This window comes from Triticum urartu, chromosome 1A, assembly GCF_056163025.1.
Source record: "Triticum urartu cultivar PI428250 chromosome 1A, HENAU_Tu73, whole genome shotgun sequence".
In the NCBI taxonomy this organism is placed as follows: Eukaryota; Viridiplantae; Streptophyta; class Magnoliopsida; order Poales; family Poaceae; genus Triticum; species Triticum urartu.
The window spans coordinates 13,978,221-14,122,399 of record NC_141873.1 but is presented as its reverse complement, the minus strand read 5'-3'; the positions used below and the strand labels follow the sequence as shown (position 1 = coordinate 14,122,399).

The 144,179-nt window shown below is 43.4% G+C and overlaps 2 protein-coding genes and 3 pseudogenes across 2 annotated transcripts; 2 read left to right on the top strand and 3 right to left on the bottom strand.

Moving 5' to 3' along the window:
• Nucleotides 1-69,618: 69,618 nt before the first annotated feature.
• Nucleotides 69,619-71,881, top strand: LOC147988398 (uncharacterized; annotated as a pseudogene).
• A 251-nt stretch (nucleotides 71,882-72,132) lies between these two features.
• LOC147988397 (uncharacterized) lies at nucleotides 72,133-73,362 on the top strand. The gene is made up of 3 exons (XM_087534739.1): nucleotides 72,133-72,293; nucleotides 72,385-72,934; nucleotides 73,021-73,362. The coding sequence occupies exons 1-3, from the start codon at nucleotides 72,133-72,135 to the stop codon at nucleotides 73,360-73,362; spliced, it is 1,053 nt and encodes a 350-aa protein (XP_087390865.1).
• Nucleotides 73,363-76,093: 2,731 nt separating this feature from the next.
• LOC147988396 (G-type lectin S-receptor-like serine/threonine-protein kinase SD2-5 pseudogene) lies at nucleotides 76,094-77,793 on the bottom strand (annotated as a pseudogene).
• A 3,813-nt stretch (nucleotides 77,794-81,606) lies between these two features.
• Nucleotides 81,607-110,997, bottom strand: LOC147988395 (uncharacterized; annotated as a pseudogene).
• A 2,716-nt stretch (nucleotides 110,998-113,713) lies between these two features.
• On the bottom strand, nucleotides 113,714-118,956 carry LOC125532527 (wall-associated receptor kinase 2). The gene is made up of 3 exons (XM_087544115.1): nucleotides 117,976-118,956; nucleotides 115,371-115,536; nucleotides 113,714-114,914 (listed from the first exon to the last, which is right to left on the bottom strand). Exons 1-3 carry the CDS (start codon nucleotides 118,954-118,956, stop codon nucleotides 113,926-113,928), a joined length of 2,136 nt encoding a protein of 711 aa, XP_087400241.1. The 3' UTR covers nucleotides 113,714-113,925.
• Between the last annotated feature and the right edge of the window lie 25,223 nt (nucleotides 118,957-144,179).

Below are 144,179 nucleotides of genomic sequence, written 5' to 3'. Positions count from 1 at the left end.
TACTCTTTCGCGCATGCTATGCGGGTGATATGATTATACCATGCCAAGTTTCAACATTTTCAGGATTCATTTTGTACTGATTTTCAATTTCACGGTCATTTAGCTCTCTAAACAATTAGGTAAATGACCGAAAACAACAAATGATGTCAGAACATGTTGGAAATTGATGACGTCGCTTTGAATGCTGCATACTGAACACAAAAGAAGTCTGAAGTTCAAATAAGTTTAAAAAACATTGAAGTGGCCATGTAACAGATGAGTTCTCGTCCGAAACCCTGATACTCTGAAAGAGTTTGACCAGTTTGTACACGAAGTGCGTCCAATTTTTGCCGTCACCCTCTCTACTCTTTCGCGCATGCCAAGTTTCAACATTTTCAGGATTCATTTTGTAGTGATTTTCAATTTCACGGTCATTTAGCTCTCTAAACAATTAGGTAAATGACTGAAAAACAACAAATGATGTCAGAACATGTTGGAAATTGATGACGTCGCTTTGAATGCTGCATACTGAACACAAAAGAAGTCCGAAGTTCAAATAAGCTTAAAAAACATTGAAGTGGCCATGTAACAGATGAGTTCTCGTCCGAAACCCTGATACTCTGAAAGAGTTTGTCCAGTTTGTACACGAAGTGCGTCCAGTTTTTGCCGTGACCCTCTCTACTCTTTCGCGCATGCTATACGGGTGATATGATTATACCATGCCAAGTTTCAACATTTTCAGGATTCATTTTGTAGTGATTTTCAATTTCACGGTCATTTAGCTCTCTAAACAATTAGGTAAATGGCCGAAAAACAACAAATGATGTCAGAACATGTTGGAAATTGATGACGTCGCTTTGAATGCTGCATACTAAACACAAAAGATGTCCGGAGTTCAAATAAGTTTAAAAAACATTAAAGTGGCCGTGTAACAGATGAGTTCTCGTCCGAAACCCTGATACTCCGAAAGAGTATGTCCAGTTTGTACACGAAGTGCGTCCAGTTTTTGCCGTGACCCTCTCTACTCTTTCGCGCATGCTATGCGGGTGATATGATTATACCATGCCAAGTTTCAACATTTTCAGGATTCATTTTGTAGTGATTTTCAATTTCACGGTCATTTAGCTCTCTAAACAATTAGGTAAATGACCGAAAAACAACAAATGATGTCAGAACATGTTGGAAATTGATGACGTCGCTTTGAATGCTGCATACTAAACACAAAAGAAGTCCGAAGTTCAAATAAGTTTAAAAAACATTGAAGTGGCCGTGTAACAGATGAGTTCTCGTCCGAAACCCTGATACTCCGAAAGAGTTTGTCCAGTTTGTACACGAAGTGCATCCAGTTTTTCCCGTGACCCTCTCTACTCTTTCGCGCATGCTATGCGGGTGATATGATCATACCATGCCAAGTTTCAACATTTTCAGGATTCATTTTGTAGTGATTTTCAATTTCATGGTCATTTAGCTCTCTAAAACAATTAAGTGAATGACCGAAAAACAACGCATGATGTCAAAACATGTTGGAAATTGATGACGATGCTTTGAATGCTGCATACTGAACACAAAAGAAGTCCGGAGTTCAAATAAGTTTAAAAGCATTGAAGTGGCCATGTAACAGATGAGTGTCGTCCGAAACCCTGATACTCTGAAAGAGTTTTTCCAGTTTGTACACGAAGTGCGTCCAGTTTTTGCCGTGACCCTCTCTACTCTTCCGCGCATGCTATGCGGATGATATGATGATACGATGCCAAGTTTCAACATTTTCAGGATTCATTTTGTAGTGATTTTCAATTTGACGGTCATTTAGCTCTCTAAACAATTAGGTAAATGACCGAAAAACAACAAATGATGTCAGAACATGTTGGAAATTGATGACGTCGCTTTAAATGCTGCATACTGAACACAAAAGAAGTCCGGAGTTCAAATAAGTTTAAAAAACATTGAAGTGGCCATGTAACAGATGAGTTCTCGTCCGAAACCCTGATACTCTGAAAGAGTTTGTCCAGTTTGTACACGAAGTGCGTCCAGTTTTTGCCGTGACCCTCTCTACTCTTTCGCGCATGCTATGCGGGTGATATGATTATACCATGCCAAGTTTCAACATTTTCAGGATTCATTTTGTAGTGATTTTCAATTTCACGGTCATTTAGCTCTCTAAACAATTAGGTAAATGACCGAAAACAACAAATGATGTCAGAACATGTTGGAAATTGATGACGTCGCTTTGAATGCTGCATACTGAACACAAAAGAAGTCTGAAGTTCAAATAAGTTTAAAAAACATTGAAGTGGCCATGTAACAGATGAGTTCTCGTCCAAAACCCTGATACTCTGAAAGAGTTTGACCAGTTTGTACACGAAGTGCGTCCAATTTTTGCCGTGACCCTCTCTACTCTTTCGCGCATGCCAAGTTTCAACATTTTCAGGATTCATTTTGTAGTGATTTTCAATTTCACGGTCATTTAGCTCTCTAAACAATTAGGTAAATGACTGAAAAACAACAAATGATGTCAGAACATGTTGGAAATTGATGACGTCGCTTTGAATGCTGCATACTGAACACAAAAGAAGTCCGAAGTTCAAATAAGCTTAAAAAACATTGAAGTGGCCATGTAACAGATGAGTTCTCGTCCGAAACCCTGATACTCTGAAAGAGTTTGTCTAGTTTGTACACGAAGTGCCTCCAGTTTTTGCCGTGACCCTCTCTACTCTTTCGCGCATGCTATACGGGTGATATGATTATACCATGCCAAGTTTCAACATTTTCAGGATTCATTTTGTAGTGATTTTCAATTTCACGGTCATTTAGCTCTCTAAACAATTAGGTAAATGGCCGAAAAACAACAAATGATGTCAGAACATGTTGGAAATTGATGACGTCGCTTTGAATGCTGCATACTAAACACAAAAGATGTCCGGAGTTCAAATAAGTTTAAAAAACATTAAAGTGGCCGTGTAACAGATGAGTTCTCGTCCGAAACCCTGATACTCCGAAAGAGTATGTCCAGTTTGTACACGAAGTGCGTCTAGTTTTTGCCGTGACCCTCTCTACTCTTTCGCGCATGCTATGCGGGTGATATGATTATACCATGCCAAGTTTCAACATTTTCAGGATTCATTTTGTAGTGATTTTCAATTTCACGGTCATTTAGCTCTCTAAACAATTAGGTAAATGACCGAAAAACAACAAATGATGTCAGAACATGTTGGAAATTGATGACGTCGCTTTAAATGCTGCATACTGAACACAAAAGAAGTCCGGAGTTCAAATAAGTTTAAAAAACATTGAAGTGGCCATGTAACAGATGAGTTCTCGTCCGAAACCCTGATACTCTGAAAGAGTTTGTCCAGTTTGTACACGAAGTGCGTCCAGTTTTTGCCGTGACCCTCTCTACTCTTTCGCGCATGCTATGCGGGTGATATGATTATACCATGCCAAGTTTCAACATTTTCAGGATTCATTTTGTAGTGATTTTCAATTTCACGGTCATTTAGCTCTCTAAACAATTAGGTAAATGACCGAAAACAACAAATGATGTCAGAACATGTTGGAAATTGATGACGTCGCTTTGAATGCTGCATACTGAACACAAAAGAAGTCTGAAGTTCAAATAAGTTTAAAAAACATTGAAGTGGCCATGTAACAGATGAGTTCTCGTCCAAAACCCTGATACTCTGAAAGAGTTTGACCAGTTTGTACACGAAGTGCGTCCAATTTTTGCCGTGACCCTCTCTACTCTTTCGCGCATGCCAAGTTTCAACATTTTCAGGATTCATTTTGTAGTGATTTTCAATTTCACGGTCATTTAGCTCTCTAAACAATTAGGTAAATGACTGAAAAACAACAAATGATGTCAGAACATGTTGGAAATTGATGACGTCGCTTTGAATGCTGCATACTGAACACAAAAGAAGTCCGAAGTTCAAATAAGCTTAAAAAACATTGAAGTGGCCATGTAACAGATGAGTTCTCGTCCGAAACCCTGATACTCTGAAAGAGTTTGTCTAGTTTGTACACGAAGTGCCTCCAGTTTTTGCCGTGACCCTCTCTACTCTTTCGCGCATGCTATACGGGTGATATGATTATACCATGCCAAGTTTCAACATTTTCAGGATTCATTTTGTAGTGATTTTCAATTTCACGGTCATTTAGCTCTCTAAACAATTAGGTAAATGGCCGAAAAACAACAAATGATGTCAGAACATGTTGGAAATTGATGACGTCGCTTTGAATGCTGCATACTAAACACAAAAGATGTCCGGAGTTCAAATAAGTTTAAAAAACATTAAAGTGGCCGTGTAACAGATGAGTTCTCGTCCGAAACCCTGATACTCCGAAAGAGTATGTCCAGTTTGTACACGAAGTGCGTCTAGTTTTTGCCGTGACCCTCTCTACTCTTTCGCGCATGCTATGCGGGTGATATGATTATACCATGCCAAGTTTCAACATTTTCAGGATTCATTTTGTAGTGATTTTCAATTTCACGGTCATTTAGCTCTCTAAACAATTAGGTAAATGACCGAAAAACAACAAATGATGTCAGAACATGTTGGAAATTGATGACGTCGCTTTGAATGCTGCATACTAAACACAAAAGAAGTCCGAAGTTCAAATAAGTTTAAAAAACATTGAAGTGGCCGTGTAACAGATGAGTTCTCGTCCGAAACCCTGATACTCCGAAAGAGTTTGTCCAGTTTGTACACGAAGTGCATCCAGTTTTTCCCGTGACCCTCTCTACTCTTTCGCGCATGCTATGCGGGTGATATGATCATACCATGCCAAGTTTCAACATTTTCAGGATTCATTTTGTAGTGATTTTCAATTTCATGGTCATTTAGCTCTCTAAAACAATTAAGTGAATGACCGAAAAACAACGCATGATGTCAAAACATGTTGGAAATTGATGACGATGCTTTGAATGCTGCATACTGAACACAAAAGAAGTCCGGAGTTCAAATAAGTTTAAAAGCATTGAAGTGGCCATGTAACAGATGAGTGTCGTCCGAAACCCTGATACTCTGAAAGAGTTTTTCCAGTTTGTACACGAAGTGCGTCCAGTTTTTGCCGTGACCCTCTCTACTCTTCCGCGCATGCTATGCGGATGATATGATGATACGATGCCAAGTTTCAACATTTTCAGGATTCATTTTGTAGTGATTTTCAATTTGACGGTCATTTAGCTCTCTAAACAATTAGGTAAATGACCGAAAAACAACAAATGATGTCAGAACATGTTGGAAATTGATGACGTCGCTTTAAATGCTGCATACTGAACACAAAAGAAGTCCGGAGTTCAAATAAGTTTAAAAAACATTGAAGTGGCCATGTAACAGATGAGTTCTCGTCCGAAACCCTGATACTCTGAAAGAGTTTGTCCAGTTTGTACACGAAGTGCGTCCAGTTTTTGCCGTGACCCTCTCTACTCTTTCGCGCATGCTATGCGGGTGATATGATTATACCATGCCAAGTTTCAACATTTTCAGGATTCATTTTGTAGTGATTTTCAATTTCACGGTCATTTAGCTCTCTAAACAATTAGGTAAATGACCGAAAACAACAAATGATGTCAGAACATGTTGGAAATTGATGACGTCGCTTTGAATGCTGCATACTGAACACAAAAGAAGTCTGAAGTTCAAATAAGTTTAAAAAACATTGAAATGGCCATGTAACAGATGAGTTCTTGTCCAAAACCCTGATACTCTGAAAGAGTTTGACCAGTTTGTACACGAAGTGCGTCCAATTTTTGCCGTGACCCTCTCTACTCTTTCGCGCATGCCAAGTTTCAACATTTTCAGGATTCATTTTGTAGTGATTTTCAATTTCACGGTCATTTAGCTCTCTAAACAATTAGGTAAATGACTGAAAAACAACAAATGATGTCAGAACATGTTGGAAATTGATGACGTCGCTTTGAATGCTGCATACTGAACACAAAAGAAGTCCGAAGTTCAAATAAGCTTAAAAAACATTGAAGTGGCCATGTAACAGATGAGTTCTCGTCCGAAACCCTTATACTCTGAAAGAGTTTGTCCAGTTTGTACACGAAGTGCGTCCAGTTTTTGCCGTGACCCTCTCTACTCTTTCGCGCATGCTATACGGGTGATATGATTATACCATGCCAAGTTTCAACATTTTCAGGATTCATTTTGTAGTGATTTTCAATTTCACGGTCATTTAGCTCTCTAAACAATTAGGTAAATGGCCGAAAAACAACAAATGATGTCAGAACATGTTGGAAATTGATGACGTCGCTTTGAATGTTGCATACTAAACACAAAAGATGTCCGGAGTTCAAATAAGTTTAAAAAACATTAAAGTGGCCGTGTAACAGATGAGTTCTCGTCCGAAACCCTGATACTCCGAAAGAGTATGTCCAGTTTGTACACGAAGTGCGTCCAGTTTTTGCCGTGACCCTCTCTACTCTTTCGCGCATGCTATGCGGGTGATATGATTATACCATGCCAAGTTTCAACATTTTCAGGATTCATTTTGTAGTGATTTTCAATTTCACGGTCATTTAGCTCTCTAAACAATTAGGTAAATGACCGAAAAACAACAAATGATGTCAGAACATGTTGGAAATTGATGACGTCGCTTTGAATGCTGCATACTGAACACAAAAGAAGTCCGAAGTTCAAATAAGTTTAAAAAACATTGAAGTGGCCGTGTAACAGATGAGTTCTCGTCCGAAACCCTGATACTCCGAAAGAGTTTGTCTAGTTTGTACACGAAGTGCATCCAGTTTTTCCCGTGACCCTCTCTACTCTTTCGCGCATGCTATGCGGGTGATATGATCATACCATGCCAAGTTTCAACATTTTCAGGATTCATTTTGTAGTGATTTTCAATTTCATGGTCATTTAGCTCTCTAAAACAATTAAGTGAATGACCGAAAAACAACGCATGATGTCAAAACATGTTGGAAATTGATGACGATGCTTTGAATGCTGCATACTGAACACAAAAGAAGTCCGGAGTTCAAATAAGTTTAAAAGCATTGAAGTGGCCATGTAACAGATGAGTTCTCGTCCGAAACCCTGATACTCTGAAAGAGTTTTTCCAGTTTGTACACGAAGTGCGTCCAGTTTTTGCCGTGACCCTCTCTACTCTTCCGCGCATGCTATGCGGATGATATGATGATACGATGCCAAGTTTCAACATTTTCAGGATTCATTTTGTAGTGATTTTCAATTTGACGGTCATTTAGCTCTCTAAACAATTAGGTAAATGACCGAAAAACAACAAATGATGTCAGAACATGTTGGAAATTGATGACGTCGCTTTAAATGCTGCATACTGAACACAAAAGAAGTCCGGAGTTCAAATAAGTTTAAAAAACATTGAAGTGGCCATGTAACAGATGAGTTCTCGTCCGAAACCCTGATACTCTGAAAGAGTTTGTCCAGTTTGTACACGAAGTGCGTCAAGTTTTTGCCGTGACCCTCTCTACTCTTTCGCGCATGCTATGCGGGTGATATCATTATACCATGCCAAGTTTCAACATTTTCAGGATTCATTTTGTAGTGATTTTCAATTTCACGGTCATTTAGCTCTCTAAACAATTAGGTAAATGACCGAAAACAACAAATGATGTCAGAACATGTTGGAAATTGATGACGTTGCTTTGAATGCTGCATACTGAACACAAAAGAAGTCCGGAGTTCAAATAAGTTTAAAAAACATTGAAGTGGCCGTGTAACAGATGAGTTCTCGTCCGAAACCCTGATACTCCGAAAGAGTATGTCCAGTTTGTACACGAAGTGCGTCCAGTTTTTGCCGTGACCCTCTCTACTCTTTCGCGCATGCTATGCGGGTGATATGATTATACCATGCCAAGTTTCAACATTTTCAGGATTCATTTTGTAGTGATTTTCAATTTCACGGTCATTTAGCTCTCTAAACAATTAGGTAAATGACCGAAAAACAACAAATGATGTCAGAACATGTTGGAAATTGATGACGTCGCTTTGAATGCTGCATACTGAACACAAAAGAAGTCCGAAGTTCAAATAAGTTTAAAAAACATTGAAGTGGCCGTGTAACAGATGAGTTCTCGTCCGAAACCCTGATACTCCGAAAGAGTTTGTCCAGTTTGTACACGAAGTGCATCCAGTTTTTCCCGTGACCCTCTCTACTCTTTCGCGCATGCTATGCGGGTGATATGATCATACCATGCCAAGTTTCAACATTTTCAGGATTCATTTTGTAGTGATTTTCAATTTCATGGTCATTTAGCTCTCTAAAACAATTAAGTGAATGACCGAAAAACAACGCATGATGTCAAAACATGTTGGAAATTGATGACGATGCTTTGAATGCTGCATACTGAACACAAAAGAAGTCCGGAGTTCAAATAAGTTTAAAAGCATTGAAGTGGCCATGTAACAGATGAGTTCTCGTCCGAAACCCTGATACTCTGAAAGAGTTTTTCCAGTTTGTACACGAAGTGCGTCCAGTTTTTGCCGTGACCCTCTCTACTCTTCCGCGCATGCTATGCGGATGATATGATGATACGATGCCAAGTTTCAACATTTTCAGGATTCATTTTGTAGTGATTTTCAATTTGACGGTCATTTAGCTCTCTAAACAATTAGGTAAATGACCGAAAAACAACAAATGATGTCAGAACATGTTGGAAATTGATGACGTCGCTTTAAATGCTGCATACTGAACACAAAAGAAGTCCGGAGTTCAAATAAGTTTAAAAAACATTGAAGTGGCCATGTAACAGATGAGTTCTCGTCCGAAACCCTGATACTCTGAAAGAGTTTGTCCAGTTTGTACACGAAGTGCGTCAAGTTTTTGCCGTGACCCTCTCTACTCTTTCGCGCATGCTATGCGGGTGATATCATTATACCATGCCAAGTTTCAACATTTTCAGGATTCATTTTGTAGTGATTTTCAATTTCACGGTCATTTAGCTCTCTAAACAATTAGGTAAATGACCGAAAACAACAAATGATGTCAGAACATGTTGGAAATTGATGACGTTGCTTTGAATGCTGCATACTGAACACAAAAGAAGTCCGGAGTTCAAATAAGTTTAAAAAACATTGAAGTGGCCGTGTAACAGATGAGTTCTCGTCCGAAACCCTGATACTCCGAAAGAGTATGTCCAGTTTGTACACGAAGTGCGTCCAGTTTTTGCCGTGACCCTCTCTACTCTTTCGCGCATGCTATGCGGGTGATATGATTATACCATGCCAAGTTTCAACATTTTCAGGATTCATTTTGTAGTGATTTTCAATTTCACGGTCATTTAGCTCTCTAAACAATTAGGTAAATGACCGAAAAACAACAAATGATGTCAGAACATGTTGGAAATTGATGACGTCGCTTTGAATGCTGCATACTGAACACAAAAGAAGTCCGAAGTTCAAATAAGTTTAAAAAACATTGAAGTGGCCGTGTAACAGATGAGTTCTCGTCCGAAACCCTGATACTCCGAAAGAGTTTGTCCAGTTTGTACACGAAGTGCATCCAGTTTTTCCCGTGACCCTCTCTACTCTTTCGCGCATGCTATGCGGGTGATATGATCATACCATGCCAAGTTTCAACATTTTCAGGATTCATTTTGTAGTGATTTTCAATTTCATGGTCATTTAGCTCTCTAAAACAATTAAGTGAATGACCGAAAAACAACGCATGATGTCAAAACATGTTGGAAATTGATGACGATGCTTTGAATGCTGCATACTGAACACAAAAGAAGTCCGGAGTTCAAATAAGTTTAAAAGCATTGAAGTGGCCATGTAACAGATGAGTTCTCGTCCGAAACCCTGATACTCTGAAAGAGTTTTTCCAGTTTGTACACGAAGTGCGTCCAGTTTTTGCCGTGACCCTCTCTACTCTTCCGCGCATGCTATGCGGATGATATGATGATACGATGCCAAGTTTCAACATTTTCAGGATTCATTTTGTAGTGATTTTCAATTTGACGGTCATTTAGCTCTCTAAACAATTAGGTAAATGACCGAAAAACAACAAATGATGTCAGAACATGTTGGAAATTGATGACGTCGCTTTAAATGCTGCATACTGAACACAAAAGAAGTCCGGAGTTCAAATAAGTTTAAAAAACATTGAAGTGGCCATGTAACAGATGAGTTCTCGTCCGAAACCCTGATACTCTGAAAGAGTTTGTCCAGTTTGTACACGAAGTGCGTCAAGTTTTTGCCGTGACCCTCTCTACTCTTTCGCGCATGCTATGCGGGTGATATCATTATACCATGCCAAGTTTCAACATTTTCAGGATTCATTTTGTAGTGATTTTCAATTTCACGGTCATTTAGCTCTCTAAACAATTAGGTAAATGACCGAAAACAACAAATGATGTCAGAACATGTTGGAAATTGATGACGTTGCTTTGAATGCTGCATACTGAACACAAAAGAAGTCCGGAGTTCAAATAAGTTTAAAAAACATTGAAGTGGCCGTGTAACAGATGAGTTCTCGTCCGAAACCCTGATACTCCGAAAGAGTATGTCCAGTTTGTACACGAAGTGCGTCCAGTTTTTGCCGTGACCCTCTCTACTCTTTCGCGCATGCTATGCGGGTGATATGATTATACCATGCCAAGTTTCAACATTTTCAGGATTCATTTTGTAGTGATTTTCAATTTCACGGTCATTTAGCTCTCTAAACAATTAGGTAAATGACCGAAAAACAACAAATGATGTCAGAACATGTTGGAAATTGATGACGTCGCTTTGAATGCTGCATACTGAACACAAAAGAAGTCCGAAGTTCAAATAAGTTTAAAAAACATTGAAGTGGCCGTGTAACAGATGAGTTCTCGTCCGAAACCCTGATACTCCGAAAGAGTTTGTCCAGTTTGTACACGAAGTGCATCCAGTTTTTCCCGTGACCCTCTCTACTCTTTCGCGCATGCTATGCGGGTGATATGATCATACCATGCCAAGTTTCAACATTTTCAGGATTCATTTTGTAGTGATTTTCAATTTCATGGTCATTTAGCTCTCTAAAACAATTAAGTGAATGACCGAAAAACAACGCATGATGTCAAAACATGTTGGAAATTGATGACGATGCTTTGAATGCTGCATACTGAACACAAAAGAAGTCCGGAGTTCAAATAAGTTTAAAAGCATTGAAGTGGCCATGTAACAGATGAGTTCTCGTCCGAAACCCTGATACTCTGAAAGAGTTTTTCCAGTTTGTACACGAAGTGCGTCCAGTTTTTGCCGTGACCCTCTCTACTCTTCCGCGCATGCTATGCGGATGATATGATGATACGATGCCAAGTTTCAACATTTTCAGGATTCATTTTGTAGTGATTTTCAATTTGACGGTCATTTAGCTCTCTAAACAATTAGGTAAATGACCGAAAAACAACAAATGATGTCAGAACATGTTGGAAATTGATGACGTCGCTTTAAATGCTGCATACTGAACACAAAAGAAGTCCGGAGTTCAAATAAGTTTAAAAAACATTGAAGTGGCCATGTAACAGATGAGTTCTCGTCCGAAACCCTGATACTCTGAAAGAGTTTGTCCAGTTTGTACACGAAGTGCGTCAAGTTTTTGCCGTGACCCTCTCTACTCTTTCGCGCATGCTATGCGGGTGATATCATTATACCATGCCAAGTTTCAACATTTTCAGGATTCATTTTGTAGTGATTTTCAATTTCACGGTCATTTAGCTCTCTAAACAATTAGGTAAATGACCGAAAACAACAAATGATGTCAGAACATGTTGGAAATTGATGACGTTGCTTTGAATGCTGCATACTGAACACAAAAGAAGTCCGGAGTTCAAATAAGTTTAAAAAACATTGAAGTGGCCGTGTAACAGATGAGTTCTCGTCCGAAACCCTGATACTCCGAAAGAGTATGTCCAGTTTGTACACGAAGTGCGTCCAGTTTTTGCCGTGACCCTCTCTACTCTTTCGCGCATGCTATGCGGGTGATATGATTATACCATGCCAAGTTTCAACATTTTCAGGATTCATTTTGTAGTGATTTTCAATTTCACGGTCATTTAGCTCTCTAAACAATTAGGTAAATGACCGAAAAACAACAAATGATGTCAGAACATGTTGGAAATTGATGACGTCGCTTTGAATGCTGCATACTGAACACAAAAGAAGTCCGAAGTTCAAATAAGTTTAAAAAACATTGAAGTGGCCGTGTAACAGATGAGTTCTCGTCCGAAACCCTGATACTCCGAAAGAGTTTGTCCAGTTTGTACACGAAGTGCATCCAGTTTTTCCCGTGACCCTCTCTACTCTTTCGCGCATGCTATGCGGGTGATATGATCATACCATGCCAAGTTTCAACATTTTCAGGATTCATTTTGTAGTGATTTTCAATTTCATGGTCATTTAGCTCTCTAAAACAATTAAGTGAATGACCGAAAAACAACGCATGATGTCAAAACATGTTGGAAATTGATGACGATGCTTTGAATGCTGCATACTGAACACAAAAGAAGTCCGGAGTTCAAATAAGTTTAAAAGCATTGAAGTGGCCATGTAACAGATGAGTTCTCGTCCGAAACCCTGATACTCTGAAAGAGTTTTTCCAGTTTGTACACGAAGTGCGTCCAGTTTTTGCCGTGACCCTCTCTACTCTTCCGCGCATGCTATGCGGATGATATGATGATACGATGCCAAGTTTCAACATTTTCAGGATTCATTTTGTAGTGATTTTCAATTTGACGGTCATTTAGCTCTCTAAACAATTAGGTAAATGACCGAAAAACAACAAATGATGTCAGAACATGTTGGAAATTGATGACGTCGCTTTAAATGCTGCATACTGAACACAAAAGAAGTCCGGAGTTCAAATAAGTTTAAAAAACATTGAAGTGGCCATGTAACAGATGAGTTCTCGTCCGAAACCCTGATACTCTGAAAGAGTTTGTCCAGTTTGTACACGAAGTGCGTCAAGTTTTTGCCGTGACCCTCTCTACTCTTTCGCGCATGCTATGCGGGTGATATCATTATACCATGCCAAGTTTCAACATTTTCAGGATTCATTTTGTAGTGATTTTCAATTTCACGGTCATTTAGCTCTCTAAACAATTAGGTAAATGACCGAAAACAACAAATGATGTCAGAACATGTTGGAAATTGATGACGTCGCTTTGAATCCTGCATACTGAACACAAAAGAAGTCTGAAGTTCAAATAAGTTTAAAAAACATTGAAGTGGCCATGTAACAGATGAGTTCTCGTCTGAAACCCTGATACTCTGAAAGAGTTTGACCAGTTTGTACACGAAGTGCGTCCAATTTTTGCCGTGACCCTCTCTACTCTTTCGCGCATGCCAAGTTTCAACATTTTCAGGATTCACTTTGTAGTGATTTTCAATTTCACGGTCATTTAGCTCTCTAAACAATTAGGTAAATGACTGAAAAACAACAAATGATGTCAGAACATGTTGGAAATTGATGACGTCGCTTTGAATGCTGCATACTGAACACAAAAGAAGTCCGAAGTTCAAATAAGCTTAAAAAACATTGAAGTGGCCATGTAACAGATGAGTTCTCGTCCGAAACCCTGATACTCTGAAAGAGTTTGTCCAGTTTGTACACGAAGTGCGTCCAGTTTTTGCCGTGACCCTCTCTACTCTTTCGCGCATGCTATACGGGTGATATGATTATACCATGCCAAGTTTCAACATTTTCAGGATTCATTTTGTAGTGATTTTCAATTTCACGGTCATTTAGCTCTCTAAACAATTAGGTAAATGGCCGAAAAACAACAAATGATGTCAGAACATGTTGGAAATTGATGACGTCGCTTTGAATGCTGCATACTAAACACAAAAGATGTCCGGAGTTCAAATAAGTTTAAAAAACATTAAAGTGGCCGTGTAACAGATGAGTTCTCGTCCGAAACCCTGATACTCCGAAAGAGTATGTCCAGTTTGTACACGAAGTGCGTCCAGTTTTTGCCGTGACCCTCTCTACTCTTTCGCGCATGCTATGCAGGTGATATGATTATACCATGCCAAGTTTCAACATTTTCAGGATTCATTTTGTAGTGATTTTCAATTTCACGGTCATTTAGCTCTCTAAACAATTAGGTAAATGACCGAAAAACAACAAATGATGTCAGAACATGTTGGAAATTGATGACGTCGCTTTGAATGCTGCATACTGAACACAAAAGAAGTCCGAAGTTCAAATAAGTTTAAAAAACATTGAAGTGGCCGTGTAACAGATGAGTTCTCGTCCGAAACCCTGATACTCCGAAAGAGTTTGTCCAGTTTGTACACGAAGTGCATCCAGTTTTTCCCGTGACCCTCTCTACTCTTTCGCGCATGCTATGCGGGTGATATGATCATACCATGCCAAGTTTCAACATTTTCAGGATTCATTTTGTAGTGATTTTCAATTTCATGGTCATTTAGCTCTCTAAAACAATTAAGTGAATGACCGAAAAACAATGCATGGTGTCAAAACATGTTGGAAATTGATGACGATGCTTTGAATGCTGCATACTGAACACAAAAGAAGTCCGGAGTTCAAATAAGTTTAAAAGCATTGAAGTGGCCATGTAACAGATGAGTGTCGTCCGAAACCCTGATACTCTGAAAGAGTTTTTCCAGTTTGTACACGAAGTGCGTCCAGTTTTTGCCGTGACCCTCTCTACTCTTCCGCGCATGCTATGCGGATGATATGATGATACGATGCCAAGTTTCAACATTTTCAGGATTCATTTTGTAGTGATTTTCAATTTGACGGTCATTTAGCTCTCTAAACAATTAGGTAAATGACCGAAAAACAACAAATGATGTCAGAACATGTTGGAAATTGATGACGTCGCTTTAAATGCTGCATACTGAACACAAAAGAAGTCCGGAGTTCAAATAAGTTTAAAAAACATTGAAGTGGCCATGTAACAGATGAGTTCTCGTCCGAAACCCTGATACTCTGAAAGAGTTTGTCCAGTTTGTACACGAAGTGCGTCCAGTTTTTGCCGTGACCCTCTCTACTCTTTCGCGCATGCTATGCGGGTGATATGATTATACCATGCCAAGTTTCAACATTTTCAGGATTCATTTTGTAGTGATTTTCAATTTCACGGTCATTTAGCTCTCTAAACAATTAGGTAAATGACCGAAAAACAACAAATGATGTCAGAACATGTTGGAAATTGATGACGTCGCTTTGAACGCTGCATACTGAACACAAAAGAAGTCTGAAGTTCAAATAAGTTTAAAAAACATTGAAGTGGCCATGTAACAGATGAGTTCTCGTCCGAAACCCTGATACTCTGAAAGACTTTGTCCAGTTTGTACACGAAGTGCGTCCAGTTTTTGCGTCCAGTTTTTGCCGTGACCCTCTCTACTCTTTCGCGCATGCTATGCGGGTGATATGATGATACCATGCCAAGTTTCAACATTTTCAGGATTCATTTTGTAGTGATTTTCGATTTCACGGTCATTTAGCTCTCTAAACAATTAGGTAAATGACCGAAAAACAACAAATGATGTCAGAACATGTTGGAAATTGATGACGTCGCTTTGAATGCTGCATACTGAACACAAAAGAAGTCCGAAGTTCAAATAAGTTTAAAAAACATTGAAGTGGCCATGTAACAGATGAGTTCTCGTCCGAAACCCAGATACTCTGAAAGAGTTTGTCCAGTTTGTACACGAAGTGCGTCCAGTTTTTGCCGTGACCCTCTCTACTCTTTCGCGCATGCTATGCGGGTGATATGATTATACCATGCCAAGTTTCAACATTTTCAGGATTCATTTTGTAGTGATTTTCAATTTCACGGTCATTTAGCTCTCTAAACAATTAGGTAAATGACCGAAAACAACAAATGATGTCAGAACATGTTGGAAATTGATGACGTCGCTTTGAATGCTGCATACTGAACACAAAAGAAGTCTGAAGTTCAAATAAGTTTAAAAAACATTGAAGTGGCCATGTAACAGATGAGTTCTCGTCCGAAACCCTGATACTCTGAAAGAGTTTGACCAGTTTGTACACGAAGTGCGTCCAATTTTTGCCGTGACCCTCTCTACTCTTTCGCGCATGCCAAGTTTCAACATTTTCAGGATTCATTTTGTAGTGATTTTCAATTTCACGGTCATTTAGCTCTCTAAACAATTAGGTAAATGACTGAAAAACAACAAATGATGTCAGAACATGTTGGAAATTGATGACGTCGCTTTGAATGCTGCATACTGAACACAAAAGAAGTCCGAAGTTCAAATAAGTTTAAAAAACATTGAAGTGCCCATGTAACAGATGAGTTCTCGTCCGAAACCCTGATACTCTGAAAGAGTTTGTCCAGTTTGTACACGAAGTGCGTCCAGTTTTTGCCGTGACCCTCTCTACTCTTTCGCGCATGCTATACGGGTGATATGATTATACCATGCCAAGTTTCAACATTTTCAGGATTCATTTTGTAGTGATTTTCAATTTCACGGTCATTTAGCTCTCTAAACAATTAGGTAAATGGCCGAAAAACAACAAATGATGTCAGAACATGTTGGAAATTGATGACGTCGCTTTGAATGCTGCATACTAAACACAAAAGATGTCCGGAGTTCAAATAAGTTTAAAAAACATTAAAGTGGCCGTGTAACAGATGAGTTCTCGTCCGAAACCCTGATACTCCGAAAGAGTATGTCCAGTTTGTACACGAAGTGCGTCCAGTTTTTGCCGTGACCCTCTCTACTCTTTCGCGCATGCTATGCGGGTGATATGATTATACCATGCCAAGTTTCAACATTTTCAGGATTCATTTTGTAGTGATTTTCAATTTCACGGTCATTTAGCTCTCTAAACAATTAGGTAAATGACCGAAAAACAACAAATGATGTCAGAACATGTTGGAAATTGATGACGTCGCTTTGAATGCTGCATACTAAACACAAAAGAAGTCCGAAGTTCAAATAAGTTTAAAAAACATTGAAGTGGCCGTGTAACACATGAGTTCTCGTCCGAAACCCTGATACTCCGAAAGAGTTTGTCCAGTTTGTACACGAAGTGCATCCAGTTTTTCCCGTGACCCTCTCTACTCTTTCGCGCATGCTATGCGGGTGATATGATCATACCATGCCAAGTTTCAACATTTTCAGGATTCATTTTGTAGTGATTTTCAATTTCATGGTCATTTAGCTCTCTAAAACAATTAAGTGAATGACCGAAAAACAACGCATGATGTCAAAACATGTTGGAAATTGATGACGATGCTTTGAATGCTGCATACTGAACACAAAAGAAGTCCGGAGTTCAAATAAGTTTAAAAGCATTGAAGTGGCCATGTAACAGATGAGTTCTCGTCCGAAACCCTGATACTCTGAAAGAGTTTTTCCAGTTTGTACACGAAGTGCGTCCAGTTTTTGCCGTGACCCTCTCTACTCTTCCGCGCATGCTATGCGCATGATATGATGATACGATGCCAAGTTTCAACATTTTCAGGATTCATTTTGTAGTGATTTTCAATTTGACGGTCATTTAGCTCTCTAAACAATTAGGTAAATGACCGAAAAACAAAAAATGATGTCAGAACATGTTGGAAATTGATGACGTCGCTTTAAATGCTGCATACTGAACACAAAAGAAGTCCGGAGTTCAAATAAGTTTAAAAAACATTGAAGTGGCCATGTAACAGATGAGTTCTCGTCCGAAACCCTGATACTCTGAAAGAGTTTGTCCAGTTTGTACACGAAGTGCGTCCAGTTTTTGCCGTGACCCTCTCTACTCTTTCGCGCATGCTATGCGGGTGATATGATTATACCATGCCAAGTTTCAACATTTTCAGGATTCATATTGTAGTGATTTTCAATTTCACGGTCATTTAGCTCTCTAAACAATTAGGTAAATGACCGAAAAACAACAAATGATGTCAGAACATGTTGGAAATTGATGACGTCGCTTTGAACGCTGCATACTGAACACAAAAGAAGTCTGAAGTTCAAATAAGTTTAAAAAACATTGAAGTGGCCATGTAACAGATGAGTTCTCGTCCGAAACCCTGATACTCTGAAAGACTTTGTCCAGTTTGTACACGAAGTGCGTCCAGTTTTTGCGTCCAGTTTTTGCCGTGACCCTCTCTACTCTTTCGCGCATGCTATGCGGGTGATATGATGATACCATGCCAAGTTTCAACATTTTCAGGATTCATTTTGTAGTGATTTTCAATTTCACGGTCATTTAGCTCTCTAAACAATTAGGTAAATGACCGAAAAACAACAAATGATGTCAGAACATGTTGGAAATTGATGACGTCGCTTTGAATGCTGCATACTGAACACAAAAGAAGTCCGAAGTTCAAATAAGTTTAAAAAACATTGAAGTGGCCGTGTAACAGATGAGTTCTCGTCCGAAACCCTGATACTCCGAAAGAGTTTGTCCAGTTTGTACACGAAGTGCATCCAGTTTTTCCCGTGACCCTCTCTACTCTTTCGCGCATGCTATGCGGGTGATATGATCATACCATGCCAAGTTTCAACATTTTCAGGATTCATTTTGTAGTGATTTTCAATTTCATGGTCATTTAGCTCTCTAAAACAATTAAGTGAATGACCGAAAAACAACGCATGATGTCAAAACATGTTGGAAATTGATGACGATGCTTTGAATGCTGCATACTGAACACAAAAGAAGTCCGGAGTTCAAATAAGTTTAAAAGCATTGAAGTGGCCATGTAACAGATGAGTTCTCGTCCGAAACCCTGATACTCTGAAAGAGTTTTTCCAGTTTGTACACGAAGTGCGTCCAGTTTTTGCCGTGACCCTCTCTACTCTTCCGCGCATGCTATGCGCATGATATGATGATACGATGCCAAGTTTCAACATTTTCAGGATTCATTTTGTAGTGATTTTCAATTTGACGGTCATTTAGCTCTCTAAACAATTTGGTAAATGACCGAAAAACAAAAAATGATGTCAGAACATGTTGGAAATTGATGACGTCGCTTTAAATGCTGCATACTGAACACAAAAGAAGTCCGGAGTTCAAATAAGTTTAAAAAACATTGAAGTGGCCATGTAACAGATGAGTTCTCGTCCGAAACCCTGATACTCTGAAAGAGTTTGTCCAGTTTGTACACGAAGTGCGTCCAGTTTTTGCCGTGACCCTCTCTACTCTTTCGCGCATGCTATGCGGGTGATATGATTATACCATGCCAAGTTTCAACATTTTCAGGATTCATATTGTAGTGATTTTCAATTTCACGGTCATTTAGCTCTCTAAACAATTAGGTAAATGACCGAAAAACAACAAATGATGTCAGAACATGTTGGAAATTGATGACGTCGCTTTGAACGCTGCATACTGAACACAAAAGAAGTCTGAAGTTCAAATAAGTTTAAAAAACATTGAAGTGGCCATGTAACAGATGAGTTCTCGTCCGAAACCCTGATACTCTGAAAGACTTTGTCCAGTTTGTACACGAAGTGCGTCCAGTTTTTGCGTCCAGTTTTTGCCGTGACCCTCTCTACTCTTTCGCGCATGCTATGCGGGTGATATGATGATACCATGCCAAGTTTCAACATTTTCAGGATTCATTTTGTAGTGATTTTCAATTTCACGGTCATTTAGCTCTCTAAACAATTAGGTAAATGACCGAAAAACAACAAATGATGTCAGAACATGTTGGAAATTGATGACGTCGCTTTGAATGCTGCATACTGAACACAAAAGAAGTCCGAAGTTCAAATAAGTTTAAAAAACATTGAAGTGGCCATGTAACAGATGAGTTCTCGTCCGAAACCCAGATACTCTGAAAGAGTTTGTCCAGTTTGTACACGAAGTGCGTCCAGTTTTTGCCGTGACCCTCTCTACTCTTTCGCGCATGCTATGCGGGTGATATGATTATACCATGCCAAGTTTCAACATTTTCAGGATTCATTTTGTAGTGATTTTCAATTTCACGGTCATTTAGCTCTCTAAACAATTAGGTAAATGACCGAAAACAACAAATGATGTCAGAACATGTTGGAAATTGATGACGTCGCTTTGAATGCTGCATACTGAACACAAAAGAAGTCTGAAGTTCAAATAAGTTTAAAAAACATTGAAGTGGCCATGTAACAGATGAGTTCTCGTCCGAAACCCTGATACTCTGAAAGAGTTTGACCAGTTTGTACACGAAGTGCATCCAATTTTTGCCGTGACCCTCTCTACTCTTTCGCGCATGCCAAGTTTCAACATTTTCAGGATTCATTTTGTAGTGATTTTCAATTTCACGGTCATTTAGCTCTCTAAACAATTAGGTAAATGACTGAAAAACAACAAATGATGTCAGAACATGTTGGAAACTGATGACGTCGCTTTGAATGCTGCATACTGAACACAAAAGAAGTCCGAAGTTCAAATAAGCTTAAAAAACATTGAAGTGGCCATGTAACAGATGAGTTCTCGTCAGAAACCCTGATACTCTGAAAGAGTTTGTCCAGTTTGTACACGAAGTGCGTCCAGTTTTTGCCTTGACCCTCTCTACTCTTTCGCGCATGCTATACGGGTGATATGATTATACCATGCCAAGTTTCAACATTTTCAGGATTCATTTTGTAGTGATTTTCAATTTCACGGTCATTTAGCTCTCTAAACAATTAGGTAAATGGCCGAAAAACAACAAATGATGTCAGAACATGTTGGAAATTGATGACGTCGCTTTGAATGCTGCATACTAAACACAAAAGATGTCCGGAGTTCAAATAAGTTTAAAAAACATTAAAGTGGCCGTGTAACAGATGAGTTCTCGTCCGAAACCCTGATACTCCGAAAGAGTATGTCCAGTTTGTACACGAAGTGCATCCAGTTTTTGCCGTGACCCTCTCTACTCTTTCGCGCATGCTATGCGGGTGATATGATTACACCATGCCAAGTTTCAACATTTTCAGGATTCATTTTGTAGTGATTTTCAATTTCACGGTCATTTAGCTCTCTAAACAATTAGGTAAATGACCGAAAAACAACAAATGATGTCAGAACATGTTGGAAATTGATGACGTCGCTTTGAATGCTGCATACTAAACACAAAAGAAGTCCGAAGTTCAAATAAGTTTAAAAAACATTGAAGTGGCCGTGTAACAGATGAGTTCTCGTCCGAAACCCTGATACTCCGAAAGAGTTTGTCCAGTTTGTACACGAAGTGCATCCAGTTTTTCCCGTGACCCTCTCTACTCTTTCGCGCATGCTATGCGGGTGATATGATCATACCATGCCAAGTTTCAACATTTTCAGGATTCATTTTGTAGTGATTTTCAATTTCATGGTCATTTAGCTCTCTAAAACAATTAAGTGAATGACCGAAAAACAACGCATGATGTCAAAACATGTTGGAAATTGATGACGATGCTTTGAATGCTGCATACTGAACACAAAAGAAGTCCGGAGTTCAAATAAGTTTAAAAGCATTGAAGTGGCCATGTAACAGATGAGTTCTCGTCCGAAACCCTGATACTCTGAAAGAGTTTTTCCAGTTTGTACACGAAGTGCGTCCAGTTTTTGCCGTGACCCTCTCTACTCTTCCGCGCATGCTATGCGCATGATATGATGATACGATGCCAAGTTTCAACATTTTCAGGATTCATTTTGTAGTGATTTTCAATTTGACGGTCATTTAGCTCTCTAAACAATTAGGTAAATGACCGAAAAACAACAAATGATGTCAGAACATGTTGGAAATTGATGACGTCGCTTTAAATGCTGCATACTGAACACAAAAGAAGTCCGGAGTTCAAATAAGTTTAAAAAACATTGAAGTGGCCATGTAACAGATGAGTTCTCGTCCGAAACCCTGATACTCTGAAAGAGTTTGTCCAGTTTGTACACGAAGTGCGTCCAGTTTTTGCCGTGACCCTCTCTACTCCTTCGCGCATGCTATGCGGGTGATATGATTATACCATGCCAAGTTTCAACATTTTCAGGATTCATATTGTAGTGATTTTCAATTTCACGGTCATTTAGCTCTCTAAACAATTAGGTAAATGACCGAAAAACAACAAATGATGTCAGAACATGTTGGAAATTGATGACGTCGCTTTGAACGCTGCATACTGAACACAAAAGAAGTCTGAAGTTCAAATAAGTTTAAAAAACATTGAAGTGGCCATGTAACAGATGAGTTCTCATCCGAAACCCTGATACTCTGAAAGAGTTTGTCCAGTTTGTACACGAAGTGCGTCCAGTTTTTGCGTCCAGTTTTTGCCGTGACCCTCTCTACTCTTTCGCGCATGCTATGCGGGTGATATGATGATACCATGCCAAGTTTCAACATTTTCAGGATTCATTTTGTAGTGATTTTCAATTTCACGGTCATTTAGCTCTCTAAACAATTAGGTAAATGACCGAAAAACAACAAATGATGTCAGAACATGTTGGAAATTGATGACGTCGCTTTGAATGCTGCATACTGAACACAAAAGAAGTCCGAAGTTCAAATAAGTTTAAAAAACATTGAAGTGGCCATGTAACAGATGAGTTCTCGTCCGAAACCCTGATACTCTGAAAGAGTTTGTCCAGTTTGTACACGAAGTGCGTCCAGTTTTTGCGTCCAGTTTTTGCCGTGACCCTCTCTACTCTTTCACGCATGCTATACGGGTGATATGATTATACCATGCCAAGTTTCAACATTTTCAGGATTCATTTTGTAGTGATTTTCAATTTCACGGTCATTTAGCTCTCTAAACAATTAGGTAAATGGCCGAAAAACAACAAATGATGTCAGAACATGTTGGAAATTGATGACGTCGCTTTGAATGCTGCATACTAAACACAAAAGATGTCCGGAGTTCAAATAAGTTTAAAAAACATTAAAGTGGCCGTGTAACAGATGAGTTCTCGTCCGAAACCCTGATACTCCGAAAGAGTATGTCCAGTTTGTACACGATGTGCGTCCAGTTTTTGCCGTGACCCTCTCTACTCTTTCGCGCATGCTATGCGGGTGATATGATTATACCATGCCAAGTTTCAACATTTTCAGGATTCATTTTGTAGTGATTTTCAATTTCACGGTCATTTAGCTCTCTAAACAATTAGGTAAATGACCGAAAATAACAAATGATGTCAGAACATGTTGGAAATTGATGACGTCGCTTTGAATGCTGCATACTGAACACAAAAGAAGTCTGAAGTTCAAATAAGTTTAAAAAACATTGAAGTGGCCATGTAACAGATGAGTTCTCGTCCGAAACCCTGATACTCTGAAAGAGTTTGACCAGTTTGTACACGAAGTGCGTCCAATTTTTGCCGTGACCCTCTCTACTCTTTCGCGCATGCCAAGTTTCAACATTTTCAGGATTCATTTTGTAGTGATTTTCAATTTCACGGTCATTTAGCTCTCTAAACAATTAGGTAAATGACTGAAAAACAACAAATGATGTCAGAACATGTTGGAAATTGATGACGTCGCTTTGAATGCTGCATACTGAACACAAAAGAAGTCCGAAGTTCAAATAAGCTTAAAAAACATTGAAGTGGCCATGTAACAGATGAGTTCTCGTCCGAAACCCTGATACTCTGAAAGAGTTTGTCCAGTTTGTACACGAAGTGCGTCCAGTTTTTGCCGTGACCCTCTCTACTCTTTCGCGCATGCTATACGGGTGATATGATTATACCATGCCAAGTTTCAACATTTTCAGGATTCATTTTGTAGTGATTTTCAATTTCACGGTCATTTAGCTCTCTAAACAATTACGTAAATGGCCGAAAAACAACAAATGATGTCAGAACATGTTGGAAATTGATGACGTCGCTTTGAATGCTGCATACTAAACACAAAAGATGTCCGGAGTTCAAATAAGTTTAAAAAACATTAAAGTGGCCGTGTAACAGATGAGTTCTCGTCCGAAACCCTGATACTCCGAAAGAGTATGTCCAGTTTGTACACGAAGTGCGTCCAGTTTTTGCCGTGACCCTCTCTACTCTTTCGCGCATGCTATGCGGGTGATATGATTATACCATGCCAAGTTTCAACATTTTCAGGATTCATTTTGTAGTGATTTTCAATTTCACGGTCATTTAGCTCTCTAAACAATTAGGTAAATGACCGAAAAACAACAAATGATGTCAGAACATGTTGGAAATAGATGACGTCGCTTTGAATGCTGCATACTAAACACAAAAGAAGTCCGAAGTTCAAATAAGTTTAAAAAACATTGAAGTGGCCGTGTAACAGATGAGTTCTCGTCCGAAACCCTGATACTCCGAAAGAGTTTGTCCAGTTTGTACACGAAGTGCATCTAGTTTTTCCCGTGACCCTCTCTACTCTTTCGCGCATGCTATGCGGGTGATATGATCATACCATGCCAAGTTTCAACATTTTCAGGATTCATTTTGTAGTGATTTTCAATTTCATGGTCATTTAGCTCTCTAAAACAATTAAGTGAATGACCAAAAAACAACCCATGATGTCAAAACATGTTGGAAATTGATGACGATGCTTTGAATGCTGCATACTGAACACAAAAGAAGTCCGGAGTTCAAATAAGTTTAAAAACATTGAAGTGGCCATGTAACAGATGAGTTCTCGTCCGAAACCCTGATACTCTGAAAGAGTTTGTCCAGTTTGTACACGAAGTGCGTCCAGTTTTTGCCGTGACCCTCTCTACTCTTCCGCGCATGCTATGCGGGTGATATGATGATACAATGCCAAGTTTCAACATTTTCAGGATTCATTTTGTAGTGATTTTCAATTTGACGGTCATTTAGCTCTCTAAACAATTAGGTAAATGACCGAAAAACAACAAATGATGTCAGAACTTGTTGGAAATTGATGACGTCGCTTTAAATGCTGCATACTGAACACAAAAGAAGTCCGGAGTTCAAATAAGTTTAAAAAACATTGAAGTGGCCATGTAACAGATGAGTTCTCGTCCGAAACCCTGATACTCTGAAAGAGTTTGTCCAGTTTGTACACGAAGTGCGTCCAGTTTTTGCCATGACCCTCTCTACTCTTTCGCGCATGCTATGCGGGTGATATGATTATACCATGCCAAGTTTCAACATTTTCAGGATTCATATTGTAGTGATTTTCAATTTCACGGTCATTTAGCTCTCTAAACAATTAGGTAAATGACCGAAAAACAACAAATGATGTCAGAACATGTTGGAAATTGATGACGTCGCTTTGAACGCTGCATACTGAACACAAAAGAAGTCTGAAGTTCAAATAAGTTTAAAAAACATTGAAGTGGCCATGTAACAGATGAGTTCTCGTCCGAAACCCTGATACTCTGAAAGAGTTTGTCCAGTTTGTACACGAAGTGCGTCCAGTTTTTGCCGTGACCCTCTCTACTCTTTCGCGCATGCTATGCGGGTGATATGATGATACCATGCCAAGTTTCAACATTTTCAGGATTCATTTTGTAGTGATTTTCAATTTCACGGTCATTTAGCTCTCTAAACAATTAGGTAAATGACCGAAAAACAACAAATGATGTCAGAACATGTTGGAAATTGATGACGTCGCTTTGAATGCTGCACACTGAACACAAAAGAAGTCCGAAGTTCAAATAAGTTTAAAAAACATTGAAGTGGCCATGTAACAGATGAGTTCTCGTCCGAAACCCAGATACTCTGAAAGAGTTTGTCCAGTTTGTACACGAAGTGCGTCCAGTTTTTGCCGTGACCCTCTCTACTCTTTCGCGCATGCTATGCGGGTGATATGATTATACCATGCCAAGTTTCAACATTTTCAGGATTCATTTTGTAGTGATTTTCAATTTCACGGTCATTTAGCTCTCTAAACAATTAGGTAAATGACCGAAAACAACAAATGATGTCAGAACATGTTGGAAATTGATGACGTCGCTTTGAATGCTGCATACTGAACACAAAAGAAGTCTGAAGTTCAAATAAGTTTAAAAAACATTGAAGTGGCCATGTAACAGATGAGTTCTCGTCCGAAACCCTGATACTCTGAAAGAGTTTGACCAGTTTGTACACGAAGTGCGTCCAATTTTTGCCGTGACCCTCTCTACTCTTTCGCGCATGCCAAGTTTCAACATTTTCAGGATTCATTTTGTAGTGATTTTCAATTTCACGGTCATTTAGCTCTCTAAACAATTTGGTAAATGACTGAAAAACAACAAATGATGTCAGAACATGTCGGAAATTGATGACGTCGCTTTGAATGCTGCATACTGAACACAAAAGAAGTCCGAAGTTCAAATAAGCTTAAAAAACATTGAAGTGGCCATGTAACAGATGAGTTCTCGTCCGAAACCCTGATACTCTGAAAGAGTTTGTCCAGTTTGTACACGAAGTGCGTCCAGTTTTTGCCGTGACCCTCTCTACTCTTTCACGCATGCTATACGGGTGATATGATTATACCATGCCAAGTTTCAACATTTTCAGGATTCATTTTGTAGTGATTTTCAATTTCACGGTCATTTAGCTCTCTAAACAATTAGGTAAATGGCCGAAAAACAACAAATGATGTCAGAACATGTTGGAAATTGATGACGTCGCTTTGAATGCTGCATACTAAACACAAAAGATGTCCGGAGTTCAAATAAGTTTAAAAAACATTAAAGTGGCCGTGTAACAGATGAGTTCTCGTCCGAAACCCTGATACTCCGAAAGAGTATGTCCAGTTTGTACACGAAGTGCGTCCAGTTTTTGCCGTGACCCTCTCTACTCTTTCGCGCATGCTATGCGGGTGATATGATTATACCATGCCAAGTTTCAACATTTTCAGGATTCATTTTGTAGTGATTTTCAATTTCACGGTCATTTAGCTCTCTAAACAATTAGGTAAATGACCGAAAAACAACAAATGATGTCAGAACATGTTGGAAATAGATGACGTCGCTTTGAATGCTGCATACTAAACACAAAAGAAGTCCGAAGTTCAAATAAGTTTAAAAAACATTGAAGTGGCCGTGTAACAGATGAGTTCTCGTCCGAAACCCTGATACTCCGAAAGAGTTTGTCCAGTTTGTACACGAAGTGCATCTAGTTTTTCCCGTGACCCTCTCTACTCTTTCGCGCATGCTATGCGGGTGATATGATCATACCATGCCAAGTTTCAACATTTTCAGGATTAATTTTGTAGTGATTTTCAATTTCATGGTCATTTTGCTCTCTAAAACAATTAAGTGAATGACCAAAAAACAACGCATGATGTCAAAACATGTTGGAAATTGATGACGATGCTTTGAATGCTGCATACTGAACACAAAAGAAGTCCGGAGTTCAAATAAGTTTAAAAACATTGAAGTGGCCATGTAACAGATGAGTTCTCGTCCGAAACCCTGATACTCTGAAAGAGTTTGTCCAGTTTGTACACGAAGTGCGTCCAGTTTTTGCCGTGACCCTCTCTACTCTTCCGCGCATGCTATGCGGGTGATATGATGATACCATGCCAAGTTTCAACATTTTCAGGATTCATTTTGTAGTGATTTTCAATTTGACGGTCATTTAGCTCTCTAAACAATTAGGTAAATGACCAAAAAACAACAAATGATGTCAGAACATGTTGGAAATTGATGACGTCGCTTTAAATGCTGCATACTGAACACAAAAGAAGTCCGGAGTTCAAATAAGTTTAAAAAACATTGAAGTGGCCATGTAACAGATGAGTTCTCGTCCGAAACCCTGATACTCTGAAAGAGTTTGTCCAGTTTGTACACGAAGTGCGTCCAGTTTTTGCCATGACCCTCTCTACTCTTTCGCGCATGCTATGCGGGTGATATGATTATACCATGCCAAGTTTCAACATTTTCAGGATTCATATTGTAGTGATTTTGAATTTCACGGTCATTTAGCTCTCTAAACAATTAGGTAAATGACCGAAAAACAACAAATGATGTCCGAACATGTTGGAAATTGATGACGTCGCTTTGAACGCTGCATACTGAACACAAAAGAAGTCTGAAGTTCAAATAAGTTTAAAAAACATTGAAGTGGCCATGTAACAGATGAGTTCTCGTCCGAAACCCTGATACTCTGAAAGAGTTTGTCCAGTTTGTACACGAAGTGCGTCCAGTTTTTGCCGTGACCCTCTCTACTCTTTCGCGCATGCTATGCGGGTGATATGATGATACCATGCCAAGTTTCAACATTTTCAGGATTCATTTTGTAGTGATTTTCAATTTCACGGTCATTTAGCTCTCTAAACAATTAGGTAAATGACCGAAAAACAACAAATGATGTCAGAACATGTTGGAAATTGATGACGTCGCTTTGAATGCTGCACACTGAACACAAAAGAAGTCCGAAGTTCAAATAAGTTTAAAAAACATTGAAGTGGCCATGTAACAGATGAGTTCTCGTCCGAAACCCAGATACTCTGAAAGAGTTTGTCCAGTTTGTACACGAAGTGCGTCCAGTTTTTGCCGTGACCCTCTCTACTCTTTCGCGCATGCTATGCGGGTGATATGATTATACCATGCCAAGTTTCAACATTTTCAGGATTCATTTTGTAGTGATTTTCAATTTCACGGTCATTTAGCTCTCTAAACAATTAGGTAAATGACCGAAAACAACAAATGATGTCAGAACATGTTGGAAATTGATGACGTCGCTTTGAATGCTGCATACTGAACACAAAAGAAGTCTAAAGTTCAAATAAGTTTAAAAAACATTGAAGTGGCCATGTAACAGATGAGTTCTCGTCCGAAACCCTGATACTCTGAAAGAGTTTGACCAGTTTGTACACGAAGTGCGTCCAATTTTTGCCGTGACCCTCTCTACTCTTTCGCGCATGCCAAGTTTCAACATTTTCAGGATTCATTTTGTAGTGATTTTCAATTTCACGGTCATTTAGCTCTCTAAACAATTTGGTAAATGACTGAAAAACAACAAATGATGTCAGAACATGTCGGAAATTGATGACGTCGCTTTGAATGCTGCATACTGAACACAAAAGAAGTCCGAAGTTCAAATAAGCTTAAAAAACATTGAAGTGGCCATGTAACAGATGAGTTCTCGTCCGAAACCCTGATACTCTGAAAGAGTTTGTCCAGTTTGTACACGAAGTGCGTCCAGGTTTTGCCGTGACCCTCTCTACTCTTTCGCGCATGCTATACGGGTGATATGATTATACCATGCCAAGTTTCAACATTTTCAGGATTCATTTTGTAGTGATTTTCAATTTCACGGTCATTTAGCTCTCTAAACAATTAGGTAAATGGCCGAAAAACAACAAATGATGTCAGAACATGTTGGAAATTGATGACGTCGCTTTGAATGCTGCATACTAAACACAAAAGATGTCCGGAGTTCAAATAAGTTTAAAAAACATTAAAGTGGCCGTGTAACAGATGAGTTCTCGTCCGAAACCCTGATACTCCGAAAGAGTATGTCCAGTTTGTACACGAAGTGCGTCCAGTTTTTGCCGTGACCCTCTCTACTCTTTCGCGCATGCTATGCGGGTGATATGATTATACCATGCCAAGTTTCAACATTTTCAGGATTCATTTTGTAGTGATTTTCAATTTCACGGTCATTTAGCTCTCTAAACAATTAGGTAAATGACCGAAAAACAACAAATGATGTCAGAACATGTTGGAAATTGATGACGTCGCTTTGAATGCTGCATACTAAACACAAAAGAAGTCCGAAGTTCAAATAAGTTTAAAAAACATTGAAGTGGCCGTGTAACAGATGAGTTCTCGTCCGAAACCCTGATACTCCGAAAGAGTTTGTCCAGTTTGTACACGAAGTGCATCCAGTTTTTCCCGTGACCCTCTCTACTCTTTCGCGCATGCTATGCGGGTGATATGATCATACCATGCCAAGTTTCAACATTTTCAGGATTCATTTTGTAGTGATTTTCAATTTCATGGTCATTTAGCTCTCTAAAACAATTAAGTGAATGACCGAAAAACAACGCATGATGTCAAAACATGTTGGAAATTGATGACGATGCTTTGAATGCTGCATACTGAACACAAAAGAAGTCCGGAGTTCAAATAAGTTTAAAAACATTGAAGTGGCCATGTAACAGATGAGTTCTCGTCCGAAACCCTGATACTCTGAAAGAGTTTGTCCAGTTTGTACACGAAGTGCGTCCAGTTTTTGGCGTGACCCTCTCTACTCTTCCGCGCATGCTATGCGGGTGATATGATGATACCATGCCAAGTTTCAACATTTTCAGGATTCATTTTGTAGTGATTTTCAATTTGACGGTCATTTAGCTCTCTAAACAATTAGGTAAATGACCGAAAAACAACAAATGATGTCAGAACATGTTGGAAATTGATGACGTCGCTTTGAATGCTGCATACTAAACACAAAAGATGTCCGGAGTTCAAATAAGTTTAAAAAACATTGAAGTGGCCGTGTAACAGATGAGTTCTCGTCCGAAACCCTGATACTCTGAAAGAGTTTGTCCAGTTTGTACACGATGTGCGTCCAGTTTTTGCCGTGACCCTCTCTACTCTTTCGCGCATGCTATGCGGGTGATATCATTATACCATGCTAAGTTTCAACATTTTCAGGATTCATTTTGTAGTGATTTTCAATTTCACGGTCATTTAGCTCCCTAAAACAATTAGGTAAATGACCGAAAAACAACAAATTATGTCAGAACATGTTGGAAATTGATGACGTCGCTTTGAATGCTGCATACTAAACACAAAAGATGTCCGGAATTCAAATAAGTTTAAAAAACATTGAAGTGGCCGTGTAACAGATGAGTTCTCGTCCGAAACCCTGATACTCTGAAAGAGTTTGTCCAGTTTGTACACGAAGTGCGTCCAGTTTTTGCCGTGACCCTCTCTACTCTTTCGCGCATGCTATGCGGGTGATATCATTATACCATGCCAAGTTTCAACATTTTCAGGATTCATTTTGTAGTGATTTTCAATTTCACGGTCATTTAGCTCTCTAAACAATTAGGTAAATGGCTGAAAAACAACAAATGATGTTAGAACATGTTGGAAATTGATGATGTTGCTTGTAACAGATGAGTTCTCGTCTGAAACCCTGATACTCCGAAAGAGTTTGTCCAGTTTGTACACGAAGTGCGTCCAGTTTTTCCCGTGACCGTCTCTACTCTTTCGTGCATGCTATGCGGGTGATATGATGATACCATGCCAAGTTTCATCATTTTCAGGATTCATTTTGTAGTGATTTTCAATTTCACAGTCATTTAGGTCTCTAAAACAATTAAGTGAATGACCGAAAAACAACCCATGATGTCAGAACATGTTGGAAATTGATGACGGCGCTTTGAATGCTGCATACTGAACACAAAAGAAGTCCGGAGTTCAAATAAGTTTAAAAACATTGAAGTGGCCGTGTAACAGATGAGCTCTCGTCCGAAACCTTGATACTCTGAAAGAGTTTGTCCAGTTTGTACACGAAGTGCGTCCAGTTTTTGCCGTGACCCTCTCTACTCTTTCGCGCATGCTATGCGGGTGATATCATTATACCATGCCAAGTTTCAACATTTTCAGGATTCATTTTGTAGTGATTTTCAATTTCACGGTCATTTAGCTCTCTAAAACAATTAGGTAAATGACCGAAAAACAACAAATGATGTTAGAACATGTTGGAAATTGATGACGTCGCTTTGAATGCTGCATACTAAACACAAAAGATGTCCGGAGTTCAAATAAGTTTAAAAAACATTGAAGTGGCCGTGTAACAGATGAGTTCTCGTCCGAAACCCTGATACTCTGGAAGAGTTTGTCTAGTTTGTACACGAAGTGCGTCCAGTTTTTGCCGTGACCCTCTCTACTCTTTCGCGCATGTTATGTGGGTGATATCATTATACCATGCCAAGTTTCAACATTTTCAGGATTCATTTTGTAGTGATTTTCAATTTCACGGTCATTTAGCTCTCTAAACAATTAGGTAAATGGCCGAAAAACAACAAATGATGTCAGAACATGTTGGAAATTGATGATGTTGCTTGTAACAGATGAGTTCTCGTCTGAAACCCTGATACTCCGAAAGAGTTTGTCTAGTTTGTACACGAAGTGCGTCCAGTTTTTCCCGTGACCCTCTCTACTCTTTCTGCATGCTATGCGGGTGATATGATGATACCATGCCAAGTTTCAACATTTTCAGGATTCATTTTGTAGTGATTTTCAATTTCACAGTCATTTAGGTCTCTAAAACAATTAAGTGAATGACCGAAAAACAACGCATGATGTCAGAACATGTTGGAAATTGATGACGGCTCTTTGAATGCTGCATACTGAACACAAAAGAAGTCCGGAGTTCAAATAAGTTTAAAAACATTGAAGTGGCCGTGTAACAGATGAGTTCTCATCCGAAACCCTGATACTCTGAAAGAGTATGTCCAGTTTGTACACGAAGTGCGTCCAGTTTTTGCCGTGACCCTCTCTACTCTTTCGCGCATGCTATGCGGGTGATATGATGATACCATGCCAAGTTTCAACATTTTCAGGATTCATTTTCTAGTGATTTTCAATTTCACGGTCATTTAGCTCTCTAAACAATTAGGTAAATGGCCGAAAAACAAAAAATGATGTCAGAACATGTTGGAAATTGATGACGTCGCTTTGAATGCTGCATACTAAACACAAAAGATGTCCGGAGTTCAAATAAGTTTAAAAAACATTAAAGTGGCCGTGTAACAGATGAGTTCTCGTCCGAAACCCTGATACTCCGAAAGAGTATGTCCAGTTTGTACACGAAGTGCGTCCAGTTTTTGCCGTGACCCTCTCTACTCTTTCGCGCATGCTATGCGGGTGATATGATTATACCATGCCAAGTTTCAACATTTTCAGGATTCATTTTGTAGTGATTTTCAATTTCACGGTCATTTAGCTCTCTAAACTATTAGGTAAATGACCGAAAAACAACAAATGATGTCAGAACATGTTGGAAATTGATGACGTCGCTTTGAATGCTGCATACTAAACACAAAAGAAGTCCGAAGTTCAAATAAGTTTAAAAAACATTGAAGTGGCCGTGTAACAGATGAGTTCTCGTCCGAAACCCTGATACTCCGAAAGAGTTTGTCCAGTTTGTACACGAAGTGCATCCAGTTTTTCCCGTGACCCTCTCTACTCTTTCGCGCATGCTATGCGGGTGATATGATCATACCATGCCAAGTTTCAACATTTTCAGGATTCATTTTGTAGTGATTTTCAATTTCATGGTCATTTAGCTCTCTAAAACAATTAAGTGAATGACCGAAAAACAACGCATGATGTCAAAACATGTTGGAAATTGATGACGATGCTTTGAATGCTGCATACTGAACACAAAAGAAGTCCGGAGTTCAAATAAGTTTAAAAACATTGAAGTGGCCGTGTAACAGATGAGCTCTCGTCCGAAACCCTGATACTCTGAAAGAGTATGTCCAGTTTGTACACGAAGTGCGTCCAGTTTTTGCCGTGACCCTCTCTACTCTTTCGCGCATGCTATGCGGGTGATATGATGATACCATGCCAAGTTTCAACATTTTCAGGATTCATTTTCTAGTGATTTTCAATTTCACGGTCATTTAGCTCTCTAAACAATTAGGTAAATGGCCGAAAAACAAAAAATGATGTCAGAACATGTTGGAAATTGATGACGTCGCTTTGAATGCTGCATACTAAACACAAAAGATGTCCGGAGTTCAAATAAGTTTAAAAAACATTAAAGTGGCCGTGTAACAGATGAGTTCTCGTCCGAAACCCTGATACTCCGAAAGAGTATGTCCAGTTTGTACACGAAGTGCGTCCAGTTTTTGCCGTGACCCTCTCTACTCTTTCGCGCATGCTATGCGGGTGATATGATTATACCATGCCAAGTTTCAACATTTTCAGGATTCATTTTGTAGTGATTTTCAATTTCACGGTCATTTAGCTCTCTAAACAATTAGGTAAATGACCGAAAAACAACAAATGATGTCAGAACATGTTGGAAATTGATGACGTCGCTTTGAATGCTGCATACTAAACACAAAAGAAGTCCGAAGTTCAAATAAGTTTAAAAAACATTGAAGTGGCCGTGTAACAGATGAGTTCTCGTCCGAAACCCTGATACTCCGAAAGAGTTTGTCCAGTTTGTACACGAAGTGCATCCAGTTTTTCCCGTGACCCTCTCTACTCTTTCGCGCATGCTATGCGGGTGATATGATCATACCATGCCAAGTTTCAACATTTTCAGGATTCATTTTGTAGTGATTTTCAATTTCATGGTCATTTAGCTCTCTAAAACAATTAAGTGAATGACCGAAAAACAACGCATGATGTCAAAACATGTTGGAAATTGATGACGATGCTTTGAATGCTGCATACTGAACACAAAAGAAGTCCGGAGTTCAAATAAGTTTAAAAACATTGAAGTGGCCATGTAACAGATGAGTTCTCGTCCGAAACCCTGATACTCTGAAAGAGTTTGTCCAGTTTGTACACGAAGTGCGTCCAGTTTTTGCCGTGACCCTCTCTACTCTTCCGCGCATGCTATGCGGGTGATATGATGATACCATGCCAAGTTTCAACATTTTCAGGATTCATTTTGTAGTGATTTTCAATTTGACGGTCATTTAGCTCTCTAAACAATTAGGTAAATGACCGAAAAACAACAAATGATGTCAGAACATGTTGGAAATTGATGACGTCGCTTTGAATGCTGCATACTAAACACAAAAGATGTCCGGAGTTCAAATAAGTTTAAAAAACATTGAAGTGGCCGTGTAACAGATGAGTTCTCGTCCGAAACCCTGATACTCTGAAAGAGTTTGTCCAGTTTGTTCACGATGTGCGTCCAGTTTTTGCCGTGACCCTCTCTACTCTTTCGCGCATGCTATGCGGGTGATATCATTATACCATGCTAAGTTTCAACATTTTTAGGATTCATTTTGTAGTGATTTTCAATTTCACGGTCATTTAGCTCTCTAAAACAATTAGGTAAATGACCGAAAAACAACAAATTATGTCAGAACATGTTGGAAATTGATGACGTCGCTTTGAATGCTGCATACTAAACACAAAACATGTCCGGAGTTCAAATAAGTTTAAAAAACATTGAAGTGGCCGTGTAACAGATGAGTTCTCGTCCGAAACCCTGATACTCTGAAAGAGTTTGTCCAGTTTGTACACGAAGTGCGTCCAGTTTTTGCCGTGACCCTCTCTACTCTTTCGCGCATGCTATGCGGGTGATATCATTATACCATGCCAAGTTTCAACATTTTCAGGATTCATTTTGTAGTGATTTTCAATTTCACGGTCATTTAGCTCTCTAAACAATTAGGTAAATGGCTGAAAAACAACAAATGATGTTAGAACATGTTGGAAATTGATGATGTTGCTTGTAACAGATGAGTTCTCGTCTGAAACCCTGATACTCCGAAAGAGTTTGTCCAGTTTGTACACGAAGTGCGTCCAGTTTTTCCCGTGACCGTCTCTACTCTTTCGTGCATGCTATGCGGGTGATATGATGATACCATGCCAAGTTTCAACATTTTCAGGATTCATTTTGTAGTGATTTTCAATTTCACAGTCATTTAGGTCTCTAAAACAATTAAGTGAATGACCGAAAAACAACGCATGATGTCAGAACATGTTGGAAACTGATGACGGCGCTTTGAATGCTGCATACTGAACACAAAAGAAGTCCGGAGTTCAAATAAGTTTAAAAACATTGAAGTGGCCGTGTAACAGATGAGCTCTCGTCCGAAACCCTGATACTCTTAAAGAGTTTGTCCAGTTTGTACACTAAGTGCGTCCAGTTTTTGCCGTGACCCTCTCTACTCTTTCGCGCATGCTATGCGGGTGATATCATTATACCATGCCAAGTTTCAACATTTTCAGGATTCATTTTGTAGTGATTTTCAATTTCACGGTCATTTAGCTCTCTAAAACAATTAGGTAAATGACCGAAAAACAACAAATGATGTTAGAACATGTTGGAAATTGATGACGTCGCTTTGAATGCTACATACTAAACACAAAAGATGTCCGGAGTTCAAATAAATTTAAAAAACATTGAAGTGGCCGTGTAACAGATGAGTTCTCGTCCGAAACCCTGATACTCTGGAAGAGTTTGTCTAGTTTGTACACGAAGTGCGTCCAGTTTTTGCCGTGACCCTCTCTACTCTTTCGCGCATGTTATGTGGGTGATATCATTATACCATGCCAAGTTTCAACATTTTCAGGATTCATTTTGTAGTGATTTTCAATTTCACGGTCATTTAGCTCTCTAAACAATTAGCTAAATGGCTGAAAAACAACAAATGATGTCAGAACATGTTGGAAATTGATGATGTTGCTTGTAACAGATGAGTTCTCGTCTGAAACCCTGATACTCCGAAAGAGTTTGTCTAGTTTGTACACGAAGTGCGTCCAGTTTTTCCCGTGACCCTCTCTACTCTTTCTGCATGCTATGCGGGTGATATGATGATACCATGCCAAGTTTCAACATTTTCAGGATTCATTTTGTAGTGATTTTCAATTTCACAGTCATTTAGGTCTCTAAAACAATTAAGTGAATGACCGAAAAACAACGCATGATGTCAGAACATGTTGGAAATTGATGACGGCTCTTTGAATGCTGCATACTGAACACAAAAGAAGTCCGGAGTTCAAATAAGTTTAAAAACATTGAAGTGGCCGTGTAACAGATGACTTCTCATCCGAAACCCTGATACTCTGAAAGAGTATGTCCAGTTTGTACACGAAGTGCGTCCAGTTTTTGCCGTGACCCTCTCTACTCTTTCGCGCATGCTATGCGGGTGATATGATGATACCATGCCAAGTTTCAACATTTTCAGGATTCATTTTCTAGTGATTTTCAATTTCATAGTCATTTAGCTCTCTAAACAATTAGGTAAATGACCGAAAAACAACAAATGATGTCAGAACATATTGGAAATTGATGACATCACTTTAAATGCTGCATACTGAACACAAAAGAAGTCCGGAGTTCAAATAAGTTTAAAAAACATTGAAGTGGCCATGTAACAGATGAGTTCTCGTCTGAAACCCTGATACTCTGAAAGAGTTTGTCCAGTTTGTACACGAAGTGCGTCCAGTTTTTCCCGTGACCCTCTCTACTCTTTCGCGCATGCTATGCGGGTGATATGATGATACCATGCCAAGTTTCAACATTTTCAGGATTCATTTTGTAGTGATTTTCAATTTCACGGTCATTTAGCTCTCTAAACAATTAGGTAAATGGCTGAAAAAACAACAAATGATGTCAGAACATGTTGGAAATTGATGATGTTGCTTGTAACAGATGAGTTCTCGTCTGAAACCCTGATACTCCGAAAGAGTTTGTCCAGTTTGTACACGAAGTGCGTCCAGTTTTTCCCGTGACCCTCTCTACTCTTTTGTGCATGCTATGCGGGTGATATGATGATACCATGCCAAGTTTCAACATTTTCAGGATTCATTTTGTAGTGATTTTCAATTTCACAGTCATTTAGGTCTCTAAAACAATTAAGTGAATGACCGAAAAACAACGCATGATGTCAGAACATGTTGGAAATTGATGACGGCGCTTTGAATGCTGCATACTGAACACAAAAGAAGTCCGGAGTTCAAATAAGTTTAAAAACATTGAAGTGGCCGTCTAACAGATGAGCTCTCGTCCGAAACCCTGATACTCTGAAAGAGTTTGTCCAGTTTGTACACGAAGTGCGTCCAGTTTTTGCCGTGCCCCTCTCTACTCTTTCGCGCATGCTATGCGGGTGATATCATTATACCATGCCATGTTTCAACATTTTCAGGATTCATTTTGTAGTGATTTTCAATTTCACGGTCATTTAGCTCTCTAAAACAATTAGGTAAATGACCGAAAAACTACAAATGATGTCAGAACATGTTGGAAATTGATGACGTCGCTTTGAATGCTGCATACTGAACACAAAAGAAGTCCGAAGTTCAAATAAGTTTAAAAAACATTGAAGGGGCCATGTAACAGATGAGTTCTCGTCCGGAACCCTGATACTCTGAAAGAGTTTGTCCAGTTTGTACACGAAGTGCGTCCAGTTTTTGCCGTGACCCTCTCTACTCTTTGGCGCATGCTATATGGGTGATATGATTATACCATGCCAAGTTTCAACATTTTCAGGATTCATTTTGTAGTGATTTTCAATTTCACGGTCATTTAGCTCTCTAAAACAATTAGGTAAATGACCGAAAAACAACAAATGATGTCAGAACATGTTGGAAATTGATGACATCGCTTTGAATGCTGCATACTAAACACAAAAGATGTCCGGAGTTCAAATAAGTTTAAAAAACATTGAAGTGGCCGTGTAACAGATGAGTTCTCGTCCGAAACCCTGATACTCTGAAAGAGTTTGTCCAGTTTGTACACGATGTGCGTCCAGTTTTTGCCGTGACCCTCTCTACTCTTTCGCGCATGCTATGCGGGTGATATCATTATACCATGCCAAGTTTCAACATTTTCAGGATTCATTTTGTAGTGATTTTCAATTTCACGGTCATTTAGCTCTCTAAACAATTAGGTAAATGGCTGAAAAACAACAAATGATGTCAGAACATGTTGGAAATTGATGACGGCGCTTTGAATGCTGCATACTGAACACAAAAGAAGTCCGGAGTTCAAATAAGTTTAAAAACATTGAAGTGGCCGTGTAACAGATGAGTTCTCGTCCGAAACCCTGATACTCTGAAAGAGTTTGTCCAGTTTGTACACGAAGTGCGTCCAGTTTTTGCCGTGACCCTCTCTACTCTTTCGCGCATGCTATGCGAGTGATATGATTATACCATGCCAAGTTTCAACATTTTCAGGATTCATTTTGTAGTGATTTTCAATTTCACGGTCATTTAGCTCTCTAAACAATTAGGTAAATGACTGAAAAACAACAAATGATGTCAGAACATGTTGGAAATTGATGACGTCGCTTTGAATGCTGCATACTGAACACAAAAGAAGTCCGAAGTTCAAATAAGTTTAAAAAACATTGAAGTGGCCATGTAACAGATGAGTTCTCGTCCGGAACCCTGATACTCTGAAAGAGTTTGTCCAGTTTGTACACGAAGTGCGTCCAGTTTTTGCCGTGACCCTCTCTACTCTTTCGCGCATGCTATATGGGTGATATGATTATACCATGCCAAGTTTCAACATTTTCAGGATTCATTTTGTAGTGATTTTCAATTTCACGGTCATTTAGCTCTCTAAAACAATTAGGTAAATGACCGAAAACCAACAAATGATGTCAGAACATGTTGGAAATTGATGACGTCGCTTTGAATGCTGCATACTAAACACAAAAGATGTCCGGAGTTCAAATAAGTTTAAAAAACATTGAAGTGGCCGTGTAACAGATGAGTTCTCGTCGGAAACCCTGATACTCTGAAAGAGTTTGTCCAGTTTGTACACAAAGTGCATCCAGTTTTTGCCGTGACCCTCTCTACTCTTTCGCGCATGCTATGCGGGTGATATGATGATACCATGCCAAGTTTCAACATTTTCAAGATTCATTTTGTAGTGATTTTCAATTTCACGGTCATTTAGCTCTCTAAACAATTAGGTAAATGGCTGAAAAACAACAAATGATGTCAGAACATGTTGGAAATTGATGACGGCGCTTTGAATGCTGCATACTGAACACAAAAGAAGTCCGGAGTTCAAATAAGTTTAAAAACATTGAAGTGGCCGTGTAACAGATGAGTTCTCGTCCGAAACCCTGATACTCTGAAAGAGTTTGTCCAGTTTGTACACGAAGTGCGTCCAGTTTTTCCCGTGACCCTCTCTACTCTTTCGCGCATGCTATGCGAGTGATATGATTATACCATGCCAAGTTTCAACATTTTCAGGATTCATTTTGTAGTGATTTTCAATTTCACGGTCATTGAGCTCTCTAAACAATTAGGTAAATGACTGAAAAACAACAAATGATGTCAGAACATGTTGGAAATTGATGACGTCGCTTTGAATGCTGCATACTGAACACAAAAGAAGTCCGAAGTTCAAATAAGTTTAAAAAACATTGAAATGGCCATGTAACAGATGAGTTCTCGTCCGGAACCCTGATACTCTGAAAGAGTTTGTCCAGTTTGTACACGAAGTGCGTCCAGTTTTTGCCGTGACCCTCTCTGCTCTTTCGCGCATGCTATATGGGAGATATGATTATACCATGCCAAGTTTCAACATTTTCAAGATTCATTTTGTGGTGATTTTCAATTTCACGGTCATTTAGCTCTCTAAAACAATTAGGTAAATGACCGAAAACCAACAAATGATGTCAGAACATGTTGGAAATTGATGACGTCGCTTTGAATGCTACATACTAAACACAAAAGATGTCCGGAGTTCAAATAAGTTTAAAAAACATTGAAGTGGCCATGTAACAGATGAGTTCTCGTCCGAAACCTTGATACTCTGAAAGAGTTTGTCCAGTTTGTACACGAAGTGCGTCCAGTTTTTGCCGTGACCCTCTCTACTCTTTCGCGCATGCTATGCGGGTGATATGATTATACCATGCCAAGTTTCAACATTTTCAGGATTCATATTGTAGTGATTTTCAATTTCACGGTCATTTAGCTCTCTAAACAATTAGGTAAATGGCTGAAAAACAACAAATGATGTCAGAACATGTTGGAAATTGATGACGGCGCTTTGAATGCTGCATACTGAACACAAAAGAAGTCCGGAGTTCAAATAAGTATAAAAACATTGAAGTGGCCGTGTAACAGATGAGTTCTCGTCCGAAACCCTGATACTCTGAAAGAGTTTGTCCAGTTTGTACACGAAGTGCGTCCAGTTTTTCCCGTGACCCTCTCTACTCTTTCGCGCATGCTATGCGAGTGATATGATTATACCATGCCAAGTTTCAACATTTTCAGGATTCATTTTGTAGTGATTTTCAATTTCACGGTTATTTAGCTCTCTAAACAATTAGGTAAATGACTGAAAAACAACAAATGATGTCAGAACATGTTGGAAATTGATGACGTCGCTTTGAATGCTGCATACTGAACACAAAAGAAGTCCGAAGTTCAAATAAGTTCAAAAAACATTGAAGTGGCCATGTAACAGATGAGTTCTCGTCCGGAACCCTGATACTCTGAAAGAGTTTGTCCAGTTTGTACACGAAGTGCGTCCAGTTTTTGCCGTGACCCTCTCTACTCTTTCACGCATGCTATATGGGTGATATGATTATACCATGCCAAGTTTCAACATTTTCAGGATTCATTTTGTAGTGATTTTCAATTTCACGGTCATTTAGCTCTCTAAAACAATTAGGTAAATGACCGAAAAACTACAAATGATGTCAGAACATGTTGGAAATTGATGACGTCGCTTTGAATGCTGCATACTGAACACAAAAGAAGTCCGAAGTTCAAATAAGTTTAAAAAACATTGAAGGGGCCATGTAACAGATGAGTTCTCGTCCGGAACCCTGATACTCTGAAAGAGTTTGTCCAGTTTGTACACGAAGTGCGTCCAGTTTTTGCCGTGACCCTCTCTACTCTTTCGCGCATGCTATATGGGTGATATGATTATACCATGCCAAGTTTCAACATTTTCAGGATTCATATTGTAGTGATTTTCAATTTCACGGTCATTTAGCTCTCTAAACAATTAGGTAAATGGCTGAAAAACAACAAATGATGTCAGAACATGTTGGAAATTGATGACGTTGCTTGTAACAGATGAGTTCTCGTCTGAAACCTTGATACTCCAAAAGAGTTTGTCCAGTTTGTACACGAAGTGCATCCAGTTTTTCCCGTGACCCTCTCTACTCTTTCTGCATGCTATGCGGGTGATATGATGATACCATGCCAAGTTTCAACATTTTCAGGATTCATTTTGTAGTGATTTTCAATTTCACAGTCATTTAGGTCTCTAAAACAATTAAGTGAATGACCGAAAAAAAACGCATGATGTCAGAACATGTTGGAAATTGATGACGGCGCTTTGAATGCTGCATACTAAACACAAAAGAAGTCCGGAGTTCAAATAAGTTTAAAAACATTGAAGTGGCCGTGTAACAGATGAGTTCTCATCCGAAACCCTGATACTCTGAAAGAGTTTGTCCAGTTTGTACACGAAGTGCGTCCAGTTTTTGCCGTGACCCTCTCTACTCTTTCGCGCATGCTATGCGGGTGATATGATTATACCATGCCAAGTTTCAACATTTTCAGGATTCATTTTCTAGTGATTTTCAATTTCACGGTCATTTAGCTCTCTAAACAATTAGGTAAATGGCTGAAAAACAACAAATGATGTCAAAACATGTTGGAAATTGATGATGTTGCTTTGAATGCTGCATACTGAACACAAAAGAAGACCAGAGTTCAAATAAGTTTAAAAAAATTGAAATGCCCGTGTAACAGATGAGTTCTCGTCTGAAACCCTGAGACTCCGAAAGGGTTTGTCCAGTTTGTACACGAAGTGCGTCCAGTTTTTCCCGTGACCCTCTCTACTCTTTCGCGCATGCTATGCGGGTGATATGATGATACCATGCCAAGTTTCAACATTTTCAGGATTCATTTTGTAGTGATTTTCAATTTCACGGTCATTTAGCTCTCTAAACAATTAGGTAAATGACCGAAAAACAACGCATGATGTCAGAACATGTGGGAAATTGATGACGGCGCTTTGAATGCTGCATACTGAACAAAAATGAAGTCCGGAGTTCAAATAAGTTTAAAAACATTGTAGTGGCCGTGTAACAGATGAGTTCTCGTCTGAAACCCTGATACTCTGAAAGAGTTTGTCCAGTTTGTACACGAAGTGCGTCCAGTTTTTTCCGTGACCCTCTCTACTCTTTTGCGCATGCTATGCGGGTGATATGATGATACCATGCCAAGTTTCAACATTTTCAGGATTCATTTTGTAGTAATTTTCAATTTCACGGTCATTTAGCTCTCTAAACAATTAGGTAAATGACCGAAAAACAACAAATGATGTCAGAACATGTTGGAAATTGATGACGTCGCTTTAAATGCTGCATACTGAACACAAAAGAAGTCCGGAGTTCAAATAAGTTTAAAAAACATTGAAGTGGCCATGTAACAGATGAGTTCTCGTCCGAAACCCTGGTACTCTGAAAGAGTTTGTCCAGTTTGTACACGAAGTGCGTCCAGTTTTTGCCGTGACCCTCTCTACTCTTTCGCGCATGCTATGCGGGTGATATGATTATACCATGCCAAGTTTCAACATTTTCAGGATTCATATTGTAGTGATTTTCAATTTCACGGTCATTTAGCTCTCTAAACAATTAGGTAAATGGCTGAAAAACAACAAATGATGTCAGAACATGTTGGAAATTGATGATGTTGCTTGTAACAGATGAGTTCTCGTCTGAAACCCTGATACTCCAAAAGAGTTTGTCCAGTTTGTACACGAAGTGCATCCAGTTTTTCCCGTGACCCTCCCTACTCTTTCTGCATGCTATGCGGGTGATATGATGATACCATGCCAAGTTTCAACATTTTCAGGATTCATTTTGTAGTGATTTTCAATTTCACAGTCATTTAGGTCTCTAAAACAATTAAGTGAATGACCGAAAAACAACGCATGATGTCAGAACATGTTGGAAATTGATGACGGCGCTTTGAATGCTGCATACTGAACACAAAAGAAGTCCGGAGTTCAAATAAGTTTAAAAACATTGAAGTGGCCGTGTAACAGATGAGTTCTCATCCGAAACCCTGATACTCTGAAAGAGTTTGTCCAGTTTGTACACGAAGTGCGTCCAGTTTTTGCCGTGACCCTCTCTACTCTTTCGCGCATGCTATGCGGGTGATATGATTATACCATGCCAAGTTTCAACATTTTCAGGATTCATTTTCTAGTGATTTTCAATTTCACGGTCATTTAGCTCTCTAAACAATTAGGTAAATGGCTGAAAAACAACAAATGATGTCAAAACATGTTGGAAATTGATGATGTTGCTTTGAATGCTGCATACTGAACACAAAAGAAGACCAGAGTTCAAATAAGTTTAAAAAAATTGAAGTGCCCGTGTAACAGATGAGTTCTCGTCTGAAACCCTGATACTCCGAAAGGGTTTGTCCAGTTTGTACACGAAGTGCGTCCAGTTTTTCCCGTGACCCTCTCTACTCTTTCGCACATGCTATGCGGGTGATATGATGATACCATGCCAAGTTTCAACATTTTCAGGATTCATTTTGTAGTGATTTTCAATTTCACGGTCATTTAGCTCTCTAAACAATTAGGTAAATGACCGAAAAACAACGCATGATGTCAGAACATGTGGGAAATTGATGACGGCGCTTTGAATGCTGCATACTGAACACAAATGAAGTCCGGAGTTCAAATAAGTTTAAAAACATTGAAGTGGCCGTGTAACAGATGAGTTCTCGTCTGAAACCCTGATACTCTGAAAGAGTTTGTCCAGTTTGTACACGAAGTGCGTCCAGTTTTTTCTGTGACCCTCTCTACTCTTTTGCGCATGCTATGCGAGTGATATGATGATACCATGCCAAGTTTCAACATTTTCAGGATTCATTTTGTAGTAATTTTCAATTTCACGGTCATTTAGCTCTCTAAACAATTAGGTAAATGACCGAAAAACAACAAATGATGTCAGAACATGTTGGAAATTGATGACGTCGCTTTAAATGCTGCATACTGAACACAAAAGAAGTCCGGAGTTCAAATAAGTTTAAAAAACATTGAAGTGGCCATGTAATAGATGAGTTCTCGTCCGAAACCCTGATACTCTGAAAGAGTTTGTCCAGTTTGTACACGAAGTGCGTCCAGTTTTTGCCGTGACCCTCTCTACTCTTTCGCGCATGCTATGCGGGTGATATCATTATACCATGCCAAGTTTCAACATTTTCAGGATTCATTTTGTAGTGATTTTCAATTTCACGGTCATTTAGCTCTCTAAACAATTAGGTAAATGGCTGAAAAACAACAAATGATGTCAGAACATGTTGGAAATTGATGATGTTGCTTGTAACAGATGAGTTCTCGTCTGAAACCCTGATACTCCGAAAGAGTTTGTCCAGTTTGTACACGAAGTGCGTCCAGGTTTTCCCGTGACCCTCTCTACTCTTTCGTGCATGCTATGCGGGTGATATGATGGTACCATGCCAAGTTTCAACATTTTCAGGATTCATTTTGTAGTGATTTTCAATTTCACAGTCATTTAGGTCTCTAAAACAATTAAGTGAATGACCGAAAAACAACGCATGATGGCAGAACATGTTGGAAATTGATGACGGCGCTTTGAATGCTGCATACTGAACACAAAAGAAGTCCGGAGTTCAAATAAGTTTAAAAACATTGAAGTGGCCGTGTAACAGATGAGTTCTCGTCCGAAACCCTGATACTCTGAAAGAGTTTGTCCAGTTTGTACACGAAGTGCATCCAGTTTTTCCCGTGACCCTCTCTACTCTTTCGCGCATGCTATGCGGGTGATATGATGATACCATGCCAAGTTTCAACATTTTCAGGATTCATTTTCTAGTGATTTTCAATTTCACGGTCATTTAGCTCTCTAAACAATTAGGTAAATGACCGAAAAACAACAAATGATGTCAGAACATATTGGAAATTGATGACATCACTTTAAATGCTGCATACTGAACACAAAAGAAGTCCGGAGTTCAAATAAGTTTAAAAAACATTGAAGTGGCCATGTAACAGATGAGTTCTCGTCTGAAACCCTGATACTCTGAAAGAGTTTGTCCAGTTTGTACACGAAGTGCGTCCAGTTTTTTCCGTGACCCTCTCTACTCTTTTGCGCATGCTATGCGGGTGATATGATGATACCATGCCAAGTTTCAACATTTTCAGGATTCATTTTGTAGTAATTTTCAATTTCACGGTCATTTAGCTCTCTAAACAATTAGGTAAATGACCGAAAAACAACAAATGATGTCAGAACATGTTGGAAATTGATGACGTCGCTTTAAATGCTGCATACTGAACACAAAAGAAGTCCGGAGTTCAAATAAGTTTAAAAAACATTGAAGTGGCCATGTAACAGATGAGTTCTCGTCCGAAACCCTGATACTCTGAAAGAGTTTGTCCAGTTTGTACACGAAGTGCGTCCAGTTTTTGCCGTGACCCTCTCTACTCTTTCGCGCATGCTATGCGGGTGATATGATTATACCATGCCAAGTTTCAACATTTTCAGGATTCATATTGTAGTGATTTTCAATTTCACGGTCATTTAGCTCTCTAAACAATTAGGTAAATGACCGAAAAACAACAAATGATGTCAGAACATGTTGGAAATTGATGACGTCGCTTTGAACGCTGCATACTGAACACAAAAGAAGTCTGAAGTTCAAATAAGTTTAAAAAACATTGAAGTGGCCATGTAACAGATGAGTTCTCGTCCGAAACCCTGATACTCTGAAAGAGTTTGTCCAGTTTGTACACGAAGTGCGTCCAGTTTTTGCCGTGACCCTCTGTACTCTTTCGCGCATGCTATGCGGGTGATATGATGATACCATGCCAAGTTTCAACATTTTTAGGATTCATTTTGTAGTAATTTTCAATTTCACGGTCATTTAGCTCTCTAAACAATTAGGTAAATGACTGAAAAACAACAAATGATGTCAGAACATGTTGGAAATTGATGACGTCGTTTTAAATGTTGCATACTGAACACAAAAGAAGTCCGGAGTTCAAATAAGTTTAAAAAACATTGAAGTGGCCATGTAATAGATGAGTTCTCGTCCGAAACCCTGATACTCTGAAAGAGTTTGTCCAGTTTGTACACGAAGTGCGTCCAGTTTTTGCCGTGACCCTCTCTACTCTTTCGCGCATGCTATGCGGGTGATATCATTATACCATGCCAAGTTTCAACATTTTCAGGATTCATTTTGTAGTGATTTTCAATTTCACGGTCATTTAGCTCTCTAAACAATTAGGTAAATGACCGAGAAACAACAAATGATGTCAGAACATGTTGGAAATTGATGATGTTGCTTGTAACAGATGAGTTCTCGTCTGAAACCCTGATACTCCGAAAGAGTTTGTCCAGTTTGTACACGAAGTGCGTCCAGGTTTTCCCGTGACCCTCTCTACTCTTTCGTGCATGCTATGCGGGTGATATGATGATACCATGCCAAGTTTCAACATTTTCAGGATTCATTTTGTAGTGATTTTCAATTTCACAGTCATTTAGGTCTCTAAAACAATTAAGTGAATGACCGAAAAACAACGCATGATGGCAGAACATGTTGGAAATTGATGACGGCGCTTTGAATGCTGCATACTGAACACAAAAGAAGTCCGGAGTTCAAATAAGTTTAAAAACATTGAAGTGGCCGTGTAACAGATGAGTTCTCGTCCGAAACCCTGATACTCTGAAAGAGTTTGTCCAGTTTGTACACGAAGTGCATCCAGTTTTTCCCGTGACCCTCTCTACTCTTTCGCGCATGCTATGCGGGTGATATGATGATACCATGCCAAGTTTCAACATTTTCAGGATTCATTTTCTAGTGATTTTCAATTTCACGGTCATTTAGCTCTCTAAACAATTAGGTAAATGACCGAAAAACAACAAATGATGTCAGAACATATTGGAAATTGATGACATCACTTTAAATGCTGCATACTGAACACAAAAGAAGTCCGGAGTTCAAATAAGTTTAAAAAACATTGAAGTGGCCATGTAACAGATGAGTTCTCGTCTGAAACCCTGATACTCTGAAAGAGTTTGTCCAGTTTGTACACGAAGTGCGTCCAGTTTTTTCCGTGACCCTCTCTACTCTTTTGCGCATGCTATGCGGGTGATATGATGATACCATGCCAAGTTTCAACATTTTCAGGATTCATTTTGTAGTAATTTTCAATTTCACGGTCATTTAGCTCTCTAAACAATTAGGTAAATGACCGAAAAACAACAAATGATGTCAGAACATGTTGGAAATTGATGACGTCGCTTTAAATGCTGCATACTGAACACAAAAGAAGTCCGGAGTTCAAATAAGTTTAAAAAACATTGAAGTGGCCATGTAACAGATGAGTTCTCGTCCGAAACCCTGATACTCTGAAAGAGTTTGTCCAGTTTGTACACGAAGTGCGTCCAGTTTTTGCCGTGACCCTCTCTACTCTTTCGCGCATGCTATGCGGGTGATATGATTATACCATGCCAAGTTTCAACATTTTCAGGATTCATATTGTAGTGATTTTCAATTTCACGGTCATTTAGCTCTCTAAACAATTAGGTAAATGACCGAAAAACAACAAATGATGTCAGAACATGTTGGAAATTGATGACGTCGCTTTGAACGCTGCATACTGAACACAAAAGAAGTCTGAAGTTCAAATAAGTTTAAAAAACATTGAAGTGGCCATGTAACAGATGAGTTCTCGTCCGAAACCCTGATACTCTGAAAGAGTTTGTCCAGTTTGTACACGAAGTGCGTCCAGTTTTTGCCGTGACCCTCTGTACTCTTTCGCGCATGCTATGCGGGTGATATGATGATACCATGCCAAGTTTCAACATTTTTAGGATTCATTTTGTAGTAATTTTCAATTTCACGGTCATTTAGCTCTCTAAACAATTAGGTAAATGACTGAAAAACAACAAATGATGTCGGAACATGTTGGAAATTGATGACGTCGCTTTAAATGCTGCATACTGAACACAAAAGAAGTCCGGAGTTCAAATAAGTTTAAAAAACATTGAAGTGGCCATGTAATAGATGAGTTCTCGTCCGAAACCCTGATACTCTGAAAGAGTTTGTCCAGTTTGTACACGAAGTGCATCCAGTTTTTGCCGTGACCCTCTCTACTCTTTCACGCATGCTATGCGGGTGATATCATTATACCATGCCAAGTTTCAACATTTTCAGGATTCATTTTGTAGTGATTTTCAATTTCACGGTCATTTAGCTCTCTAAACAATTAGGTAAATGACCGAAAAACAACAAATGATGTCAGAACATGTTGGAAATTGATGATGTTGCTTGTAACAGATGAGTTCTCGTCTGAAACCCTGATACTCCGAAAGAGTTTGTCCAGTTTGTACACGAAGTGCGTCCAGGTTTTCCCGTGACCCTCTCTACTCTTTCGTGCATGCTATGCGGGTGATATGATGATACCATGCCAAGTTTCAACATTTTCAGGATTCATTTTGTAGTGATTTTCAATTTCACAGTCATTTAGGTCTCTAAAACAATTAAGTGAATGACCGAAAAACAACGCATGATGGCAGAACATGTTGGAAATTGATGACGGCGCTTTGAATGCTGCATACTGAACACAAAAGAAGTCCGGAGTTCAAATAAGTTTAAAAACATTGAAGTGGCCGTGTAACAGATGAGTTCTCGTCCGAAACCCTGATACTCTGAAAGAGTTTGTCCAGTTTGTACACGAAGTGCATCCAGTTTTTCCCGTGACCCTCTCTACTCTTTCGCGCATGCTATGCGGGTGATATGATGATACCATGCCAAGTTTCAACATTTTCAGGATTCATTTTCTAGTGATTTTCAATTTCACGGTCATTTAGCTCTCTAAACAATTAGGTAAATGACCGAAAAACAACAAATGATGTCAGAACATATTGGAAATTGATGACATCACTTTAAATGCTGCATACTGAACACAAAAGAAGTCCGGAGTTCAAATAAGTTTAAAAAACATTGAAGTGGCCATGTAACAGATGAGTTCTCGTCTGAAACCCTTATACTCTGAAAGAGTTTGTCCAGTTTGTACACGAAGTGCGTCCAGTTTTTTCCGTGACCCTCTCTACTCTTTTGCGCATGCTATGCGGGTGATATGATGATACCATGCCAAGTTTCAACATTTTCAGGATTCATTTTGTAGTAATTTTCAATTTCACGGTCATTTAGCTCTCTAAACAATTAGGTAAATGACCGAAAAACAACAAATGATGTCAGAACATGTTGGAAATTGATGACGTCGCTTTAAATGCTGCATACTGAACACAAAAGAAGTCCGGAGTTCAAATAAGTTTAAAAAACATTGAAGTGGCCATGTAACAGATGAGTTCTCGTCCGAAACCCTGATACTCTGAAAGAGTTTGTCCAGTTTGTACACGAAGTGCGTCCAGTTTTTGCCGTGACCCTCTCTACTCTTTCGCGCATGCTATGCGGGTGATATGATTATACCATGCCAAGTTTCAACATTTTCAGGATTCATATTGTAGTGATTTTCAATTTCACGGTCATTTAGCTCTCTAAACAATTAGGTAAATGACCGAAAAACAACAAATGATGTCAGAACATGTTGGAAATTGATGACGTCGCTTTGAACGCTGCATACTGAACACAAAAGAAGTCTGAAGTTCAAATAAGTTTAAAAAACATTGAAGTGGCCATGTAACAGATGAGTTCTCGTCCGAAACCCTGATACTCTGAAAGAGTTTGTCCAGTTTGTACACGAAGTGCGTCCAGTTTTTGCCGTGACCCTCTGTACTCTTTCGCGCATGCTATGCGGGTGATATGATGATACCATGCCAAGTTTCAACATTTTTAGGATTCATTTTGTAGTAATTTTCAATTTCACGGTCATTTAGCTCTCTAAACAATTAGGTAAATGACTGAAAAACAACAAATGATGTCAGAACATGTTGGAAATTGATGACGTCGCTTTAAATGCTGCATACTGAACACAAAAGAAGTCCGGAGTTCAAATAAGTTTAAAAAACATTGAAGTGGCCATGTAATAGATGAGTTCTCGTCCGAAACCCTGATACTCTGAAAGAGTTTGTCCAGTTTGTACACGAAGTGCATCCAGTTTTTGCCGTGACCCTCTCTACTCTTTCACGCATGCTATGCGGGTGATATCATTATACCATGCCAAGTTTCAACATTTTCAGGATTCATTTTGTAGTGATTTTCAATTTCACGGTCATTTAGCTCTCTAAACAATTAGGTAAATGACCGAAAAACAACAAATGATGTCAGAACATGTTGGAAATTGATGATGTTGCTTGTAACAGATGAGTTCTCGTCTGAAACCCTGATACTCCGAAAGAGTTTGTCCAGTTTGTACACGAAGTGCGTCCAGGTTTTCCCGTGACCCTCTCTACTCTTTCGTGCATGCTATGCGGGTGATATGATGATACCATGCCAAGTTTCAACATTTTCAGGATTCATTTTGTAGTGATTTTCAATTTCACAGTCATTTAGGTCTCTAAAACAATTAAGTGAATGACCGAAAAACAACGCATGATGGCAGAACATGTTGGAAATTGATGACGGCGCTTTGAATGCTGCATACTGAACACAAAAGAAGTCCGGAGTTCAAATAAGTTTAAAAACATTGAAGTGGCCGTGTAACAGATGAGTTCTCGTCCGAAACCCTGATACTCTGAAAGAGTTTGTCCAGTTTGTACACGAAGTGCATCCAGTTTTTCCCGTGACCCTCTCTACTCTTTCGCGCATGCTATGCGGGTGATATGATGATACCATGCCAAGTTTCAACATTTTCAGGATTCATTTTCTAGTGATTTTCAATTTCACGGTCATTTAGCTCTCTAAACAATTAGGTAAATGACCGAAAAACAACAAATGATGTCAGAACATATTGGAAATTGATGACATCACTTTAAATGCTGCATACTGAACACAAAAGAAGTCCGGAGTTCAAATAAGTTTAAAAAACATTGAAGTGGCCATGTAACAGATGAGTTCTCGTCTGAAACCCTTATACTCTGAAAGAGTTTGTCCAGTTTGTACACGAAGTGCGTCCAGTTTTTTCCGTGACCCTCTCTACTCTTTTGCGCATGCTATGCGGGTGATATGATGATACCATGCCAAGTTTCAACATTTTCAGGATTCATTTTGTAGTAATTTTCAATTTCACGGTCATTTAGCTCTCTAAACAATTAGGTAAATGACCGAAAAACAACAAATGATGTCAGAACATGTTGGAAATTGATGACGTCGCTTTAAATGCTGCATACTGAACACAAAAGAAGTCCGGAGTTCAAATAAGTTTAAAAAACATTGAAGTGGCCATGTAACAGATGAGTTCTCGTCCGAAACCCTGATACTCTGAAAGAGTTTGTCCAGTTTGTACACGAAGTGCGTCCAGTTTTTGCCGTGACCCTCTCTACTCTTTCGCGCATGCTATGCGGGTGATATGATTATACCATGCCAAGTTTCAACATTTTCAGGATTCATATTGTAGTGATTTTCAATTTCACGGTCATTTAGCTCTCTAAACAATTAGGTAAATGACCGAAAAACAACAAATGATGTCAGAACATGTTGGAAATTGATGACGTCGCTTTGAACGCTGCATACTGAACACAAAAGAAGTCTGAAGTTCAAATAAGTTTAAAAAACATTGAAGTGGCCATGTAACAGATGAGTTCTCGTCCGAAACCCTGATACTCTGAAAGAGTTTGTCCAGTTTGTACACGAAGTGCGTCCAGTTTTTGCCGTGACCCTCTGTACTCTTTCGCGCATGCTATGCGGGTGATATGATGATACCATGCCAAGTTTCAACATTTTTAGGATTCATTTTGTAGTAATTTTCAATTTCACGGTCATTTAGCTCTCTAAACAATTAGGTAAATGACTGAAAAACAACAAATGATGTCAGAACATGTTGGAAATTGATGACGTCGCTTTAAATGCTGCATACTGAACACAAAAGAAGTCCGGAGTTCAAATAAGTTTAAAAAACATTGAAGTGGCCATGTAATAGATGAGTTCTCGTCCGAAACCCTGATACTCTGAAAGAGTTTGTCCAGTTTGTACACGAAGTGCATCCAGTTTTTGCCGTGACCCTCTCTACTCTTTCACGCATGCTATGCGGGTGATATCATTATACCATGCCAAGTTTCAACATTTTCAGGATTCATTTTGTAGTGATTTTCAATTTCACGGTCATTTAGCTCTCTAAACAATTAGGTAAATGACCGAAAAACAACAAATGATGTCAGAACATGTTGGAAATTGATGATGTTGCTTGTAACAGATGAGTTCTCGTCTGAAACCCTGATACTCCGAAAGAGTTTGTCCAGTTTGTACACGAAGTGCGTCCAGGTTTTCCCGTGACCCTCTCTACTCTTTCGTGCATGCTATGCGGGTGATATGATGATACCATGCCAAGTTTCAACATTTTCAGGATTCATTTTGTAGTGATTTTCAATTTCACAGTCATTTAGGTCTCTAAAACAATTAAGTGAATGACCGAAAAACAACGCATGATGGCAGAACATGTTGGAAATTGATGACGGCGCTTTGAATGCTGCATACTGAACACAAAAGAAGTCCGGAGTTCAAATAAGTTTAAAAACATTGAAGTGGCCGTGTAACAGATGAGTTCTCGTCCGAAACCCTGATACTCTGAAAGAGTTTGTCCAGTTTGTACACGAAGTGCATCCAGTTTTTCCCGTGACCCTCTCTACTCTTTCGCGCATGCTATGCGGGTGATATGATGATACCATGCCAAGTTTCAACATTTTCAGGATTCATTTTCTAGTGATTTTCAATTTCACGGTCATTTAGCTCTCTAAACAATTAGGTAAATGACCGAAAAACAACAAATGATGTCAGAACATATTGGAAATTGATGACATCACTTTAAATGCTGCATACTGAACACAAAAGAAGTCCGGAGTTCAAATAAGTTTAAAAAACATTGAAGTGGCCATGTAACAGATGAGTTCTCGTCTGAAACCCTGATACTCTGAAAGAGTTTGTCCAGTTTGTACACGAAGTGCGTCCAGTTCTTTCCGTGACCCTCTCTACTCTTTTGCGCATGCTATGCGGGTGATATGATGATACCATGCCAAGTTTCAACATTTTCAGGATTCATTTTGTAGTAATTTTCAATTTCACGGTCATTTAGCTCTCTAAACAATTAGGTAAATGACCGAAAAACAACAAATGATGTCAGAACATGTTGGAAATTGATGACGTCGCTTTAAATGCTGCATACTGAACACAAAAGAAGTCCGGAGTTCAAATAAGTTTAAAAAACATTGAAGTGGCCATGTAACAGATGAGTTCTCGTCCGAAACCCTGATACTCTGAAAGAGTTTGTCCAGTTTGTACACGAAGTGCGTCCAGTTTTTGCCGTGACCCTCTCTACTCTTTCGCGCATGCTATGCGGGTGATATGATTATACCATGCCAAGTTTCAACATTTTCAGGATTCATATTGTAGTGATTTTCAATTTCACGGTCATTTAGCTCTCTAAACAATTAGGTAAATGACCGAAAAACAACAAATGATGTCAGAACATGTTGGAAATTGATGACGTCGCTTTGAACGCTGCATACTGAACACAAAAGAAGTCTGAAGTTCAAATAAGTTTAAAAAACATTGAAGTGGCCATGTAACAGATGAGTTCTCGTCCGAAACCCTGATACTCTGAAAGAGTTTGTCCAGTTTGTACACGAAGTGCGTCCAGTTTTTGCCGTGACCCTCTGTACTCTTTCGCGCATGCTATGCGGGTGATATGATGATACCATGCCAAGTTTCAACATTTTTAGGATTCATTTTGTAGCAATTTTCAATTTCACGGTCATTTAGCTCTCTAAACAATTAGGTAAATGACTGAAAAACAACAAATGATGTCAGAACATGTTGGAAATTGATGACGTCGCTTTAAATGCTGCATACTGAACACAAAAGAAGTCCGGAGTTCAAATAAGTTTAAAAAACATTGAAGTGGCCATGTAATAGATGAGTTCTCGTCCGAAACCCTGATACTCTGAAAGAGTTTGTCCAGTTTGTACACGAAGTGCGTCCAGTTTTTGCCGTGACCCTCTCTACTCTTTCGCGCATGCTATGCGGGTGATATCATTATACCATGCCAAGTTTCAACATTTTCAGGATTCATTTTGTAGTGATTTTCAATTTCACGGTCATTTAGCTCTCTAAACAATTAGGTAAATGGCTGAAAAACAACAAATGATGTCAGAACATGTTGGAAATTGATGATGTTGCTTGTAACAGATGAGTTCTCGTCTGAAACCCTGATACTCCGAAAGAGTTTGTCCAGTTTGTACACGAAGTGCGTCCAGGTTTTCCCGTGACCCTCTCTACTCTTTCGTGCATGCTATGCGGGTGATATGATGATACCATGCCAAGTTTCAACATTTTCAGGATTCATTTTCTAGTGATTTTCAATTTCACAGTCATTTAGGTCTCTAAAACAATTAAGTGAATGACCGAAAAACAACGCATGATGGCAGAACATGTTGGAAATTGATGACGGCGCTTTGAATGCTGCATACTGAACACAAAAGAAGTCCGGAGTTCAAATAAGTTTAAAAACATTGAAGTGGCCGTGTAACAGATGAGTTCTCGTCCGAAACCCTGATACTCTGAAAGAGTTTGTCCAGTTTGTACACGAAGTGCATCCAGTTTTTCCCGTGACCCTCTCTACTCTTTCGCGCATGCTATGCGGGTGATATGATGATACCATGCCAAGTTTCAACATTTTCAGGATTCATTTTCTAGTGATTTTCAATTTCACGGTCATTTAGCTCTCTAAACAATTAGGTAAATGACCGAAAAACAACAAATGATGTCAGAACATATTGGAAATTGATGACATCACTTTAAATGCTGCATACTGAACACAAAAGAAGTCCGGAGTTCAAATAAGTTTAAAAAACATTGAAGTGGCCATGTAACAGATGAGTTCTCGTCTGAAACCCTGATACTCTGAAAGAGTTTGTCCAGTTTGTACACGAAGTGCGTCCAGTTTTTTCCGTGACCCTCTCTACTCTTTTGCGCATGCTATGCGGGTGATATGATGATACCATGCCAAGTTTCAACATTTTCAGGATTCATTTTGTAGTAATTTTCAATTTCACGGTCATTTAGCTCTCTAAACAATTAGGTAAATGACCGAAAAACAACAAATGATGTCAGAACATGTTGGAAATTGATGACGTCGCTTTAAATGCTGCATACTGAACACAAAAGAAGTCCGGAGTTCAAATAAGTTTAAAAAACATTGAAGTGGCCATGTAACAGATGAGTTCTCGTCCGAAACCCTGATACTCTGAAAGAGTTTGTCCAGTTTGTACACGAAGTGCGTCCAGTTTTTGCCGTGACCCTCTCTACTCTTTCACGCATGCTATGCGGGTGATATGATTATACCATGCCAAGTTTCAACATTTTCAGGATTCATATTGTAGTGATTTTCAATTTCACGGTCATTTAGCTCTCTAAACAATTAGGTAAATGACCGAAAAACAACAAATGATGTCAGAACATGTTGGAAATTGATGACGTCGCTTTGAACGCTGCATACTGAACACAAAAGAAGTCTGAAGTTCAAATAAGTTTAAAAAACATTGAAGTGGCCATGTAACAGATGAGTTCTCGTCCGAAACCCTGATACTCTGAAAGAGTTTGTCCAGTTTGTACACGAAGTGCGTCCAGTTTTTGCCGTGACCCTCTGTACTCTTTCGCGCATGCTATGCGGGTGATATGATGATACCATGCCAAGTTTCAACATTTTTAGGATTCATTTTGTAGTAATTTTCAATTTCACGGTCATTTAGCTCTCTAAACAATTAGGTAAATGACTGAAAAACAACAAATGATGTCAGAACATGTTGGAAATTGATGACGTCGCTTTAAATGCTGCATACTGAACACAAAAGAAGTCCGGAGTTCAAATAAGTTTAAAAAACATTGAAGTGGCCATGTAACAGATGAGTTCTCGTCCGAAACCCTGATACTCTGAAAGAGTTTGTCCAGTTTGTACACGAAGTGCGTCCAGTTTTTGCCGTGACCCTCTCTACTCTTTCGCGCATGCTATGCGGGTGATATCATTATACCATGCCAAGTTTCAACATTTTCAGGATTCATTTTGTAGTGATTTTCAATTTCACGGTCATTTAGCTCTCTAAACAATTAGGTGAATGGCTGAAAAACAACAAATGATGTCAGAACATGTTGGAAATTGATGATGTTGCTTGTAACAGATGAGTTCTCGTCTGAAACCCTGATACTCCGAAAGAGTTTGTCCAGTTTGTACACGAAGTGCGTCCAGGTTTTCCCGTGACCCTCTCTACTCTTTCGTGCATGCTATGCGGGTGATATGATGATACCATGCCAAGTTTCAACATTTTCAGGATTCATTTTGTAGTGATTTTCAATTTCACAGTCATTTAGGTCTCTAAAACAATTAAGTGAATGACCGAAAAACAACGCACGATGGCAGAACATGTTGGAAATTGATGACGGCGCTTTGAATGCTGCATACTGAACACAAAAGAAGTCCGGAGTTCAAATAAGTTTAAAAACATTGAAGTGGCCGTGTAACAGATGAGTTCTCGTCCGAAACCCTGATACTCTGAAAGAGTTTGTCCAGTTTGTACACGAAGTGCATCCAGTTTTTGCCGTGACCCTCTCTACTCTTTCGCGCATGCTATGCGGGTGATATGATGATACCATGCCAAGTTTCAACATTTTCAGGATTCATTTTCTAGTGATTTTCAATTTCACGGTCATTTAGCTCTCTAAACAATTAGGTAAATGACCGAAAAACAACAAATGATGTCAGAACATATTGGAAATTGATGACATCACTTTAAATGCTGCATACTGAACACAAAAGAAGTCCGGAGTTCAAATAAGTTTAAAAAACATTGAAGTGGCCATGTAACAGATGAGTTCTCGTCTGAAACCCTGATACTCTGAAAGAGTTTGTCCAGTTTGTACACGAAGTGCGTCCAGTTTTTGCCGTGACACTCTCTACTCTTTCGCGCATGCTATGCGGGTGATATGATTATACCATGCCAAGTTTCAACATTTTCAGGATTCATTTTGTAGTGATTTTCAATTTCACGGTCATTTAGCTCTCTAAACAATTAGGTAAATGACTGAAAAATAACAAATGATGTCAGAACATGTTGGAGATTGAAGACGTTGCTTTAAATGCTGCATACTGAACACAAAAGAAGTCCGGAGTTCAAATAAGTTTAAAAAACATTGAAGTGCCCGTGTAACAGATGAGTTCTCGTCTGAAACCCTGATACTCCGAAAGAGTTTGTCCAGTTTGTACATGAAGTGCGTCCAGTTTTTCCCGTGACCCTCTCTACTCTTTCGCGCATGCTATGCGGGTGATATGATGATACCATGCCAAGTTTCAACATTTTCATGATTCATTTTGTAGTGATTTTCAATTTCACGGTCATTTAGCTCTCTAAACAATTAGGTAAATGACCGAAAAACAACAAATGATGTCAGAACATGTTGGAAATTGATGACGGCGCTTTGAATGCTGCATACTGAACACAAAAGAAGTCCGGGGTTCAAATAAGTTTAAAAACATTGAAGTGGCCGTGTAACAGATGAGTTCTCGTCCGAAACCCTGATACTCTGAAAGAGTTTGTCCAGTTGTACACAAAGTGTGTCCAGTTTTTGCCGTGACCCTCTCTACTCTTTCGCGCATGCTATGCGGGTGATATGATGATACCATGCCAAGTTTCAACATTTTCAGGATTAATTTTGTAGTGATTTTCAATTTCACGGTCATTTAGCTCTCTAAACAATTAGGTAAATGACCGAAAAACAACAAATGATGTCAGAACATGTTGGAAATTGATGATGTCGCTTTAAATGCTTCATACTGAACACAAAAGAAGTCCGGAGTTCAAATAAGTTTGAAAAACATTGAAGTGGCCATGTAACAGATGAGTTCTCGTCCGAAACCCTGATACTCTGAAAGAGTTTGTCCAGTTTGTACACGAAGTGCGTCCAGTTTTTGCCGTGACCCTCTCTACTCTTTCGCGCATGCTATGCAGGTGATATGATTATACCATGCCAAGTTTCAACATTTTCAGGATTCATTTTGTAGTGATTTTCAATTTCACGGTCATTTAGCTCTCTAAACAATTAGGTAAATGACTGAAAAATAACATATGATGTCAGAACATGTTGGAGATTGATGACGTTGCTTTGAATGCTGCATACTAAACACAAACGAAGTCCGGAGTTCCAATAAGTTTAAAAACATTGAAGTGGCCGTGTAACAGATGAGTTCTCGTCCGAAACCCTGATACTCTGAAAGAGTTTGTCCAGTTTGTACACGAAGTGCGTCCAGTTTTTGCCGTGACCCTCTCTACTCTTTCGCGCATGCTATTCGGGTGATATCATTATACCATGCCAAGTTTCAACATTTTCAGGATTCATTTTGTAGTGATTTTCAATTTCACGGTCATTTAGCTCTCTAAACAATTAGGTAAATGGCTGAAAAACAACAAATGATGTCAGAATATGTTGGAAATTGATGATGTTGCTTGTAACAGATGAGTTCTCGTCTGAAACCCTGATACTCCGAAAGAGTTTGTCCAGTTTGTACACGAAGTGCGTCCAGGTTTTCCCGTGACCCTCTCTACTCTTTCGTGCATGCTATGCGGGTGATATGATGATACCATGCCAAGTTTCAACATTTTCAGGATTCATTTTGTAGTGATTTTCAATTTCACAGTCATTTAGGTCTCTAAAACAATTAAGTGAATGACCGAAAAACAACGCATGATGGCAGAACATGTTGGAAATTGATGACGGCGCTTTGAATGCTGCATACTGAACACAAAAGAAGTCCGGAGTTCAAATAAGTTTAAAAACATTGAAGTGGCCGTGTAACAGATGAGTTCTCGTCCGAAACCCTGATACTCTGAAAGAGTTTGTCCAGTTTGTACACGAAGTGCATCCAGTTTTTGCCGTGACCCTCTCTACTCTTTCGCGCATGCTATGCGGGTGATATGATGATACCATGCCAAGTTTCAACATTTTCAGGATTCATTTTCTAGTGATTTTCAATTTCACGGTCATTTAGCTCTCTAAACAATTAGGTAAATGACCGAAAAACAACAAATGATGTCAGAACATATTGGAAATTGATGACATCACTTTAAATGCTGCATACTGAACACAAAAGAAGTCCGGAGTTCAAATAAGTTTAAAAAACATTGAAGTGGCCATGTAACAGATGAGTTCTCGTCTGAAACCCTGATACTCTGAAAGAGTTTGTCCAGTTTGTACACGAAGTGCGTCCAGTTTTTGCCGTGACACTCTCTACTCTTTCGCGCATGCTATGTGGGTGATATGATTATACCATGCCAAGTTTCAACATTTTCAGGATTCATTTTGTAGTGATTTTCAATTTCACGGTCATTTAGCTCTCTAAACAATTAGGTAAATGACTGAAAAATAACAAATGATGTCAGAACATGTTGGAGATTGAAGACGTTGCTTTAAATGCTGCATACTGAACACAAAAGAAGTCCGGAGTTCAAATAAGTTTAAAAAACATTGAAGTGCCCGTGTAACAGATGAGTTCTCGTCTGAAACCCTGATACTCCGAAAGAGTTTGTCCAGTTTGTACATGAAGTGCGTCCAGTTTTTCCCGTGACCCTCTCTACTCTTTCGCGCATGCTATGCGGGTGATATGATGATACCATGCCAAGTTTCAACATTTTCATGATTCATTTTGTAGTGATTTTCAATTTCACGGTCATTTAGCTCTCTAAAACAATTAAGTGAATGACCGAAAAACAACGCATGATGTCAGAACATGTTGGAAATTGATGACGGCGCTTTGAATGCTGCATACTGAACACAAAAGAAGTCCGGGGTTCAAATAAGTTTAAAAACATTGAAGTGGCCGTGTAACAGATGAGTTCTCGTCCGAAACCCTGATACTCTGAAAGAGTTTGTCCAGTTGTACACAAAGTGTGTCCAGTTTTTGCCGTGACCCTCTCTACTCTTTCGCGCATGCTATGCGGGTGATATGATGATACCATGCCAAGTTTCAACATTTTCAGGATTCATTTTGTAGTGATTTTCAATTTCACGGTCATTTAGCTCTCTAAACAATTAGGTAAATGACCGAAAAACAACAAATGATGTCAGAACATGTTGGAAATTGATGATGTCGCTTTAAATGCTTCATACTGAACACAAAAGAAGTCCGGAGTTCAAATAAGTTTGAAAAACATTGAAGTGGCCATGTAATAGATGAGTTCTCGTCCGAAACCCTGATACACTGAAAGAGTTTGTCCAGTTTGTACACGAAGTGCGTCCAGTTTTTGCCGTGACCCTCTCTACTCTTTCGCGCATGCTATGCAGGTGATATGATTATACCATGCCAAGTTTCAACATTTTCAGGATTCATTTTGTAGTGATTTTCAATTTCACGGTCATTTAGCTCTCTAAACAATTAGGTAAATGACTGAAAAATAACATATGATGTCAGAACATGTTGGAGATTGATGACGTTGCTTTGAATGCTGCATACTAAACACAAACGAAGTCCGGAGTTCAAATAAGTTTAAAAACATTGAAGTGGCCGTGTAACAGATGAGTTCTCGTCCGAAACCCTGATAGTCTGAAAGAGTTTGTCCAGTTTGTACACGAAGTGCGTCCAGTTTTTGCCGTGACCCTCTCTACTCTTTCGCGCATGCTATGCGGGTGATATGATGATACCATGCCAAGTTTCAACATTTTCAGGATTCATTTTGTAGTGATTTTCAATTTCACGGTCGTTTAGCTCTCTAAAACAATTAGGTAAATGACCGAAAAACAACAAATGATGTTAAAACATGTTGGAAATTGATGACGTCGCTTTGAATGCTGCATACTGAACACAAAAGAAGTCCGGAGTTCAAATAAGTTATTAAAAATAAAAAAGAGGTGCGATGCTGGTTAATTTGCTTCAAGCCATTCGGAATAGTGTAGACTGCACTGCACATAGGTCAGTGCAATCTATGCTATTCCGCAAGGCTTGAAGCTAATCAACATGTAGGTGAGCATTGCAACTCTTCGTCATTGTCTGTGCACTCACGGCTTATAAACCGCTCATACTGCCTCTCTCTTGGCGAGGTGGGACTAAAAATCAGCTTACAAAGAAACTCTAGTACCGGTTCATGGCATGAACCGGTACTAAAGGTCTTCGTGGGGGCCCCAGACTTATCATAGCCTGACACAGCCTCATTAGTACCGGTTCGTGGCATGAACCGGTACTAAAGGTTACCCACGAACCGGTACTAATGATGCCCGCCCGCCTAGCCGTTGGAACCGGCACTAATGGTCACATTAGTGCCGGCTCAAATTCAAACCGGCACTAATGTGCTTCACATTTGACCCTTTTTCTACTAGTTCTCGTCAACCTTGTAAAAAATAAAATATTGATGTGAGTAATTTAAATGAATCCTTAATTTTGTTGTGTGGCTTCCAATAAAGGAGAGATGGCAGATAATCAGTGGATGTATAGTGGGTTTTTTCGTCGGAATCAAGTAACAATAGAGTGGGTCGAGAAAACTGATGTGTTTTTGAAAGAGATATTCCGTAGTCCAATGAGGATGGTGCCAGAATGCCCGTGTGCCAGATGAAAGAGGCGTATCCGCAGAGATAAGAGTGAGATGACTAAGCACCTTCGCACGCATGGATTTATGCCCAACTTTAATATGCCGATAAACTTTGCCCAGCGGGACCGTGGTAGAGAGGATGTGATACGACAACGCGTCGCTGGTTATGAGGACGATGGGGTTAGAGACATGCTATATGATGTCTTTGCTGCACAGCCAACACCTCCGTCACATTCAGCGAATGAACCGGAGGAGCCGGAGGAAACCGCAAAGGCCATCCTGGAAATCTTGGCCTCGTCAAAGAAACCTCTCTATGAGGGTGCCAAGCTGTCTGTGCTGGATGCCATCTCGCAACTGATGGCAGTCAAGGCTGAGTACGGCTGTAGCCGAGGTTGCTTCGAAGCATTTCTAGGAGTATGGGCTAACAGCCTGCCTGAGGGCCATGAACTACCGAAAACCATGTACGTTACGAAGAAAATCATGAAGGCGCTCTCCATGGACTATGAGAAAATACATGTTTGTCCAAAGAATTGCCTTTTGTTTAGGCATGAGTATGCGGATGACAAGTACTGTAGGAAGTGCGGTTCCTCTCAGTATATTGAGGTGGTCGATAAGCATGGTCAGAAGCAGCAGCTAAAAATCCCTGTGAAGGTTGTTCGGTGTCTTGATTTTATAAAAAGACTGCAGCGCCTTTTCATCACCGAGGAGTCTGCCAAAATGATGAAGTGGCACAGGGAAGGGAAAAGGTACAATCCAAAAAAAATTGTACATCCATCAGGAGGTGAAGCATGGAAGTCATTCGATATAGAGTACCCGGAGGAAGCAGCCGAGGCTGGGAATGTCAGAATTGCTATAATAGGTGATGGGTTCAATCCATATGGTATGTCGTCTAATCCATACAGCTGTTGGCCCATATTTGTTATTCCACTCAATCTCCCTCCTGGCGCCATAATGCAACGCAAGACCATGTTCCTGTCGCTTATAATTCCAGGGCCTGAATATTCGGGGAAGAATTTGAGTCTGTTTATGCAGCCGTTGGTGGATGATTTGCACCATTCTTGGTACTTCCCGAGGTTGACATACGACTGACATCTGCAGAAAAATTTCTTGATGAAAGTTTGGCTACAATATTGCATGCATGACTTTCCCGGTTATGCCCTGTTCTGCGGATGGTGTACAAGTGGAAAGATGCCTTGCCCAGTGTGCATGTAGGCCTTAATTTTCATTTGGCTGAAGAAGGGTGGCAAGTATGTTGCATTTGACCTGCATCGACAGTTCCTCCCTCCAGACCATCCTGATAGGGAAGACAAGAAGAACTTCACAAAAGGCAAAGTTTTCCATGAAGTAAACGAGATTCCAACGTTTTCTGGTGCGGATGTGCTTGCTCAGCTGAAAGCTCTTAAGCCTGCCGGTGAAGGGAAAGGCATAGGCAAAGGCAAAGCCACAGGCAAAGACAAGGGCGAGGGCAAAGGAAAAGGTAAAGGGAATTTTTTTTGAAGGATATGGTGAGATGCACAACTGGACTCACATTACCCCCTTCACGCAGCTTCCCTATTTTAAGGACCTCAAACTTCCATACAACATAGACGTGATGCACACCGAAAAGAATGTCGCAGAGTCCCTTTTTCACACGATCCTCAACATTCCTGATAAGACAAAGGATAATGTTAATGCTAGAGTTGATCAACAGAATATTTGTGATAGACCACGTCTACACATGCAGCCTCCCACAGGCAGTCGAAAATCTTGGTTCAAGCCAGATGCTGACTTCGTACTTAAAAAGGATCATAAGATGGAGGCATTCAAGTGGCTGAAACACATCGTGAAGTTCACTGATGGTTATGCGTCGAATATAAGTAAGGGGGTCAATCTTTCAACGGGCAGAGTGACCGGGCTCAAGAGTCATGACTATCATGTATGGATTGAGCGGATTATGCCGGTGATGGTTTGGGGCTATGTTCCCGAGCGTGTCTGGCGTGTGCTTGCGGAGTTAAGCCATTTCTTCCGCACGCTTTGTGCTAAAGAAGTATGTCCCGAGAAGATAAAAGAAATGCATAAGAAGGCGCCGGAGTTGATATGCAAGCTAGGGAAGATCTTCCCGCCAGGCTTCTTTACTCCGATGACACATCTCATTTTGCACCTCCCGAATAAGGTATTGTTGGGGGGCCCTGTGCAGAATCGTTGGCAGTACGGCCCTGAGAGACAGAACAAGCATCTGAGACAGAAATGTGGAAACAAAGCTAAGATTGAAGCTTCCATAGCCGAGGCAGTTATCCTAGAGGAGGTGGCAGACCTCAGGACAGCCTACTATCCGGACCATGTTCCCACGTTGCACAATAAGGTGTCTCGATACAATACAGAAGAACCCAAGTATAAACCCAAGTTGCCTCTATTCATTGGGCAAGGTGGTAGGGCTGGATGCTCGAAACCTTATCTCATGCCACGAGATGAGTGGGAGGATGTCATGTTCTATATCTTGCACAACATCAAGGAAGTTGAGGATGAGTGGATGAGGTAATACCTTTGCACCATTATTTTAGTCAATTTGTTATGTTCACTTTGCCTAGTTCCTATACCGTTGTTCTTATTGTAGTCGATTCGTTGAAGAAGAATGGACGGGAATGCTGCCTCCTACTGAAGCGGGGGCACTTGCTCTTCTCCGAAAGGGTGCTGATGGAAGGAAAAATTTCATTGCGTGGTTCATGGAGAAAGTAATTTTTCACACTTCCCTATTACCTATTTCAATTAAACTCATTCACCCTATAATTTCAATTAAACTCATGCACCCTATAATTTCAATTAAACTTGTAGGGAAATGATCCGACCGAATCAATGGATGAAGAATTGAGATGGGTTTCCATGGGTTTTGACCCTGTCGTCATGACATGCCAAAAGTATGATGTGAATGGGTATCGCTTCCATACAGAGGAGCACCAGAACAGTCGGCCTGATCCCAAAACCATAAATACTGGAGTCTTCACTGAAGGAGATAATAAAGTAGATTACTACGGAAGGGTAGGAAAAATATACGAGCTTACATTCAAACGTGGCCGCGAACACCTAAGTCTCACTATGTTCAAATGCCGATGGTTCGACCCCAAAAAGGGTCTGAGACATACGCCTTCTGTTGGTTTAGTTGAAGTTAAACCATCAACCGTCTATGCCGGAGCTGATCTCTTTATCGCCGCTACCCAGGCCACACAAGTATATTATCTGCCTTACCCATGCCAGAAAGAGTACCTAAAGGGTTGGGAAGTTGTGTTCAAGGTGTCGCCGCATGGTAAGCTACCGGACCCAAACGATGATGATTACTACAACATAAACCCCATGACATACGAGGGAGTGTTCTATCAAGAGGAACATGGTGACGTGGTCCGAAACAACGAGGATGATAACTTGGGTTATGTTGACCTAGACCCAAACGACGACGACACACAGATTGATGGTGAGGCAGTTGTGAATCAAAGAGACATAATTATGCTTGAAAAGTTAAATGAAGACGCTGACGATGAGGAAGAGCCTCCACCTCCGTCATACAACAAAGAAGATATGTGTGATAGTGATGATGAGACCGGTCCACAAATAGATTACAATAGTGATGATTCATATGGGTTCTAGAAAATGTAAGTTCTTTTAATGATCATTACAATAGTATGCTTAATGTGCTCTTCTGGTATTAATGTTTTTCCTGTATGCTTGTTTAATTGATATCCTTACTAGTTGTTTATTCTCTTCTCAATGCAGGTTTGCTAATCATGGGCAAGTCCAGCGGCGCCAGTTTCCTCAGTAAATTCAAAGGACTTACTCGGAGTGGACGAGCCCACAAGGTTCCCTCCCGACTACACGAGGATGACACCTCACAGGGAGGTGGAGGGGTCGGGGGAGGAGACCCTAGAGGAGGAGGCGGTGGGGGGAGAGCCCCTAGAGGAGGAGGAGGTGGGGGGAGAGGCAGCCGGGACAAAAAACTCCGGGTCGTGTCCGAAATAGGAGGGTCTTCTTCGATGCCCTCCTATACAGAGGCACCATCTGAGTCTGAGGAGGAGGAGTATGTTCCTGATGGCGAGGACGAGGAGGGTGAGGAGGAGGAGGGCGAGGAGGAGGAGGGTGAGGAGGAGGAGGGCGAGGAGGAGGAGGGCGAGGAGGAGGGTGAAGAGGAGGGCGAGGAGGGTGGAGGGGATGTTGATCCCGAGTTGTGGGGTGACTTGCCACCGGGTGCTCCGCAGGGGTGGCTGCGTGGTAATGCCGGACTACCTACACCACCTTCTATCGAGGAGCACAAGTGGCTCATTGAACCTGTGGGGACAGATTAAGTGCCTCTCAATCATATTTTCAACACATGACAACATTTTCTTATTGTACACATGGCAATCATTTAATTCTTTTGCAGAAACTGGATCCTTCGCGGAAAGGGCCGTAAACCGAATGGTCTTATCACTGTCCTGTTGAAGGAGTTTTGGCCTAGCCTATTCTGCCCGCAGCCAGACAGGGACCCGCAGCTGCGGGTTTTGGCCACGAGCTAGGCCCACTACGAGGCTTGCAGGAATGCGGAGTACGGGACGGCCGCTAAGGCCGTGATCACCAAATTTTGGGTAAGTTCTCTTCTAAATCACTTGTCTTCAGTTTTGTTCATAGTTTATCATTGAATCACTCAACTCATGCCTTGTTTGCTTCTGGTTTATGCATGATTGCAGCAACTCTATAGAGTTCTTGACGAGCACAAGGCCAGAGCCGACATGGTCTTGCTTGCGGCTATGAAGAAGAAAGCTCGTCAGTTGCAGTACGAGGTGCGTTGGGTTGCCGTCTCGCAGTACTACCACGTCTACCTGCAACAAAAGATGACCAAAACTCAAGCGCAGAGGCAACGACTTACCTTGAACAGGGAGCAGTTCATGATGGTAACTATTACTAACTTATCATTGTTTCAAGCAGTCAACTATATGTTTCGTGCTCACATGTCATGATTCCAAAATTTGCATAGGTTGTTCCTCGTTGGTGCTATGGAAGGCATGACGGATGGGCAAGTTTGGTGGATAGGTGGCTCGGCGACGATGCAGAGTTTGCTGCCAAGAGCATCAAGGCCCGGGCTAACCGTGGAAAAGACGGGACACACGGCTAAGGAAACAGGAACCACTGGGGCTTCAAGGCCATGAAGGTACATCTATATGCATGATGCATTTTTGTTCTTCTTTACCGTCATGTTCTTATGTATGGCTAACTTCTGTTTGACGTTGCAGGAGGACAAGTTGAAGAGGCCGCTCTCAGACATTGAGTCGTGGAAGCTGGCCCGCGAGCGGAGTCATCCCAAGGAGGGCGAGAGCCAGTACTACGGCAAGACCGAGGAGCACCTGGATTCTTACACTCAGCACTATCAGAAGTTGCATCTGGATGTTCCTGTTCCTGAGGTCGCCCAGTCTCAGATCAATGACACGGCGGTGGTGGCCATCCAGGGGAAGTCACATGGCCGGTATCTGTGTTTCGATGGCTTGATAACTCCTTCGATCTCGTACACACGGCTTCGGTCTACCAACCCGAGCCAGTTAGAGAGTACGGGGCGTTCACAGACTCCCTTAGCCCGCCAGCATGCTATAAGTACTTCCCCTTTATCTTTTTCTCTCTAGCATTCTCAGTTCATTTTCAGCATTGCTCACTTAGAAACAACCTAAATTATGTAGGCATATAAGGCCTTTGTCGAGCATAGGAATCTCGAGGTGCGAGAGTACTTGCAACGAGTGAAGGCAAATGATGATTACAACCGTGAGATGATGGCGGTTAGTTTTGCCCTCTTAAAACCAAGCTAAATTTTTGCACTTTCATTCCTTCGGACCTTCTAGTTTGCTTGTTTAACTAACATCCAGGCTATGTTGGCGTGTTGGAGTAACCGCACGGATCCACCACAAATGGGACCCCCACCACCACCTGCGGGAGAACCCCCACACGTGCCCACGTTCGATGAATGGGTGGCACTAGGCAGTGATGGTCCGGTTAGTACATTTGCCTAACTACTGGCAAACTAGTTCTCGTTCATTCAACACTATCATATCATATTTACCGTTAGAATCTTTTCTGAAACATGTAAGGGACCGGTGGCTCGATTACTGCTCTGTCGACCCCAGTCACTCCGATCTGGCAGAGTGATGGTGGTCGCGGTGGCGGTTTTGGCGGAGGTGGTCTTGGTGGTGGTGGTTTTGGCGGAGGTGGTCTTGGTGGTGGTTTTGGCGGAGGTGGTCTTGCTTGATGTCGATGATGATTCCGTGCATGTGGCCGTCGTGCCATGCCTTTCATGTTGCTACTTTTATGATGTTCCATGTCTTGCACTACTTTTATATATGTTCATGAACTTCCGCCGGTGATGAACTTGACTATGTTTAGATGATGAACTGTCATATTTCTGCATAATTCCATATTATTCTGCTTTGAAATGCTGTCAAATGAACATGACTAGGTTTAGATGATGAACTGTCATATTTCTGCATAATTTCATCTATGCCAACGGCTTTGCCGTAGGCATAGCCCTGCCGCCAGGAGAAACCAGGGGAAGACACGTGGTAGGACTATGCCTACGGCAAAGCCGTCGGCATAGATTCCATCTGCATAGCACTGCCACCAGGAGCACCACGGGACGCCACGTGGCAGAGGTACGCCGACGGCTAGGCCGTCGGCATAGATTTCTACCTATGCCGACGGCCAAGCTGTCGGCGTACCTCTGCCATGTGGCGTCCCATGACTCGTCAGCGCTTTTGACGGCGCCGTCCGTTGCCGTCAGAAGGGAAAACACTGCCGACGGCTAAACTATGCCGACGGCTGACCCCGGCCGTCGGCATAGGTCCCTATGCCGACGGCTATACTACACCGACGGTCTGACAAGACTACGCTGACGATATCTACGCCGACGGGTCTATGCCGACGGCAGCCGTAGGCATAGATCTATGCCGACGGCAAAGGACCTATGCCGACGGCAGCCGTAGGCATAGATCTATGCCGACGGCAAAGGACCTATGCCGACGGCCCCTAGCTGTAGGCATAGACCGCGAGTCCGATAGTGACATATGAACGACGATATTCAACTTTTGTTTGCAGGAATATATGTAGTTGCTGCTGAATTTTTAAAAAACACTGCTATTGTTAATTTGGCATATTAGACTGACATGGTGACATGTTCCTTTTTGTGGCCCGGTCTAGAGATTTACAATTTAAAGTACAAGCTCTATTAGCATCATTAATCCTTTAGTACTGAATATGGAAAACTTAAGAACAATCACTTAATTTTTCTCTCATCTAAAGTGTGTGGGTCTTCATCCACGGGTGGTGGTCGTGGTTTTGCCTGGCAGAGTGATGGGTCTGTCGAGAGGCCGTTCTTGGGCCCTTCAGGTGGCTTCGTCGAGGGGCCCTCGGATCCGGGTCATCGGCAGCGACAAGGTTACTGAGGCTATCGGGGTGGTCGGGGAGGCCGAGGGGGCCGATACCGTCCACGTCCCCTGCTACCTCCTGTTGTTGTTGACCAGACGACAGTTGACGGGGCTGCTGACGAGCCTCTGTTGCCTGGCCACGCTATGGAGGTGGTGACGGCTCTTGCCTCTATGCAGGTTCCTGAGAACGAGGTTATGACCGATGTGTCTGCGGAGTTGACAGATAGGTCTAAGGCTGAGAGGGCATCCAAGTGGGCGCGTAGGAAGGTAAAGATGCTTTGCTATCGTTGCGGAGACAAGGGTCACTTCATTGGGAGTGTGTGGCTATGTTATGTGATACCTGCGGTAAACTAGCACATGACTTTGGGGAGTGTCCGCTGCTGTGAGATCAGGCACCGTCGCTCATGATGTATGGAGTGTACTGTACTGAGTTAACTTTTTTTGAATCTCCAAATGAGCGAGAGGTTTCTGATGAGTCCACGAGTATGACCACGGGGATAGTCAAGGTCACCAGAGGGGAGGTGTCTGAGACGCAGATCGTGCAGAGGCTCCGTGAGTTGGCTCCTGGGGAGTTCCAGTGGGACCTTGTCAGCCTCACTGATAGGATGTTCAGGGTTGAGTTTCCTTCTATGGAGGATCTGCAGAGGTTGTTGAGCTTTGGGATGTGTAAGGTGCCGGGAACGGATGGTATCCTTGAGTTTCAAGAGTGGAAGCTTGTTGAACCTCAGGGCAAGTCGCTTACTCAGGCATGGCTGCGATTGTCCGGGGCTCCCTCCAGGCTGCTGCAGGATGCTCGGGTTGTGGCCAGTATGGGCATTTTAGTGGGGAAGCCTGAGCGTGTGGACATGGAGTTCACCAGAGCTCATGGGATTGCTCGGGTTTTGGTTAGTATTTTGAACATTGAGTATGTACCGGAAGTGGTTAAGTGGGCTTATCGAGGCAGAATTTATGATCTGCTTATTGAGTTTTAGGATGAGAGCCTTCTAGTTGCGCCGGCTCATGACTCTGATGTGGATATACACGAGGGTGATGGCGGTGCGGGGGTACGGGAGTCGCCGGTCGAGGACCCTGGACGATAGCTATCCAAGGGGCCGGGGCCCGAGCTTGCGTCTACCGGGGATGGAACAGTCCCACCCATCGTGGTACCTTCTACGACTCTGAGATTTGGGTCCTTTGAGCCTTCTTTTGCTCCCCCGAGGCTGTGGAGTGATCGGGTTGAGTCCGAGGAGGCTTTTGAGCTTGAGTTACCGGCTATGGGGTTGGAGGGTGCTGTGGACACGATTCCTGGGGGTCGGCAGGTGGCCACTCCCTCTCGTGCTCAGCACACGGTACCTCCTCAGGAGGTGACGCAGCTTGTCGTACCTGGCTTGTTGGGTGGGGCCCTGGGGCAGGCGGCCTCGGGTTGCTCTCCTTCTGCCGGGGCAGGTGGCCCCCATGTCCTTTTCTTCGCCGGGAGGGAGTATGGGGCAGGTGGCCTCGGATACCTCCTATCCCGTCGCGTCTACTTTGCGGTTGATGGCGGTTCTGCCTTCGGGAGAGGGCTCGGGGCAGGTGGCCTCGGAGCTTCCTCCCCCTTCGGCGCATGTGCGGGTAGCTTCTCCCGTGCTGGGTGGGGACTGAGGGCAGGTGGCCCTTGTTCGGACTCCACCACCCACCCTGCCAGCTTCGTCGGGCGGGGCGCGCCACGAGTCTGCGGAGAGTGCTTGCCCTCTCTCGGGCGAGACTGTGGGTGAGCCCATGCAGTTGGATCGGCCAGCTGGTTGGGGGGCGGCAGGAGGCCGGACCCCGACCGCGATCTCTCGGGAGGAGGTCATTGCATTTGGAGGGATTCAGGATCCGGTATCTAAGGGGCACCAGATGAGCGGCCGTCTCCAGACACAACCGGATGTGGACGACATTCAGCAACGGTGCGGCATGAGGGCGGCCAAGCTTCGTGACGTGGAGGTCACTACTGGTATGTCCGTCAATACCTCTAATTCTATTTTGCCTTTTTCAAATGATGAGATTGTTCAAAATGCAAATCAATTAGGAGTCTCGTTGGGTAGTAATGACACTAAAATCTCTAATTCTGTTAATGATCTTCTAGACCTAGAGGTTGAGCGGGCCTTAGAGATGATTCGTAATATTGCGGCTGTTAAGCCCATGAGTGATTCTGAGGTTGATGCACTCGGGGTCAGGGTGCTCGACAATTTTTGTGCGGATCTTATGCAACCTAATACTGACGAGGATGTAGAGGCTGATTCTACCGAGATAGTTTTGGCTAGCAACTCTGAGACTGGTTGTGAGGACCAGTTGCAGAGTCAAACTATTCCCAACCGCAAGTGGAAATGAAAGGTATACCCGGCATCCATAGTGCGTAGGAGTGCTAGGATTCGTACGACAAAAAAAATTCCATGATGATCTATGAAAGGAATATTCTGGAATAGCAGAGGTCTAAAGGACTTGGCTAAACGAAGGTTTCTTGCTGAGGCATCTGTCGAGCATTGTTTAGATTTTATCGCTCTATCGGAGACATGTAGAGATAACTTCGCGCCTCAATTTCTAAATACTTTATCGGGTGGTATAGATTTTGACTGGCATTGCCTGCCGCCGAGAGGGAGGTCGGGTGGAATCCTTCTCGGAGTTAGGTGCGAAGCGCTTGAGGTTCGCAGTGTGGCCATGGGAGAGTTTGCTGTTAAGTTTAGGGTGCAGTCGAAGGTTGATGGGTTTAATTGGGCCCTTGTTGCGGTATATGGTGCTGCACAGCCCGAGCTTAAGCCCGAGTTCTTGGCTGATCTTGTTCGGATTTGTGGTTCCGAACAGTTGCCCATCCTGGTGGGGTGATTTCAATATTATTAGACGGCGTGAGGATAAGAACAATGATAATTTTGATGGCCATTGGTCGTTCATGTTTAATACTATCATTGAAAGTTTGGACCTGCGAGAAATTGAGCTCTCGGGTAGAAAATTTACCTGGGCGAACGCGATGCCAAATCCGACGTATGAGAAGTTGGATCGAGTGTTGGCCAGCGTCGATTGGGAACAGAAGTTTCCCCTGGTGACTGTCCAGGCCTTGTCCCGTGGTATTTATGACCATACGCCGTTATTTGTCGACTCTGGTGAACCCACCCACCTGGGGAACAAAAATGTGTTCTCCTTTGAGATGGCTTGGTTTGAACGTGATGGCTTCCTTGATCTCGTGGCCAGAGAGTGGGCTAAGGAGTCAGGAGGGAGGACTGCGCTTCAGCGCTGGCAGAATAAGATTAGGCACTTGAGGAGTTTCCTACGTGGGTGGGCTAAGCATCTTAGTGGGATTTATAAGGTCGAAAAGGAAAAGCTCCTTGCCCTTATTCAATCTCTGGATGTAAAAGCAGAAACCACGATACTGCCGGCCGCGGAGCTTCATGCCAAGCTCGAGGCGGAATTGAGGCTGAAAGAACTTTTTAGAGAAGAAGAGTTGAAGTGGGCGTTGCGGGCCAAGGTCCGGCGAGTAGTCCAGGGGACGCGAACACCCAATTTTTTCACATGATCGCTAACGGTAAGCATCGAAAGAAGAGGATCTTTCAGCTTGAGCAAGATGAGGGTACAATTATAGGACATGAAAACCTAAAATTGTACATTACTGAGTACTATAAGCTGATGTTTGGCCCTCCAGAAGAGAACTGCGTGTCTCTGGACGAGTCAAGGGTTGAGGATATTCCTCAGCTCACAGCGGTGGAGAATGATATTCTTGCGGCTCCTTTCTCGGAGAAAGAGGTGCTGGAGGCCATCTCGCAAATGAAGAATAACAAGGCGCCGGGCCCTGATGGATTCCCAGCGGAGTTTTATAAGAAATGCTGGCATATCATTAAAGGGGATTTGTTGCCTATGTTTAATGATTTGTTTGCTGGACAGCTTCATCCTTTTTAGCTCAATTTTATAACGATCACCCTTCTTCCTAAGAAAACAGAGGCTGTGAGAATTGAGCAATTCAGGCCAATCTGTCTTCTTAATGTTAGTTTCAAAATTTTCTCCAAGGTTGGGACCAATAGGCTCACAAAGATTGCGCATACTATTGTGCAGCCTACCCAATCTGCTTTCATGCCGGACAGGAATATCCTTGAGGGGGTAGTGGTCCTTCATGAAACGCTCCATGAAATCCACACAAAAAAACTAGATGGGGTTGTTTTCAAGTGGATTTCGAAAAAGCATACGACAAAGTCAAATGGCCATTCCTTCAACAGGCTTTGCGTATGAAGGGTTTTGATGAAGCTTGGCGACGCCAGGTATAATCCTTGACGCAAAAGGGGAGCGTTGGAATTAAAGTAAATGATGATATTGGGCACTATTTCGAGACACACAAGGGCCTGAGACAAGGAGATCCAATGTCCCCTATTTTGTTCAACATTGTGGTTGACATGTTGGCAATCCTAATAGGTCAGGCAAAGGAGGCCGATCAGGTGGGTGGCTTGGTGCCCAACCTAGTTGATGGGGGTGTCCATTCTGCAGTACACTGATGATACTATCATCTTTATGGAGCATGACCTGGCAAAAGCGAGAAATATGAAGCTGGTGCTATGTTTATTTGAACAATTGTCTGGGTTAAAGATTAACTTTCATAAAAGCGAGTTGTTCTGCTTTGGTAGAGCCAAGGAGGAACATGAGGCTTATAGGCAATTGTTTGGATGTGAATTAGGGGCTTTACCTTTTACCTACCTAGGTATACCCATTCACCATCGTAAGCTCACAAACCGAGAGTGGAAATGCATCGAGGATCGGTTTGAAAAGAAACTTAGTTGCTGGAAGGGCAAACTTATGTCATATGGAGGCCATTTAATTCTTATTAATTCGGTGCTCACGAGTATGCCGATGTTCCTACTATATTTCTTTGAGGTTCCAGTTGGGGTTAGGAAAAGGCTGGACTTCTACCGATCAAGATTTTTTTGGCAGAGTGATGAACTTAAGAGAAAGTATAGACTCGCCAAGTGGGATGTTATTTGTCGACCAAAGGACCAAGGGGGTTTGGGTATCGAAAATCTTGAGGTCAAGAACAGATGCCTGCTTAGTAAGTGGCTGTATAAGCTTTCAGCTCCGACTGACGCAACTTAGGCGCAGATTCTTCGTAACAAGTATCTGCAGTCCAAAACTTTGTCTCAGGTGACAGTGAGACCAACTGATTCGCCATTTTGGAAGGGGCTTATGAGAGTCAAGGCAACCTTCTTTAATAGAACAAAGTTTATTGTCGGTGATGGCAATGATACACGTTTTTGGGAGGACACTTGGCTGGGTGATACACCATTAGCACTATAGTACCCAACCTTGTATCGTATTGTCCAGCGACGTGATGCGCTAGTTGCAACGATTATGCAGCCCATTCCCCTTAATATTCAGTTTCGACGGGTGCTTGTTGGTGAGAGATGGGAAGCTTGGCTCCATCTGGTGCGTAGACTGATGGAAGTCCATCTACCTTAACAGCCCGATCAGTTGTGTTGGAAGCTTACTAGGAATGAACAATTTACAGTAAAGTCGATGTACATCGATGTTATTAATTCTATTGTCATTCCTAGTACCAAACATGTTTGGAAAGTAAAGGTGCCTTTGAAAATTAAAGTCTTTATGTGGTTTGTTCATAATCAGGTAATTTTAACAAAGGACAACTTGGTAAAGCGCAATTGGACTGGATCTACTAGTTGTAGCTTCTGTGATCAGGACGAGACCATTAAGCATCTCTTCCTTGACTGTCCTTTGGCGAGAATTCTGTGGCGCACCGTGCAAATCGCCTTTAACATTACTCCTCCGAGTACGATCGGGTCGTTATTTGGAACGTGGCTGGATGGGATAGAGTCCGATACAGCTAAACATATTCGTGTAGGAGTGTATCCATTGTTATGGGCAATTTGGAACTGCAGAAATGATTTGGTTTTTAACAGAATAACTACTATTCAATTTTTGCAGGTTATATTCCGTGCTACGGCGCTGATCCGTATGTGGTCCTTACTCACTCCGACGGAGGTCAGGGAGCGTTTGGTTACTGGATCTGTCCGGTGGGAGATGATAGCGCGGGATATTTTCAACCGGTTTGGTTGGCGGTAATAGGATAGGCAATTAGTTTTCCTATCTTGATTTTACCAGCCGGTTGTGGCTCTTTGGCCTTTTCTTGGTTTAGCTTCGAGGTTCTTTGTGAGCTCGCCTTTATTTTGTTGAAGACTCTATGACTTTGTTGAACCTATTTTATTTATTGAAGTGGCTGTATGCATTGTTCTGATGCAGAGGCCGGGGAGTCCCCCTTTTCGAAAAAAAAATCTAAAGTGTGTCATCTTGGTCTATAGTCTCATCTTTCTCCTTAGACCCCTCCGCCTTGAGCCATCTCCATATGGTGCTTATCCCCATCAGTTTCATAATGCTATCTGCATTTTAGAATTCCTCATTTACCACATAGTTCACAAATATAATTTTGGCTACGCTGGTACGCTGCAGATTAAAAGGTATGTGGTACAGACTCCCGAACAATCAAATAGGATAAAACATACTTCCGAAGTACAAATAGGATAATATTTTGAAACTGACAAAAACCAAGTGTGTAATTAAGTTGGATGTCTTATTCTCATTAGCCGCCGCCCATTTCACCTTGGTCTGATAAGATTGATGCTTGAGGTTGAACTCAATATGCGGATGTATTGTCTTGACCAGGCATGACTGAATTTGTATTTATAAATCTGCGAAGAATAGCAGTTTCTATGCTCCTCGCACCCTCCAATAACTTGATCACCGTTGACATGGAAGGCCTTTGACAGCCATCATTTAGCAAGCACGACATTGCAAGCTTCATCATTTGAATCACTTGCTCCTGGTGTGAGAGCATGTCTTCACTATGCTTGTCAATCAGATCATTCAATTGATTATATTGAGCCTTTCATCGTAACAAATTGATGAGGTTAGAACTCTCCTCAGGAAGAGAATTATCAATGTTTGACAACAACTCCAAAGCACTAGACATCAAGTTTTTCAGTAATTTGCGAGGTTAACCATTCAGGTGGCAGATACCCAGGTGTGCGTCTCATCTCCGTCATTACCTTGCTTTGATCCCTGTCTATTAGCTTAGATAGTCCAAAATCAGCCACTTTAGCATTGACGTTCTAATCTAAGAGAATATTTTGCGGTTTGATGTCCAAACGAGCCATCTTTCGCCTGCACTCCTCAGTGAGGATAGCATAGGCCTTTGGCAATATCCAGAATAATGCTACACCGTCTGCGCCAATTGAGTGGGGCATTGTTGTGGCGGTAATGGATCCACCTATCGAGTGACCCTCTCGGCATATATTCGTATACTAGAAGCCTCGGAGATTTCTGCACAAAAGCCAATCAGCCTGGCAGGATTGATGTGTTTGATGCTTCCAATAGTCTCCACCTCTGCCAAGAATTCTTTCCTTCCTTGTCTAGCACTTTCTAAACGTTTTACGACAACTCTCTCTTCACTTAATTTCCCTTCATTAACAGATCTAAATCCACCTTCTCCAAGCTTTTTATTGAACCTCTCTCAACTTCTGAAAAAAAAACCTGGCTGGCATTTTAGCAAATTGATCAAAATTAAGGTCTTCATCTTTCTTGGCATACGCTCTCCTCCTCTGTATATAAAGGGTGACAGCAATAGCAAGTAATACGATAATAACAATAGCTGGAATTGTAGTGCCTAAAATGAGCTTCTTGTTTGCGGAAGGAGTAGAAGCAACAGCTGCGTCCAAAGAGCTAAGTTGCACCTTGATGTAAACAGAGTTGTTGTAATGAACAGGTTTTATGGATTGCAAGGAGAAGACCTTGGTCACCAACCAACAATAACCTTCAGTTTCAGTCTAGTAAAAGTAACGTTTGAAGCTGATGGCCGTGCAGGAGCAGTTTTTCAAGCAAGCTTTTTACTATCATCTTGGGTGGTTACATTCACGAGGTAGGTCAAATCAAAGTAAGAAATTTTTTCGAGGGTTAAGAGCTGATCTAGTTGCATTTTCCTTGGGGTCATCAATCGGCTTGAAGTAGCCTGAACTATTATCATCTTGAAGGGGACAGGTGCACTTCCTACCTGTGCATATTCCGTATGCCCCGCACACGGTTGGGAATGTTAAACATGCTATGGTGCACCCGGCGCATGAGGTAGTTAGGATAGATAGATAGATAGAGATAGATTATTTTCCTTTCTCTCCAAGTTCTATCTCTTCCTTGAATATCTCTCTCTCTCTTATGTAATCTCAACAATGTATGCGCTATGGTTGGGAGGTGCGCCCCAACTCTATATAACACGAAGCCGTCGGCCTCGCACATGGTAGTCAGAGCCATCCTTTTCCCATCTAAGCTCCATACGAACTCCATCTAGCCCTAGCCATGTCTTCCTCCTCCGGCGCCTCCCAAACCAGCCTCAATGGCAAGGTGGCCGCGAAGCTGACGCGCACAAACTATGTGCTATGGCGCACACAAGTCATTCCCCAGCTGCATGGCACCGGTGTCTTCGGCTGTGTCGACGGCACTCAGCCGGAGCCAGCGAGACTCCTCGTCACCACCAAGGACGGAAAAGAGACTTTATCGCCCAACCCTCTCCACCCAATCTGGGCCAGGGAGGATCAGCAGGTTCTTGGATACCTGCTGAACAATCTGACATGCGAGGTGCTACTCACATTGACCACGGTCACCACTGCGCGCGCGATCTGGATGACGCTCGCCGTCATGTTCTCCTCGCAGTCGGCCAGCCGCATCAACAACATCCGAACCTCCCTCATCAACGCGCAGAAGGGAAACTTCTCTGTCGCCGCCTACTTCGCTGCCATTCGCGGCTATGTTGACGAGCTCGCCGCCGCGGGCAAGGCGATCCCCGACGACGAACTCGCCTCCTACATCATCCACGGGCTCGATGCCGACTATCAGCCCCTGGTCTCTGCCCTCGACGCCCGCGTCGCCAAGGTAACCCTTGATGAGCTCTTTGCCATGCTACCCAACTTCGATCAGCGCATGGCTCACTTCCAAGGATCTGGCGGCGGCGGCTTCAAATCTTCTGCCAACGTGGCCACACGCGGGCGGGGCGGCGGCTCCCGATCGCGTGGCTCATCTCGCAACAAGGGCAGGTCTGGCGGTGGGAACCGTAGCGCCACACCACCCCAATCTAGTGGCCGCGGTCGCCGTGGACGCGGCAGAAACCGCCCGGACGCTCCGCGGTGCCAGATCTCCAGCAAGCCCGGGCACACAACAAAGGACTGCTGGTATAGGTATGAGGAGGACGACTACGACTTGCAAGATGAGGAGAAAGTCGCTGCGGCGGCCGATGGCTCCTATGGCGTCGACACGAATTGGCACGTCGACAGCGGAGCCACCAACCACATCACCAACGAGCTCGAGAAAGTTACCATGAAGGAGAAATACCGCGGCAAGGATCAAATCCACACTGCCATCGGAGAAGGTATGAGTATACGTCACTTCGGTCACTCAATATTTCGTACCCCTAATCGCAACATTCATCTTAGAATTTTTTTTGCATGTTCCTAGTGCCAACAAAAGTCTTCTTTCTGTCCATAGAATTGCCCTTGACAATCATGTCTTTCTCGAATTTCACCCTTACTTCTTTTTGATCAAGGATCAGGCAACGGGGAAAATTCTCTATCGAGGTAGATGCGTTGGCGGCCTCTATCCGTTGATTCCGGAGTTTTGAAGAAAAAATAAACACGTTTGTTGTGCCATCAAGCTTTCATCCACACATTGGCATGATCGTTTAGGACATGCTTCTTTTTCTTCAGTTGAAAGGTTGCTTAGGAAAAATAAGTTCCCGTTTGTTGGTGAGCATCATAATGAAACAATTTGTGATTCATGTCAGAAAGCTAAAATTATCATTTGCCTTACCCAATTTCTACTAGTACTGCTATCAAACCATTACAGTTGATTTTTTCTGATGTTTGGGGTCCTGCTCCCACTTCTGTTGGTAGACACAACTATTATGTCAGCTTTATCGATGACTATAGTAAATTCTTTTGGATGTATCTCTTAAAGAAACGATCCGATGTGTTTCAAGTTGTCAAAAGCTTTCAAGCTTTAGTTGAACGAAAGTTTGACAGCAAAATCATTGTTGTCCAATCCGACTGGGGAGGGGAGTACGAAAAGTTGAACTCCTTCCAGACACTTGGTATCTCACACCACGTGTCATGCCCTCATGCTCACCAGCAAAATGGGTCAGCTGAACGAAAGCATCGGCACATTGTTGAAGTTGGCCTTGCTCTTTTGGCAAGCACCTCCATGCCTCTTAAATTTTGGGATGAAGCGTTTCTCACTACCGTTCATATCATAAACATGCTACCTAGTCGTGTCATTAATCATGAAAGTCCGGTAGAAAGGCTTCTTCACACCAAACCAGACTATAAGTCTCTTCATGTCTTTGGGTGTGCATGTTGGCCAAACCTACGTCCCTACAATAATCGAAAACTCATGTTCCGATCAAAACAGTGCGTGTTCCTTGGCTATAGTGCTCAGCATAAGGGGGTCAAGTGCCTTGATGTCTCCACGGGACGTGTTTACATATCCCGTGACGTAGTCTTTGATGAAACTAAATTTCCCTTCGCTGATCTTCACCCTAATGCCGGCGCACTTCTTCGAGAAGAAATTCTTCTCTTGCCACCTCATCTCACTAGCTTTGATCAAGGGGGACAAAATGTTGATGATCATTTGTTGACTAACTCATCTAATGGCATGCATGAGTCTTGTGTCGATGAAATAGGAGAAAACTGCAAAGAAAACAAAGCAAACGGTGCAAAATTTGGGCTATATCCCATGTGTCCCGTGGCAGGAGACAGATCCGCCTCGGGATTAGCAGCGATGCAGGCGATCGGATCCACCACGGGATCGCTAACATCGCAGGAGATTGGATCCTCCTCGGGATCAGCCACCGCAGAGGGGACATGTGCAGGCGCACGAGCTTCTGTGCTGGACTTACGCCGCGACGTCTCCGCGCCTGACACGCGGGCTCCTTCGAGTGGCGCGCGGTACGGTGCCCAACCGGTCACGTACAAGCGGCGGGACTCGGCGCGCGCCAGGGAGGACGCGGAGCCAGCAGGTCCCCCCACGAGCGGTCGGCCGACCAACGCGCGCGTAGAGGCGTGGGGCTCGGGATTCTCTGCGCCAACCGTAGACGCGGTGCTTTAGTCGTTGGCCACAGAAGAGCCGGCCAACCCTGCGGGGGTCGAAACTAAATATGGTTTGGTCTGTTCCACAGGAGAACCAGATGAGCCCAAAACCCTTGATGTAGCACTTTGTGATGATAAGTGGAAGAAGGCAATGAATGAGGAGTACATGGCACTAAAGAAAAACAAAACATGGCACCTGGTTTCCCCACAACAAGGTAAAAATTTAATTGATTGCAAGTGGGTTTTCAGAATCAAGAGGAGATCTAATGGAACCATTGATCGCTATAAATCTAGGCTCGTTGTAAAAGGCTTCAAACAGTGATATGCCATAGACTATGAGGATACTTTTAGTCCTGTGGTAAAACCTGCCACTATTCATCTTGTCTTGTCTATTGCTGTTTCCAGAGGTTGGAGTCTCAGGTAGCTTGATGTACAGAGCGCGTTTCTTCATGGTGTTCTGGAAGAGGATGTGTACTTGAAACAACCTCCTGGGTTTGAAAGTAAGAATGCCCCCTCTTATGTTTGCAAGCTTGATAAAGCTTTATATGGATTAAAACAAGCTCCAAGGGCATGGTACTCTCGTCTCTATCACAAGATGCAAAAACTTGGATTTGTTCCTTCTAAATCAGACACATCATTATTTATTTATAATAGATCCAATACATGCATATTTGTTCCCATCTATGTTGATGATATTATTGTGACCAGCTCATCTGATGAAGCAATCGGAGGTCTCTTAAAAGACTTGAGTGCAGAGTTTGCATTAAAGGATCTTGCAGACTTGCACTTATTTCTTGGGATTGAGGTAAAGAAGCATCAGAATGGACTTCATCTCTCTCAAGCAAAATATGCAACTGATCTGGTTAAAAGGACAGGATTGCAAGGTTGTAAACCCTCACTCACTCCATTATCCAGCTCAGAAAAATTGTCTCTTGCAGAAGGTAAAACTTTGAGTCAGGAAGATAGCACAAAATATAGAAGCCTCATAGGAGCTCTTTAGTATCTAACTCTTACCAGGCCTGACCTATCTTTTGCTGTCAATAATGTCTGCCAGTTTTTGCATGCACCTACTGATGTTCACTTGACAGCTGCCAAGCGTACAGTCATATATGTTAAACATACTCTCAACATAGGTATAAATTTCAGCAAGTCGTCTTCTACCCTTGTCAGTGCCTTTACTGATTCAGACTTGGCAGGATGCCTGGATGACAGGCGCTCAATAGGTGGTTTTGCAGTCTTTTTTGGGCCTAACTTAATATCATGGTATGCACGCAAACAGGCTACGGTATCTAGGTCAAGCACTGAGGCAGAGTACAAAGCATTAGCAAATGCTACAGCTGAAATCATATGGGTTCAGTCTATGTTGAAAGAGCTTGGGGTGAAGAGTAAACAAGCTCCATGCATGTGGTGTGACAACCTCGGTGCTACTTATCTTTCGGCTAATCCTGTGTTCCATGCCAGAACAAAGCAGATAGAGATATATTTTCATTTTGTCAGAGAGAGAGTTGCTCAAAAGCAACTTGACATTCGGTTTGTGCATTCAAAGGATGAGATTGCAGATGGATTTACAAAGCCTTTGCCCACAAGGAGTTTTTAAGAATTCAAGCATAATCTCAACTTAATAAAGTTGTGATTAAGGGAGGGTGTTAAACATGCTATGGTGCACCCGGCGCATGAGGTAGTTACGATAGATAGATAGAGATAGATTATTTTCCTTTCTCTCCAAGTTCTATCTCTTACTTGAATATCTCTCTCTTATGTAATCTCAGCAATGTATGTGCTATGGTTGGGAGGTGCGCCCCAACTCTATATAACACGAACCTGTTGGCCTTAACAGGTCAAGACATTTCTAGTTATCGCACAGGGAAAGCGCACTTATCATTGTCAAGCTTAATTACATCATACGCAGCAGGCCACGTTTCTTCCCCACTATCCCATTCATACACCCTCAGAATCTAATCTCATGCACTTGTAGAAAAAGGGCCATTTGTCCCAGTTCTAGAGGGCCTTTAATCCCGGTTCTGGAACCGGGACTAAAAGGTCGTTACTAAAGCCTCCCCTTTAGTCCCGGTTCTTATACGAACCGGGACTAAAGGCCATCCACGTTGCCGCTGTGTGGAGCTCCACCTTTAGTCCCGGTTGGTAACACTAAAGGTATTTTTCCGTAAATTTTTTTTAAAATTGGTTTTTTTTATTTTCAAAATTTTGAATTATTTTCCAATTTAATCTCTAATCACCCCTCATCACTGCTCCATTTAACCTCTAATCTCTAATCACCCCTAATCATTCCAAATCATCCAACTTCTCGGTCGGTCACCCATCCTCTCACTACTCCAGCCTGAGCACGCTTAACTTCCGGGTTTTATTCCCCTCGTTCCAAGCCCGCACTTGTTGTTTTCCTGACAATAGTAAGATGTCAATCCTATTAACCCTCACGAGTTTAGCTTGAGCACGAAGTCACATGTTTCACTGTTTGAGTTTGAAACTATTATTCTAAAAAACAATAATTATTTAGTAACACTAATATTTCTTAAATAAGTAGTTTGACCACAATTTGACCAGATTTGACCAAAATTCAAAAAATGAAATAATTATTTAGTAACACTAATATTCTTGAATAATTATGTAGTAACACTAATATTTCTTGAATAAGAAGTTTGACCATAGTTTGACCAGATTTGACCAAAATTCAAAAAAATTGTAATAATTATTTAGTAACACTAATATTCTTGAATAATTATTTAGTAACACTAGTACTTCTTGAATAAGTAGTTTCACCAAAGTTTGACCTGATTTAACTAAAATTCAAAAAAGCTGAAATTTGAGCATAACTTTTTTTACTTTTAGAATTTGAGGATTCTAAAAATTTGCAAATAGGCCGTGCTGAACATTTTCAAAATCGGCTGCGGATTTTCGTGCTGAACATTTTGATATATTATACGTTTTTTTCCGACATCGTATGCAAAAGTTATAGCCGTTTTACTTTTTCATGATACTTTTTTGCAAAACATGTCCAAATTTAAGTTTTTTTATTTTCCTAACTAGTAGATGTAATAATATAACTACATCTCGAATAATTTTATTTTTTGAAGTTTTTATCATTATCTTTTGCTTTTTACAAAATTGAAAAGGCGATGGGGGGGGGGTTAGAGTTTGAAAATGGGACTTTTAGTCCCGGTTTGAGACACGAACCGGGACTAAAGGGTGCCCGGTTTGAGACATGAACCGGGACTAAAGGGCATTGCACCCTTTAGTCCCGGTTCGTGTCTCAAACCGGGACTACATGTCTAATCTTTAGTCCCGGTTTGAGATACGAATCGGGACTAAAGGGCATCGCACCCTTTAGTCCCGGTTCGTGTCTCAAACCGGGACTAAAGGGCTTATTTGAACCGGGACTAATGCCTTTAGCCGCACGAACCGGGACCAATGCTCACATTAGTCCCGGTTCGTGACTGAACCGGGACTAATGGGCTTATCCGGCCCGAACGAAAGCCCTGTTTTCTACTAGTGATGACTTGGGTGGACCTAGCTTTTGGCAATGAGATGCTATTTGAATCTGGATTTTTTGGGTGGAGAAAGATGCTGAAGCTGCTATTCATGAATGTAACTTTTGTTGTATCATTTCCTGTCTTGTCTTCGTTTGATGTCAGCATATTATAGACTTGTGGTGGTGCGGATGAAACATAAGCGTACAAACCATCCGGGCCTACAATGACATACAACTGATTCTGTCCAATTTGTTGTAGATGTATAGCCTCATGCCTTTCAGAAGTGACACTTCTGTCCAGGGACCAATGCGTTGATAGGATGATCAAATGACTGCCATACCGTTACATTCACCAGGTCAAATAACAGGACGACCCAGTTGGAAGACCACACCACCTGTGAGTTCCCATGAAGGATATGGGCGCCAGGGTTGGTTTGTACAATGAACACGGGAAAGTAAAACATGTCACTCCTAATTTCATTTTTGAAAGATGAGTCAAGATGGACTGCTCCCGCGACCCCGCTGGCGACGCGCCGCCCGCGGCCGTGCCGCCGCCACCTGCGCCTCTAGCCGGCTCCCCGCTTGACGCCGCCGTCGATGCACTGTGCCGTGCCGCCCCAGAGCTGCTGGCCGTGGTCTCGCGCCACCCGCTCCCCCGCTCGCCACCGCCCCCGTCGCGGAGGAGTCGCCGCTGCGCTCTGGGCTGATGTTGCGGAGGCCGATGACGTCGCCGCTGGCCATCCCATCATCCATCGAGAGCCGCCGGCTCGCAGAGCTACGCCTCGTCCGGTGATGGTGGACTCGCCTCGGCGGGGCTGTCCATCCCCTCCCCCCCCCCCCATCTGCTCGCCGGCTTCCCCCGCTCCCCCTCCTGCCGACGCGGCACAAAAGGGCCGCCCTTGGATCCAGGACCTCTCACCGCCGCCGCGCTCCGGTGTGGGGCGTCGCGGGGTGGTTCGACCTGGGCCGGGCCTGGTGCTCCTGGCGCCCCGCTGCCCTCCCCACCTCCGTCGCCGGCAGCTTCTCCAGTGATCATCCGCAAGTCCCCATTCCGCCCTTTCATCGCCGCGTTCAGGTCTTCCTCGCTGCGGTTCTCCTCCATCCGTCCCCTGCGCCGCCGCTAGCTCATCATTGCTCCTGCGCCAACGACGACGCCGGCCGCGGTGGCGGCCGCACCATTGGGGGAAACCTTAGGTGCTGCCGCCCAGCATCGCGGGCTGGGCCGCATGGCTGCGGGCCTCGGTGCCTCTGGGCCTGGACCTGGGCCGTGTGCTAGGGACGCACCGCCTGCAGGCCGGCCCAATTTGGACCGGTCTTTGGGTGGGCCGGCCTACACGGCCGTTCATCCTATTTGGCCACCGACAGGCTTCCCACGGCCCCCCATTTTGCCCCCTCCCCTCCCGTCCCGACCCAAACCCTCCACGACTCCTCCCCGCCACTAGCGATGCTCGCCCCCTCCCCTCGCCGCCGCCGCCAGCCGGCATGCCCCAAGCGACGCGCTGACGAGTGCCAGCCCGATGACGTCCGCGCAGATGAACGGCGCGACCCGTCTGCCCCTCCCCCGAATCGCTCTGGCACGAGGACGACCTCCGCCGGCATCTCTCCGGCCGTGGCGACCGCCGGTCACCTCCCTGCGATGGCCACCGTTCCCCTCCTCGCCGCTTTCCCGGCCGGACTGACTACCGTGGCTGATCTCGCTCCCGCTCGCTGCCTCCGCCCATGGACTGGCGCAACCAGCGCCATCAGTCCCCTTCTCCGGTGCGCATGCGGGACTCCAGCCACTCCCCGGCTCGCAGCGGCCGTCCCCGGTCCCCCGATCGCCTCTAGCCCCCTAGCCCGCAAGCTCCCCCTCCCTCCACTGGCTCGGCGCATCGATACCAGCCCCAAGTGACGCGCTGACAAGCGCCGGCCCGACGACCTCCGCGCGGATGAACGACGCGACCCCGTCCGCCCTCCCCCGACTCGCTCCGGCACGAGGCCAACCTCCGCGAGCATCTCTCCGACCGCGGCGACCGCCGGTCACCTCCTCGCGACGGCCATCGTTCCCCTCCTTGCCGCTTTCCCGGCCGGACTGACCACCGTGGCCGGTCTTGCTCCCGCTCGCCACCTTCGCCTATGGACTGGTGCAACTAGCGCCGCCGATCCCCTTCTCCGGTGCGCAGGCGGGACTTGAAGGAAATATGCCCTAGAGGCAATAATAAAGTTATTATTTATTTCCTTATATCATGATAAATGTTTATTATTCATGCTAGAATTGTATTAACCGGAAACATAATACATGTGTGAATACATAGACAAACATAGTGTCACTAGTATGCCTCTACTTGACTAGCTCGTTAATCAAAGATGGTTATGTTTCCTAACCATGGACAAAGAGTTGTTATTTGATTAACGGGATCACATCATTAGTTGAATGATCTGATTGACATGACCCATTCCATTAGCTTAGCACCCGATCGTTTAGTATGTTGCTATTGCTTTCTTCATGACTTATACATGTTCCTATGACTATGAGATTATGCAACTCCCGTTTGCCGGAGGAACAATTTGTGTGCTACCAAACGTCACAACGTAAATGGGTGATTATAAAGGAGCTCTACAGGTGTCTCCAAAGGTAGATGTTGGGTTTGCGTATTTCGAGATTAGGATTTGTCACTCCGATTGTCGGAGAGGTATCTCTGGGCCCTCTCGGTAATGCACATCACATAAGCCTTGCAAGCACTACAACTAATATGTTAGTTGTGAGATGATGTATTACGGAACGAGTAAAGAGACTTGCCGGTAACGAGATTGAACTAGGTATTGGATATCGACGATCGAATCTCGGGCATGTAACATACCGATGACAAAGGGAACAACGTATGTTGTTATGCGGTCTGACCGATAAAGATCTTCGTAGAATATGTAGGAGCCAATATGGGCATCCAGGTCCCGCTATTGGTTATTGACCGGAGATGTGTCTCAGTCATGTCTACAATGTTCTCGAACCGTAGGGTCCGCACGCTTAACGTTACGATGACAGTTATTATGAGTTTATGCATTTTGATGTACCAAAGGTTGTTCGGAGTCCCGGATGTGATCACGGACATGACGAGGAGTCTCGAAATGGTCGAGACATAAAGATTGATATATTGGAAGCCTATGTTTGTGAAGGAAATATGCCCTATAGGCAATAATAAAGTTATTATTTATTTCCTTATAATCATGATGAATGTTTATTATTCATGCTAGAATTGTATTAACCGGAAACATAATACATGTGTGAATACATAGACAAACAAAGTGTCACTAGTATGCCTCTACTTGACTAGCCTATTAATCAAAGATGGTTATGTTTCCTAACCATGAACAATGAGTTGTTATTTGATTAACGAGGTCACATCATTAGTTGAATGATCTGATTGACATGACCCATTCCATTAGCTTAGCACCCGATCGTTTAGTATGTTGCTATTGCTTTCTTCATGACTTATACATGTTCCTATGACTATGAGATTATGCAACTCCCGTTTACCGGAGGAACATTTTGAGTGCTACCAAACGTCACAACGTAACTGGGTGATTATAAAGGAGCATTACAGGTGTCTCCAAAGGTAGATGTTGGGTTGGCGTATTTCGAGATTAGGATTTGTCACTCCGATTGTCGGAGAGGTATCTTTGGGCCCTCTCGGTAATACACATCACATAAGCCTTGCAAGCATTACATCTAATATGTTAGTTGTGAGATGATGTATTACGGAACGAGTAAAGAGACTTGCCGGTAATGATATTGAACTAGGTATTGGATACCGACGATCGAATCTCGGGCAAGTAACATACCGATGACAAAGGGAACAACGTATGTTGTTATGCGGTCTGACCGATAAAGATCTTCGTAGAATATGTAGGAGCCAATATGGGCATCCAGGTCCCGCTATTGGTTATTGACCGGAGACGTGTCTCGGTCATGTCTACATTGTTCTCGAACCCGTAGGGTCCGCACGCTTAAGGTTACGATGACAGTTTCATTATGAGTTTATGCATTTTGATGTACCGAAGGATGTTCGGAGTCCCGGATGTGATCATGGACATGACGAGGAGTCTCGAAATGGTCGAGACGTAAAGATTGATATATTGGAAGCCTATGTTTGGACATCGGAAGTGTTCCGGGTGAAATCGGGATTTTACCGGGTTACCGGGAGGTTACCGGAACCCCCCGGGAGCCATATGGGCCTTCATGGGCTTTAGTGGAAAGGAGAAAGGGGCAGCCCAAGGTGGCTGCGCCACTTCCCCCTCCCCCAGTCCTATTAGGACTAGGAGAAGGTGGCCGGCCCCCTCTCTCTCTTTCCCCCCTTGGGAATCCTAGTTGGAATAGGATTGGGGGGGGAGTCCTACTCCCGGAAGGAGTAGGACTCCTCCTGCGCCTCTCTCCCTGGCCGGCGCCCCCTCCCCCCTTGGCTCCTTTATATACTGAGGTAGAGGCACCCTAGAACACACAAGTTGATCCACGTGATCTATTCCTTAGCCGTGTGCGGTGCCCCCTGCCACCATATACCTCGATAATACTGTAGCGGAGTTTAGGCGAAGCCCTGCTGCTGTAGTTCATCAAGATCGTCACCACGCCGTCGTGCTGACGGAACTCTTCCCCGACACTTTGCTGGATCGGAGTCCGGGGATCGTCATCGAGCTGAACGTGTGCTCGAACTCGGAGGTGCCGTAGTTTCGGTACTTGATCGGTTGGATCGTGAAGACGTACGACTACTTCCTCTACGTCGTGTCATCGCTTCCGCAGTCGGTCTGCGTTGGGTACGTAGACAACACTCTCCCCCTCGTTGCTATGCATCACATGATCTTGCATGTGCGTAGGAAATTTTTTGAAATTACTACGAAACCCAACAGTGGCATCCGAGCCTAGGTTATTTATGTTGATGTTATATGCACGAGTAGAACACAAGTGAGTTGTGGACGATACAAGTCATATTGCCTACCAGCATGTCATACTCTGGTTCAGCGGTATTGTTGGACGAGACGACCCGGACCAACCTTACGCGTACGCTTACGCGAGACCGGTTCCCTCGACGTGCTTTGCACAGAGATGGCTTGCGGGCGACTGTCTCTCCAACTTTAGTTGAACCAAGTATGGCTACGCCCGGTCCTTGCGAAGGTTAAAACGGAGTCTATTTGACAAACTATCGTTGTGGTTTTGATGCGTAGGTGAGATTGGTTCTTACTTAAGCCCGTAGCAGCCACGTAAAACATGCAACAACAAAGTAGAGGACGTCTAACTTGTTTTTGCAGGGCATGTTGTGATGTGATATGGTCAAGGCATGATGCTGAATTTTATTGTATGAGATGATCATGTTTTGTAACCGAGTTATCGGCAACTGGCAGGAGCCATATGTTTGTCGCTTTATTATATGCAATGCAAACGCGATGTAATGCTTTACTTTATTACTAAACGGTAGTGATAGTCGTGGAAGCATAAGATTGGCGAGACGACAATGATGCTACGATGGAGATCAAGGTGTCGCGCCGGTGACGATGATGATCATGACGGTGCTTCAGAGATGGAGATCACAAGCACAAGATGATGATGGCCATATCATATCACTTATATTGATTGCATGTGATGTTTATCTTTTTATGCATCTTATCTTTCTTTGATTGACGGTAGCATTATAAGATGATCTCTCACTAAATTATCAAGAAGTGTTCTCCCTGAGTATGCACCGTTGCCAAAGTTCGTCGTGCCCAGACACCACGTGATGATCGGGTGTGATAAGCTCTACGTCCATCTACAACGGGTGCAAGCTAGTTTTGCACACGCAGAATACTCAGGTTAAACTTGACGAGCCTAGCATATGCAGATATGGCCTCGGAACACGGAGACCGAAAGGTCGAGCGTGAATCATATAGTAGATATGATCAACATAAACGATGTTCACCATTGAAAGCTACTCCATCTCACGTGATGATCGGTTATGGTTTAGTTGATTTGGATCACGTAAATCACTTAGAAGATTAGAGGGATGTCTATCTAAGTGGGAGTTCTTAAGTAATATGATTAATTGAACTTAAATTTATCATGAACTTAGTACCTGATAGTATCTTGCTTGTTTATGTTGATTGTAGATAGATGGCTCGTGCTGTTGTTCCGTTGAATTTTAATGCGTTCCTTGAGAAAGCAAAGTTGAAAGATGATGGTAGCAATTACACGGACTGGGTCCGTAACTTGAGGATTATCCTCATTGCTGCACAGAAGAATTACGTCCTGGAAGCACCGCTGGGTGCCAGGCCTGCTGCTGGAGCAACACCAGATGTTATGAACGTCTGGCAGAGCAAAGCTGATGACTACTCGATAGTTCAGTGTGCCATGCTTTACGGCTTAGAATCGGGACTTCAATGACGTTTTGAACGTCATGGAGCATATGAGATGTTCCAGGAGTTGAAGTTAATATTTCAAACAAATGCCCGAATTGAGAGATATGAAGTCTCCAATAAGTTCTATAGCTGCAAGATGGAGGAGAACAGTTCTGTCAGTGAGCATATACTCAAAATGTCTGGGTATAATAATCACTTGATTCAATTGGGAGTTAATCTTCCAGATGATTGCGTCATTGACAGAATTCTCCAATCACTGCCACCAAGCTACAAGAGCTTCGTGATGAACTATAATATGCAAGGGATGAACAAGACTATTCCCGAGCTCTTCGCAATGCTGAAAGCTGCGAAGGTAGAAATCAAGAAGGAGCATCAGGTGTTGATGGTTAACAAAACCACTAGTTTCAAGAAAAAGGGCAAAGGGAAGAAGAAGGGGAACTTCAAGAAGAATGGCAAGCAAGTTGCTTCTCAGGAGAAGAAACCCAAGTCTGGACCTAAGCCTAAAACTGAGTGCTTCTACTGCAAGCAGACTGGTCACTGGAAGCGGAACTGCCCCAAGTATTTGGCGGATAAGAAGGATGGCAAGGTGAACAAAGGTATATGTGATATACATGTTATTGATGTGTACCTTACTAGAGCTCGCAGTAGCACCTGGGTATTTGATACTGGTTCTGTTGCTAATATTTGCAACTCGAAACAGGGACTACGGAATAAGCGGGCACTGGCAAAGGACGAGGTGACGATGCGCGTGGGAAACGGTTCCAAAGTCGATGTGATCGCTGTCGGCACGCTACCTCTACATCTACCTTCGGGATTAATATTAGACCTAAATAATTGTTATTTGGTGCCAGCGTTGAGCATGAACATTATATCTGGATCTTGTTTAATGCGAGACGGTTATTCATTTAAATCAGAGAATAATGGTTGTTCTATTTATATGAGTAATATCTTTTATGGTCATGCACCCTTGAAGAGTGGTCTATTTTTATTGAATCTCGATAGTAGTAATACACATATTCATAATGTTGAAGCCAAAAGATGCAGAGTTAATAATGAAAGTGCAACTTATTTGTGGCACTGTCGTTTAGGTCATATCGGTGTAAAGCGCATGAAGAAACTCCATACTGATGGACTTTTGGAACCACTTGATTATGAATCACTTGGTACTTGCGAACCGTGCCTCATGGGCAAGATGACTAAAACACCGTTCTCCGGTACTATGGAGAGAGCAACAGATTTGTTGGAAATCATACATACCGATGTATGTGGTTCGATGAATATTGAGGCTCGTGGCGGATATCGTTATTTTCTCACCTTCACAGATGATTTAAGCAGATATGGATATATCTACTTAATGAAACATAAGTCTGAAACATTTGAAAAGTTCAAAGAATTTCAGAGTGAAGTTGAAAATCATCGTAACAAGAAAATAAAGTTTCTACGATCTGATCGTGGAGGAGAATATTTGAGTTACGAGTTTGGTGTACATTTGAAAAATTGTGGAATAGTTTCGCAACTCACGCCACCTAGAACACCACAGCGTAATGGTGTGTCCGAACGTCGTAATCGTACTTTACTGGATATGGTGCGATCTATGATGTCTCTTACTGATTTACCGCTATCGTTTTGGGGTTATGCTCTAGAGACGGCCGCATTCACGTTAAATAGGGCACCATCAAAATCCGTTGAGACGACGCCTTATGAACTGTGGTTTGGCAAGAAACCAAAGTTGTCGTTTCTTAAAGTTTGGGGCTGCGATGCTTATGTGAAAAACCTTCAACCTGATAAGCTCGAACCCAAATCAGAGAAATGTGTCTTCATAGGATACCCAAAGGAAACTGTTGGGTACACCTTCTATCACAGATCCGAAGGCAAAACATTCGTTGCCAAGAATGGATCCTTTCTAGAGAAGGAGTTTCTCTCGAAAGAAGTGAGTGGGAGGAAAGTAGAACTTGACGAGGTAACTGTACCTGCTCCCTTACTGGAAAGTAGTACATCACAGAAAACTGTTTCAGTGACACCTACAACAGTTAGTGAGGAAGCCAATGATAATGATCATGAAACTTCAGATCAAGATACTACTGAACCTTGTAGATCAACCAGAGTAAGATCCGCACCAGAGTAGTACGGTAATCCTGTTCTGCAAGTCATGCTACTAGATCATGATGAACCTACGAACTATGAAGAAGCGATGGTGAGCCCAGATTCCGCAAAGTGGCTTGAAGCCATGAAATCTGAGATGGGATCCATGTATGAGAACAAAGTATGGACTTTGGTTGACTTGCCCGATGATCGGCAAGCAATTGAAAATAAATGGATCTTTAAGAAGAAGACTGACGCTGAGGGTAATGTTACTGTCTACAAAGCTCGACTTGTCGCAAAAGGTTTTTGGCAAGTTCAAGGGATTGACTACGGTGAGACCTTCTCACCCGTAGCGATGCTGAAGTCCGTCCGAATCATGTTAGCGATTGCCGCATTTTATGATTATGAAATTTGGCAGATGGATGTCAAAACTTCATTCCTGAATGGATTTCTGGAAGAAGAGTTGTATATGATGCAACCGGAAGGTTTTGTCGATCCAAAGGGAGCTAACAAAGTGTGCAAGCTCCAGCGATCCATTTATGGACTGGTGCAAGCCTCTCGGAGTTGGAATAAACGTTTTGATAGTATGATCAAAGCATTTGGTTTTATACAGACTTTCGGAGAAGCCTGTATTTACAAGAAAGTGAGTGGGAGCTCTGTAGCATTTCTGATATTATATGTGGATGACATATTGCTGATTGGAAATGATATAGAATTTCTGGATAGCATAAAGGGATACTTGAATAAAAGTTTTTCAATAAAAGACCTCGGTGAAGCTGCTTACATATTAGGCATTAAGATCTATAGAGATAGATCAAGACGCTTAATTGGACTTTCACAAAGCACATACCTTGACAAAATTTTGAAGAAGTTCAAAATGGATCAAGCAAAGAAAGGGTTCTTGCCTGTGTTACAAGGTGTGAAGTTGAGTAAGACTCAATGCCCGACCACTGCAGAAGATAGATAGAATATGAAAGATGTTCCCTATGCATCAGCCATAGGATCTATCATGTATGCAATGCTGTGTACCAGACCTGATGTGTGCCTTGCTATAAGTTTAGCAGGGAGGTACCAAAGTAATCCAGGAGTGGATCACTGGACAGCGGTCAAGAACATCCTGAAATACCTGAAAAGGACTAAGGATATGTTTCTCGTATATGGAGGTGACAAAGAGCTCACCGTAAAAGGTTACGTTGATGCAAGCTTTGACACTGATCCGGACGATTCTAAATCGCAAACCGGATACGTGTTTACATTAAACGGTGGAGCTGTCAGTTGGTGCAGTTCTAAACAAAGCGTCGTAGCGGGATCTACATGTGAAGCGGAGTACATAGCTGCTTCGGAAGCAGCGAATGAAGGAGTCTGGATGAAGGAGTTCATATCCGATCTAGGTGTCATACCTAATGCATCGGGTCCAATGAAAATCTTTTGTGATAATACTGGTGCAATTGCCTTGGCAAAGGAATCCAGATTTCACAAAAGGACCAAACACATCAAGAGACGCTTCAACTCCATCCGAGATCTAGTCCAGGTGGGAGACATAGAGATTTGCAAGATACATACGGATCTGAATGTTGCAGACCCGTTGACTAAGCCTCTTCCACGAGCAAAACATGATCAGCACCAAGGCTCCATGGGTGTTAGAATCATTACAGTGTAATCTAGATTATTGACTCTAGTGCAAGTGGGAGACTGAAGGAAATATGCCCTAGAGGCAATAATAAAGTTATTATTTATTTCCTTATAATCATGATGAATGTTTATTATTCATGCTAGAATTGTATTAACCGGAAACATAATACATGTGTGAATACATAGACAAACAAAGTGTCACTAGTATGCCTCTACTTAACTAGCTCGTTAATCAAAGATGGTTATGTTTCCTAACCATGAACAATGAGTTGTTATTTGATTAATGAGGTCACATCATTAGTTGAATGATCTGATTGACATGACCCATTCCATTAGCTTAGCACCTGATCGTTTAGTATGTTGCTATTGCTTTCTTCATGACTTATACATGTTCCTATGACTATGAGATTATGCAACTCCCTTTTACCGGAGGAACACTTTGGGTGCTACCAAACGTCACAACGTAACTGGGTGATTATAAAGGAGCATTACAGGTGTCTCCAAAGGTAGATGTTGGGTTGGCGTATTTCGAGATTAGGATTTGTCACTCCGATTGTCGGGGAGGTATCTCTGGGCCCTCTCGGTAATACACATCACATAAGCCTTGCAAGCATTACAACTAATATGTTAGTTGTGAGATGATGTATTACGGAATGAGTAAAGAGACTTGCCGGTAAAGAGATTGAACTAGGTATTGGATACCGACGATCGAATCTCAGGCAAGTAACATACCGATGACAAAGGGAACAACGTATGTTGTTATGCGGTCTGACCGATAAAGATCGTCGTAGAATATGTAGGAGCCAATATGGGCATCCAGGTCCCGCTATTGGTTATTGACCGGAGACGTGTCTTGGTCATGTCTACATTGTTCTCGAACCCGTATGGTCCGCACGCTTAAGGTTACGATGACAGTTTCATTATGAGTTTATGCATTTTGATGTACCGAAGGATGTTCGGAGTCCCGGATGTGATCACGGACATGACGAGGAGTCTCGAAATGGTCGAGACGTAAAGATTGATATATTGGAAGCCTATGTTTGGACATCGGAAGTGTTCCGGGTGAAATCGGGATTTTACCGGGTTACCGGGAGGTTACCGGAACCCCCCGGGAGCCATATGGGCCTTCATGGGCCTTAGTGGAAAGGAGAAAGGGGCAACCCAAGGTGGCTGCGCCACTTCCCCCTCCCCTAGTCCTATTAGGACTAGGAGAAGGTGGCCGGCCCCCCTCTCTCTCTTTCCCCCCTTGGGAATCCTAGTTGGAATAGGATTGGGGGGGGGGGAGTCCTACTCCCGGAAGGAGTAGGACTCCTCCTGCGCCTCTCTCCCTGGCCGGCGCCCCCCTCCCCCCTTGGCTCCTTTATATACTGAGGTAGAGGCACCCTAGAACACACAAGTTGATCCACGTGATCTATTCCTTAGCCGTGTGCGGTGCCCCCTGCCACCATATACCTCGATAATACTGTAGCGGAGTTTAGGCGAAGCCCTGCTGCTGTAGTTCATCAAGATCGTCACCACGCCGTCGTGCTGATGGAACTCTTCCCCGACACTTTGCTGGATCGGAGTCCGGGGATCGTCATCGAGCTGAACGTGTGCTCGAACTCGGAGGTGCCGTAGTTTCGGTACTTGATCGGTTGGATCGTGAAGACGTACGAGTACTTCCTCTACGTCATGTCATCGCTTCCGCAGTCGGTCTGCGTTGGGTACGTAGACAACACTCTCCCCCTCGTTGCTATGCATCACATGATCTTGCGTGTGCGTAGGAAAATTTTTGAAATTACTATGAAACCCAACAGTTTGGATATCGGAAGTGTTCCGGGTGAAATCGGGATTTTACCGGATTACCGGGAGGTTACCGGAACCCCCCGGGAGCCATATGGGCCTTATTGGGCTTTAGTGGAAAGGTGAAAGGGGCTGCCCATGGTGGGCTGCGCGCCTCCCCCCCTCCCCTAGTCCCACTAGGACTAGGAGAGGTGGCTGGCCACCTCTCTCTCTCTTTCCCCCTTGGGAATCCTATTTGGAATAGGATTGGGGGGGGAGTCCTACTCCCGGTAGGAGTAGGACTCCTCCTGCGCCTCCATAGGGCTGGCCGCACCCCTCCCCCTTGGCTCCTTTATATATGGAGGCAGGAGGCACCTCTAGACACACAAGTTGATCCTTGACATCGTTCCTTAGCCGTGTGCGGTGCCCCCTGCCACCATATTCCACCTCGATTATATCATTGTAGTGCTTAGGCGAAGCTCTGCGTCGGTAGAACATCAAGATCGTCACCACGCCGTCGTGCTGACGAAACTCTTCCCCAATGCTTTGCTGGATCGGAGCTCAGGGATCGTCATCGAGCTGTACGTGTGCTAAGAACTCGGAGGTGCCGGACTAACGGTGCTTGGATCGGTCGGATCGGGAAGACGTACGACTACTTCCTCTACGTTGTGTGATCGCTTCTGCAGTCGGTCTGCGTTGGTACGTAGACAACACTCTCCCCTCTTGTTGCTATGCATCACCATGATCTTGCGTGTGCGTAGGAAATTTTTTGAAATTACTACGTTCCCCAACAGTGGCATCCGAGCCTAGGTTTTACGGTTTGATGTTATATGCACGAGTAGAACACAAGTGAGTTGTGGGCGATATAAGTCATACTGCCTACCAGCATGTCATACTTTGGTTCAGCGGTATTGTTGGACGAGACGATCCGGACCAACATTACGCGTACGCTTACGCAAGACCGGTTCTCCCGACGTGCTTTGCACATAGGTGGCTTGCGGGCGACTGTCTCTCCAACTTTAGTTGAACCGAGTGTGGCTACACCCGGTCCTTGCGAAGGTTAAAACGGAGTCTATTTGACAAACTATCGTTGTGGTTTTGATGCGTAGGTGAGATTGGTTCTTGCTTAAGCCCATAGCAGCCACGTAAAACTTGCAACAACAAAGTAGAGGACGTCTAACTTGTTTTTGCAGGGCATGTTGTGATGTGATATGGTCAAGACATGATGCTAAATTTTATTGTATGAGATGATCATGTTTTGTAACCGAGTTATCGGCAACTGGCAGGAGCCATATGGTTGTCGCTTTATTGTATGCAATGCAATCGCGATGTAATGCTTTACTTTATCACTAAACGGTAGCGATAGTCGTGGAAGCATAAGATTGGCGAGACGACAACGATGCTACGATGGAGATCAAGGTGTTGTGCCGGTGACGATGGTGATCACGACGGTGCTTCAGAGATGGAGATCACAAGCACAAGATGATGATGGCCATATCATATCACTTATATTGATTGCATGTGATGTTTATCTTTTATGCATCTTATCTTGCTTTGATTGACGGTAGCATTATAAGATGATCTCTCACTAAATTATCAAGAAGTGTTCTCCCTGAGTATGCACCGTTGCGAAAGTTCTTCGTGCTGAGACACCACGTGATGATCGGGTGTGATAGGCTCTACGTTCAAATACAACGGGTGCAAAACAGTTGCACACGCGGAATACTCAGGTTATACTTGACGAGCCAAGCATATACAGATATGGCCTCGGAACACGGAGACCGAAAGGTCAAGCGTGAATCATATAGTAGATATGATCAACATAACGATGTTCACCATTGAAAACTACTCCATCTCACGTGATGATCGGTTATGGTTTAGTTGATTTGGATCACGTGATCACTTAGAGGATTAGAGGGATATCTTTCTAAGTGGGAGTTCTTAAGTAATATGATTAAATTGAACTTTAATTTATCATGACCTTAGTCCTGGTAGTATTAGCATATCTATGTTGTAGATCAATAGCTCGTGTTGTTGCTTCCTTACGTTTATTTTTATATGTTCCTAGAGAAAACCATGTTGAAAGATGTTAGTAGCAATGATGCGGATTCGATCTGTGATCTGAGGTTTATCCTCACTGCTGCACAGAACAATTATGTCCTTGATGCACCGCTAGGTGATGGACCTATTGCAGGAGCAGATGCAGACGTTATGAATGTTTGGCTAGCTCAATATGATGACTACTTGATAGTTTAGTGCACCATGCTTAATGGCTTAGAATCGGGAGTTCAAAGACGTTTTGAACGTCATGGAGCATATGAGATGTTCTAGGAGTTGAAGTTAATATTTCAAGCAAATACCCGAGTTGAGAGATATGAAGTCTCCAACAAGTTCTATAGCTAAAAGATGGAGGAGAATCGCTCAACTAGTGAGCATGTGCTCAGATTTTCTGAGTACTACAATCACTTGAATCAAGTGGGAGTTAATCTTCCAGATAAGATAGTGATTGACAAAATTCTCTAGTCACCATCACCAAGTTAGTAGAACTTCGTGATGAACTATAATATGCAAGGGATAACGGAAACAACTCCCAAGCTCTTCATGATGCTGAAATCAACGAAGGTAGAAATCAAGAAAAACATCAAGTGTTGATGGTTGACAAGATCACTAGTTTCAAGAAAAGGGCAGAGGGAAGAAGGGGAACTTCAAGAAGAACAGCAAGCAAGTTGCTTCTCAAGTGAAGAAGGCCAAGTCTGGTCCTAAGACTGAGACTAAGTGCTTCTACTGCAAAGGGACTGGTCACTGGAAGCGTAACTACCCCAAGTGATTGGCGGATAAGAAGGATGGCAAAGTGAGCATAAGTATATTTGATATACATGTTATTGACGTGTACTTTACTAGTGTTTATAGCAAACCCTCAGTATTTGATACTAGTTCAGTTGCTAAGATTAGTAACTCGAAACGGGAGTTGCAGAATAAACAGAGACTAGTTAAGGGTAAAGTGACGATGTGTGTTGGAAGTGGTTCCAAGATTGATATGATCATCATCGCACACTCCTATAATTTCGGGATTAGTGTTGAACCTAAATAAGTGTTATTTAGTGTTTGCGTTGAGCATGAATATGATTTGATCATGTTTATTGTAATACGGTAAGAGAATAAATTGTTGTTCTGTTTACATGAATAAAACCTTATATGGTTACACACCTAATGAAAATAGTTCGTTGGATCTCGATCGTAGTAATACACATAATCATAATATTGAAACCAAAAGATACAAAGTTAATAATGATAGTGCAACTTATTTGTGGCACTGCTGTTTAGGTCATGTTGGTGTAAAGCGCATGAAGAAACTCCATGCTGATGGGCTTTTGGAATCACTTGATTATGAATCAATTGATGCTTGCGAACCATGCCTCATGGGAAAGATGACTAAAACTCTGTTCTTCGGAACAATGGAGCGAGCAACAGATTTGTTGGAAATCATACATACTGATGTATGTGGTCCGATGAATATTGAGGCTCGCGACAGGTATCATTATTTTCTGATCTTCACAGATGATTTGAGCAGATATGAGTATATCTACTTGATGAAACACAAGTCTGAAACATTTGAAAAGTTCAAAGTATTTCAGAGTGAAGTAGAGAATCATCGTAACAAGAAAATAAAAGTTTCTACGATATGATCGCAGAGGTAAAATATTTGAGTTACGAGTTTGGCCTTCAGTTAAAACAATGTGAAATAGTTTCACTACTCACGCCACCTGGAACACCACAGTGTAATGGTGTGTTCGAACATCGTAACCGTACTTTATTAGATATGGTGCAATCTATGATGTCTCTTGCCGATTTACCACTATCGTTTTGGGGTTATGCATTAGAGACAGCTGCATTCACGTTAAATAGGGCACCATAAAAATCCGTTGAGACGACGCCTTATGAACTGTGGTTTGGCAAGAAACCAAAGTTGTCGTTTCTGAAAGTTTGGGGCTACGATGCTTATGTGAAAAAGCTTCAACCTGATAAGCTCGAACCCAAATCGGAGAAATGTGTCTTCATAGGATATCCAAAAAGAAACTATTGGATACACCTTCTATCACAAGACCGAAGGCAAGACTTTTGTTGCTAAATTCGGAAACTTTCTGGAGAAGGAGTTTCTCTCGAAAGAAGTGAGTGGGAGGAAAGTAGAACTTGACGAGGTAACTGTACCTGCTCCCTTATTGGAAAGTAGTGCATCATAGAAAACTGTTTCAGTGACACCTACACCAGTTAGTGAGGAAGCTAATGATGATAATCATGTAACTTCAGGTCAAGTTACTACTGAATCTCGTAGGTAAACCAGAGTGAGATCCGCACCAGAGTGGTACGGTAATCCTGTTCTAGAGGTCATGTTACTAGACCATGACGAACTTGCGAACTATGAGGAAGTGATGATGAGCCCAGATTCCGCGAAATGGTTTGAGGCCATGAAATCTGAGATATGATCCATGTATGAGAACAATTTTGGACTTTGATTGACTTGCCTGATGATCAGCAAGCAATTGAGAATAAATGGATCTTCAAGAGGAAGACGGATGCTGATAGTAGTGTTGCTATCTACAAAGCTAGAATTGTCACAAAAGGTTTTCGACAAGTTCAAGGTGTTGACTACGATGAGAGTTTCTCACTCGTATCTATGCTATAGTCTGTCCGAATCATGTTAGTAATTGCCGCATTTTATGAAATCTGGCAAATGGATAAACAAAACTGCATTCCTTAATGGATTTATTAAAGAAGAGTTGTATATGATGCAACCAGAAGGTTTTTGTCAATCCAAAAGGTGCTAACAAAATGTGCAAGCTCCAGCGATCCATCTGTGGACTGGTGCAAGCATCTCGGAGTTGGAATATACGCTTTGATGAAGTTGACCAAAGCATATAGTTTTATACAGACTTGCGGTGAAGCCTGTATTTACAAGAAAGTGAGTGGGAGCACTACAGCATTTTCTGATAAGTATATGTGAATGACATATTATTGATCGGAAATAATGTAGAATTATTCTGTAAAGCATAAAGGAGTGTTTGAAAGGAGTTTTTCAAAGAAAGACCTCGGTGAAGCTGCTTACATATTGAGTATCAAGATCCATAGAGATAGATCAAGACGCTTGATAAGCTTTTTCAATGAGTACATACCTTGACAAGATTTTGAAGTAGTTCAAAATGGAACAGTCAAAGAAAAAGTTTCTTGCCTGTGTTACAAGGTGTGAAATTGAGTAAGACTCAAAACCCGACCACGGCCGAAGATAGAAAGAGAATGAAAGTCATTCCCTATGCATCAGCCATAGGTTCTATAAAGTATGCCATGCTATGTACCAGATCTATTGTATACCCATCACTGATTTGGCAAGGGAGTACAATAGTGATCTAGGAGTAGATCACTGGACAGCGGTCAGAATTATCCTTAGTGAAATAAGGATATGTTTCTCGATTATGGACGTGACAAAAAGGTTCATCATAAAGGGTTACGTCGATGCAAGTTTTTGACACTGATCTGGATGACTCTAAGTCTCGATCTAGATACATATTGAAAGTGGGAGCAATTAGCTAGAGTAGCTCTGTGTAGAGCATTGTTGACATAGAAATTTGCAAAATACCTACGGATCTGAATATGACAGACTCGTTGACTAAAATTATCTCACAAGAAAAACATGATCACACCTTAGTACTCTTTGGGTGTTAATCACATAGTGATGTGAACTAGATTACTGACTCTAGTAAACCCTTTGGGTGTTGATCACATATCGATGTGAACTATGGGTGTTAATCACATGGTGATGTGAACTATTGCTGTTAAAACACATGGCGATGTGAACTAGATTATTGACTCTAGTGCAAGTGGGAGACTGAAGGAAATATGCCCTAGAGGCAATAATAAAGTTATTATTTATTCCCTTATATCATGATAAATGTTTATTATTCATGCTAGAATTGTATTAACCGGAAACATAATACATGTGTGAATACATAGACAAACATAGTGTCACTAGTATGCCTCTACTTGACTAGCTCGTTAATCAAAGATGGTTATGTTTCCTAACCATGGACAAAGAGTTGTTATTTGATTAACGGGATCACATCATTAGTTGAATGATCTGATTGACATGACCCATTCCATTAGCTTAGCACCCGATCGTTTAGTATGTTGCTATTGCTTTCTTCATGACTTATACATGTTCCTATGACTATGAGATTATGCAACTCCCGTTTGCCGGAGGAACAATTTGTGTGCTACCAAACGTCACAACGTAAATGGGTGATTATAAAGGAGCTCTACAGGTGTCTCCAAAGGTAGATGTTGGGTTTGCGTATTTCGAGATTAGGATTTGTCACTCCGATTGTCGGAGAGGTATCTCTGGGCCCTCTCGGTAATGCACATCACATAAGCCTTGCAAGCACTACAACTAATATGTTAGTTGTGAGATGATGTATTACGGAACGAGTAAAGAGACTTGCCGGTAACGAGATTGAACTAGGTATTGGATATCGACGATCGAATCTCGGGCATGTAACATACCGATGACAAAGGGAACAACGTATGTTGTTATGCGGTCTGACCGATAAATATCTTCGTAGAATATGTAGGAGCCAATATGGGCATCCAGGTCCCGCTATTGGTTATTGACCGGAGATGTGTCTCAGTCATGTCTACAATGTTCTCGAACCGTAGGGTCCGCACGCTTAACATTACGATGACAGTTATTATGAGTTTATGCATTTTGATGTACCGAAGGTTGTTCGGAGTCCCGGATGTGATCACGGACATGACCAGGAGTCTCGAAATGGTCGAGACATAAAGATTGATATATTGGAAGCCTATGTTTGGATATCGGAAGTGTTTCGGGTGAAATCGGGATTTTACCGGATTACCGGGAGGTTACCGGAACCCCCCGGGAGCCATATGGGCCTTATTGGGCTTTAGTGGAAAGGTGAAAGGGGCTGCCCATGGTGGGCTGCGCGCCTCCCCCCCTCCCCTAGTCCCACTAGGACTAGGAGAGGTGGCCGGCCACCTCTCTCTCTCTTTCCCCCTTGGGAATCCTATTTGGAATAGGATTGGGGGGGGGGAGTCCTACTCCCGGTAGGAGTAGGACTCCTCCTGTGCCTCCATAGGGCTGGCCGCACCCCTCCCCCTTGGCTCCTTTATATACGGAGGCAGGGGGCACCTCTAGACACACAAGTTGATCCTTGAGATCGTTCCTTAGCCGTGTGCGGTGCCCCCTGCCACCATATTCCACCTCGATTATATCGTTGTAGTGCTTAGGCGAAGCTCTGCGTCGGTAGAACATCAAGATCGTCACCACGCCATCGTGCTGACGAAACTCTTCCCCAATGCTTTGCTGGATCGGAGCTTGGGGATCGTCATCGAGCTGTACGTGTGCTAAGAACTCGGAGGTGCCGGAGTAACGGTGCTTGGATCGGTCGGATCGGGAAGACGTACGACTACTTCCTCTACGTTGTGTGATCGCTTCCGCAGTCGCTCTGCGTTGGTATGTAGACAACACTCTCCCCTCTCGTTGCTATGCATCACCATGATCTTGCGTGTGCGTAGGAAATTTTTTGAAATTACTACGTTCCCCAACAGGACTCCAGCTGCTCCCCGGCTCACAGCGGCCGTCCCCGGTCCCCCAATCACCTCCAGTCCCCTGGCCCGCAAGCTCCCCTCCCTCCACTGGCCCGACGCGTCGATACCAGCCCCCGCGAGGGCAACCGAGCTCCCCGCTGCTGGCAATGGTGCGGGCCTGGGCCGACCGAGAGGCAAGCATAAGAAGAAGCGCGGCCCAGGGCGTGCCAACGGCGCTCCCCTGGCCATTGGCTCCTCTCGTGACCTGGCGGGATCTACCACGACCGCGCTGCTCCCCGATGACCGCATTTCCGACCTCGTCAAGTGCTTCAACTGCGGCCTCTCCGGTCACTCCTAGGTGGCATGTACGCGCCCTCTGTGCTGCTACATCTGCTCGGATCCTGATGACCCACCGTTCCTTTGCCCCGACCGTCCGGTGGCGGAGGAGTTGATGATGTAAGGGCATGGGATTGAGGGCCTCGGCTTCTTCCACATTGAGGTGCTGGACATCCCCTCCCCCTCACCATCGCTCCTGGCGATTGTCACCGTGAAGGACGGGGTTGCCTTATCGGAGATGGTAGAGGCCGAGCTCAACCACCTCTACCATTGCTCCTGGGATTGGCAGGTCACCATGTTGGCTGGAGGTCAATTCTCGGTCTTGTTCCCCGACACGATCAGCTACGACTACTACAACCGCAACGGTGACATCAGCCTAGCCCTCAACAAGATAGTGGTGGACATCTCTGTGCTGGTTTGGGCCCCCTGGCGGTCGCTGTCCTGAACACGGCCTGGATCCTCACCGGTGGCCTCCCCGACATCGCCCGCTCAGAGCGAGTCATTCGGAACATGTCCCGTGTCCTTGGCAAGGTGGTCGTGGTCGATGAGTTGTCTCTCCGCAAGGAGGAGGCGGTCTGGGTAAGGGTCAAATCCCTTGACTCATCCAAGCTTCGTGCCATGACCCGTGTGTTCTTCAACGACCAGGGTTTTGACCTCCGTATCTCTCCCGAGCCACCCTACCACATTGGCCGCCCCCTCATCCTCAACGACAACTTCTTGGGGGGCGGCCCGGATGGAGGAGGAGTGGGGGGTCACCATAGCGACCGGGACCCCCGCCACGGCCACCACTCCGGCTCGGAGAAGGACGACGATGACTCCGAGGACAATCCTCCCTATGACCAGCCTCCCGCTCCGGCTGCCAGGGGCGGCGCTGGGGCCGGCCGCTCCCACACCAATGTCACTCCCCCATCGCCGGATGACGGCCTCGACGCTTCGGACACAAGCCTTCAGGTCTTCCTAGCTTCATCGCCTCGCTCCCCTGACGGTTCTACCCTTGGCATGTTCGGCACCCTCTACGCCGAGGCCGACTCGGACCCACCCACTCCGCCCGCTCCCTTGACGGCCACACCTTTGGAGGAGCCTCTAGGGGCGGTGGAGGCGGTCCTGGCCCCCAGCTGATCCCGCGGCAGCCGCCGGCCTGACGTTGGAGCCGCACCTCGCCGTGCTACCTGCTGTGGCCTTCAGCCCGGCCCAGGGGACAGCCGACCCGCCACCAGAGACCGGGCTGACCTCAGCTCCACTGGCCCCCTTTGGTTCTCTCTGCTCGGCACCGCCTGCTCCGCCTATGTCGCCTCCGTACTTCGCCGCCGTGAGGCTGCCGGTGGTGGTGACCACCCAAGTGGCCGCTTCCCCGCTTCCCACTCGGACCGTGGCCTTTTCCAGGAGGGGTAGGTCGACCTCATCTCCGGTGACTTTGTCACGCCGCAGTGCTCGGATCGAGGTGGCCAGACTGGTAGGTAGCCCTGCTCTGCCTATCCCCACGCAAGCAGAGCTCCGGGCCGCTCCCTGGAACCTCGAGCCAGGTACACCGTCCATCCCAGCCACTTCCGCTACATGCTACTTTTCTACCTTGGAGTCGGCTCCGCTTGGCCACCTCGCGAAGGTGGCGGCGGACTCGACCATAGTGTTTCGGGGAGAGGTTCCCCCTCCCCCCGCTAGTTCAGATTGAGGCTATCCGTGCACGGGAAATCCTCGATGGGCACCTTGCCGAGGCCTGTGCATGCTTGCCGTCCTCCTGGGGCGCCCCACCTGGGACTGCCCCGAGCGCCCCGCCTCGCACAATGGCTGATCCGGTTGAGATCCGCGGCAGCGCCCGCTCCCGCACCGCTGCCCTCCGTGCCCAGAGCGCCTCACATGTCTTGGGGTCAAGTAGCCTCCCGATGGATGCGTGATGCGGACCCTCTTCTGGAACATCCGTGGTTTCGGCCAAGATGGCTGACGCCGCCAACTAATAGAGTACATGCGAACCGAACAAATTGACATTGTGGCCATTCAAGAAACGATGCATACGGAATTTTCCCTGTCGGAGCTCGAGCATTTGAGCTCTGGCCTATTTGCTTGGCACTGGCTCCCTTCTAGTGGGAGTATGGGCCACTCGGGTGACATCCTCCTAGGGATGAAGGATGCCAGCTTTGAGGTGGGAAGCATGGACCGGGGCGAGTTCTTCGTTAGCATGGAGATTTTCGAGCGGGCCCTAAACTTCAAATGGGAAATCATTGCGGTTTATGGCCCGGCCGACCACCGCCGCTCTGAGGCCTTCCTCGCTGAACTCCGTAGGAAGGTGGCGGCCGCCCAGCTACCGGTTGTGGTAGGTGGCAATTTCGACCTGATCCGGTCGGAAGAAGACAAGAGCAATAATTTGGTGAACTTTCCGCATATGCAGATGTTCAATGATTGCGTCACTGCCATGGGGCTTCATGAGCTCGATCGAGTTGGGACCAGGTTCACTTGGACAAACCGACAAGTTGAGCCGACTCGCTCTGTCCTCGATAGGGTCTTCACCTCCCCTGAGTGGGACATACGCTGCCCCCTAGCCTCGCTCCGGGCGATTATGCGGATTGGTTCAGATCATGTCCCTCTCCTCCTCTCTTCGGAGAATGAGCGGACCTCCCTGCCGCCCCAATTCCGTTTCCAAACTTTATGGTTGTGGCGGACTGGATTTTCCGCCGCGGTGGTCGCCCGGTGGCGCGAGGCATGTGATGCCCCCATCGGTCCCTCTCGACCATTGACAACTGGCACTTCTATGCCAAGCGGTCACGGCAATTCATGAAAGGGTGGGGTGCAAACGTTGGCTGGGACATCCGGGAGCGGAAAAAAGTCCTCCTTGAGGACATCCAGGACCTCGACCTGCATGCTGACGCCGCATGCCTTTCTGCCGATGAATAGATGCTTAGGTACGACCTGGAAGACCAGCTCATGGTCATCTACATGGATGAGGAGGCATACTGGCATTTACGGGGTACACATGATTGGGTCCTCAAAGGGGATGCCACTACCGCCTACTTTCGGGCCATAGCTAATGACCGACGACGCCCTAACTCCACCCCCCCCGCCTTTGGGACGGAGCGACCCTCCTGCAGTGGTCGGAGGACATCCGAGCCCATGTAGATGGCTTTTACAAAGACCTATTCTCCGCCTCCCCTCGAGGAGGTCTTGCCCTTGCGCAAGACATTTGGCTTGCCCACAGTTGCGTCTCACCCGCGGATAACACGGCTAGAGCTGGACCAAAAGCTCGTAACTCGCGAGCTTAATGAGCGCTCGATAGTTCGGCTCGTTAAGCTCGTAGTTCGCTTCTTAATGAACAGAGCCAATCATTGATTTTAGCTTGTTAAGCTTAACGAGATTAACGAGCGAGCTAACGAGTTTCACGAGTAGCTCGTTAAGCTCGTTAGTAACAACACAACACATATTTTCATTTTACATGACAAACTTTTATAGCACCTCAGCCCATCTATTCAATCTAATCGACCTATGAGACAACAAACTACTGCATTTCTTTTTATGGTCATCATATTTCGTCTTGAAAACCACACCTACACATTCATCCTGTATATCGTATAATCTGTTAACGAGCGCTCACGAGCTTAACGAGCTTCAAACGAGCCGAGCCGAGCAGGGTTTTCTGCTCGTTAATCTTAACGAGCTTAACGAGCACGAGCTTAACGAACCGAGCTGCTCGTTAGTCCACCCCTAAACGCGGCCCTCACGGCCCCGTTCTCCGAGCCTGAAGTTTGGGCGGCAATTAAGGGCATGAACCCATCCTCGACCCCCGGCCCGGATGATCTTCCAGTGAAGTTCTTCCAGACTTTCTGGGAGGTGATCAAACCTGAGGTGATGGCCTTATTTGACGAGTTCTTGGTCGGGTCCATCGACCTCGCCCGGCTCAACTTTGGGGTAATCACCCTCATCCCCAAAGTGACTAAGGCCTCGGATATCCGACAATTCCGACTGATTACCGTGATTAGCGTCATCTTCCGCATCCTCGCGAAGGGGTACGCCATTAGGGTGGCCCGTATAGCTGACCGAATCACTCACCAAGATCAGTCGGCCTTCATCCAGGGCCGTTATATCCTCGATGGAGTCCTGGTGTTCCACGAGGCACTCCATGAGGTTCACACCAAACACCTCAAGGCAGTCTGCCTGAAACTGGACTTCCACAAGGCTTATGACACGGTTAGTTTTCGGGAATGTCTGCTCTGTAAGGGCTTCAACAATAGATGAGTGACCAGGGTGATGCAGATGGTATCCTCGGGTCGGACCGCTGCGAACATTAATGGGGAGATCGGCCCATTCTTCCCCACATTCTGTGGGGTGCGCCAGGGCGATCCCTTCTCCCCGTTCCTGTTTAACATGGTTCTCGATGCTCTGGCGGCCATCCTAGATAAAGCCAAGGTTGCAGGTCAGATTAAGAGTATAGTCCCGCATCTTGTTGGGGGGGGGGATGGGATCTCCCTTCTCCAATATGCGGATCACACCATTATCATGGTGGAAGGCTCGGTGAGCGATATTTCAAACCTCAAGTTCCTTCTGCTGTGCTTCCAGCAGATGTCTGGCCTCAGGATCAACTTCGACAAGAGTGAGGTGATGGTTTTGGCCTACTCCCAAGACGAGCAATAGAGCATTGTGGATCGGCTTAACTGCCAGCTTGGCTGCTTCCCCACGACTTATCTGGGGATACCCATTAGTGACTCCAGGCTCACGGTGGCCGAGCTACGCCCCACGATGGGGAAGCTTCAGCACCGTATCGAGCCCTGGCAGGGTCGGTGGCTCTCGAAAGAGGCCCGTACGGTGCTCATTAACTCGTCCCTCTCCAGCCTACTCTTGTCTCTTGTTCATCATGAGCTTCTACAGCCTTCCGGAGACTCTTCATCACGAGATGGCCACTGTTCAGGGGTGTTTTTCTGGGCCGGCGAGGGCGATAAACAGAAGTACCACATGGTTCGGTGGTCAGAGATCTGCAAGGCTCACGACCAGGACGGACTCGGGATCATGTCATCCAAACGCATGAACATTGCCCTCCTGACGTGGTGGCTCTGGCGGATTGCCAACGGAGATGGTGGCTTGTGGCTTCACATCATTCAGCGGAAATACCTCCATGGCCAACCTCTCGCTTTCTACCAGTGGTCTGGGGGCTCCCAGTTCTGGCAATCCATCATCCAGCTCCTTCCAGTCCTCCAGATCGGGACCTCGATCGAGGTAGGGTCCGGCACCACCACGCTGTTCTGGTTCGATAGATGGACTGGAGACTCTCCCCTCATGGCTCGCTTTCCCGACCTGTTCTCATCGCGGCTGCCCCGCAGATTTCTGTCGCGAAATCCCTTATTGACTTGGGGCAACTCGCGTTCTGGAGACCTTTCGGCCTGGCTGAAAACGCGGACTGGCAGGAGCTGCTCGACTGCATTGCATTGCACGAGCCTGATCTCACGACTGAAGATGACCAATCCAGATGGCGCCTAGAGCCGTCTCGGCAATTCTCCACTAAATCCCTCTACCAGACCATCGCCCCCTCGCTTGGCCATGAGGCGCTCACGTCCATCTGGGAGATTCGCCTCCCTCTGAAAATTAGCATCTTCTTGTGCCAATGGATTCGCGGTCGCCTCCCGTCCGGCGTGGAGGTCCTGAAGCGCAATGGCCCTGGTGATGGGCGTTGCCCGCTTTGCGGGCCTGACCTGCGTGTCCGCGCAATTCATATGGAGCTGTTTCCATGAGATAGTCGGTGGAAACTGGGACCACAACAACTTCCCCGCGCTTTTCGTCGAACTCCAGGCGATTCCACCCGCGGTGCGCCACATTAGGTGGCTGGCCATTGGGGTGCTTGCCTGGACGGTGTGGACTGTTACGAATAAACTTGTGATTCAGCATATTCCTCTTCGTCGTGCTACTGACGCTTTGTTCAAATGGTCTGGTTACTTGCAGCTTTGGCGGCCGCTTAGCCGTCCCAGGAAGAGACGCCATCACCTCCAACATCACCCAGCTTCGTGCAATGGCTCTCCGGATGGCTCCACTGCTTCCCCTGCCACCACCAGAACCAGATTAGATCGTCGTCATCTTGCCACCGCCACCGCCATCTATGTGTTTTATCATAGTGCCCCTGTGTTGGGCTTGTTGTGGTGTACCCACAGTTGAACTTGGGTATGTCTGTTTGTGTGTGTGTGTGTGTGTGTGTTGGACCTGGCCTGCGGTGGCGTTGTGTTCTTGTGTGGTGTGTTTTGTTGTTACCTTGATGGTTGCTTTACTTATAAAGCGGGGCGAAAGCATTTTTTGATAAAGTAAAACATGTCATAAGTTGGGGCACAGAAGAACCCTATGGCAAAGGACTGGCTATAGTATGTACTTTGTGAACAGAGGAGAATGGGACGCATGACAAAACCTCCGTCATAGTGGAAGTTGTGCAGGAGGGAGGCATCATTGTTGATCCAAAGTGTCGCGAGGTTGGCTGTCGGATAGCCAAAGCCTTGTACCATGGAGAGCACGGGTGCTGCAGTTGCAAGCAGGAGGAAGAACAGACTGGCATGACGACCCATGGTGCTTGAAGTTGAACGGAAGCGGAGACTGCATGCATGAAAAGCCGATAAGAAACTGATGAGATGAGTGCAGGGATGAGGAGTAAATTGCACAAAACCACCACTTTGAAGGCAAGGTTTGCGAAAACTACTACAATACATTTTTTTTGCAAAAAACACCATGTCTTCAGTAATGTTTTTGCAAAAAACACTAATCAGCGGATATGGCTCGTTTAAGTGTGTTTATGACAGATGGGGTCCGTTTTCTGTCTACGTGGCATAACTGTTTAGGTTTAATGCGAAAAGCCCCCTAAATTTTCCCCCGCTTCCCAGGCCCATCCTGACCACAGCCACACCATCCCACGGCCGCCCCCATCCCGATCCTGGCAGAGGCCCCCGTCGCCGTTCCTGCACCGAGGGTGAGGCACATGACGCCGCCCGTGGTCCCCCCCCCCTCGCCGAGGAGCGGCCTTCCACCATGCACTGGCGAGGGCGAGGCATAGGTCGCCGGAACCATGCGCCGGTGATTTGACGGAGCCAGCGTCCCCCGCCCCTTCCTCCCCAGGCCGCCGCCATCATGCCCCCAACCGGACCCGGCCACATCGGCCTCCACTGTCCCCGCCCGGCACCGGATCAAGCAGCAGGGGCAGGCTGCCATTCCTCGACGCTCCGGCGACCGCGAAGATGGCCAACACGTAAGGGAGCGCGACGGGAGCGACGTCCTCGAGCCATCACCAGAACGCCTCCATGGCCGGGAGGAGCTTGTGGGCCTTGCTGGCGACCGTGGCCACGACAAGCGGCCAAAAGCCGGCGACGGCGTTCTGCACCCACGGCCGGTGACGACAGGTCGAGAAGCGGGGGCTAATTGCTTTTTCGTTTTTGATTTAGGGGTGTCTGTAAAATTCTAGGGTCTAGTTTGTAATTTTAGGTTAAAATCTACCTGGCACAAAAAGTCATGCCACGTAGGCAAAAAACGGGTCCCACCTGTCATAAACTCACTTAACTGAGCCCGATCTGCCGATCAGTGTCTTTTGCAAAAAGATTACCGAAGACATGGCATTTTCTGGAAAAAAAATTGTATTGTAGTGGTTTTCGCAAACCTTACCTTTAAAGTGGTGGTTTTGTGCAATTTACTCAGGGATGAGCTTGTGGAGGGGAAAGTAGAAATGATACCGAGTTAATGGAGCTTGATCACTGGAAAGAGGATCTCGGCAGCACGGTGGTGCCAGGGCTCCCACTGATTGATTATCGTCTCCCTCTCACAGTTTAATATTTTGGACTATATGGTAGACATTATCATCTCAGGGGTCTAACTAGTTCCAAAAGTTCACTATCTAGCTCTGTTGGCCCAAGTCATTTTCATGGTAGTTGCTCGCCTGCTGTGCACTACTCTTCCTTATTCAACACAAAACTTGGTGTGGATGTTAACACAAATATTTTCATAAGAAGCTTGATATGTGGTACCAAGGAATATGCCGCACAATTCAGAGGTCCCTGATTTGCACTAAAAACCGGCAAGTAAGACATCCAAGAGAGCGGCAGCGTCTTTTCATGTTTTAGTTTTTTAGTTGTCTTTTCATGTAATATACTCCCTCCGTTTCTAAATATAAGTTCTATTACAGATTTCAAGTGGGACTATATACGGAGTAAAATGAGTGAATGTGCGCTCTAAAATATGTCTATGTGGTCATCAAGGATGGAGTAATACTATATTTGCTGCTGGCACAAACCATTGTTGACGGGTTCCTGACTTCCTGTTACTACAACTAACTTGATGGACGGGTTGCCATTTGGGCATAGTGCATGTTGATGATCGTGTTGGCCTGCTGCAGCTGTCTTGCCAGTTTCCTGCCGCCTTGATGGTAAATGGTGTTGCTGGAAGTGCCGTTCTTTCTGCACTTTTCACAGACTTGCCTCGGAGCTGCAATGCAGGCGCATCAGAATTTCTTTCTACCAGGCACCTAGCATGTAAGTTCACATTCCACTGAGTCCATGTATAAATCTTATGAGAATTGTGGGGGTCAGAAATTGTGTTTCTGCATGGATCTTTTGCTTGTTGAGGAAAGAGTGTGAACAGAAAGAGCAGCCATTTTTTTGTTTGTAAGATGCAAATTATAAGTTCAATTTTCATCCACTATCTTAATTATTCCAATTATCTAGACTGAGGTGGAACCAGATAATTAGGCAAACCCTAATTCAAAGGTATCCATTGTTTTCTTGTCGTGACGAAATAAGTGTGGTATTCAGGGATCATATGTATATTTCCGCTGCAAAAGCATATAGTTTATGAAAAGTAGGATATGGGGTGATGAAATAACCCAATATAACCGTGCAACTGGATTGTTGTTGCTAGAAATTCTCATCAGGTAGACACCTGCACCTGCACAATAGCAATCATCAAGAGGTATGTGTTCCACCGGCATTCATCCTTATAAATAGCAACCATCTATGGGCGCCAAATGACAACTCGTTTAGCAATTAAATTACTACTGATTGGAAGTCCTGACATCGACTACCAGTAAGATGAATTTTTAGAGATTTCTAACCTTGTTCAAGTCTTTGTCACTGAAGGAAGAACAAGGAAGAACAACCTTAGATATCCCTAACCTTGTTGTAAACACCTGCGAGAATACTACCTAGAGTAGCATTAGAGTTCACTAATTAAGCCTGTACATCTTATCTGGCTTCGAACTAGCTTCAGATGTCCAGGTCCTGAAATGGTCATTCTAGTCGTTTTCGTCATCATATAAAGAAATTGCAGTGGTAAGCATTAGTATTTTCGGTTCGTGTCAAGAAACAACGTCAAGGCCTTTCAATCAACAGTCCAATTGAGGCTTTTTGTATCGGCTTTTGGACTATGCAGGTGTTGTAGTTTTGAGCGTTGGTAGAAAACTCTAGCCTCGCTTATTGCTGCTGTTTCTAACGGAGTTGTTGGTTGAAATCCTGGACTGCACTCGCGGGGACTAAAATTCATTTTATGTCACGAGCTGCTAATCCAATTAACTTTATATTTCTACTGATGATTTCATTGCAATATTATCTTCAATCTTGGATCCTCATGTTGATATATTTTGACCACCTTCTCCGGTGGTAGTTACAATATTAATGCCATTCATTTACTAGGTTATATTCATATAAGTTGCCAGATTATAGGAACTTGGAGGGTCATGGAGCCCAGGCCCTTGCGCATGGGCGTTGGGGCGGATTGCTGTGCCGATCGCCACCAGTCCAGTAGCGAGGACTCGTTGCCTGGTGGGGCGCATGGGATCCATAGCTTTTCACTCAACTATTCTGTGTTGTCATGAATCATAGAGGCAATCCCAAGGCAGGTGTCTCTGCCCCAAGAAAAAACACTACATACTGTACTAGTGATGTACCTAGCCCAGATATTGTTATGGAAGATGATGTTTAAATCCCTATTACAATACAGTTTAATCGGAAAATCAATCCATACATTTGGTCATATGAAATGTAAAGTTACTCACTATAGTAACAACAAATACAACAAAGGTTGACACTAATAGCAACCTATTTTATTCAACTTAACATACGTACATGTCGTTGAAACTCCGATCCGTAAACAAACCTAAGGATTACGGGACCTATGCAATGTGAGAAGGCGCCCTGCAACATCTGTCATTGATGGTCTTTGATCTGCATCAAGGTCAAGACACTCAAGAGCAATCTCTGCCAACTTGTTAAGAAATCCCAAATCTCCTGTTGTTGCAATTTCCTTATCAAAGAGCTCAGTCATACTCTCCCCTTTTTGTTGACACTCTAGGAAGCTCCTCACTAGGCTATTATTTTCAGAGTGAGTGGCGCTCTTCCTGCTAATGAGCTCTAAGATGACAACACCGAAACTATAGACATCACTTTTGTCGGTCAATCGACCTGATTGTAGGTACACAGGATCCATATAAGACATGTCACCTATGACGTTTGCAGTGTGGTACTTACCTTTTGCAAGCAACCTCGATATCCCAAAATCCGCGATCTTCGGAGAAAAGTTCTCATCCAAGAGTATGTTTGCTGGTTTAACATCACCATGCAGGATTTTGTTATGGATTTGTGAGTGCATATAAGCTAGACCTTGTGCTGACTCTTCAAGAATACTTAGACGTACATCCAAGTCGAGAAGCTCCTCGTTGTCAGCACGATAAAGATTGTCCTCCAAGCTTCCTTTGGAGATGAATTCATAGACGAGCATGGGGTTATCCACTTCGAGGCAACAACCTAAAAGCCTTACAATGTTCTTGTGGCTGACTTGAGACAGGATGATGACTTCATTTGGAAATTGCTCCTTTTCTAGCACACTACGACCATTCGGTTTCTTTACTGCGACTGTAGCTCCATCAACAACACCCTTGTAAACTTCACCGAAACCACCTTTACCAATTAGATTGCTACTCTTCAAAATTGGTTTCAGATTGTCCCTTGTGTAAATCCTAATAGTTCTAGCTTTCTCTAATGTAAGCCCACCATTCTTTCGGTAAAAATCCCTGGCCTTCTGCTTCTCTTTGCGAAGAACAAAAAAGAATGCCAGAAATGCCAAGACAAGAATGCCACCAATTGCACCTACATGGACAAAGAAACAAACTTCACTATTGTAATAATCAAAGTTTATGGTCACTAATTAGTTGGCCATCGAACATAACTATTTTAATAATCAAACTTAATTTTTGAGTTTATGCTTGGTATGAAGCGCAAGCAAATATTTTAAAATGGGTAGCAAGATACTTACAAATTGAATGTAACCGTTCAATTAGGGATCCTAATATATAATATAAGATTGAGGATTATCTTTCTGTTCAGGAGGTAGTTTAAATTGTGGTAAATTCTTATGACTTGACTTGTGAGCCTCAAACAATACGAATACATATTAGAAAAGAGATAGTTGCAAGAATAATTTAACTAGCTCTGTGTGCGTATTTTGGGGCGACTAAGAGAGAACAATTTACATAACTAAATTAGCAAAAGCGATGGCATTAATACATTGAGAAGTAACAGGTGTAGTAGGAGTATGTTGTTTACCTATGGAGATTTGTGATGCAAGTGCGAACTGTTGAGTACATGGTTCTGTTCTTGGGTCATGGCTCCGATAACCTGCAGGACATTCGCATCCGTACCATCCTTGGGTGTCCTTGCATACACCATAGCAAGGATACTTGGCAGGATCTGCACATTCATCTATATCTGTGTCCCGGCCGCAAATTCACAAAATGAATATTATTTAGAACATTGGTCAAGAAGAAACATAGTTTTGTATGTTTTCCTCTACTAAGGTTTTTTCAGTCTCAACTGATTTAGAAAATGTGTGATTTCAATTCAATGAAGAAAAATTTAACTATATATGGAAACAAATATACAAATTGCATATTCACCGAATATTGAGATTGTAATCAACTACTACTGCTAGAAATACTGCTCCAACACTGACCGTCCACCAACCACCCGTCAGTGGTGATGCGCAGCACTAACCGATCAGCCATGATCGATGAGTGAGGGCTATGCTACCAAGTCAACAACGACACCACTTTACGACCAGTCAGGTTTTTTTTTTAACCAAACGATCAGTCAGGTGACCTGTCAGTGGTGAGTCTTTTGTCCTCTCCATGATGTCCCATCACTCATCTTTCGCTTAGATCGGCCTGTTAGTGGTCATATTTCACCACTAAGAGCATGTTTAACAGATTCCCAATATCTAATAATATTTAGATATGAATGGGGCAAAAACAAGCTTTAACAGGTCTCCAATGCTCAATATTGTTTGGGACGCCCCAAATAATTTAGCCCGACTTCCCAAATATGGAGGCACTTGAGCTTCTTCCAATACTCTCCCAAATAACGTGAGGCCCATATATATGTCAGTTGCTGCTAACTCTATCACCCGACGCTGCCCGTGCCACCGTTGTTGCCGACCACGCCACCACGGCCTTCGCCGGCCACCGGACCACAGAGCGTTGTTGCCGCCATCACAGCCCACCGCAATCGCCGTGGCCGCTGCTACCATTGTCACCGCCTGCCGCCACCACCACCTGTCGTCAGAGAGAGAGAGAGAGAGAGAGAGAGGGAGAGAGATGCGAGGTTGGGTGCACATGGGATTATTAAGGATTTGCGAAAGCATCCATCCCAATAACACAAAAGTAGTTATTTGAGAGCCTCAACAAGTGATTACTGGAGTAGTTTTATTGAGGATTTGAAGATGCTCAGCCCAAATTAGCCACCAGCCAGTTATGACCACCACCACGCCATTACAACATCACTAACAGTTTCCCTTTCTTGTAACGATTCTGGTTTAGGGGGAGTTAGGCCAAAATCCGTGCTCCAATAGTTTCCATAGAACTTAAAAGAAAAATTAGGGGACCAATATAATCAGCCCAACTACCCTTCCATCTAGGGGGAGATGATTCTGTAGAAGTGCATGCTCTAGCCAATGCAACGAAAAGGCCGATCTGATGAAAGAGACTAGGCAGCACATTATACGTCAACACTCTCCCTCACGTGTGGCTCCCTCAGGCCTAAACGTGGACCGAAAGTGGGCTGCAATTTAATTGCGCCAGCCGGGTCTTGAACTCAAAACCTCTTGGCTCTGATACCATGTAGAAGTGCATACTCTAGGCAATGCAACCAAAAGACCGATCTGATGAAAGAGACTAGGCAGCACATTATACGTCAACACTCCCCCTCACGTGTCTTCCGGTAAACTTTCCTCTGAATCGTAGCGGGAGCCAACTGCTGAAAATTCAGCCCCCTAGTACGCTCGCCTCCACGCGTTGCTCAGGCGGCGCCGCACTACTTGGATCGCCGATGATGAACTCTGCCGACTCTGCCGCCCCTCTAGTCTAGCCATCGAGTCCGCCGCCCGCCCAACTGGTCCTCGTGCCTCGGGGTGTCTGTCGCGACTCCTGCCCGCAGCGCCCGCCTCTTCGACGTACCTCACGTGGCCGACCAGCTGTTCATCGCCACCTCACCGTGCTGCCCATCTTGCCTCAGGCCACTACGGGCCACCTCACCATGCTGTGGCACTGCCCCGACCATCTAGCCCACCAAACCCTGCTGCCTTGCCCGCCTCGCCCCGCTACGGGCAGCCCGGGCCAGGTTGATGGTTATCCAGCTGAGCTCAAAGGACCTTGCTGCAATTAAAGTTTTGGTTTGCAATGGCTTGATGCTGTTTTTCTTATTTCGAGGACCTAAATGTAATTAATTATTTACTTTTGTATGCTAGTTAAGAAAGAAATATGAAGAAAAAACATGTTTTACATGAAAGATATTTATGGGTCATGCTAAAGCACAATACCTAAGTACCTCCCATAAATTAGATCAACACCCCATAAAACCATATATTTAGGGGGAGTTCTTTTACAGGTCTTGTTCTCTTATAACTCCGCGGTCCTTGTCTTTTCTTCCAAACCCTACCCTCCCACCGCCGGCAGCTATTCTTCCTTCCGTTGTCCCCTACCTAAACCTACCTTCCACCGCCGATCCATTGCTCGTATCTACCTTCTTTGCCGTGACAGGCGAGGGCCGTTTGACCTCTTCACCAATCCGATGCCAGGGTGACAGTCTCCCCACTGCCATGGCGCCCTCTCAAATAAATAAAATTGTAGTCAGACTAAAAGCACGGAAACTTACTGATGCATCCGTCGTCGACGTAAGCGTTGCCCTCGTAGCCTTTGGAGCACTTGCAGTTGTAGCCAGGTCCATTGGTCGAGTTGACGCAGTCGCTGTGGGCGCTGGCGCAGGCGTCCTGACCCGTCTTGGCCGCTTGCTTGCATGATAGTATGTCCTCGGAGATGGAATCGTTTACGCGAATGGCCCAGTCCAGCCACACCGGCATGATCTGGTTTGTGTTCATCTTGAGGTCGGACCGCTGGAAGGTGTAGTTGTTCCTGTCAACGAGGAAGGCGTAGTCGCACGGGCTGTAGTCCATCATGGCTGAGTGGTCGTACTCGTGGAAGTTGAAGTAGTAGTCAGTGAGCCCCGGCGGGATGTTGACGTGGCAGCACCCGACGCCGTCGCAGAGGCCGTCTTGCGCGCTAGCCGAGTTGTTGCAGTAGGACATGCACCCGGTCTGGTAGGCGTACTTGTAGTTGCTGCCCTTGGTCGGTTTGCTGAGTGCGAAACCCATGGTGTTGCAGCCGACGACGACGAGCATGTTGTGCGTGTTGGAGATGCGGTAGACGCCGTCATTGTTCATCGTTGTCTCTCCATAGTCCCAGTTTTCATAGGTGTCGCTCGGGTCGGAGGCGTTGTAGCACTCCCACCCGATGGGAAGCATCACCTGCGACTCATCTGGATCCAGCGACAGCTTGAGCACCCGGAGGGATGTGCCGGCGAGCACAGGGCCAACGTTGATGCACTCGATCTCGAAGCCCTTGCGGAAGCAGCCGGCGCCGATGCCGAAGGGGTAGGGGATATCAACGCCGCCGCAGCTCGGCTGACACCCACCAGTGGTCGCGGTGGTAGCTGCTGTTGCAGCTGCCGCTGCCCCAAGGAGCAGCAGCAACATTAATGATGTCCACAGTCTCAGCATTGCTGACCGTATGTTGGTCTCCGGCAAGAGTAGTGAGAGTTTTATAAGTAGCCAACCCTCTAAAAGGATGCGCCACGTTTCCATCTCCAGCGAAACAAAAGTCAATAACATGACAAAAGTTTCTCAAGGAACTGTGGCAAATAAAATACAAGGGGTGCGACTCATGACCATGCTACGTCCTTCAATGTACCATCATCCACCAATCACAAATATCGTTCGGACATATATATGATTTTTTTACGGCTAATATATCCCATCAAATACGATAATGTAGCCGTTACATCGTACATGACACATGATAATGTGTACACACTAACTTGACTTATCATGTGTACACACTAACTTGACTGCTCAATTATTGTAGTTGTTGTGTGTGCGCAAATGACTTGCACTACTCCTTGACCGTGATCGCAACCCAATCTAATTAATGCGTTTGGAGCCACACTTTTCATGTGAAGACAAGCACGGATTTGGCCTCATGGCAATAATGCCTCTGCCTGAGTCCATCCTCTATTAAATTATCACTTACGACAATTCAAATTCAAATTCTTTATCATCACCCATAAATCAAATATTGATTGTATACACCATATATTTAATATATCCCATCGAATGGGTTGTGCTATCTTATTTTCTATTGAAATAAAAAGGCAATAATATGGCCATTACAGCATACATGACATATACAAGTTTGTCATGATTATGCATAAACACTTCACTTCTCAAAGTACCGCGAATGCTGTGTATGCACCATATATATGCAAGTTACATTATGAAATGACCTCCACTCCTGCTTAACCCTGGTTGTAACCCAAACTAATTAATGGAGCTGGAGCCACACTTTATCAATCTCAAGATGTTGTGCCAACTCAATATTTCGGAGGTTCTCATAGGGATAGAGTCTGTGTGCGTGTGTTCATAGAGTTGAGTGTATGTACATGTATACGAGCACCTGCATTTGTACTCTGTTATTTTTTTTAAAAAGATCAGATCTATCATAAAGATACACCGCAAGTACAAAACACCTCAACATAATAAAAATTACATCGAGGTTCATGGACCACCGAACAACAATTACTTATCATAATAAAAAACCTAGAGCTAGCCATTCGTTCCATGTCAAGACAAAAAAGTCTGCCTTTGGTCTCATTGCAACGACGTCTCCTTACGTTCGTCCTCTATTGAATTATTGCTTATGAAAATTTGATTTGTTTACTTTCATGCATTTCACAAAGAAAACAACATTACATATTCCACCCTAAACTTTATCTGAAGTGTTCAGTGTTCATATCAATACACAAAAACTCATCCAAGAGAATGTTTATCATAAAAGGATCAGCAAGCTCAAGGCATGCTGATGCCTACAGAATGAAAGACGCAATAATATGACAAAAATTTCGCAAGAAACTGTGGCAAAGAAAAGTCAATGGCTAGATCAAACTCTTCATCAAGGAGTGGCCCCACTATCTTGACCATGAAACGTCCTTTAACCAACCAGATCTACAAATCACAAATATCATTGATATACACGGTCTCTTTTTATAGATAATATATCCCATCAAATAGGATAATGTAACCATTACATCGTACATGACACAAGCATGTTCGTCATAAAATTTGCAAATTTTCTTGTCTTACGACCTATACTTTTATTTTTTATGCCAAATTTTACGTAGTGAATCAATAGGAATGTAACTATTTGAATTCCAAATGTAATTTAATTATGACGTGATCGTAAGATTACCTCGGGTGGAGAATAATTTATTCTGCATCCTGGGTGATGAATAGTATCACTATATATAAAAGAATTAAGGCTACTAAGCTAGGGCTGCTCCCACGCATTTGAAGTACTTGGTGTGAGTGCATACCAAGCTGACACGTGGCAGTTTTTTTATTTAGTTCCCTACTAGATTGTTTCTTTGGTGTTTGCTACCTTTGCTCCCATGCATTTGAAGTACTTCGTGTGAGTGCGTACCAAGCTAACACGTGGCAGTTTTATTTATTTATTTCGCTACTAGATTTTTTCTTTGGTGTTGGCTACCGTTATTTAACACAGTCTAACGCAGTTGCTCACGTATACATACATACGCTCATCCCTAAAAACGCATACACGTGCACCCTACCAAAAATCGTCGAGATACTGAGCCGGTACAAAAACTTGAGATTGACGTAGTCACAACAGACGTCTTCATAGTCGACAAGAACGTCTCCTGCTACTGAACGAATATCACCGGAGAGTTTGAAATAAATTCAGGAAAATACGAGCACCGGTGCCAACACAGTACAACACATATGCTCAGTTCCACAAACCCATATGAGCTGACATGTGTTGGATACTGAGCTGGTACAATATCTTGAGATTGAAAAAGTCACAACTGGCGTTTTCGTAATCACAGGAACGTCTTCTACCACTGGACGAATATCACTAGAGTCTAAAATAAATTCAGGAAAATGCAAGCACCGTTGGCAACACAGTACAACACGTATGCTCAGTTTCACAAACCCATATGAGCTAAGCCCACACAGTACAACACGTATGCTCAGTTCCACATACCCATATGAGCTGACATGTGTTGGCTTTTAAATTAGGTCACTACTGGTTTTTTCAACAACCAATATGAGATGGATGCACTAACTGCAGCCACCCCTTCTGCTCTGGCTTCTCCGCAAGAACCAACAACTCGAGACCTCCTCTTGGTCGGTCCGATCCCTCCGCCCGTCATCATCAGTCAGCAGGCAGCAACTGACACCACCTTGGCCTCCGCTCACGACTCATCAGTCTCCAATGTCTTCTCCTTCCTCGCCGTCAACACCTATGAGCCGGTCTCTCCTACCGGGATCATTTTGGGTAATGACCAACATTGACTCTCCTCTTCGCCAATCAATCAAATCAAAACTATATTACACATCACTCTCATCTTCGCCAATCAATCAATCTAAACTATATTACACATACTTACTGCAACTGTTCATGCGGGGCTCTTATCACTTATTATTGATTGTTAGCGGATGCCCCAGATGGAGATGTCAAGTATTTACAACTGTGCCGGTTCACTGGACATTGCAAAGTTCCCTGTGTACATCCCTTGATGTTGCGTAAGTATGGTGGGACTGCTTTGAAAGACTTGGCAATCTGTTCAAAGCTAAGGGTGTATATCCATATTTCAGTGAACTGAAAGCACTGCGTGATGGACTGGATGGCCTCGCTTCTCTTCAGCATCAGGTAAACTTCCAATCCCTTGACATCTACTAGCATGTACCCGCGCGGCGGCACGCCGCGCCTCGTCGATACATTGTGTTTATATATGTTACTTTTGATAGTTGAGGTTACAATCATAAAAGAAGAAGCTAGAAATGACACATTTATCATCACCGTGCATATGTATTAGTGTTAAGTTTTGTATATATGTTGCTTTCGTCTTGTTTTATAAACTTAAACTTAAAATGAAAATCTTTGGGTCCATATGTTAGTATGAAAAAGGCAAAACATGCATAAAAGCAAATTCCTAAGTTTGTAATGAAAAAAATGGCAAGACATGATAAAAGCAAATTGAGGACGATACACTAATTATTAGCATGAGTGCTACATCTTACAAAGTCCAAAATACACATCGACACTTTCTTAATTAGACTAAACACATTTCATTTATTCATGACAGCGCAGCTTCCTGCCTGTGATGAACTTCTATAGATCTTTTGCAAATTGGTGCATATCTTTGCCAGGATCTTAATCTGTCTTGTGAATTTATTTTGCTAGGATCTTAGTCTGTCTTGTGAATTTACTTTCCTAGGCGGTTACATGTTGAACTGTCATTGGTTGGTGTGTGCCTTCTCTTGCATTGGAAAAAGGTTTCTCTTTGTGACTTCAAATGTGTGATAGTTATGATTGATAATCAGGTGATGCTATAGTGAGCACAACCTTGAACCGCTCACGATCGGAGGCGGGAAGAAGCATGGCCAGACGCAATGGGGCCGCTATCCTATGACGTGTTTAAAGATCAAACAGAAATCATCATTGGGAGAGAAAGACATGCTCCATTCGATATTGTGCCCCGTCGGCCCAATGCATGTGCATGCACCATGCACGCAAGCGCGCATGTACGCCACGGGGTGCACCTATCAGCACCAGGCGCATGTTCGGGGGACCCTAGCAATAACGCACACACACAAACCAACGTGCATGGCCCATGCAACCAATGGCCGCCGCCGAGCCACTGCTATGGCCTCTTTCAATAAGATGTGCCCTAGCCTATTCCATCTCTTCTGGGAGTAAGACATGTTCTCTACCATTTTCCATGTTGCAAGATGTATCACGCATGTCAATAAAAAATGCATCCTATGCAACTCGCTTATGTGCACAACTTACCTTTTCTAACTAAAAAGTAATGACTTCAAACTTATGCTCATAAAACTCTTAATTTTAGAACTGAATCTATCACACAAAATAAAAATATCATATATAATCATAGCTCATTTCTGAGGAATTAACAAAAGAAACAACGAAATACCAGGCTCTACATCAGACAAACAGCCAATAGCAGGAACAACATCACGTCCACATGACTCCGCCGCGCAAAATGGGACCTCTGCCAATGTAAAACAAACTGCGCAAATAAGTGCGCGGACAAACAGCAGCCACCTATAAAATTCAGCCAAACTAAATGCACAAACCGAGAGTAGAATCAATGGGCCGCTTGCCCAGCTGGATCTCCTCCCTACGCCACCTAGCAGAAGCATCACTATCTAACTCCAACAACGAAACAGAACAATTAGTCCACATTAACAGGCAAAACACGAATGGACGGAAAGAAAAGAGAACTCAAACCAGATTGCGCCAGAACATCCACCGAAACAGGAGATCGCCCAGAAGAATCACGCACAGGAGGCGAACGACGCATAGAGCGACCAAACCGAGACGGCGAGCGAAGATGAGAAGATGAAACACCTCGCAAGACAATGGCCCGATCCGCCGAAACAGCAGGAACACCACCACGGGCCGAACCACCTCGCCGATCAACTGTAGACGCCCGCGAGCGAGAAAGCCGGCCAGAACGACGCGGACCATTACAAGAAGAAACCATCGAAGCAGGTATAAGACGCAACTGGAAACCACAAGTACTACCGAAAGAAGCAAAGGAACCTATTTATAGCCTCGCACAAGAGGGAGGAAAGCAAAAAATCTCTGGAAGACACGAGAGAGCCCGCACCGATCAGCAACATCCTGAAGCAACGTCGACAGCGGCACCGCTAGCACCGTGTGGACAGGGTCACCGAGGTATGGAAAGCGGCACTGCTCCCTGACAAAGAACAACGGCCCACACATCACACATGCAGCAGCAACACGTAAGCCCTACACGCACGCGACGCAACAGCCCGCGCATGCAGGAAGCACGCCGCACACAGCGCGAATGCGCGGCAGCAGTGCGCACGGCAAGAGAGCGAGGAGAAGACAGTCGTGCGCTCGCTGTCGTGCAGTTCAAGTGGAGGCGAACCGACATGAAGCTGAAGCACTCCTTGTGAGGGCTTCCGCGCTGATATACCAGAGGCAGCAGACCCCCACGGCGACCTCACGGGCCGGAAACGGCGGGGTGCCGAAGAAATACGCAAGGTCGACGCGACGGCTGCGAGCTCAAGATGCATCCGGGCTGGGTGAGCTTAGGTGGAGAACAACACATCATGGTCTCACGAAGGCGAGGACGGCGCGCCGCCGCGGCCGGAGTTCCGCATCCCGGACGGACACGACCTCAGCTCTCCTTCATGCGCCATCGTCTCTAGATATGGCCATATGGGTCCGGTGCCAAAGGGAACATGGGGCCGGCAATAGGCTGGCTCTGATGAGGCATGAGCCGGCGAGGTGGAGCAGGAGCGTGTCGCAGCTCTGCCCATGTTGTCGGCAGCCATGGCATTCAACATATTCAGATCGAAGAGCATCCATGAGGATGAGCCACAGTTGTCGTGGCAGTCCTCCTTGATGGTCGGGAAACAAAAGAGGACGCCAGTGGCTGGGACGGTAGCCCGCCGCCGCTCCACGACTCGTGTTGCTGTTGGTAGCCTCCGCCGCTGGTGCCTCGGTAGTGCCCTTTGTATGCCATCGTCGATAGTTGCTGCATATGCCATCAGCTGGGTCACGCGGAGAAGAGATGGGAATACACCAATAGGGACGGCAGGGGGAGAAGAGCCGAATCTCAGCGCTAGGACGGGGAGGGCTGGGATGAGGCGTGGATCGGTGGATGGAAACAGCCCCAAACAATCCAGACGATGAAAGCCAGAACATGCGACGCAAGCGGCCGCCGAACCAGTGACACATGTGTTATAGGACGCAGTCAAATTGTAAACAGCCACGTACGTGGCATACCTCCCACCAGAACAACAGGACACACGAGAAAAGGGGCCCGTGCAAATTCATTCACTACATTTCAGGAAACCTGTGATCATTTCCAATTGCTTCTGCGATCTGGCCGCTTTTCTCTCTATGCTCCCTCCACCAGGGCAATAATTCTTTTTGTACAGTATGCGATAGCCTTTGTGTGCCATTTTCATTTTGTGAAATCCCATGAGGCTTTGCTGCTATTGTCTTTCGCATGGAACAACCCAACAACAATATGACTGAAGCTCTGAAACTTTGTGTTAATGGTTTGTCCTCGTGCATCAGTGTACGACGAACGTGGAGACGAGAACTGTCAACGGAACGAAGGAAGCGTGAAGAGACAAAGCCTCACCGTCAAGGGCTACTCTGGAGAAGGTGCTACCACTAGTAGAAAAGGGGGCAAAGGTCCAGGCTGGGTCAGCCCATTAGTCTTGGTTCAGTCCAGAACCGGGATCAATGGGGGCATTGGACCCGGTTCGTGAGCCCAGGGGGCGGGCCGGGCCACGTGGGCCATTGGTCCCGGTTCGTCTGGACCTTTGGTCCCGGTTGGTGGGACAAACCGGGACCAATTAATGAGCCTCGCTCCTGGCCCAACACCATTGGTCCCGGTTCAAGCCACCAACCGGGCCTTTGATCCCGGTTCAAGCCACCAACCGGGACCAATGAGGTGCCTGTATATACCCCCTCGTGTAAGAGCAGAGCACACTGCTCTGTTTTTTCTGGCCGAGGGGGAGAGGGCTTGGTGGTGCTCTAGCTCACCTCCTATGCACATAAGATGTTCGATGAAATGCCCGAGCCACACTACTTAAGCTTTCTCCTCTCCAAGCTCGACCTTCAAACTCCATTTTTCTCAATATTTGTCCAGGTTTAGCGGTCCGTCACGCCCCGTCCCTGTCTTCACCGCCGTCGATCACCCGCGCCGAGCTCATCGCCGGCACCACCGTGGTGAGCCTCTTATTCTTATCTTCTTTCTGAAAGGAAAAAAATATTCTTACTTGTATGTTTACATAGATACTTGTATTATTTTCTTACTTTTATTATTGCATCTTATATAGTGCGATGGTTTTGGTATCCGCCCCCGTCGGCCCTCGTCCTGTCTATGATTCGGATGTGGTATATATTATCTTTATAACTATTGGTTCATTTATTGTTTATGAAAATTATGCCGACCAACGTGACATAGATTTTATTTATCTAGGAGGTATGTGAACCGGAAATTCCAACCAACCCTATTGTCGAGAGGTTAAATTTAGTTGAAGAAGAAAACAATTTCTTGAAGGAAAAAATAAAAAAAATTGAGGAGGAGAAGATGATATTGGAGTTGCATGTTGCGGATGTCGTCGATGATCACAAGATCAAGATGGATGCAATGCGCTTGATGATTAGAAAGATTAGAAAATATGCCATTCATACCGAGGCTTGGTATCATTATGCCGTTGGATCAATTGTTACCTTGGTTGCAATTATGATCGCATTTATTTTCGCATTGAAATGTTTTACATAGTTTCAATGTATGGTTTAATTAATTAGATGCTCTGGAGAGCTATATGTTGTTAGATGAGAACTATCTATGTACTTTGGTTTTAATGTGATGATGAACTTCTATTAATTTGGTCACTTAATTATCTATTCATGATGTTCTGTAATGGTTTTTTACACACTTAATTATATATAATACACGCAGATGAATCAACAATGGATGTACGGTGACAGACACACCTCCGAGTACATTAAGGGCGTGCATGAGTTTCTCGATGCGGCTGAGGCAAACAAGCAGAATGGTTTTATGTGTTGTCCATGCACTAAATGTGGGAATACGATGTCTTACTCTAGCCGGAAAAATCCTTCACTCCCACCTGCTTTACAAGGGTTTCATGCCACACTATAATGTTTGGACGAGGCACAGAGAAATAGGGGTTATGATGGAAGACGGCGAAGAAGAAGAGTACGATGACAACTATGTGCCCCCTGAATACGGTGATGCTGCAACGGGGGGAGTTGGTGAAGATCAAGAGGAACCAGACGATGTGCCCAATGATGCTGCAACGGGGGAAGCTGGTGAAGATCAATAGGAACCAGACGATGTGCCCGATGATGATGATCTCCCCCGGGTCATTGTCGATGCAAGGACGCAATGCGAAAGTCAAAAGGAGAAGCTGAAATTCGATCGCATGTTAGAGGATCACAAAAAAGGGTTGTACCCCAATTGCGAAGATGGAAACACAAAGCTCGGTACCGTACTAGAATTGTTGCAGTGGAAGGCAGAGAATGTTGTGCCTGACAAAGGATTTGAGAAGCTACTGAAAATATTGAAGAAGAAGCTTCCAAAGGATAACGAATTGCCTGACAGTACATACACAGCAAAGAAGGTCGTATGCCCTCTAGGATTGGAGGTGGAGAAGATACATGCATGCCCTAATGACTGCATCCTCTACCGCGGTGCATACAAGGATCTGAACGCATGCCCGGTATGCGGTGCATTGCGGTATAAGATCATACGAGATGACCCTGGTGATGTTGACAGCGAGCCCCCCAGGAAGAGGGTTCCTGCGAAGGTGATGTGGTATGCTCCTATAATACCACGGTTGAAACGTCTGTTCAGAAACGGAGAGCATGCCAAGTTAATGCGATGGCACAGTGAGGACCGTAAGAAAGACGGGAAGTTGAGAGCACCCGCTGACGGGTTGCAGTGGAGAAAAATCGAGAGAAAGTATTGGGATGAGTTTGCAAGGGACCCAAGGAACGTATGGTTTGCTTTAAGCGCGAATGGCATTAATCCTTTCGGGGAGCAGAGCAGCAATCACAACACCTGGCCCGTGACTCTATGTATGTATAACCTTCCTCCTTGGATGTGCATGAAGCGGAAGTTCATTATGATGCCAGTTCTCATCCAAGGCCCTAAGCAACCGGGCAACGACATTGATGTGTACCTAAGGCCATTAGTTGAAGAACTTTTACAGCTGTGGAATGGAAACAGTGTACGTACGTGGGATGAGCACAGACAGGAGGAATTTAACCTAAAGGCGTTGCTGTTCGTGACCATCAACGATTGGCCCGCCCTCAGTAACCTTTCAGGACAAACAAACAAAGGATACCACGCATGCACACACTATTTAGATGACACTGAAAGTATATACCTGGACAAATGCAGGAAGAATGTGTACCTGGGCCATCGTTGATTTCTTCCAACCAACCATCAATGTCGAAAGAAAGGCAAGCATTTCAAAGGCGAGGCAAATCACCGGAAGAAGCCTGCCATGCGTACCGGTGATCACGTACTTGCTATGATAAATGATTTACACGTAATCTTTGGAAAGGGTCCCGGCGCACTAGCTGTTCCGAATGATGCTGAGGGACACGCACCCATGTGGAAGAAAAAATCTATATTTTGGGACCTACCCAACTGGAAAGACCTAGAGGTCCACTCTTCAATCAACGTGATGCACGTGACAAAGAACCTTTGCATGAACCTCCTAGGCTTCTTGGGCGTGTATGGAAAGACAAAAGATACACCTGAGGCACGGGAGGACCTGCAACGTTTGCACGAAAAAGACGGCATGCCTCCGAAGCAGTATGAAGGTCCTGCCAGCTACGCTCTTACGAAAGAAGAGAAAAAAAATCTTCTTTGAATGCCTGCTCAGTATGAAGGTCACGACTGGCTTCTCGTCGAATATAAAGGGAATAATAAATATGCCAGAGAAAAAGTTCCAGAACCTAAAGTCTCATGACTGCCACGTGATTATGATGCAACTGCTTCCGGTTGCATTGAGGGGGCTTCTACCGGAAAACGTCCGATTAGCCATTGTGAAGCTATGTGCATTCCTCAATGCAATCTCTTAGAAGGTGATCGATCCAGAAATCGTACCAAGGCTAAAGAGTGATGTGGCGCAATGTCTTGTCAGTTTCGAGCAAGTGTTCCCACCATCCTTCTTCAATATCATGACGCACGTCCTAGTTCATCTAGTCGACAAGATTGTCATTCTGGGGCCCATATTTCTACGCAATATGTTCCCCTTTGAGAGGTTCATGGGAGTCCTAAAGAATTATGTCCATAACCGCGCTAGGTCAGAAGGAAGCATCTCCATGGGCCATCAAACAGAGGATGTCATCGGGTTTTCTGTTGACTTCATTTCTGGCCTTAATAAGATAGGTCTCCCTAAATCGCGGTATGAGGGGAGACTGACTGGAAAAGGCACGCTTGGAAGGGACTCAATAATATGCAGGGACGGATATTTTTGGTCTCAAGCACACTACACAATTCTACAGAACTCTACCTTGGTGACCCCGTATGTCGATGAACACAAGAACAGTCTGCGCTCCAAACACCCGGAGCAGTGCGACGACTGGATTACATGTGAACACATCAGGACTTCCAGCAGTTGGTTGGAAACACGTCTCAGAGGTGACAACACTGTTTGTGTTGAGCTGTACTTGTTGTCTAGGCGACCATCTTTGACTGTATTGATTTGCAAAGGATACGAGATAAATGGGAATACATTTTACACGATTGACCAAGATCAAAAGAGCACCAACCAAAATAGCGGTGTCCGCTTTGATGTAACAACCGAGAGGGGAAAGGACACATATTATGATTACATAGTGGACATATGAGAACTTAACTACGGACATGATTTTAAGGTCCTTTTGTTTAAGTGCAAATGGGTCAATCTGTCAGGAGGTGGGGTACAGGTAGACCCACATTACGGAATGACAACAGTGGATCTGAAAAATCTTGGGTACACTAACGAACCGTTCGTCCTAGCCAATGATGTGGCACAGGTTATCTATGTGAAGGACATGTCTACCAGACCGAGAAAAAGAAAAGATAAGGAAGCGAATACATCATACGATGAGCCAAAGCGCCACATAGTTCTTTCAGGAAAAAGGGACATCTTGGGAGTGGAAGGCAAGACAGACATGTCTGAAGATTATGAAAAGTTTCATGAAATTTCTCCCTTCAAAGTCAAGGCTGACCCAAGCATCCTGATAAACGATGAAGATTGTCCATGGTTACGGCGCAATAAGCAAATGACACAAGCAAAGAAAAAGTGAAGACTTTCTCCCGCAACTATTATGATGATACCATGCCAACTTTGTAACAGACGAGTATGATACCATTGTCCGTTTTGTACATGCACATGCTATGCCAACTTTTTCAGAGGATGAAATGCTTTAATGTCTTATGGTTTGGCCCTCGTAATACCATTAATCCCGGTTCGCTCCTTGTCAATTATGTTCTCACCAAGAACACTTTCAAGAGGGCAGCCACGTGGGCCATTGGTCCCGGTTCGTCTGGACCTTTTGGTCCCGGTTCCACGCACGAACCGGGACCAATGCGCCTCGCCCCTGGCCCATGACCATTAGTCCCGGTTTGTGCCACAAACCGGGACTAAAGGTTTGGTCCTCGTTGCGCTCAGAGTTTAGTCCCACCTCGCCAACCGAAGGGCGCTCACACCGGTTTATAAGCCCGTCCCTCTCTGCCTTGTTGAGCTCCTCTCAAAGTGAAAATAGATGCCCCTATACAGGGAATTTGACCTAAATTCATAGTGAATTTCTCTGAAATTCATAGAAATTGATTATGGATTTAGATCGAATTTTCTCTATAGGTGCATCTATGTTCATCTTTTTAGTAAAGTTAATCACAAACTTGTGATTCACACAAATTTCAAAGAATTCAAATTTTAACTATTCAAATTTGAAAACTAATGGCACTAACAGAAAGTTTATAATTTTTCTAAAACTAATGGCAGTAACAGAAAGTTTATAATTTTGCTGACCTAAAAGTAAAAATAATTAAAAATAAAGCAAAAAACAAAAGAAAATAAATAATGCATAAAACAAAACAAAAAAACTGGAAAAAAATAAAAATAACAACAATAAGTATTTTGTTGTAAGTAGAAACAAAATAAAATAAATAAATCCACAAAGAAAACAAAAAAAACAAAAAAAAAGTATTTTCAAATTTGAAAACTAATGGCACTAACAGAAAGTTTATAATTTTTCTAAAACTAAAAGCAAAAAGAATCAAAAATAAAGAAAAAAACAAAAGAAAATAAATAATGCAGAAAACAAAATAAAAAAACTAGAAAAAATAAAAATAGCAACAATAAGTATTTTGTTGTAAGTAGAAACAAAATAAAATAAATAAAGCAACAAAGAAAACAAAAAAAGTGTTTTCAAATTTGAAAACTAATGGCACTAACAGAAAGTTTATAATTTTTCTAAAACTAAAAGCAAAAAGAATTAAAAAATAAAGCAAAAAATAAAAGAAAATAAATAATGCAGAAAACAAAACAAAAAAAGTAGAAAAAATAGCAACAATAAGTATTTCGTTGTAAGTAGAAACAAAATAAAATAAATAAAGCAACAAAGAAAAAAACAAAAAAGTGCCACCTACTGGGCCCCCACGGCCTGAATAGGACTAGAAACCCTACCATGGGCCAGGATTCAAGCCCGCGGGAGGCCCAGTAGGCCCACATGCACACAGCGCAGGGTTAGGCCCGAAAGTCTGCATTTGAGAGGAGCTCGAGAGGGAAGGCGCAGCAGCGCTTATAAACCACTCTCAAGCTCTCTTAGCTAGCGAGGTGGGACCAAAGTTTTGGCGCGGGGTAGTACTGTTGGAAATATGACCTAGAGGCAATAATAAATTAGTTATTATTATATTTCCTTGTTCATGATAATCGTTTATTATCCATGCTAGAATTGTATTGATAGGAAACTCAGATACATGTGTGGATACATAGACAACACCATGTCCCTAGTAAGCCTCTAGTTGACTAGCTCGTTGATCAATAGATGGTCACGGTTTCCTGACCATGGACATTGGATGTCGTTGATAACGGGATCACATCATTAGGAGAATGATGTGATGGACAAGACCCAATCCTAAGCCTAGCACAAAGATCGTGTAGTTCGTTCGCTAAAGCTTTTCTAATGTCAAGTATCATTTCCTTAGACCATGAGATTGTGCAACTCCCGGATACCGTAGGAGTGCTTTGGGTGTGCCAAACGTCACAAGTAACTGGGTGACTATAAAGGTGCACTACGGGTATCTCTGAAAGTGTCTGTTGGGTTGGCACGAATCGAGACTGGGATTTGTCACTCCGTGTGACGGAGAGGTACCTCTGGGCCCACTCGGTAGGACATCATCATAATGTGCACAATGTGATCAAGGAGTTGATCACGGGATGATGTGTTATGGAACGAGTAAAGAGACTTGCCGGTAACGAGATTGAACAAGGTATCGGGATACCGACGATCGAATCTCGGGCAAGTATCATACCGCTAGACAAAGGGAATTGTATACAGGATTGATTGAATCCTCGACATCGTGGTTCATCCGATGAGATCATCGTGGAACATGTGGGAGCCAACATGGGTATCCAGATCCCGCTGTTGGTTATTGACCGGAGAGTCATCTCGGTCATGTCTGCATGTCTCCCGAACCCGTAGGGTCTACACAATTAAGGTTCGGTGACGCTAGGGTTATAGAGATATTAGTATGCGGTAACCCGAAAGTTGTTTGGAGTCCCGGATGAGATCCCGGACGTCACGAGGAGTTCCGGAATGGTCCGGAGGTGAAGAATTATATATAGGAAGTGCTATTTCAGCCATCGGGACAAGTTTCGGGGTCACCGGTATTGTACCGGGACCACCGGAAGGGTTCCGGGGGTCCACCGGGTGGGGCCACCTGCCCCGGGGGGCCACATGGGCTGTAGGGGGTGCGCCTTGGCCTATATGGGCCAAGGGAACCAGCCCCAAGAGGCCCATGCGCCAAGAGAAGAGGGAAAGGAAGAGTCCTAAAGGGGGAAGGCACCTCCGAGGTGCCTTGGGGAGGAGGGACTCCTCCCTGGCCGCACCCTTCCTTGGAGGAAGGGCCAAAGGCTGCACCCCCCCCCCTCTCCCTTGGACCTATATATAGTGGGGGGAAGGGAGGGCAGCAACACCTAAGCCCTGGCGCCTCCCTCTCCCTCCCATGACACATCTCCCTCCTCCCGCAGCGCTTGGCGAAGCCGTGTTGGAATCCCGCTACTTCCACCACCACGCCATCGTGCTGCTGGATCTCCATCAACCTCTCCTTACCCCTTGCTGGATCAAGAAGGAGGAGACATCGCTGCTCTGTACGTGTGTTGAACGCGGAGGTGCCGTCCGTTCGTCGCTAGGATCATTGGTGATTTGGATCACGACGAGTACGACTCCATCAACCCCGTTCTCTTGAACGCTTCCGCGCGTGATCTACAAGGGTATGTAGATCCACTCCTCCCTCGTTGCTAGATGACTCCATAGATTGATCTTGGTGACACGTAGGAAAATTTTGAATTTATGCTACGTTCCCCAACAGTGGCATCATGAGCTAGGTCTATGCGTAGTTTCTATGCACGAGTAGAACACAAAGTAGTTGTGGGCGTTGATTTTGTTCAATATGCTTACCGTTACTAGTCCAATCTTGATTCGCTGGCATTGTGGGATGAAGCGGCCCGGACCGACCTTACACGTACTCTTACGTGAGACTGGTTCCACCGACTGACATGCACTAGTTGCATAAGGTGGCTAGCGGGTGTCTGTCTCTCCCACTTTAGTCGGATCGGATTCGATGAAAAGGGTCCTTATGAAGGGTAAATAGCAATTGGCATATCACGTTGTGGTTCTTGCGTAGGTAAGAAACGTTCTTGCTAGAAACCCATAGCAGCCACATAAAACATGCAAACAACAATTAGAGGACGTGTAACTTGTTTTTGCAGGGTATGCTATGTGATGTGATATGGCCAAAGGATGTGATGAATGATATATGTGATGTATGAGATGATCATGTTCTTGTAATAGGAATCACGACTTGCATGTCGATGAGTATGAAAACCGGCAGGAGCCATAGGAGTTGTCTTTATTTATTATATGACCTGCGTGTCATTGAACAACGCCATGTAATTACTTTACTTTATTGCTAACCGTTAGCTGTAGTAGTAGAAGTAATAGTTGGCGAGACAACTTCATGAAGACACGATGATGGAGATCATGATGATGGAGATCATGGTGTCATGCCGGTGACGATGATGATCATGGAGCCCCGAAGATGCAGATCAAAAGGAGCAAAGTGATGATGGCCATATCATGTCACTATTTGATTGCATGTGATGTTTATCATGTTTATACATCTTATTTGCTTAGAACGACGGTAGTAAATAAGGTGATCCCTCATTAAAATTTCAAGAAAGTGTTTCCCCTAACTGTGCACCATTGCGAAAGTTCGTCGTTTCGAAGCACCACGTGATGATCGGGTGTGATAGATTCTTACGTTCGAATACGACGGTTGTTGACGAGCCTAGCATGTACAGACATGGCCTCGGAACACATGCAAAACACTTAGGTTGACTTGACGAGCCTAGCATGTACAGACATGGCCTCGGAACACAAGAGACCGAAAGGTCGAGCAAGAGTCGTATGGTAGATACGATCAACATGAAGATGTTCACCGATATTGACTAGTCCGTCTCACGTGATGATCGGACAAGGCCTAGTTGACTCGGATCATGTAATCACTTAGATGACTAGAGGGATGTCTATCTGAGTGGGAGTTCATAAGATGAACTTAATTATCTTGAACATAGTCAGAAGGTCTTCGCAAATTATGTCGTAACTCGCGCTTCAGTTCTACTGTTTAGTTATGTTCCTAGAGAAATTTAGTTGAAAGTTGATAGTAGCAATTATGCGGACTAGGTCCGTAAACTGAGAATTGTCCTCATTGCTTCATAGAAGGCTTATGTCCTTAATGCACCGCTCAGTGTGCTGAACCTCGAACGTTGTCTGTGGATGTCGCGAACATCTGACATACACATTTTGATAACTACGTGATAGTTCAGTTAAATGGTTTAGAGTTGAGGCACCGAAGACGTTTTGAAACGTCGCGAAACATATGAGATGTTTCAAGGGCTGAAATTGGGATTTCAGGCTCGTGCCCACGTCAAGAGGTATAAGACCTCCGATGATTTTCTCAGCCTGCAAACTAAGGGAGAAAAGCTCAATTGTTGAGCTTGTGCTCAGATTGTCTGAGTACAACAATCATTTGAATCAAGTGGGAGTTGATCTTCCAGATGAGATAGTGATATTTCTCCGAAGTCATTACCACCAAGCTGCTAGAGCTTTGTGATGAACTATAATATATCAGGGACATATATGATGATCCTTGAGATATTCGCGATGTTTGACACCACAAAAGTAGAAATCAAGAAGGAGCATCAATTGTTGATGGTTGGTGAAACCACTAGTTTCAAGAAGGGCAAGGGCACGAAGGGATACTTCATGAAATGGCAATTCAGCTGCTGCTCTAGTGAAGAAACCCAAGGTTGAACCCAAACCCGAGACTAAGTGCTTCTGTAATAAGGGGAACAGCCACTGGAGCAGAATTACCCCAGATACTTGTTAGATGAGAAGGCTGGCAAGGTCGATAGAAGTATATTGGATATACATTGTGTTGATGTGTACTTTACTAGTACTCCTAGTAGCACCAGGGTATTAGATACTGGTTCGGTTGCTAAGTGTTAGTAACTCGAAATAAAAGCTATGGAATAAATGGAGACTAGCTAAAGGTGAGCTGACGATATGTGTTGGAAGTGTTTCCAGTGTTGATATGATCAAGCATCGCACGCTCCCTCTACCATCGAGATTGGTGTTTGCGTTGAGCATAGACATGATTGGATTATGTCTATCGCAATACGATTATTCATTTAAGGAGAATAACGGTTACTCTGTTTATTTGAATAATACCTTCAATGGTCTTGCACCTAAAATGAATGGTTCATTGAATCTCGATCGTAGTGATACACATGTTCATGCCAAAAGATATAAGATAGTAATGATGGTACCACCTACTTGTGGCACTGCCACGTAAGTCATATCGGTATAAAATGCATGAAGAAGCTCCATGTTGATGGATCTTTGGGCTCACTCGTTTTGAAAAGTTTGAGACATGCGAACCATGTCTATTGGTGTATATGCATGAAGAAACTCCATGCAAATGGACCGTTTTGGACTCACTTGATTTTGAATCGCTTGAGACATGCAAATCATACCACATGGGCAAGATGACTGAAAGCCTTGTTTTTAGTAAGATGGAACTAGAAAGCAACTTGTTGGAAGTAATACATTTTGATGTGTGCAGTCCAATGAGTGCTGAGGCGTGTAGTGGATATCGTTATGTTCTTACTTCACAGATGATTTGAGTAGATGTTGAGTATATTTACTTGATGAATCACGAGTCTGAATTATTGAAAGGTTCAAGTAATTTCAGGGTGAAGTTGAAAGATCGTCGTGACAAGAGGATAAAATATCTATGATATGATCATAGAGATGAATATCTGAATTACAAGTTTGGCATAGAATTAAGACATTGTGGAAATTGTTTCACAACTAATACAGTCTGGAACACCATAGTGTGATGGTGTGTCCGAACATCATAACTGCACCCTATTGGATATGATGCATACCATGATGTCTCTTATCGAATTACCACTATAGTTTATGGGTTAGGCATTAGAGACAACCACATTCACTTTAAAAGGGGCACCACGTAATTCCGATGAGATGACAAGGATGCGTACTACTTTAGATTGGTACGTAATCCTGTCTTGGAAGTCATGTTGCTAGACAACAATGAACCTACGAGCTATGGAGAAGCGATGGTGGGCCTAGATTCCGATAAATGGCTCGAGGCCATAAAATTCGAGAGAGGATCCATGTATGGAAACAAAGTGTAGACTTTGACAGAACAGCTCGATGGTTGTGAGGCTGTTGAGTACAGATGGATTTTAAAAGGAAGACGGACAATGATGGTAACTGTCACCATTAAGAAAGCTTGACTTGTCATTAAGATGTTTTCCGACAAGTTCAAGGAGTTGACTACGATGAGACGTTCTCACTCGTAGCGATGCTAAGAGTCTGTTGGAATTATATTAGCGATTACTGCATTATTTATGAAATCTTGCAGATAGGATGTCAAAACATTGTTTCCTCGACGTTTTTTTGAGGAAAGGTTGTATGTGATACAAACCGGAAGGTTTTGTTAATCCTGAAAGATGCTAACAAGTATGAAAGCTCCAGCAATCCTTCTAAGGACTGGAGTAAGCATCTCGGAGTTGGAATGTATGCTTTGATGATGATCAAAGATTTTGGGTTTATACAAAGTTTATGAGAAACTTGTATTTCCAAAGAAGTGAGTGGGAGCACTATAGAATTTCTGATGAATATATGTTGTTGACATATTATGGATCAGAAATGATGTAGAATTTCTGGAAAGCATATAGGGTTATTTGGAAAGTGTTTTTCAATGGAAAGCCTGGATTAAGCTACTTGAACATTGAGCATCGAGATCTATAAGGATAGTTCAAAACGCTTAATGGTACTTTCAAATGAGCACATACCTTGACATGATTTTGAAGGTGTTCAAGATGGACCAGTCAAAGAAGGAGTTCTTGCCTGAGTTGTAAGGTATGAAGTTAAGACTTAAAGCTCGACCACGGTAGAATAGAGAGAAAGGACGAAGGTCGTCCCCTATGCTTAAGACATAGGCTCTACAGTATGCTATGCTGTGTACCGCACCTGAAATGTGCCTTGCCATGAGTCAGTCAAGGGGTACAAGAGTGATCCAAGAATGGATCACAAGACATCGGTCAAAGTTATCCTTAGTAACTAGTGGACTAAGGAATTTTCTCGATTATGGAGGTGGTAAAAGAGTTCGTCGTAAAGGGTTACGCCGATGCAAACTTTGACACTAATCCAGATTATTCTGAGTAGTAAACTGGATTCGTATAGTAGAACAGTTATTTGGAATAGCTCCAAATGTAGCATAGTAGTTGCATCTACAAGATGACATAAGAAATTTGCGAAGTACATACGGATCTGAAAGATTTAGACCCGTTGACTATAACATCTCTCACAAGCATAACATGATCAAACCCAGAACTCATCGAGTGTTAATCACATGGTAATGTGAACTAGATTATTGACTCTAGCAAACTCTTTGGGTATTAGTCACATGGGGATGTGACCTTGAGTGTTTATCACATATCGATGTGAACTAGATTATTGACTCTAGTGCAAGTGGGAGACTGTTGGAAATATGCCCTAGAGGCAATAATAAATAGTTATTATTATATTTCCTTGTTCATGATAATCGTTTATTATCCATGCTAGAATTGTATTGATAGGAAACTCAGATACATGTGTGGATACATAGACAACACCATGTCCCTAGTAAGCCTCTAGTTGACTAGCTCGTTAATCAATAGATGGTTACGGTTTCCTGACCATGGACATTGGATGTCGTTGATAACGGGATCACATCATTAGGAGAATGATGTGATGGACAAGACCCAATCCTAAGCCTAGCACAAGATCATGTAGTTCGTATGCTAAAGCTTTTCTAACGTCAAGTATCATTTCCTTAGACCATGAGATTATGCAACTCCCGGATACCGTAGGAGTGCTTTGGGTGTGCCAAACGTCACAACGTAACTGGGTGGCTATAAAGGTACACTATAGGTATCTCCGAAAGTGTCTGTTGGGTTGGCACGAATCGAGACTGGGATTTGTCACTCCGTGTAAACGGAGAGGTATCTCTGGGCCCACTCGGTAGGACATCATCATAATGTGCACAATGTGATCAAGGAGTTTATCACGGGATGATGTGTTACGGAATGAGTAAAGAGACTTGCCGGTAACGAGATTGAACAAGGTATCGGGATACCGACGATCGAATCTCGGGCAAGTATCGTACCGCTAGACAAAGGGAATTGTATACGGGATTGATTAAGTCCTTGACATCGTGGTTCATCCGATGAGATCATCGTGGAACATGTGGGAGCCAACATAGGTATCCAGATCCCGCTGTTGGTTATTGACCGGAGAGTCATCTCGGTCATGTCTGCATGTCTCCCGAACCCGTAGGTTTGGTGACGCTAGGGTTATAGAGATATTAGTATGCGGTAACCCGAAAGTTGTTCGGAGTCCCGGATGAGATCCCGGACGTCACGAGGTGTTCCGGAATGGTCCAGAGGTAAAGAATTATATATAGGAAGTGCTATTTCGGCCATCGGGACAAGTTTCGGGGTCACCAGTATTGTACCGGGACCACCGGAAGGGTCCCGGGGGTCCACCGGGTGGGGCCAGCTGCCCCGGGGGGCCACATGGGCTGTAGGGGGTGCGCCTTGGCCTATATGGGCCAAGGGCTCCAGCCCCAAGAGGCCCATGCGCCAAGAGAAGAGGAAAAGGAAGAGTCCTAAAAGGGGAAGGCACCTCCGAGGTGCCTTGGGGAGGAGGGACTCCTCCCTGGCCGCACCCTTCCTTGGAGGAAGGGCCAAGGCTACGACCCCCTCTCCCTTGGCCCTATATATAGTGGGGGGAAGGGAGGGCAGCACCAACCTAAGCCCTGGCGCCTCCCTCTCCCTCCCATGACACATCTCCCTCCTCCCGCAGCGCTTGGCTAAGCCCTATTGGAATCCCGCTACTTCCACCACCACACCGTCGTGCTGCTGGATCTCCATCAACCTCTCCTTCCCCCTTGCTGGATCAAGAAGGAGGAGACGTCGCTGCTCCGTACGTGTGTTGAACGCGGAGGTGCCGTCCGTTCGACGCTAGGATCATCGGTGATTTGGATCACGACGAGTACGACTCCATCAACCCTGTTCTCTTGAACGCTTCCGCGCGCGATCTACAAGGGTATGTAGATCCACTCCTCCCTCGTTGCTAGATGACTCCATAGATAGATCTTGGTGACACGTAGGAAAATTTTGAATTTATGCTACGTTCCCCAATAGTGGTATCAGAGCTAGGTCTATGCGTAGTTTCTATGCATGAGTAGAACACAAAGTAGTTGTGGGCGTTGATTTTGTTCAATATGCTTACCGTTACTAGTCCAATCTTGATTCGGTGGCATTGTGGGATGAAGCAGCCCGGACCGACCTTACACGTACTCTTACGTGAGACTGGTTCCACCGACTGACATGCACTAGTTGCATAAGGTGGCTAGCGGGTGTCTGTCTCTCCCACTTTAGTCGGATCGGATTCGATGAAAAGGGTCCTTATGAAGGGTAAATAGCAATTGGCATATCACATTGTGGTTTTTGCGTAGGTAAGAAACGTTCTTGCTAGAAACCCATAGCAGCCACGTAAAACATGCAAACAACAATTAGAGGACGTCTAACTTGTTTTTGCAGGGTATGCTATGTGATGTGATATGGCCAAAAGGATGTGATGAATGATATATGTGATGTATGAGATTGATCATGTTCTTGTAATAGGAATCACGACTTGCATGTCGATGAGTATGATAACCGGCAGGAGCCATAGGAGTTGTCTTAATTTATTTATGACCTGCGTGTCAACATAAACGTCATGTAATTACTTTACTTTATTGCTAACCGTTAGCTATAGTAGTAGAAGTAATAGTTGACGAGACAACTTCATGAAGACACGATGATGGAGATCATGATGATGGAGATCATGGTGTCATGCCGGTGACGATGATGATCATGGAGCCCCGAAGATGGAGAACAAGAGGAGCAAAGTGATGATGGCCATATCATGTCACTATTTGATTGCATGTGATGTTTATCATGTTTATGCATCTTGTTTACTTAGAACGACGGTAGTAAATAAGATGATCCCTCATAATAATTTCAAGAAAGTGTTCCCCCTAACTGTGCACCGTTGCGACAGTTCGTTGTTTCGAAGCACCACGTGATGATCGGGTGTGATAGATTCTAACGTTCACATACAACGGGTGTAAGACAGATTTACACACGCAAAACACTTAGGTTGACTTGACGAGCCTAGCATGTACAGACATGGCCTCGGAACACAAGAGACTGAAAGGTCGAGCATGAGTCGTATGGTAGATACGATCAACATGAAGATGTTCACCGATGATGACTAGTCCGTCTCACGTGATGATCGGACACGGCCTAGTTGACTCGGATCATGTAATCACTTAGATGACTAGAGGGATGTCTATCTGAGTGGGAGTTCATAAGATGAACTTAATTATCCTGAACATAGTCAAAAGGTCTTCGCAAATTATGTCGTAGCTCGCGCTTCAGTTCTACTGTTTAGTTATGTTCCTAGAGAAAATTTAGTTGAAAGTTGACAGTAGAAATTATGCGGACTAGGTCCGTAAACTGAGAATTGTCCTCATTGCTTCATAGAAGGCTTATGTCCTTAATGCACCGCTCAGTTTGCTGAACCTCGAATGTTGTCTGTGGATGTTGCGAACATCTGACATACACATTTTGATAACTACGTGATAGTTCAGTTAAACGGTTTAGAGTTGAGGCACCGAAGACGTTTTGAAACGTCGCGAAACATATGAGATGTTTCGAGGGCTGAAATTGGGATTTCAGGCTCGTGCCCACGTCAAGAGGTATAAGACCTCCGATGATTTTCTTAGCCTACAAACTAAGGAGAAAAGCTCAATTGTTGTGCTTGTGCTCAGATTGTCTGAGTACAACAATCGCTTGAATCGAGTGGGAGTTGATCTTCCAGATGAAATAGTGATGGTTCTCCGAAGTCATTACCACCAAGCTGCTAGAGCTTCGTGATGAACTATGATATATCAGGGACATATATGATGATCCTCGAGATATTCGCGATGTTTGACACCGCGAAAGTAGAAATCAAGAAGGAGCATCAATTGTTGATGGTTGGTGAAACCACTAGTTTCAAGAAGGGCAAGGGAACAAAGGGATACTTCATGAAACGGCAATTCAGCTGCTGCTCTAGTGAAGAAACCCAAGGTTGAACCCAAACCCGAGACTGAGTGCTTCTGTAATAAGGGTAACAGCCACTAGAGCAGAATTACCCTAGATACTTGGTAGATGAGAAGGCTGGCAAGGTCGATAGAAGTATATTGGATATACATTGTGTTGATGTGTACTTTACTAGTACTCCTAGTAGCTCCAGGGTATTAGATACCGTTCGGTTGCTAAGTGTTAGTAACTCGAAACAAAAGGCTACGGAATAAACGGAGACTAGCTAAAGGTGAGCTGACGATATGTGTTGGAAGTGTTTCTAGGGTTGATATGATCAAGCATCGCACGCTCCCTCTACCATCGAGATTGGTATTAAAACCTAAATAATTGTTATTTGGTGTTTGCATTGAGCATAGACATGATTGGATTATGTCTATCGCAATACGGTTATTCATTTAAGGAGAATAATGGTTACTCTGTTTATTTGAATAATACCTTCAATGGTCTTGCACCTAAAATTAATGGTTCATTGAATCTCGATCGTAGTGATACACATGTTCATGCCAAAAGATAGTAATGATAGTACCACCTACTTGTGGCACTGCCACGTAAGTCATATCGGTATAAAACGCATGAAGAAGCTCCATGTTGATGGATCTTTGGGCTCACTTGTTTTGAAAGGTTTGAGACATGCGAACCATGTCTATTGGTGTATATGCATGAAGAAACTCCATGCAAATGGACCGTTTGGACTCACTTGATTTTGAATCACTTGAGACATGAAAATCATACCACATGGGCAAGATGACTGAAAGCCTCGTTTTTAGTAAGATGGAACTAGAAAGCAACTTGTTGGAAGTAATACATTTTGATGTGTGCAGTCCAATGAGTGCTGAGGCGTGTAGTGGATATCGTTATGTTCTTACTTCACAGATGATTTGAGTAGATGTTGAGTATATTTACTTGATGAATCACGAGTCTGAATGATTGAAAGGTTCAAGTAATTTCAGGGTGAAGTTGAAAGATCGTCGTGACAAGAGGATAAAATATCTATGATATGATCATAGAGATGAATATCTGAATTACAAGTTTGGCATAGAATTAAGACATTGTGAAAATTGTTTCACAATTAATACAGCCTGGAACACCATAGTGTGTTGGTGTGTCCGGACATCATAACTGCACCCTATTGGATATGATGCATACCATGATGTCTCTTATCGAATTACCACGATAGTTTATGGGTTAGGAATTAAAGACAACCACATTCACTTTAAATAGGGCACCACGTAATTCCGATGAGATGGCACCATATGAACTATGGTTTAGAGAAACCTAAGCTGTCATTTGTTAGAAGTTTGGGGCTGCGATGCTTATGTGAAAAAGTTTCAGGCTGATAAGCTCGAACCCAAAGCGGATAAATGCATCTTCATAGGACACCCAAAACAGTTGGGTATACCTCTTGTCTCAGATCCGAAAGCAATAAGGGATTGTTTCTATAATCGGGTCCTTTCTCGAGGAAAAGTTTCTCTCGAAAGAATTTAGTGGGAGGATGGTGGAGACTTGATGAGGTTATTGAACTGTCTCTTCAACTAGTGTGTGGCAGGGCACAGGAAGTTGTTCCTGTGGCACCTACACCAATTGAAGTGGAAGCTTATGATAGTGATCATGAAACTTCAGATCAAGTCACTACCAAACCTCGTGGGATGACAAGGATGCGTACTACTTCAGAGTGGTACGTAATCCTGTCTTGGAAGTCATGTTGCTATACAACAATGAACCTACGAGCTATGGAGAAGCAATGGTGGGCCTGAATTCCGATAAATGGCTCGAGGCCATAAAATCCGAGAAAGGATCCATGTATGAAAACAAAGTGTAGACTTTGGAGGAACTACTTGATAGTCGTAAGGCTGTTAGGTACATATTGATTTTAAAAGGAAGACGGACAATGATGGTAAGTATCACCATTAAGAAAGCTCGACTTGTCGTTAAGATGTTTTCCGACAAGTTCAAGGAGTTGACTACGATGAGACGTTCTCACTCGTAGCGATGCTAAGAGTCTGTTGGAATTATATTAGCGATTACTGCATTATTTATGAAATCTTGCAGATAGGATGTCAAAAACAATTGTTTCCTCGACGATTTTCTTGAGGAAAGGTTGTATGTGATAAAACCGGAAGGTTTTGTCAATCCTGAAAGATGCT

Excerpts from the sequence above, each read along its gene's own strand:
- LOC147988397 (XM_087534739.1), top strand. The coding sequence starts at position 72,133 with ATGGGAGAGTTTGCTGTTAAGTTTAGGGTGCAGTCGAAGGTTGATGGG. Across the intron at positions 72,294-72,384 it reads CAGTTGCCCATCCTGGTGGG|TTTGGACCTGCGAGAAATTG; the intron begins GTGATTTCAATA and ends TATCATTGAAAG. Across the intron at positions 72,935-73,020 it reads AGTGGGCGTTGCGGGCCAAG|CTTGAGCAAGATGAGGGTAC; the intron begins GTCCGGCGAGTA and ends AGGATCTTTCAG.
- LOC125532527 (XM_087544115.1), bottom strand. The coding sequence starts at position 118,956 with ATGGAAACGTGGCGCATCCTTTTAGAGGGTTGGCTACTTATAAAACTC. Across the intron at positions 115,537-117,975 it reads CTTACGTCGACGACGGATGC|ACAGATATAGATGAATGTGC; the intron begins ATCAGTAAGTTT and ends TGCGGCCGGGAC. Across the intron at positions 114,915-115,370 it reads TGCATCACAAATCTCCATAG|GTGCAATTGGTGGCATTCTT; the intron begins GTAAACAACATA and ends TTGTCCATGTAG.